The sequence below is a fragment of the Leopardus geoffroyi genome, chromosome E1, assembly GCF_018350155.1.
Source record: "Leopardus geoffroyi isolate Oge1 chromosome E1, O.geoffroyi_Oge1_pat1.0, whole genome shotgun sequence".
Classification (NCBI taxonomy): domain Eukaryota; kingdom Metazoa; phylum Chordata; class Mammalia; order Carnivora; family Felidae; genus Leopardus; species Leopardus geoffroyi.
The window spans coordinates 12,343,314-12,482,802 of record NC_059330.1 but is presented as its reverse complement, the minus strand read 5'-3'; the positions used below and the strand labels follow the sequence as shown (position 1 = coordinate 12,482,802).

At 48.2% G+C, this 139,489-nt stretch overlaps 3 protein-coding genes, 3 long non-coding RNA genes and 1 pseudogene across 16 annotated transcripts; 3 read left to right on the top strand and 4 right to left on the bottom strand.

Moving 5' to 3' along the window:
* Positions 1-16,591: 16,591 nt before the first annotated feature.
* Positions 16,592-17,661, bottom strand: LOC123603146. The gene is made up of 2 exons (XR_006714763.1): positions 17,465-17,661; positions 16,592-17,368 (listed from the first exon to the last, which is right to left on the bottom strand). It is a non-coding gene; the product is annotated as an uncharacterized LOC123603146 (long non-coding RNA).
* A 153-nt stretch (positions 17,662-17,814) lies between these two features.
* On the top strand, positions 17,815-30,775 carry NATD1 (N-acetyltransferase domain containing 1). Of its 2 annotated transcripts, XR_006714757.1 has the most exons (4): positions 17,815-18,129; positions 25,618-25,736; positions 26,860-27,106; positions 27,662-27,774. XR_006714757.1 is itself a non-coding variant. In XM_045487658.1 (3 exons), exons 1-3 carry the CDS (start codon positions 18,024-18,026, stop codon positions 27,776-27,778), a joined length of 342 nt encoding a protein of 113 aa, XP_045343614.1. In that variant the 5' UTR covers positions 17,834-18,023; the 3' UTR covers positions 27,779-30,775. The 2 variants fall into 2 exon arrangements, 1 of the variants encoding a protein (XP_045343614.1); XM_045487658.1 differs by lacking the exon at positions 26,860-27,106 and having other exon boundaries at positions 17,834-18,129; positions 27,662-30,775.
* Positions 30,776-36,297: 5,522 nt separating this feature from the next.
* LOC123603144 lies at positions 36,298-44,029 on the bottom strand. 4 transcript variants are annotated; one of them, XR_006714760.1, is made up of 5 exons: positions 41,593-44,029; positions 41,306-41,442; positions 40,683-41,004; positions 39,428-40,275; positions 36,298-37,703 (listed from the first exon to the last, which is right to left on the bottom strand). It is a non-coding gene; the product is annotated as an uncharacterized LOC123603144 (long non-coding RNA). The 4 variants fall into 4 exon arrangements; XR_006714761.1 differs by having other exon boundaries at positions 39,428-41,004; positions 41,593-43,321; positions 43,418-44,028; XR_006714758.1 differs by having other exon boundaries at positions 39,428-41,004.
* Positions 43,818-58,824, top strand: TMEM11 (transmembrane protein 11). Of its 2 annotated transcripts, none has more exons than XM_045487656.1 (2): positions 43,818-44,318; positions 57,913-58,824. In XM_045487656.1, exons 1-2 carry the CDS (start codon positions 44,257-44,259, stop codon positions 58,427-58,429), a joined length of 579 nt encoding a protein of 192 aa, XP_045343612.1. In that variant the 5' UTR covers positions 43,818-44,256; the 3' UTR covers positions 58,430-58,824. The 2 variants fall into 2 exon arrangements, with proteins under 2 accessions (XP_045343612.1, XP_045343613.1); XM_045487657.1 differs by lacking the exon at positions 43,818-44,318 and adding an exon at positions 47,298-47,723.
* A 725-nt stretch (positions 58,825-59,549) lies between these two features.
* On the bottom strand, positions 59,550-61,297 carry LOC123603145. The gene is made up of 2 exons (XR_006714762.1): positions 60,599-61,297; positions 59,550-60,346 (listed from the first exon to the last, which is right to left on the bottom strand). It is a non-coding gene; the product is annotated as an uncharacterized LOC123603145 (long non-coding RNA).
* A 1,767-nt stretch (positions 61,298-63,064) lies between these two features.
* On the bottom strand, positions 63,065-124,776 carry DHRS7B (dehydrogenase/reductase 7B). Of its 6 annotated transcripts, none has more exons than XM_045487654.1 (8): positions 124,660-124,730; positions 114,305-114,509; positions 84,602-84,780; positions 79,972-80,081; positions 71,267-71,483; positions 70,544-70,636; positions 67,181-67,333; positions 63,065-64,285 (listed from the first exon to the last, which is right to left on the bottom strand). In XM_045487654.1, the coding sequence occupies exons 3-8, from the start codon at positions 84,753-84,755 to the stop codon at positions 64,080-64,082; spliced, it is 933 nt and encodes a 310-aa protein (XP_045343610.1). In that variant the 5' UTR covers positions 84,756-84,780; positions 114,305-114,509; positions 124,660-124,730; the 3' UTR covers positions 63,065-64,079. The 6 variants fall into 6 exon arrangements, with proteins under 6 accessions (XP_045343610.1, XP_045343609.1, XP_045343606.1 ...); XM_045487653.1 differs by lacking the exon at positions 124,660-124,730 and adding an exon at positions 114,713-114,892; XM_045487650.1 differs by lacking the exon at positions 114,305-114,509 and having other exon boundaries at positions 124,660-124,776.
* On the top strand, positions 72,965-73,368 carry LOC123603141 (annotated as a pseudogene).
* Positions 124,777-139,489: the final 14,713 nt, after the last annotated feature.

The following is a 139,489-nucleotide window of genomic DNA, read 5'->3' as shown; positions in this document are numbered from 1 at the left end:
CAAGCTTCCATTAAATGGGTTGCAACATCCTCCTCCTGAGCAAAAGAGTTGTCCTTGACCTCTCGCTACTGCTTTCTGGAAAAATGCCGAGCTCTTTGCTCCTGACGGAGCACTTGGGTCCGTCCAACCCAGTATTCTGCAGGGAGGCACGTCCCAGGAACATGCCAAGGTGCTCAGGGGCTCTGGACACCCAGGAGCCTCAGTCCAGAGCCTGTGTGTCCCCAGGTCCTCAAAAGTGGCACTTCCTGCCCAGGAGGCAGGGACACGTGTTGAGGGACACCTGTCACACTCCAAGGCTGAGACTTAACGTGACCCAGCGAGGTCAGCACGGTTAGACTTCATCTCACAGACAAAGAAACAGAGGCCCAAGGCTTCAAGCAGCTTCCTGATTCTCAGTGCCAGGAAGAATGAAACCAGACGTTTAGCCCAGATCATCAGGGCAGCCTACTGTGTATCAGGCATTTTACTAGAAGGTTCATGCGTGTTATCTAGAATCCAGGACGTCAGAGTTGTCCTTATCACCAGGGTATGGGGGAGGAGTGCAAACATAGAGACAAGCAAGTTGCCCGGCCTGACCAAGGAGGAGAGAGGCCAGCTGCATCCAGATCAGGCCAACTCCATGACCCGGGAACACCCCACTATCCGCCTGCAAAGACTGCTTTTGGATCTAAAGGGCGTCCTAACTCCCCCAGGAAGGAGCTGAGTGACCTTGAGCCAACCACGTGTCTCAGGCCTTGAAGATTAGCGCACCTGTTCTCTTCAATGCTTCTGTGCCCTTTCAGCCATCCCCAAGCCTAGACTTACATCCTTCCTACGACAAGGGTCTCATGCCCTCACTGGGAGTGTCTTCCGTTCCTAGGAACTTCTGACCATTACCATCTTCTTCCTTAAGTCATGCTGAACTTTGCCTCTTGGAGATTCCAAACTTAAATCCATCCATCCATTTGACATATATTTCCTGAGCATCTACTTTGGCCTGACCCCATGTTAAGGACTGAGGAGACAGGAAAGAACAAGATGTACAAGGTCCCTGCCTTCGTGGAGCATAGCTCTGGGAGAGGTTGAGAAGGAAGGCAATACATTAATGAAAGTAAATACATAAAATAATTGCAAATAGTGGGGCTATGAACAAAAAGTAAAGCGGGGTGACGTGGCAGAGAGGCACCATTAGACAGAGTGGTCAAGGAGGCCTTCCTGGAGGAAGTACCTTCTGAGCTCAGACTTGGGGATAAAAAAAGAGCCATGTGAAACTGAGGGTAGGAGCTGATTTAACACGGTCCGTGGTACACAGTAGGAGCTCAGAGAAAGGTGAAGGGGACTTCTAGTTAATCATGAACTGAATGGGGATATTTTTCTCTTTTCCCTCCCAAAACCCCTCTAAAAGGACAATAAAATAAAATGAAATAAAATAAATAAATCCTTAAGGCACAAATTCACAAGGACAAAGAGAATAAGACAGTCAATGACAGGACAAGAGGAATCCACAACATTTTTGAAGCTAAAAAAATGAATAGACAAATAGCAACCAACTTAGAGAGTGGAGGAGAGTAAACTCAGGGGTTTCAGAGGAGGGGGCCAATCCGAAACCAGACCACGGACGTGACAGACTCTTAGAAACACTCAGCCTGAGAGGCGCCAGGTCCTTCTGGAGGTGGAGGGGCAGGTGGGAATGGAAACAAACTCAGTTAAGAGTTCATGAAAGGAGGGATGCCCGAGTGGCTCAGTTGGTTGAGCGTCCGACTCTTGGTTTCGGCTCAGGTCATGATCTCATGGTTCATGGGATCAAGCCCCACGTTGGCCTCTATGCTGATGGAGCGGAGCCTGCTTGGGATTCTCTCCCTCTCTCTCTTTCTCTCTCTCCCTCTCCCTCTCTCTGACCCTCCCCCACTCGTCACCCTCCCTCTCTGTCTCTCTCTCAAAATAAACATCAAAAACAAAAAAAAGTTTGTAAAAGGAGCAGTTGTGCCTCCCAACTTCCCAGAGACAAAGGTCATGAGCCTCCAGCTTGAAAGGACCCCCTGAGCACCCACCTTGACACAAAAAGGGAAAACAGTCAATTGTTAACTCCTGGCAACACAAATAACACAAAATAGAAAACGTAGCCCTAATGGGCTACAGCAGCGCAGCCGGAAACAATGTTGACTTAATCACAACATTGTAAACACCACACACTGATGTATCCAAAAATTTTGAGGACGTGAGATTGGGTGCTTGGGGGAGGAGAAGTACACGGGTCCATATGTAAAAGAACGAAATCCTTGGAAGCTATCAGATACTGTCTAAAATTGAAGAGAAAAAGAAATAGCGATATAAGCATTTCATGGAGAGATGAGGAAGAGCTAAAGGGGTTGGAGGCGGTCTCGCTAGAATATCAACTGTGGCCGGAAGGGACTTGGTCTGTTTGGGACGCCGCTGTGTCCTCAGTGCCCAGAACAGAGCCTGGCACACGCTCCACGCTCACTTCCCGTTTGTCTGGGGCGGGAGCAGGCAGCTCCCGGGTTTCTGTTGCCCTTCCTACAAGCCTCGTGATACCGTTTAACTTTTAACCCTAGGTATATGCGTTGCTTTCATAAAAATTAAACGGAAACCTTCAGGGAAAATAAAAAGGCCCGTGGGTCGAGAGCATAGTACCAGCAGGAGCGGGGTAGAGGACTGGAAGGGCACGAGGTTAGGGGTCAGCAGGCCCAGGCCGTGGAAGGCCAAAATGGAATCATTTTGGAGGATCAGCAGTCATTCGGGGACGCTCAGGCCTGCCAGCCACACGCTCCCCAGAAAAGCCACAAGTGCCTCGCCAGAGCCCTGGGGATAAAGACCCCCACACCCTCCTCTGCAGCTGGACCAGTGCTGCAGCCGCGCCCCCGCTGAAAGGCCAGCTGACCCCCGTTCTGACCGCTGCCTGCTTTCTGCGTGGAGTCGGGGCAGGCCATCCGATGCCCTGTGCCCGGGTATGGGGCCCCTTGGCAGGCTGGGCCACCAGGGTCTGGTGGTCTCCAGCGTCTCCCGTGAAGGCGGCTCTGCCTGGGAGGAGGGGGCGCGTGGAGACCCTGGGCCAGGGTCTGCTGTGGGCGGGCCAAAAAGGGACATACGTGCCCACCAGAGGGGACCCCGGGCAGGGGAGGCCGCTGCGTGGTGGCTCAGTCTTGGCTGGGGCGCGACCTCAGAGCCCAGGGTCGCTCTGAGGGGCCTGCCGTGAGGATCACTGGGACGGCACAGCCATCCAAGCCAAGCCAAGCCCGGGGTCTGTCCCCGACAGCACCCTGCGTGGCGCTGAGCGCTTCCCACCTCCCCACGCTAAGAGGCCTCAGGAGGGATCTCCCCGGGACCGGCTGTGCCCTTCCAGGCCTAGAGTCAGGGCGCTGCCTGCAGTCCTGTGCTGGGGAAGCGCCCCTGCCTGAAATGCCCTTGGCCGCCACCCCCAGCCTGCCCCTGCTGCGAGTCAAAGTCCCAGCCATCCCATCCTTCCAAATGTTCTGTTTCCGGCAACCGCACATCTTCCCGGTACAAGGGGAGAAAGGTTGTCCATCCCGGGAAAACTGTCCTTTGGAGGGTTGCAGACGTTCTTTGGTGGAAAGAATCTGTCCCGGGGGGAGGCCCCAGTGAAAGATGGAGATTGATTCAGACATCTGGTGGGCAGGCGGCCACTGTGCCCCCGACGTGCTTAGACAAGTGGCTTCCTCAGCCCTCCTCCTAGGGATGAACTTCCACTGCCCCGGCTTTGGAGGTTAGTCCGTGTGCTTGGGGCTGGGAGAACCCAGAGACGGCAGGAAGGATGTTTGGTCTCACACACTCGAGGTGCTCCCCCAGCCACGGCGTTGTTCTGGGAATGGCTCAGATCTGGGTCCACTGCAGGGGTGGCTGCTGTGACCTTGTCCTTAGACACTGTGCAGGGGCAGGGAGCGAGGGCACTGTCGTGGGAGGAACTCTCCCTTCTGCCGGCTGTTTTCTGCCTTGCTCGAGCCATTGGGAAAGTTCGCCAAAAGTTGCTGCCTGGTTCACGTTGCTCAGTAGGAATGTAGGAAATACTCCCAGGGCGCCTGGGTGGCACAGTTGGTTAAGCATCTGACTCTTGATCTCGGCTCAGGTGATGATCTCGTGGTTTGTGAGTTCGAGCCCTGCATTGGGCTCTGCGCTGACAGTGTGGAGCCTGCTTGGGATTCTCTCCCTCCCTCTCTCTCTGCCCCTCCCCGACTCACTCTCTCTGTCTCTCTCAAAATAAATAAGAAAACTTTAAAAAAAAAATTAAAAAAGGAAATATTCCCGACAGCTCGGCCATGGCGACTTGTGGGCAAAGAGGAATGTGTTGCCTTATTTATGCTTTTCTGTCAAACATTTCTGTAAGAACCAGGTGTTATTTTTTTTTTTAATTTTTTTTTCAACGTTTATTTATTTTTGGGACAGAGAGAGACAGAGTATGAACGGGGGAGGGGCAGAGAGAGGGAGACACAGAATCAGAAACAGGCTCCAGGCTCTGAGCCATCAGCCCAGAGCCCGATGCGGGGCTCGAACTCACGGACCGCGAGATCGTGACCTGGCTGAAGTCGGACGCTTAACCGACTGCTCCACCCAGGCGCCCCTTTTTTTTTTTTTTTTTTTTTTAATTTTTTTTTTCAATGCCGGCTTGGTCTTTGAACGGGAGCACCTCCACATAGCCTCTTCCTGTGGCCACGGCTTCCTCCCCGCCTGGCAGATGGAGACCTAGGTGGAAGTTGTGTGGCCCTTTCTGATGCAGTGTGAAAAGTCACACGGGGTCACCTTTGCCTTACTCTATTGGCCAAAACAGCCCTACCAGTTTTAAGGACCGGAGACATAGACTCTGGCTCACCATGGGAAGAATGTCGGAGACCTTGCAGCCATTTTTATAAAACCTCCACAGCCCTTCTGCAGTCTACTGTGGACGGTGACCATCCACAGAGCCACCTACCACACTTCCCAGTGTGTCAGCCCCTCCTAGGGCGGGGCCCCTGGTGGGGACTTCCTTCTCCAGTGAGGAGCTGAGACAAGTCCAGATAGGACAGGAGTGAGGGACATGGTGGCAGAATCTGAGAAAGATCCAGAGGCCTCAGTGGCTGGCAGGAAGAAGGTGGAGGCCGAGGGAGGAGGCCAGAGTGATGAGGCTTCGGGCCTCCCACAGGTTCAGGGGGAGGGTGCCAATCACAGAGATTACACCGGGCTGGGCAGCAGGTGTGGGAAGAGAAGATAGTGAACTTGGTGGGAAACATGTGGAGTTGAAGGGTTTGACAGCCATCTCGTCCTTCTCGGCTGAGCGCCAGTCCACCTCCCCCAAGCCTTCTCGGCCGCTCCAGGAGGAATTACTGCTCCCTCCTCTGGGTTCCCGAAAACCCTGTGCTTATCTTCATCATGCTGGATTGGAGCCCACAAGCCCAGGCCTAATGCATCTTGGGTCCCCAGCCTCATTCAAGGGCAAGAGAAAGGCACCCCCAGGGTGGAAAAAACCACGGATGGTCGGTCTCCCTCAAGAGGCTGCCAAGAGTCCCTCCATTCACCAGTGCATGACCCCAGGCGAGTTCTGGGGTTTTGTAACTGTTCAGTGAGCCTCAGTTTCCTCCTCTGTAAAGAGGAGGTTTTACTGGTACTCATTTTAAAGAGTCAGGGGAGGACTAGAATGTGTTTACACATATCGCTCAACAGAGGCTTTGCTGTAGAATCAGCCCATTCCTGAGCCCCAGGGGCAGGGGGAGACCTCAGGATCTGGGCCAATTCAGTGGCCTCCTAGGGTCTTGAGCTGGACACGTGGGTTCCCCTGAAGGATGTACCTCGGCCAGGACTTCCCTCAGGGGTGTCCGGTCTGACCCAAAGACAGACAGGTGATGAGTGGATGGGAGGCACTTCCCAAGAACCGGTGGGGCAGCCAGATTTAGAAAAGGGGGGAGGCCTGTCCGGACCCGTAGGTTACTCAACACACCTCAGCTCGTGGAATCAGGGGTGGCTTCCCAGAGGAGGGGGAAATTTCAGTTCAAAATTCAAAAGGGCAAAGGTGTGAGAGTGAATAGTGTCTCCACCTCTGTCCCCCCAGCCACCTGGGCACCCTCCAGGGACTCAGTGTTCCCGCATCCTTGCACGGACAAGGCAATAGCTGGGCTTTCCTCAGCATCCTGCACGTCTCTTTGTGACTTAACATCCCCCTTCGGTCCTGCGTGCCCCTTCATCTCAGCACATGGAGAGCATCCTTATCCGTTTGCAGCTGCAAAAAATCCACCGCATGTCGCCCATAATGCACTTAGCAGGCCCCCTGCCGACTGGCATTTGGGTGCCTTCTAGTACTTCCCATTTACAACGAACGTCCTCACGCAAACAACTTTTCCCACCGTGCCAGGATATCTGAGGCTGGTAAGTCCCAGAAAGGGGGTGGCCGGGGCGAAGGGCACCTGCGTCTTAACACAGCCAGGTCATGCCTGCCACGTGGCCTCCCACCCCCCACCCGGGGGCCCCAGCAGGGTGTCTGAGTCCGCCTGTTCCCGCCAGGAAGATTTTAATGAATAAAGCCATTTTTATAAACTGCTTGGGAGGGGAGGGCAGCCGGAGAAGCATCACGGCATGGAGAAGGGTCTGGAGACGGAGCATATCAGTCAACAAGCTTGAAGGGCATGTCAAGGTGAAGTGGGGAGGGCATGAGGGACTGCCCAGCGGTATCGTGCTGGTCAGTGAGGATGCGCACATACTGTGCCCAGCAGCACAGAACAGCTGGCCACACAGGTTGGGGCGGGCCCCACGGGAGGGACAGAGCTGTGGGCCCGGTGGGGCCCAGCAGTCCAGCACTCAGGCCGAGGTGACAGCGTGCCTGCGTGCAAAGCCTGCTCTGCCACTCTAACGAGTGAGTCACTTTGTCTCTCCAAGCCTCAGTTTCCTCATCGGTAAAATGGGCCAACAGCCACTCCCCCGAGCGAGATAACTCCCTCAGGCTCAGGGCTCGGCACCTGCGAGGTGCTCAGGAAACAGTCGCCGCTTGCCGCCAGGTGTTCTCGGCCCAGCCTGGCAGTGTGCACGAGCTGGGTGAACGCTGAACACGAGTGCGTGCACACGCCCATGCCCGTGCAAGAGAGCCCGCGGCGGTGTCTCAGTGCCACCCTTCTTGGGCTGCAGGACTTGGGGCGGCCGCATGGGCTCTCCAAGCCTCAGGGGCCTCACTTGGCAAATGAAATCAGATACCAGGTGCGGTGGTGAAGCTCGAAGGAGGGAGCACGTCCGAGCATGCCTGGCACAGCAGAGTCTTGGAGGCTGGCGGGAGACGGGGATGGATGTGGCTCTGCCTCATGGGCAGGGCAGGGCAGGGCGGGCGAGGGTATCTCTGAGGTCTCTTCTGGGCCACCCTCCCCTCCCAGGAGCAGCCCAGCCAAGCAGCCTAGGCCAGCTGGTTGGTTTTGATAAGTGAATTTTATAAGCAACAAACAACACAGAGATGCTTGGGCTCCAGTAGAGGCTATGTCTCCCTCCGGGAGTTGCAGCCCGAGGGGACCTGAGTGTTGGGTTTGGGGGCCCTGGGGAGCTTCCGTCGGCTGGTGCCACTGGGAGTTCCAACCCGAGAGGCATGAGGTTTTGTTCTACCCACAAGGACAAAATAGAGTAATAAAGTAGCATTAGTCATAAGAATAGTAATGATAAAACGCCCACTTGCTGAGCATTTACGATGTTATTTAATCCTCTGAACATGCCCAAAAGAAAATATTTGCAAAACACATTTCTGATAGAGGGCTCATACCCAGAATATACACAGAAGTCTTACAATTCAAAAATAAGAAAACAAACAACCCAATAAAAAGTGTGCAAAAGATCCAAACAGACACTTCACCAAAGAAGCGACACGGATGGCAAATAAACACGTGAAAAGCTGAAAACAGCGTCATTAGTCACTAGGGGAAGGCAAATTAAAACCACAATGACATTCTACTACACACCCATTCGAATGGCTAAAATTTACAACACTGACAATTCCAAGTGTTGACCAGGATCCGCAGAAACCTTGCTGGCAGGGATGCACAATGGTATGGCCACCCCAGAAAACAGCTTGTGAGTCTCTTATGAAATTGAATATACACCTACCTACGAGCCATTCCACTCCAAAAGAAAGGAAAACCTTTCTTCACACACACACACACACACACACACACACACCTTGTATGTAAATATCAATAGCATATTTTTGCATTATAATTAAAACCCAACTGTCCATGAACTTGTGAATGGAAGAACAAATTATGGCATATCCGCCCATGGAATACTATGCAGCAACTAAAAAGGAATGGGCTACAGATACAGGCAGCAACATGGCGGAGTCTCAAGTGCATTACGCTGAGTCAAAGAAGCCGCACTACAAAAGGTGACATTGGATACAATTCCGTTTGTATGCCATCCGGACAGGTAAAACTACAGTGACGCAAAACAGATCAGTGGTTGCCAGGGACTTGGGGTGGGAGGATTAGCTGCAAAAGGATGTGAGGAAAATTGGGGAGTGAAGACAATATCCTACAGGATGCTCGTGATGGTAGTAACGGAGCCGTGCGCTTTTGTCAAAAATCATCAAAATTGCACTTACGTGTATTAATGTTATGGGGTGTAAACTATACCTTAAAAGCTTGGGGAGGAGGAGGAAAGGCAGTCCGTAAATTAAAAAAAAAAGAAAAAGCTTTGAGCAGCACAGAGCAGGGGGCGGGGGCGGGGAGGTGCGGGGAGACTCAATGCTCAGAGGGGTGACATCATGGGTCCAAGCCCTGATAGGAGCCAACACACAGAGAGTGAGGATGAGGCTGGGGGGTGGGGGGGGGAACAGCAGCTGGGGGGTCTGGAGTTGGGGAAGAGAAGGACTAGAGGAGGCGGCAATGGCCCTTTGGGGCAGGCTGGGTGGGCGTAACAGCTGGGGATTCTGAGATTTCAAGGACTGCAGGGGAGGGGGACATATGACAGCTCTAACCGTTCACAGGGCAGCAGGCCAGGAGCCTTCTCACCGCAAACTATAGCTCAGAGAAGTTAGGTCAGCCCTCAGGTCACACAGCAAAGCTGGAGGCAGAGCCTGGCCTCTTGACTCGAAAGTGAGTGCTCTTTCTCTAGGGACAGAAGGAATCTGTCTAGGGACAGAAGGAAGACAGGAATCCCTGAGGACCAGCTTCCCCTGCCCAACTTGATGTGCAACTCAGTCAAGTCACTTCCCCTCTCTAGGCCTCAGTTTCCACCTCTGTAAGATGGGACTCTAACAGAACCCATCAGGAAGAAAGAAAAGGCCAAGAGAGAGGAAGTGACTTATCTCCACCAGCCCAAACACCCACTCGCACACTGGATAAGGAAAATGAATTAGGAAGGTAAATCAGTGGCAAAAAGAGGAGGCTCCTTCCTTGTCCCTACGCCTCAGTTTCCCCATTTGGCACGGGGGTTAATTGAGCTAAATGACAGGTGGCAAACAGGGGGCCATTTTAAGCACCCACATACATTTTGTTTTCCCCCCGTGGTTGCTTTCTCCATCTTTACCCCCAACTTTTTTATGAAAAACTTCAGGCACACAAGAAGTTGGAGGCTCGGATGGCCATTGCTAACGCCTGGCCCACGTCGTCTCCTCTCTCGCCACCTCTCTCTCCCACGCGTAGGTCTGCGTTGTCTTCTGGATCACTTGAGGCTCAGTTACTGCCATCGTAACCTTTTGCTCCTAACCCTTCAGCACGTGTGCCCCGAGAACAAGAATAGTCTCACTTGTAGCCACACTATGATCATCCCACCTGAGAGGAAAGCTGTAATTCCATTTGATACGCAATTCATATTCCAGTCACTCCACTGTCTCCGAGATAGCTTTTATGGCTGAATTTCTTTGTTTGAATCAGGATCTAGCCCAGATTCACTTACCTACCTGCCCCCCCCCCCCGCCGCTAATTTTTTATTTTGAAGAAGTTTACATCCCCAGCGGGGGGGGGGGGGGGGGTGGAAATGGCCAGAGTGGCTCAACGGATGCACACATGGTCTTCACCTGGATACGTCGATTCTCTGGATCTCTCGCTCTCCACCAACCATGCAAGGCTTAGCAGCAGACACACGTAATTGTGTTTGCTAATCAGCTGCCATCAGGTAAACATAAGAACAGCTCAATTTATTATTGATTTCCAGCTTCTGTTGAAACCCCAGGACAGAGGGCGCCTGGGTGGCTCAGTCGGTTCAGCATCCGACTTCGGCTCAGGTCATGATCTCACGGTCTGTGAGTTCGAGCTCCGTGTCGGGCTCTGTGCTGACAGCTCAGAGCCTGGAGCCTGCTTCGGATAGTGTGTCTCCCTCTCTCCCTACCCCTCCCCTGCTCATGCTCTGTCTCTCTCTGTCTCTCAAAAAAAAATAAATAAATGTTTTAAAAGAACAAAGAAAACTTGGGACAGGCTTCCCACATGGCACAGTCAGCTGGAGCGAGCAGCAGCTGCCCCTCTGGACAGGGCAGGAGCCCCCACTTTGCCACAATCCCCACCGCTCCCTTTTGTCTGACACCCAACCTGTCTCCCTCAATCGTCGGCCTGCCTAGACTCTGCAGACACAGCTCTTCCCGCTCAGTCTCCTCCAGATGATCTCTGAGAGACTGGGTCTTCTCAGGAGGGAGCCATCCTTGCCCTTGGGGAGGTCCTGTCTGTCAGGTCCACCTGGTGGCTTGTCCCCTGCTTGGGATACCAGACTCTGGACTCAGCCTCACCTGGGTTCAAATCCCAGCATACTACCTTACCGCTGGGGATGCTATGAACGGTGCTCAGTCTCTCCAAAGTCCCGTCCCCTCATCTGGATGATCCCTGCTTCACACCCAGGGAGAGTGTGAGGATTTAATGGGATCACCCACATGGCAGCACAGCAGTCAGCACGGCGCCTGGCAGAGAAGGAGCTCTCGAGAGATGCTGTTGGTAGCAGAAGGCTTTTTGAGAAGGCAATTGCAAAGGTAGGCGACGACATCTGTACAAACATTCATCTCCAGGCAGCGAAACATTGGAAGTTGCCCTAAACGCCCCACGACAGGGAACTGGTTCATTACGGTATCCATAAAATGGAAGAATCCGCAGCTGAGACAAAGATGCTATATTTAGACATGACCCAAATAGCCATCAATAAAGGACTGTGTCTAGGAGGATGGTTAGGGTCTCGTCATCTGTTAATGACATCATGATATTCATCAATGGAAAATGATGCAGCTGTAGCGTGAGGGTACCCACGATGCGCTCATACAGCAGGATCTCTGGGACATACTGGTAAGTGACACAGCACACTTAGCAGCTACCTGCTAACTGGGGGATCAAAATGGGAAGAGAGAGGGGCACCCGAGTGGCTCAGTCGGGTAAGCCTGACTCTTGATCTCAGCTCAGGTCTACATCTCAGGGTCATGGATTCGAGACTCCACACCGGACGTGGAGCTTCCTGTAAAAAAAGGCGTGGGGGGATATACACGTGTATTTACCTAGCGTGTGGAAAAGTCTGAAAAATGCATAAGAAAGAAGAAAACCCGCTTCCCTGTGTGTGGTGGGGAACTGAGGACACGGAAGACGTGGTCATGAGGTAGGTTGTTCTCAGTTTACCCGCATTTATTCTGCCTCGGTTTTTGAAACATGTGAACTTATTACCTAGGCAAAAATTAACTTTAAAAATGTTCGCCAAGAGGGGTTCCAGGCTGGCTTAGTCAGTTAGCTCAGGTCATGGTCTCACGGTTTGCGAGTTTGAACCCCGTGTCGGCCCGACACAGTAGACAGTGTAGACAGCCTGCTTAGAATTCTCTCTCTTGCCTCCCCCCCCCCCTGCCCCACTCATGCTCTCTCTCTCTCTCTCTGTCTCTCAAAAATAAATTTTAAAAAATTCTTAAAGAATGCTGTGTGGCTTCCATATATTAACAAAGAAAAATGCTCACAGTGTATTGTTAAAAGGAAAAAAAGAAACAGTACGAAATAGCAAATATGATTTGATTACATTTTTAAAATATTTCTTTATTTTGGGGGGAGAGCGCAGGTTGGAGAGGGGCAGAGAGAGGACAGAGGATCTGAAGAAGGCTCTGTGCTGACAGCAGGTGTGGGGCTTGAACTCACGAACCGTGATATCGTGACCTGAGCCACCCAGGTGCCCCTGATTTGAGTACACTTTTGTTGGAAAAAACACTCTGTGTACAGACCTCCATGAGAGCAGAGGTGTTTTGTCCACCTTAGTTATTCGTTGTGATGTTCTCAGAATCCACAGTGGCTCCATAAACACTGAATGAGCAAGTGAATAAATGAATGAGTGAATGAATGAATGGCTACAAGAGCAGGATGTCTAGAAGAACATGCGGCCGAACCGTGACCCGTGGTGGGCTTTGGAGGTAGGTTTGTGAGGGACTTTTATCGTGTTGATATTTTTGTGTCTCTTCTGAAATTTCTAAATGAGCACCCCTTGCGCATCTAATCAGGAAAGAAGAACAGTAAAGGCATTAAGAGGAAAAGTGAAGGGGCATCTGGGTGGCTCAGTCGGTTAAGCGTCTGACTTCAGCTCACGTCATGATCTCATGATTCATGAGTTCAAGCCCCGCGTCTGGCCCTGTGCTGACAGCTCAGGTCCTGGAGCCTGCTTTGGACTCTGTGTCTCCCTCTCTCTCTGCCCCTCCCCTGCTCGCTCTCTCGCTTTCTCTCTCTCTCAAAAATGAATAAACATTAAATAAATAAATAAATAAATAAATAAATAAATAAATAAAAAAGGAAAAGTGAAGTCTCTGTCCAGGGACCTGGGGGTGGCTGGAGTCCAGATGAGGTAAGGGGATGAGGGCTGGCCGGGAAGAATGTTGGGCTGGTGACCAGGGCAGGCATCCCCCGACATCCTACCCATACTCATTCCATGCAGGCTTGGTGGAGCTGAGGTACTGGGGGTGGGGGGGGGGGAGGTAAGGCCCAGAGAAGGCCGGTGACTGACCTGGGTCTCACAGCAGAGCCAGGATGGACAATCCAAGCCTGTTCGGGTCTCAGCCTCCAACCTCAGGAAGTTGGACACTTGGTGAGGTTATTCACACCCCTTAACTATTTCACAGATGAGGAAACTGAGGCCCAGGGGTATAGAGCTAGAGAGGCTAAGAGCACAGGTCTGGAGACTAACAGGCTCAAATTCTAAATCCGTCACTTTACTCTCCAAGGAGCCTCCTTCTCATGAGGCTTGAGTCCCCCTGTCCCAGGGGAGGCCGGGGGGGGGGGGGGGCGGGCAGTGTGGGTGCCGCACCCATGAGGTACCTTCAACTCGGCATTTCTGTGAGAACCACAGAGCTGAGGACAATGGGCATTGGCCACTGTTGTCGCTGTTTGTTTGGACTGCTGCAGGGGTCCCCTGCTTCTCTGCTTCCCTTCCCATGGTCCATCCCCCACGAAGGAGGCAAAGGGATTCTCACAATGGAGGTCATTATACAGTGCCATGGAATGCTATGGAACCACGGAAAGAAACAGGCTGCTGGCAGGCACAGCACCCTGGACTCATCACAAAGACATCATGCTGACTGAAGGAGGCCAACATAGGTGGCCATGTGCTACGCGTGATGCCATTTATAGGATATGCTGAAAAAGGTAAAATGATGGGGACAGAAAACAAATCAGAGGTGGGGTGGGGGAGTGGTTAAAGGGGTTCAGGGGAGGGGCGCGTGTGTGGCTCAGTCAGTTGGGCATCTGACTTCAGCTCGGGTCATGATTTCGCAGTTTGTGCATTCAAGCCCCGCGTCGGGATCTGTGCTAACGGCTCAGAGCCTGGAGCCTGTTTCAGATTCTGTGTCTTCCTCTCTCCCTGTCCCTCCCCTGCTTGTGCTCTCTCTCAAAAATAAATAAACATTAAAAAAAAATTTTTAAGGGGTTCAGGGGATTTGGGGGAATGGTAAAACTTTTATAACTTGTTTGGGAGTTTTGCTACATGAGGGTATACATTTGTCAAAACCATACGCTGAGGGGCGCCGGGGTGGCTCAGTTGGTTAAAGTCTGACTTTGGCTCAGGTCGTGATCGTACAGTTTGTGAGTTCGAGCCCCACAACAGGCTCTGTGCTGGCAGTGCGGAGCCTGCTTGGGATTCTCTCTCTCTCCCTCTCTCTCTGCCCCTCCCCCACTTGCACTCTCTCTCAAAATAAATAAACTTAAACAAAAAAACTATACCCTGAAAAGGGTCATTTTTATTGTATGTAAATACTACCTGAATTTTTTTTAATTAAAAAAAATTTTTTTAATTAAAAAAACTCCCACAAACAAAAACCTCAACCATGATGCGTACATTGGGCCTCATCTTACTATTCAATGTATTTATATATACTGTATGTTTGAAATGTTCCAATATTAAAAAGAAAAACAAAAACCCTAAGATTGTATCTCTCATCTGCTCAAAACCTTCCCATAGCTCTCTCCTGGCTCAGAGTAAAGGCCAAAGTCTTCACTGTGGCCAGCAAGGACCCTCAATCTATCCCTCAGGCCCCTCAGCATCACCCCTCTCCCCTGGCTCCCTATGCTCCAGCCCCGCTGGCCTCAGTGGGTTCTTTAAACATACCTCAGGGCCTTTGCACTGGCTGTTGTCTCTGCCTGGATTGCTTTTCCCCTTGCAACATCTCCTGACTCACTTTCTTACCTCCTTCAAATCTTTCATTAAAAGACCTCAAGTCAGTTGAGGTGGATCCTGGCAACCTTGTCTGAAACTTCCCCCAATAACATGGCCCACATCCCTCCTGGCAGAATCTCTGGGACATTCGTCCCCATGAGATGGAACAAGTATTTCTTTCTTTCTTTGCTTATTGTCTCTCCCTCTCCTAGAATGTAAGCTCCTGGAGGGCAGGGAGTTTGGCCTGTTTTGTGTGTCCCCTTAGAATAGTGCTTGGCGCACAGTCGGTACTCAATACAAGTTTGCTAAATGAAGTAATGAAATGACTGAATAAATGATATCCTTATACATAGGACCGGGTCTCCATGTGGCCCCACCAGCCCCCAGTCATAGGGGCTTTAAGCAGTCAGGGCTCACCGACCCCAAGACTATCGGGACCCGGCTTTGCTTTCTAACTTCTGGAGTCACACATTCATTCAGCAACCCATCCGCAAGTTCTCCTTCGTGGCCAGCATGCTCTGGGGTCAAAAGACAAAGCAAATCCATTCAACCTGGTATATACTAATTACTCACTTCATCTTTTATTGATCTGCTGCCTTGTTTCACAAATGATTTCTGCACGTTTTAAACACCCCAGCAAGCTACTACATTAAAAAGTAGGAGAAAAAGAAAGGAATCTAAAACAGATTGGGGTGGCGGGGGGGGGGGGGTTGGGGGAGCGCCTGAGTGACTCAGTCAGTTGAGCGGTAGACTCTTGATTTCAGCTCAGGTCATGATCTCATGGTTTATGAGTTCGAGCCCTGAGTTGGGCTCTGCACTCACAGAGCCTGTTTCGGATCCCCTCTCTCTGTCTCCTGCCCCTCCCCGACTCATACTCTCTTTCAAAAATAAACATTAGGGGCGCCTGGGTGGCGCAGTCGGTTAAGCGTCCGACTTCAGCCAGGTCACGATCTCGCGGTCCGGGAGTTCGAGCCCCGCGTCAGGCTCTGGGCTGATGGCTCAGAGCCTGGAGCCTGTTTCCGATTCTGTGTGTCTCCCTCTCTCTCTGCCCCTCCCCCGTTCATGCTCTGTCTCTCTCTGTCCCAAAAATGAATAAACGTTGAAAAAAAAAATTAAAAAAAAAATAATAAACATTAAAAAATTTCAAAAAACAAACAAACAAACAAAAAAAAAAAGCCAGGGAGGATCTGGGGCTCTTCTGCTAGGCTTGGTGTGCACTGGGACTTGGTGTGCCAGGGACTTATTCAGAGAGGAATCTCCCCTGGACTGAGGCTGGTTGGGAAGCATCAGTGAGGGCTTCCTGGAGTAGGTGATATTTGACTAATAGCACAAGCAAAGGCCCAGATGGGAAACAGCATGGCCTGTTCATGGAATTTCCAGAAGCAAGTGCTTTGGAGACAAAGAAGTCACCTGAGACATATAAAGGTCACATCTTGCTTGCACAGGATTACAGTCAACCCTGACTCAGCTGAGGTCAAGGCCCCGTCTGACCCCAGAATCTCTTTCTGTCTCCTTGTACATAATGACTCACTCCTCAGCCTTGTTTTTATTTCCAAACTCCATGATACAATGTACACTTGTTAAAAAAAAAAAAAAAAATCCTGCTAGGATATTCTCAATAAATACATCTGACAAAGGACTTACAACCAAGCTATAAAAAGAAAAGTCTCCAATAAATCAAAAAGAAGAAAAGTGAACGGGCAAAATCCTTAAACAGGCTCTTCACAAAATTGGATATCCAAATGGCTAAGAGTCTTTCGAAAAACACTCAACATCATCAGTCATCGGGCAAATGCAACTTAAAGCCACTGAAAGACCACTTGACAGTCACTCATCAGAATGGCTAAAGTTAAAAGATGCCAACACCAAATGGAACTCTCAAAATTACTATTAGGAGCATAAAATAGTATGGCCATTTTGGAAAAAGGTCTGACAGTGTCTCATAATTTGGTCTCATAAAAGGCAATTTCTCTTACACCTTCCATAAGACACAGCATTCTTGGTGAAGACCCAGCAGGAGTGCTACAATACAGACACTGACAGAGGTGTTCAAGAATGTGTTCAAAAGAGGTGTTCAAGATTTATTCGTAATGGTCAAAACCCGAAAGCAACCCGAGAGCAGATAAATAAATTACAGTATGTGCCCACAATGGAATACCATTCAGTGATGACAAGATAACATGGATGAATCTCACAGATAATGTTGCACAAAAGACATTAGACACTAAAAAGTGCACACTATGATTCTGTTTATGTGAAATTCCAGAAAAATCAAATTAGCTAATGATGCTAGAAGTCAAGGACAGTCCTTACTTGAAAGCGTGGGCCACTGATTGGAAGAGCCGTGAGGGAACCATAAGTGTTCTCTGCCGCGATTTGGGTAGTGGTCATGTGGCAGTGACCTTCAAGCTTGCACCTTAATTAACAAACTAGTAAAGGGTAACCTGTAGTTCATGTGATTCGTAAACAGCAGTGGGTGGGAGGGAGCACAGCTTCAAGTGTGAACACGATGAGGGTCGGAGGAAGGCTGGTCAAGTCCCCCTTTCGGAAAAGAAGTTTGCCGCCACCCCCACAGTCTTGTGAGTTCCTGCCCCTTTTCTGGGACTCAGTTTCCCCAACTGTGGAGTGGATCCAGAGATCTCCACGGCTTCTCACACTTCTGTCTCTTTTGGGGTGAGGCGGTATTTCACCCCTATCCCAAACGAGTCTTCTCAGGATTGTCCCTCCTCACCAGCCATACCTGCATAAGGGTCGGATACGAAGCACCAAGCCTCCCAAGGTCCCAGCTGTGTGACCTCAGGTCTTTCAGTGCCTCGGGCCTCTATTTCCTCATCTGTAAAATAGAGTCAAGCATACCTATTTTTCAGGCTTGTGATGAGAATTTTCACTGAGTGCAGGGAGTCGTTACTGAGCGCTCCCTGTAGCTTACCAGGGCTTTGCTATGCACACGCTGTGCACACAGCAAGTGCTTAATAAATGGTGGCTTCGAGAGGACGATTAGATTCCCCACGGGTGGTTACATCTTTTTGAGAAGGGGTCCGTGTGGGGGCCCAAAGTTGCTTGCGGGTCAAACGCAAGAGGGGAAAGGGGTCCTGGTGCAGACGGGGAGCGCGTTGTTTTGTTTGCGGCGGCGAGTGGAACGCGGCCAGCGAGGCGCACGGCCCCTTTAAGAGTCGAATGGAATGTATCAAAACAAAAAGGTCGCGCGCCCACTGGCTGCGCGCCGCACGTGACCTCACAGCTGATTTCCTGGCCCCCCTCCTTTTTTTTTGTTGCTGCCGCCGCCGCGGCCGCCGCCGAGTGTCAGTTTCTGCGCCGCCGCCTGCGGTCTCCCGGCTGCGGGCTGCCGGCCGTCCCGAGTCTCCGTCCCCGCCGCAGCCGCAGCCGCCGCCGCCGCCGCCGCCGCGGGCCCGCGCACCGCTCCGCGCGCCCGGCCCTGCCGAGCAGGCGCGGGCCGCGGGTCCCAGCGGCCGCTGCCCGGCGCGCAGATGGCGCACTCGGCGGCCGCCGCGCCGCTGGGCGCGCTGGAGCAGGGCTGCCCCATCCGCGTGGAGCACGACCGCCGGCGCCGCCAGTTCACCGTCCGGCTCAACGGTAACGCGGCGTCCGGCCCGCCCCCGCCTTTTGTCTGCGAGCAAGCGGGGCCCGCCGAGGCCGCCCCCTAGCTGGGGCGCGCGCCCCCGGCCCGCGGCCCGGGAGGGGCGTCGCGAGCGCGCGCCGCGGGGTGGCCTCCGGCGGCCGCCGCTCGGGTGCTGCTCCGCCCGGCGCCCCGGGATCAGGCCGGGGGCTGCGCTCGCGGGCTTGGTGGGGGCGCGGCCGACTCGCGGGCTGGGGAGGAGCGGGCTGCCCGGGAGAGGCGCGCCCACGCGGAGCGCCCCGGGCAGGCTGGCAGGGGACTCCCACCACCACCCCCCCCCCCCCCCCGGAAGGCAAAGGTAGAAGTAGGGCCAGCTCGGGTGTTCTGCGGCCGGCACCCTGCTTCAGCTACTCGGACCCTCACCTGCTCGAGCGCGGCTGTTTTCCGGTGTTGGACACCCCCTGAGGGCTGCCGTCAGTGGTCCTGGAGTGTGGATCAATGGGGACGTCTCCCCTTTCCCTGGGTGCTAAATGGCTTCTTGCCGCCCCCACCCCCGGACTTTAGCTTTCCTGCACCGAGTTGGGAGAATCTTCTGAGCAGACCTAGGGCGGAGGGAGAGAGTGAAGTGTCTGCCCCGGTGGGGACGATGGAAGGGAAGGTGTCACCGTCAGCCCCATTGGCTCTCAGGCTTTGGCCGAGTTGCCTCATCTGTGTGCCCCAGTTCCATCTTTGCAATGGTAATACCACCCGTGCACTCCTCTCCGCTGGTTGTAGGGATGAAATACAATGAGAGTGAAGAAGGCTTAGAATAGCGCCGGCAGCATAAAGCAAGTGCTGATCAGCGTGGACTGATCACTGTTTTTAAAACCAGAAAGTAAAGTCGAGTCTTCATTTCCTGTAAAGAAAGTTTCCACCACTTACTAACCCATACTCCCTCCCCGCTAAGAGGTCTGGGGGATTGAAAAAAGAATTATAAAATCCAGGACCATGAACTCCTTGTGCACCGCATTAATAACTTTTTCTTCCCTCCCAGCTGGGCCCCTGGAGGCAGTGTCCAAGCCGGAAGGGCCCTTAGGGGCCATTGTGCCCATTTCTGAGAAACGAAGGCAGGGGATCAGAAAAGGGAAAGGCTTGCCTGAGGTCAGGCAGTAAGTTAGGGCAGAGCTGGGATAGAATCCTACCTGGTGTGACTCCTGGAATGGGCTTGTCCAGCCTGCCCTTGGAAGCAGTCAGGAAAGGCTGGGGCTGGGGCTGGGGCCTGGACATTTCTCAGGCCCTACCACATCCCGGTGGTGTGGGCACTATCACCTCCACGTTATGGATGAGTAAACTGAGGTTTGAACCACAGGGACAGTGATTTGCCCTGCATTACCAAGTGCCAGAACTCAAACCCAACTGACCCTACGCAGCGTTCTTTCCTTGTGGACCTAAGACCTTCCACCGCCATGGTGCTCGCTGTGGCCTAACTGGCCATGACACTCAGGGCTGGCCATTCCTGTGTGGAGGGTCCTTGGGGTTTTTCAGATCCTCTTTTCTGAGGTTCCAGAGAGGCCTCTGGTTCCCTTGGGGGCTAAAGAGGCTCCTCTATACATTCATAGAGACAGAAGAAAAAGGGAACATTTGGGGTTTTCCTTTTTTTTTGCAAATCAGTACAGCCGAAGGACACCCCTCTAGAATTGGCTGTGGTCAAGGCTGGATGTGGGCCTGGCTTTATTTCTAAACTTGCTCCTTCCCTTCCCCACATGGCTAAGTATAAAATGGCCTGGGCTCCCCAGCCAAGCCCCGGGAGGAGTGGGAGGCGGCCAGCTTCTCTCCAGCCTGCAAGGTGGGGTCTGGGTGTGTATATGGGGAGGGGATGGAGATCATCTCTCTCTGGGCCCAGTCCTGCCTCGGTTGCCGAGGGGAAACAGCCTGTCATGGCGGCTCCCGAACCACAGAGCAAGCCCTGGAGACTGGCTCCTTGTGCCCCTTGAGAGACGTGAATGCCTAGGCGGACAGCCAGAGCAGCCCCAGGGCTCCTGGTGCAGGCTCTGGGGCCATCCCCCCTGGCAGAGCTGTGCTGATAAGCTTCCAGCAAGCTCTGGTTCTGGGTGAGGGAAGAGACTGAGCAGCTGCATTCAAGTCCTCTCGTTCCACGAAGGCCCTGGGCATGTGAGGGGCGGGGGGAGGGGACACTGCTCTTCCCGTTTTGCGGATGAGGATGCTGAGATACAGGGAAGCGACCGACTTGCTCGAGGTCTTGTACCTGGGAAGGGAAGAGTTGGGATTCCTTCCACAAGTCCTTATTGAGCACCTACCGGGTGCCGAGCATCCTTCTAGGTGCTGAGTCCTCGTGGGGCTGACAGTCTAAAGGGGTAGTGAACAGTAAAGAAAGCTTAAAGTGTCCTAGAAACCGAGGGCCTGGTGAGGAATAAAGCAGGGCAGCGGGAAGGTGTGTTGGGAAAGGGCTGCTGTTTAGAATCAGATGTCCAGAAGGGCCACTCTGGGAAGGTGCCATTTAAGTAAAGACATAAAGGAGGCAGGGAAGGGGGTTCTGGGTGGAAAATGCAGCAAGAACAGGGGCCCTGCATTGCCTGGTGTGTATCCAGAGAAATAGGGAGTGGAGTAATGGAGAAAGGAAGATTCGGGGCTCGCAGCAGATAAGATCAAGAGGTCATGGGGTGGGGGGGTACCAGGGCCACAGAAGCCACTGAGGACTTGGCTTTGACTCTGAGTGAGGTGGGTGCCTGGGAAGGTCCTGAGCGGAGGAGGCTTGACGGGATGTTCTGGGCTCCTTCCAGCTGCTCCCAGGGGACCAGACTGTGTGGGGCAAGATAGGAGCAGGGAGGTAGCTACTGCACTAGTCTGGACATTGTGAGGAGGGCTGGGGAGAAATGGCTGGGTCCTGAAGAGACGAAGAAGGACACGTGGGTAGAGCATGAGATGATGCCGGAGCTCAGGCTCGTCCCCCACATCCAAGTTCTGAAACACTAGCTTGCGCATCCCCATTTCCCAGGAAACAAGGGCACACAGCCAGTAGGCGTCTAAGCCAGAATTGAGCCGCCATCCCTGGCAGGTCCCTTCCTTGACCTCTCCTCTCCCCTCCCAGCCAGGGCCGAGTTTCCCACATGCTGCAAGTAGGAGGGTCATCTGGGGGGTCCTAGAATCCTGGTGCTTTCCACATCCTCTCTGACGCCCATTTTGCAGATGGGAAGACTAAGTCTCCAGAGAGTTGGCAGGTACCTAGAGCAGGGAGGACGGAGAGGGTGCCTGCACTGGCGAGAGGACTAACCCAGTCTGTGGACGGACTCGCCTGGGGGACCCGCAGGCTCTGGCCTCATGTGCCTCCTGGCTGTGCTGGGTTCTGCCCCTCGCACTTCTCTGGGTCACAGCCCCAATGTCTAATCCGCCTCGAGCCACTGATGTGTAGCCCTTCCCCAGACCAGCCTCTGTATGTGCAGATGCCCAGAAAAGCCAGCCAGGTGCTTCTTGGGCCTGCCCCCCTGCTCTGGCACCCACTTGTCCTAAGTCTGCTACTTAGGCTCCCAGAGGGAGCAGAGGGCCCGGGTTCCGGCTTTGCGTCTGCTTCAGTTTCCTGACCTGTACAATGGGTGTTTGGATCCACCGGCCCCCGACTCAGGGCCCGTTCTGGCACAGCAGGGTTGGTGGCTCTCTCCAAAAGTCCCACATCTCCAACCCTGAATCCCGGCTCCTCCTTCCGGCCTGCCAGGGAGAAGAATTTCTCGGTGACCACTTCCCCTGATGGCTTCCCGGGGACCTCGGTCCTCAGTGGGGCCGGATGGAGGGTGCCAGAGTGGAGACACCCAGGGCAGGGCCCCATTAGCGGAACAGCTGTAACTTTCTTCAGAATTAGTTACAGTTCATGATCTCGATGTGATTCTGCGGTCCAGGAGGGTGGTACTGATTGTCCCAAGCAGGAGAGGTAAGGTCTTGGACACAGAGGTCTCAGGATTGGCCTGAGGTCACCTGGCAAAGCTGGGACTGGAACTCAGGGCCCCACTCTGCCCTGGGCGTGTTCCTGTGGCCCCCCAATGGCAAGCACTGACCCCCTTGCTAGTGAGGCTTGGAGTTCTTGGCAGTTCATGGGACCTGGCCCAGATAAGGGTCTGGGGCCCAAGCAGGCAGCAAGAACAGTTCAACAAAGGCTGGGGGGTCAAGAGCTGGGTGTGTGTAAGGAGCCACAAGGCCACTGTGGCTGGACCAGGTCCCCACCAGGTGAGAGAAAGGATCCAGTGGGCGGACTCAGGGAAGCCAGCAAGGCAGCCAGAAGAGGGTGCCTGTGGACACGTGAGCACTGGCCAGATTCCAGGCCCATTTTGAAGGTTATGTCCATGGACCTGCTGAAGGATCAGGCCAGAGTTTGAGAGGAAAGCAGGGCACGGAGGGCCCTGAGGATCTTGGCCTGAGCCACGGGAAGGTGGCCGTTTTCTGGGGCTCTCCAGGCATCAGGTGTGGGTGGTTGGGACCAGGTGACCTTTGCTGCCTCTCTAAGGCCCAGGTGCCAGGCCACGGGCCAGGCTCCCCAAGACTGTTCACCAGGGGTCTCTGGGTCCTCCCCAGCCTGGAGTCCTGGGTCTGGCCAGCGGGAGAATTCAGTACAGAGCTTTTCCCTCACACGTAGCCCACCCACCCTGGTGGCCCCAGATGCCTTTTTGTACCTCTTTCAGGTAGAAAACTCTCCTACGTGAACTCAGCCCCACATGCTGCCAGCCTGTGTGACTGCCTCTTGGAGCCTCAGTTTCCCCATCTGTAAATGGGGCTGTAAGAACCTTACCCATTTTGTAAGACCGTGGAGAGGATTGGTGTGTGGAGAGAGCTGAGCACGGGGCTGCCCGTGGCAGGGCCCCACAGATGTGAGCTGCCTGTCATCTCCCTGAAGGCCAGCCTGGGAAAGCCAGGACCCCAAAGCGCCTTCCTACTGCTCTCCCTCCTTCATTCGGGTTTGCCCCCTCCCCAGCCACTGGTCTGAGAACGTTCCACCTCAGGGCCTTTGCACATGCTGTTCTTAACCACCTGGATAGCTCAGCCCCCGCATCTCCTCTTGGATGGTTTGCCTCCTCCAGGTCTTTGCTCCAAAGAGGCCTCCCTGTATACTCTGTTTAAAATGGTAGGCCTTCCCTCTTTGCTGTCCAACTGCTTGCCTCGAGTCTTCTATTACGGTGGTTTTGTTTCTCTGTCTTCCTCCACGAAGGCAGGGTCAGTCTGTTTTCTTCACTGCTGCATGCATAGCATTCAAAACCCTGCCTGACACATAGTAGACCCTCCATGAGTTTTGGGGTAATTAAATGGCCAGGGCAGGCAGACAGCTCCTCCAGTGACTGGTGACCAGCTCGGGCCCAAAATAGCCTCCTGGTGTCTGCTCTCCCGTACTGGGTGAGCTGGAGTAACTCCAACAGATGCTGGAGCCGAGAACCAAGTCCCTTGCGACACAGCTGGGGCAGGCTGCCGTGGAGGCCACAGCTGGACCCTGGCCACAGCTCAGCCGGCAGAGCCACAGTTGGGACACAAGGAGGAGATGTTGGGGGTCTGGAGGTGGGGGGAGGAGGCAGAACTGGGGCCACCATCACTGGGGCTGAGAAGGGGAAAGGGCGTTCCAGGCAGAAGGAACTGCCAAGGCAAAGGCCCAGCGGCAGGAGGCAGGAGGCATGTTGGGGGCGGGGGGGCAGGAAGAGAACTGGGCTGAGGCTCCGGAGGCCTGGGTGGCAGTTTCCCCTGGCACTCGCTGTGGTACTTGGATTTCTGGAGCTCAGTTTCCCCATCTGGAAATTGGAAGATGAATTGTAGCCTCCCTCCTGGAGCTCTGGGGAGAAACAGAAAGAAAGCCTCCCGCATGGGATCGGGCCCTGGTGCAGTGTCCGACTTGCTGCCAGACCCTGGTCTGGTCATTTCTATCTCTAGGCCTGTCCGTCTTCCACACCCGCCATAGACGGGGATCCCGGACGGCACTAGGGGCGAATTCTCTGGGATGCTTTAAAGTTACAACACATGCGAGACCATCCGCTTTTAAAAATTAGAAAGATAGGGGTGCCTGGGTGGCTCAGTGGGTTGAGCGTCCAAGTTTGGCTCAGGTCATGATCTCACGGTTTATGGCTTCGAGCCCCACATTGGACTGTGTGCTGTCAGCATGGAGCCTGCTTTGAATCTTCTGTCCCCCCCCCCCCCTCACCCTCTCGTGCTCACTCTATCTCAAAAATAAAATTTTAAAAACATTACAAAAATTAGACAAAGACACTTGGCGCTGACATGCTTTCTTTTAGGGACAGTGATTTGTGTTTTCTAATCTCAGGGCCTTTGCATCGACTGCACCCTCTGCCTGTCCCTCCCTCAAGCACCCCCTCGACTCAGAGGTTTTCTTGGAGGGATCTCCCCAGACTGCCCCCCTGGCTAAATGGCCCCATCTTGCCCCCAGCCCACTTTACTTTTTCCTTCGCACACTTGAAACTGTCTGAAATGATAAACCGTGGAGTTGTTCTCAACTCTTGTTTCTCTCCCTTACCACGTCCGAGTCATCGGCACACCCTGCTGGCTACACCTGCAAAACACCCTCAGACTCTGATCCCTTCTCGCACCCCCACTGCCCCCACCCGGGGCTGTGTCCCCATCATCACTCACCTGGACTAGTGCAGCAGCCGCCTCAGCTGTCTCCCTGCTCCTGCCCCCGGTCTGTTCTCGAGGCTGCCGGACGGATTCCACGAAGTCATGAGTCACCTCCTGCCCCTCCTCTGCCCACGACCCTCCTATGGCTCACAGCTCACAGTGATTTAAGAGGCTCTGTGGGACCTGCTCCTGTCACCTCCCTATTCTCACCTTCTCCCACTTTGCCCACACTGCTCCAGCCACCCGAGCCTCCTCACTGTCCCTCAAACACACCACACCCTCTCCTGCTTCAGAGCCTTTCGCCAGCTGTTCCCTCCGCCAAAACACTGTTCCCCCCAGACGTCCCGGGGCTGACTCCCTCTGCTCCTTCCTGTCTCTACCAAACACTCCCTCTGCCCCACCCTCTGCCACGCTACACATTAACTTGTTTTCCTTGTTTATTCTCTGTCTCCCCTTCTAGCCATTTCCACTAGGGCAGGGCTCTTTGTCTGGCTTGCTTGTGGGTGAGTCCCAGTATCAGAAACAGTGCCTGGGGCTCAGTAAACACGTGTTGAGCGAATGGATGGATACATGGTTGAATGGACAGATGGACCGATAGGACGGCTGGGGACTAGATGGGTGGCTGCATGGCTGAGACGGCTGTGTAGGTGGATGAGTGGGTAGATGGATGGCTGGTGCTGAGGTTGCTACTCAGGGCGTTTTGTAGAGACCTCATTTAGTCGTCAGGCTACGTATGAGGAGTGCTTTCTCATATCCCCACTTTATGGATGAGGAAACTGAGGCACAGAGACATTATTCAGGATCCGACTCTAGCAGCGTGCCTCCAAGGGCCCGTCCCTCCACCACTTGCCTGAGTCAGGCCCCGAGAGTCGTCACAGCCTCACCTGTTCACCACCCTCCGTCCGCAGGATGTCACGACCGGGCCGTCCTGCTGTATGAGTACGTGGGCAAGCGGATCGTGGACCTACAGCACACGGAGGTCCCCGACGCCTACCGCGGGCGCGGCATTGCCAAGCACCTCGCCAAGGTAGGGGGCGCGGAGGGTGAAGGGTGGGGAGAGGGAGCCGCCCCCGCGTTCAGCTAAACCGTGGTCCCCGGGGCTGATCGGGGCCTGTGTCCTGGCTGACGTGTAGACGGGTGCCCCCCGCCCCGGCCAACAGGTTACAGCTGGGAGTATGCAGGCGTCAGGCAGCACACTTTGCCTTCCCCCAGCTCCTCTGGGGCCCGGGTTTCTGTAGAGCTAAGCCTCCTGGCCACTGATGCCTGCCGTGCGTCAGGAGCTCACTGGCTGGGGCCGCAGCACCCGGCATATAGTCCATAGGCGCTCAGTAAATCCTTCCTGAACAAGTGGATAAATGAACGTTCGAGTCCATTGGCTTGTGCTGCAACCCCCAACCCCGGCCCCTTCATCCAAAAGCCCCTCAAACCCCAGGCCGGCTGGAGAGCACGTTTGGGCTTCATGCGGGGAACTGCAGCCTGGAACGGAACGGCCTTCCGTTCGTTCTCCCGAGGGCCACTCCAGGCCCACGTTCCCTCCGCCCGTCCTTCGAACCTCCACCCCGACCTCGGGCCTCTGTTCCTCCTCCAGCCTCTGCCCTGGTTTAGTTGCTGACCGGGGCCAGCGGCTTGTGCCTGAGTATTTCAGACATGGCTGTCTTCTTCCTTTAAGTGGGACAAGCTGTGAGTTGGTGTGGGGGGGCTGTCCCGTGTTACTGAGGAGGAAACCCCGGGAGTTACCCACCTGGGTAGAGGGGAGGTGGGCCGTGGAGCGGGGCGCACCCCTCCCTCACGGCCTCGGCCAGCCACGGCGCCTGCTGGAGGCCCCGTCCGGGACTCCCCTGAGCTGTGCCTGCCGAGGGCACCAGGTGTTCACCGTGTGGCCTCTGACGGGTACCTTCTTGGGCCTTCGGTTTCTTTTTCTGCGAAACGGGAGCAGAGACTGGAGTCTTGTCTCTTGAGGGTCTCGGGTAGTAAGTCCTGAGACGGGGTGTGGACGGTGAGATGCACCAAGGCCTGCTCGGGCACGTGGGGCTGGAGGGTCACGCTGGCCAACCTGGAAGCGCGGGGTCCCTGGTAGGTGCTCAGCAAATGCTGCTCCCCTTTCATCGGACCAGCCAACCCCACCCCGGCTGTCTTCCACTTTGTTTCAGCAAACGTTTATTAAACACCAGCCGTGTGCAGCATCCTGCCAGGCACCAGAGGCAGGGCGTGCACCAGACAGGCCCTCGTTCTCCGTCTCGTGAGCTCGTTGGTGCACACAACCACAGCCACAGATGAAGGCCACACACTGGCACCCTCATCGCTTCCCCCACGATTGGCTTTGGGAGCCCTGTAAGAACTAAGCGTGACCTCTGCTGGGTGCGGGGGGCCCTGGGGCGCCCCTGACCCAGCCTGAGGGTAAGGTTCCAGAAGGAGGCATCAAATGAGTGGCCACGTGGAGATGAGGGGAAAGGCGCTATAGGCGGCAGGTGCCTTGGGAGCACAGAGGCCCTGAGCTCAGCCGGGGCAGGTGCATTGGGTGACAGGTGTCCTGGTGGCTGGGGGGGAGGGGCGGGGAAGGAGGGGACGGGCCAGACCGGCCACGGGGAGGGGGTTCTCCTGCCCCGTGTCCACCCGATGCTGTTCTCGAGCGCAGAGCTGTGCCTGCGTGGCTGCCTGGGTAGAGACTCCCTCCCAGGGCGGTTTTGAGCGGGGGCCTCTGGATCCAGTCCTGGCCTGTTCACTTCAGTGCCGTGTGGCCCTCGGGCAGCATACCAAAGCTTTCTGCCTCGGTTGCCCCAACTGGAAGAGGAGGGTGGCGGCAGCACCTCCCACCTTCCGTTGCAGACCAGGCAGAGCATCGGCCGCGGCAGCCAGCTCCCGCCCTCGGGGTCGGGGAGCGGCCCGGGAAGCGCGGTGGCAGGGGTGCGGGCTCCGGGCACTGACCGCCTTTCTCTCCGCCCCGCCTGCCAGGCCGCTCTGGACTTCGTAGTGGAGGAGGACCTGCGGGCCCATCTCACGTGCTGGTACATCCAGAAATACGTCAAGGAGAACCCCCTGCCGCAGTACCTGGAGCGCCTGCAGCCATAACCCCGGCCCCGCAGGGCGGGAGCCCTCCATGCCAGACCTCTCCTCACGGCCTTCGCCCTGGCCCTCCGCGTGCTCTCAGGAAACCCGCCCCCGCCCGGGGGGACAGACTCAGAGTTATTTTTGTAAGGACACTCACCTGTGGCCCCTGGAGGCCGCTGGCCGAGGATGGGCAGTGGTCCAGCTACCCCGGTAAAGGGGAGGCCGGGCAGCCGAGGGTCCGGCCGCTCCCCCTCCTCAGATGCTGGCTGGCTTCTCAGAAGGCCACCCGGGCCGTTTGCGGGCAGGCCTGCGAGGGCCTGCCGCCAGGACCGGAGTGTGCTCAGGGGCGTCCCGTGGCCAGTCTGGCTCCCCCCTGCTGTTCCCAGCTCTGTGATTGGCAGTAGGGCCAATTTGGGGCCCCGTCTGCCGCCGCCTACGTCTGTGTCCTTTCTGCAGATGAGGAGGGTGTCCCCCCGAGTGGAGAGGTGCAATAAGAAACCTCGTGTGCCAACTTCCCGGGGGCGTAGCACCGAGCCACGGCTGCCACCAGCACTGCCCCTTCTCTTCCTCCAGCTCGTGTGCCCTGGCGCCCGGGGGGCAGGCCAGGGCGAGGGGCGAGCCTCCTTCACGTGCAGAGCCCGGAATGGGTGCACACGTGAGCACACATGCACACGCACACACATGCACGCACACACACGCATATGCGCACACACACAGGACACTATGTGCAGGGCTGTGCGTCAGCGGAGGGAGCGCCGGGTGTTCTCTCCGTGGTACCCGTTCCCTTCACTCCTTGCCCCCTGGCCTGTCAGCTCTGCAGGAAATCGACACCCACCCGCTACCCGCCCCCACCCTCCGTTTGCCCCGTCTGCCTGGAGCCAGCTCCGGGTGTGGCCCGAGCAACCAAGCACTGGGAAGCCCCCCTTCACCGGCCCCTTGGCCACCCGCAGGGTGGGCTTTCTCAGAGAGGACCCTTGGGAGCTCGAATGGGAGGGAGGCGAACTGTCCTCAAGGAACCGTCCTCAGCACCCAATGGGAAGAAACATTTCTGCAGAGGGATTTCCTTCATGGCCGCTGGATGTCAGAGCTGCTTTTCTCTTTCTTGGCAAGCTGGTGGCCGGGCACGTTCTGTGGCCTGGCTGGAATTCCGGGGTTCATCCCAGACCAACTTTCCTGGCCTGGGAGGTGCACAGCAGCACCCTTTGTTCTGCCGGCCTTGTGAGCTGGTTAGAGCTCGGGGTCCTGACCTGTGCCCTACTTCCCACAAGGTCAAATCCGTGCCCGCTCCTCTGTGGGGCTGGAGGGCGACCCTGGGGTCAGAGTCCCTCTGGGGGACTCTGAGATGTCAGTTAACAGCACATCTGGAGGGGTATCCTGTCCCCTTCGGGCCTCCGACTCGGGGAGGGTTTGGGGAGGTGTGTGTGTTCGGGGTACTGGTTGCCAGGTGACCCCTCCCTTTTCTCTGACTCGCCATGGCATCCACTGGCCTGCGGTCGGCCTTTTCCGCTCACCTCTTCGCTTCCAGTCTCTGCACCAAGCTCACCGCTACCACCGCAGCAGCTCAGGGGCCACGTCAGACATTTGCACAGACACCTTCTCACCCAGTGGCAGGAACGTCTAGATCAGCAGGTGCACAGAGGCCCGACAGCCTGCCTACTGGGGGTCCCTGAGCCCCAGAGAGGCACTGCCCTTAGCATCCCCCACCCACTCCATGTGCCAGCCCCCAACCCCACTCTGGCCTCCAAGAATTCCCCGAGGGCTGAGGACACCCCTCACTTTCCCACCGTGCTCCTCAGCTCTGTTTGCGAAGGGCTACCGCGAGGAGTCAGAGAATCGCCTAGGCCTCCGCTGGGCCGGGAGTCCCTGGGCAGGAAGAACCCAGCAGGAAGTAGGCTCGGCTGCCGAGTCCCCTCCGAGGCTGGGGGTATCGCATCCCTGGTGCGGTTCGAGGGAAGAGCAGGCTGTAGGCCCAAGAATGGACAGATGGGCCAGTCCAGGAGCTGGGCCTTCTCCCTCTGACTCCTGAGGCAGTGGGGTTGGGGGTCCCCTCCCACTCCCCACCCACACATGCCTTCCCAAGGTCAAGCACAGACTCAGTCATGAAAACTCCTCCCCAGTAGCTCAGCAAGCTGGTGCTGCTTCCCTCCCTGGTCTGCACGGTGATGTGGGTACCAGGAGAGTACTTGGCCCCAGGGTCCCCCCCCGGCCCATCCACGGGAGGGTGCCCTGCAGCAGTGGCACACGGGACCCCAGGGCCTACAGGAGCAGAGAGCCAGGTGGCATCAGGAGGGAGCAGCCCTGTTCCAGTCCCCAGTGCGTCCCAGCCCGAACCTGTGTTCTTACAGCAGGTGACGTGCCACACTGGCCAGCATACACACAAAACACTTAGTACTTGAACCAGGAGAAATGCAGGGTGTCGGGGGCCGTGTACAGCCCTGGGCCCAGGAACAGCTCGTCCCCAGTTCCTGCAGGAGCAACCTGGAGCCTCCTCAACTCCGGCTGCCTTAAAGGACCATTGTCCCCACTACGGGGCCCTCAGCCTTCAGCAGAGTCTCAAAGCAACAGCCTGCTCTCTGAGGCTGGGACCCCGCGGTCTGCAGCAGACGCGGGCCCTGGAGCCCCCAGCCCACCTCCACCGGCCTGCCCCGGTGCTACTCAGTCTGTTCCAGCCTCACCCCCACCCATCCGGGGAGTTCCAGGAGCCCTTCCTCAGGAGGCGGGTCACGCGGGCCGGTCCTCGCACCACCCTGCAGGGGCATGGGGACGCTTAGGGATCCCACCCGGGCCCCCCCTTCCAGCAGATCTCCCCCAAAGGCCCCGCGCTGTCCTGCCGTGTCTCACTTTGTGGGTTTTTCTTGCCCAGTCAAAATAGGGGGTAACTCATGTGCCTTTCCTACTCAGGACCTGTTCCATGTGGTGTCTGGGCCAAGGCTGGTCTCCAGACCTGCTCCCTTTTGTTATTTTTCAAACTCCTGAACAGATTGCATGGCATACATTTCAATAAAAGGTGTGATGTGGCGTGCGGGCCCCAGGACTGCTAGATGCGACAGCGTGGGCGCTCACAGGCCGGGGTGGGGGGCGGCGGTTCCCCAGCATCTTGCGCCTTCCCCACAGCGGTCTGATCCCTGGCCCCCTTCTACCTATTCGATTCGGGAGCCATGGGGTGTGAGGAAGGAAGGGAGAGCAGGCCCGGCAGGCGGTCTCCATTCTGTCCCTGGTCCCTGGCGTTCAGCCGCTTATTTAATGAGCAGCAAAGCCCCCATTTTCAGGTAAGGAACTCGCTGCGACAGGCCCCAGGGCTTGGCTAAGGTCTCCTGGCCAGACACCGGTCGTGTCAGGATCCAGGGACTTTGGCATCCTTTCCCGTGCCGCGGCTCCCACCTCCTGAGGCCACGGCCGTGCTCTCAACAAGGCCAGCGGGGCAGCTGGACGGGGGTTACCAGGAAAAGGCTGTGAGGTCCCGTCACCTCACATCAGCTACTGCTCTCAGGCATGGCCCTCTACCCGCCAAAGAGCCTTGTCGGGAAATCCTGGTCCGGTGGCACGGGCCTCTGGGGTAAGCCGGGCACTGTGCTCGAGGACTGTGTGTGTCCCGCTCCCTGCCCACGACACCACTGCCCGGGGAGGGCGGGACCCTTGAGCGGGAAGTTTTTCTCCTCGTCCTCACTCGGAATTACGGTGCTAGTCCGAACAAACCGGGAAGGCACCACGATCGCCAGGCCCTTCAGAGTTTCCGTCTGGCTTCGTCCTCACAGCCATGCCGTGAGATCCCGGTTCTTAGGCCTGTTTTACGGATGAGGAAACTGAGGCTCAGAAGGGGGGGAGTCATTAGGCTGCAGCCCACATAGCTAGAGAGCAGGGGAACCAGGATCCACACCCAGCTCCTGCCCTCCTTATGCTGCTGCGCTTGTGTGTCGTGAGATCTTACTTTAGGTGACAAATGGTAACCGAGGGCAGTACACAGATAACTCTTCTGGCAGCTTCTCTGCTCGTTTGGAAGGCTGAGGATGGTTCCGTGCCGAGCTATGAGGTGCATCACTAATCGGGGGGCCCAGCGGGCGTGAGAAGACATCACGTGCAGCTGGGGCATGACGTTCAAGCATTCGCTCACATCGTCCCTTCCTCAGTTCAGGATTCTCTAATTTGCTCAAGTCCAGCCAAGTGTCCCCTGTGCTATTCTCAGGGCCCCGCTCCTTCCAAGTCAGCACCGTAAAGTGCACATCAGAGTCTGGCGAGGCTGTGAACGCGACGGACTTGTCACCACCACCAGCAAGATCCGATCCGGGGTTCTGTTTGCAGTCGTATCCGGCCGACAGCTACACGATATCCAAGACGGGCTTTTCTGGCCTCGGACGCTTTGTGGTTTGGTACCTGCGCCTCAAGCCGAGCCCTGGGTTTTCCTCCCTCTGACTCCAGCGCAGCCCCCGCTGCCAACCCATACCAGAGCATCTGCGCCTGTGGTCCCCATCACGGTGACTGGGGACAGCAGCCAGGGGGGCTCCAGGCCCCGCCTTCCGGCAGCGAGGTCATGCGTGCGCTCCAGCGCAGCCGGGGCCCGGCCCCCCGATCCTCGGAGGCCGTAGCCCGTCCCAAGAACAACAGCGGTCAGTGGAGAGTCAGCAAAACTGACTCTAGGTGCTTCAGACAGAGGGGATTTCGTGCGGGGACTGGTTCCCAAACCATACGAAGGATGAGAGGAGCCAGCGTGAGAAGATGACCCAGTGACCCGAAGAGCAGCAAGTGTGGGAAGCTACCGGTGGGAGCCGGTGACAGAGTGTCGCCGCAAGCTGCGATCACTGGGCCGCTGGAAGGGCTTCGCTGCCCAAACAAAACTCCGGAGTACAGGCCCGCAGGTCCCTGCTGCCACCGCCGCTAAAAACACCCCCCAAATCCAGAAACTCCTTCACTGCCTTCTAGTCTCCTGCCGGCGCCTCCCTCGGGCAGAAATGACCGGGCAGCCCAATGCTAAGGGCTCTGGGAAGTGGGGCTGCAGGCGTGTCTTCCCTGCGTGACCCAGGGGAGGAAGGGACGTGGATGCACGCAGACAAGTAGCCGGGATCAAATATTCTTGCCAGCTTGGGGCGGGGCATCTGCCATCACGCCAGGCCATCTAGACGCCAAGGGCTGAAGCCGGCATGATCGAGAATGACAGATCCCAATGCCAAGCCAACGCAGAAAGGCTGTCGGAATGGCCACTCCCATCGGGAGGCCCTCAGTCCTCACGACGGTGGCGCCCCAGGGGCTGGCGTGTCAGGAGCCTGTAGGAGGTGAAGGGGGACGCTGGCAGGCCGCGAATCAGGGAGTTGGATGGGAGACCTGTGGGTTGAGGTTCGGCAACCTCCTGGATCAGGGAGAGGCTGGAAGGCAGGAGGTCACAGGAGGATCCTTCAAGAGGCTTCTTTCTACAGACTGTCCAGACGTGAGAGGCACTCCACGATGAAGTCGCACGTTAGATGTGGAAAGATGCCGAGACAGGACAGGAATAAGCCTCTCCGTGGTCGTTCTGGAATCTAGAATAAGAAGAGTCGGGGAATAAGAATTCACTGGTGTTTCATCTGCTAAGACAAAACGGCCAACTAAAGAGCCACTTGCCCTCGTTGAAATTTCCCAAGACGCCCGTGAAGGGACAGTCCTCCTTTTCCACGTGGAGACCCCACAGTTCAGAAAGCCAATCCCATTCCCACGTGGAGTAGCCATTATGTGTCCCCAGAGGACATAAGGGTGAGCAAGGCAGATGGGGCTCCATCTTCAGGGGACCCACAGTGCGTGGCGGGGGCCAAAAACACACACCCAGCCAGAAGACTCCGTGACAAGGCTGCCGGCATACACAGGCGAGGCACCCACCCCACACAGAGGGCCCTGGAAGGCTCTCTTGAAGAAGGAATATCTAGCTTGAAAGCTAAAAGAGGCGGGCTTTGTGAAGGGATCAGCGCACAGGCCCCACACGACGTGGTCCCCACGGCCTCTGACCTCATCTCCCCCCGACTCTGTAAGCCACACGGGCTCCCCCGCCACCACTGTTCCTCATGCCTGCGAAGTCATTCCCACCTCAGGGCCTTTGCACATGCTGTTCCATGTGCACGGAATGCTCTTCTCCCAGACATCCTCAGGTGTCCCTCCCTTGCCTCCTTCAGGTCTGTGCCGAACCGTCACCTTTTCAGTGAGGCCTCCTTTCCCAGAGCCTACCCTGCCTTTCATGTTGCTACCCACCCATCCTGACTCCCTTACCCCTTCTCCAGTTTTCCCGGTCATCGCTCACCTCTTACGTTGCGTACATACCCGCTTTGTTTGGGATTGTTTATTTGCTGTCTGCCATCTCGCTGCAAAATACAAGCCCCGCGAGGACAGTATTGTTTGTTTTCCATGTTGCTCGCTTTGATATGCTCGTTTGGAGATCAGATCAGTGCCTGGCACATGTTTAAGGCTCAACGATATTTGCTGGATGGTTGGATGGATGGATGGCTGGATGGACAGATGGGCAGACAGATGGAACAGTCGGGAGAGAAAGCTCTGAGTAGACCAAACAGCACGAGCAAAGGCCCAACAGTGAGGTGGCTTAGGGCATCTTTTGAAGTTGCCGGAAGTGAGGGAGTGAGGAAAGGAGCCTGGGGAGGTGGGCGGGCCAGATGACGGAGAGCCTTGAGGTGTGGCAGAGGCTGCTCACAACTGAATCTGTCTCCACTCGCGGACACACAGCTGCTGCACCTACCGGCCTCCCTGTGGCTGGCGTGTCCCTGGGCCCGAGTCCCGGCCAGCGGAACATGTGTGGAAACGAGCTGGGCTCCTTCCAGGCTCTGTCCTTCTCATTCCATTGCTGGATGCAGTCGATGGCAAGGCTTTGGGGACCGTGAATCCACTCGTAAAGACCACAGGTCCCTGAACTGCTGCATGGAGACGAGGCCCCTGCCGAAACCAAACTCGTATCTGGGCTTGGGCCGAGCTGCATTTGGGGGCGTGTTTGTTACACCAAATGGTGCGCCAAAGGCGTCTTCAAGTAGGGCGCCTCCAGTATCTACAGCCGGAAATTCGTAGCACGGGCTCAGTGGTCAGGCAGCGGGGACATATTACTGCAGAGTGGGAAGCTGGGGACTCATGTTCTGCAGGGGCCAAATGTTTGTGAACACCGTCCCCTGCGGTGCCTCGGGGGGCAGACCGGGCACCCACCCTGTGGCTCCGGGGGAGGGGGGGGGGCGGGGGAGTCCGGTGAAACAAGCTGGATACCCACGCGGGCGGCTTGTTCCTTCAGCTCGAGGCGAGGCGTGAGGAATACAGGTCTGCAGCCAGAAGAAAGGTGGGTGAAAGCGTTGGAGGCCTTGCAGTTGGAAAAGGCACCTGCTACCGGCCGCAAATAGCAGGGAATAAAACCGAAAACGTTTGAGCCAACAACCTTCTCGGTTCTGTGGGCAAAGGCCTCGGCCGCAGGCCAAGCTCAGGGGAAGCGTTGACTTGGCCTGCTCGCTAATCGTCTGAGAGGCTCGGGAGGTGAAGCATCAGTAAACTGAGACAGAGACAGACGAGCGATTAGAGAGCAAAGCAAAGAAGCCTCCAGAGAGCCATGTTACAAAGAGAACCTCAGGTGTAGTCCCCTGGAACTTCCTGAAAGGAGAGCTCCCTACATTTTGGAGGAAATCGCTCTTGCCAAAGAAGCCACGAGCCTGCGGTTTGACCCCCGAGCCACGCCTGTGTGGGCAGGCTGCACAAAGTGTACAGACTCCTCCTCGGAGAAAACGGGCCTGGGAGGGTCCTCCCAGAGAGCAGAGCCAGGGCGGGGGGATCCCCCGTCGCTGGCCTGGTGCTGCCGCGTGCTCTCCCTTGGTCTGATGAGTTTTACCCACATTCATCCCGTCCCTGTCCCACATCTCATTCTGGTTCAGAGCAGGTAGCAACTTGGCTCTTACTTCTAGATCCCGGGCTGCCGCAGGTGGAGAACGTGGTGCATCCCTAAGAGATAGGAGGCCTCGAGCGGAAACGGGGTGTGGTGTGAGGGTGTGCCCCTGGTGGAGGGTGGTGCGAGCCAAGAAGGGGGACGCTACCTCTGGGTCGCCAGAGGGCAGATTGTTGCGGGGACTCAGTAATTCACCAGAACTCCATTTCCTACCCTTCCTGGACAGACTGCCCTTCCCGGCCTCCTAGGTGGTTAATGGCAGAAGTGGACGGAGGCTTTCAGAAGGTGGGGCTTCCCCCCCCACCCCCCGCCCCACCTTCCCCTTCAGGAAGCAGCTGGCTGCGGGGAGGGAGAACCCAGCTTGTACATCTGATCTCTGAGGCATTGTGCAGTCTCTCTGTTAGACTAACAGAGAGGCCCGGTCCGGTCAGGCATTTCGATTTGTTGTGAGGCTTATGGGGAGTCATCGAAGGGTTATAAGCAGGGAAGTGCCATGTTCATTTTTATCTTATGTTATTTTTAATGTTTATTTATTTTTTAGACAGAGATAGAGCGTGAGCAGGGAGGGGAAGAGAGAGGGAGACACAGAACCCGAAGCAGGCTCCAGGCTCTGAGCTGTCAGCATAGAGCCCGACGCGGGGCTCGAACCCACGAACCATGAGATCAGGACCTGAGCCCGAAGTCAGAGGCTTCACCAACTGAGCCACCCAGGCGCCCCAGCCATGTTCATATTTATTTTAAAGGAATCTTGGCGGCTGCAGTGTGGAGGAAGGATTGCAAGGTGAAGGCTGTGGGTAGGAAGGCAGCTTAGGAGGGCAGGACAGAACCTAGGCCACAAAAGGGGCGGTAAGACTCCGAACTAGTGGGTTCGGAGTGTTTCGGTCACCTGTCCCAGAATCCCACAGCTGACGAGTGGCAGGGTCGGGATTCAAACTGGAGTCTGTCTGGGTGGAAGAGGGCCCCATGTGGTGTGTGTGTGTGTGTGTGTGTGTGTGTGTGTATACACATGGCCCCCAGATCCCATCTCCACTACAGCCAGCCTAGGCCAGACCCCAGCATCCCTTGCCTGACCATATGGTCTCCCAGCCAGAAAGATCTTTCTAAGACCTCAGTCAGATCACGCCTCTGTCCTGCTCCAAACACTCCACTGCCCTCCCGCTGCATGAAGGGTACCATCCGAGGGACCCGAAGCAGCCCCTGCTCCCCCCCGTGTCCCTCACGTTCCTCCCACTTCAGCCGCACTGACCTTGTTTCAGTTCTTCAGATCCTTCGAGTCTGTCCTTGCCTCGGGGCCTTTGTACTTCTGTCCCCTCTACCTGAAATCTTCTTCCTCCGCACATTACCATAATTTAATCTTGTCATTTAGATCTGTTGTCATTAGACATGTGTTCAGCTGTTCGGAAAACCCAACTCACAGGGGCACTTCCTTTGTCTTATGTACTCGAAAGTCTGGAGGAGGAAGGTCCGGGGCTTGTGCGGTGGTGCTGTGAGGTTACTGAAGGCCCAGGCTCTTTTCGTCGTCTACATCCCCTTTCTATGTTGACTTTTGCCCTCCTGATTGTTGCTTCCTGGTCACAAAATGGCTCCCATACCTGCAGGCATCACAGCCATATTCTAGGCAGGAGGAAAGGTGGATGCTGCCCTTCCTGACCTCGCCATCTAATGGTGCCTCCCTGGGCACCCTTCACCTCATTTTCCCCATCTTATTCTGATCCTGCACCACTACTTGGAGTTTTCTTCCTTGCGTCCTTGCTTGTTGACCAACTCTTGCCACTGAAATACAAGCTCCCAAAGAGCAGGACTGCACCCACCTTGTGCATTGCCAGCCCCCCCCCCCCACCCCCCGCTGCTGCACAGTCTTTGGAGCGTAGGAATGTTTGTCGAATGAGCGAACAGTTAAGTCCCCTCTAGGTGCCGGAGTCAGGACGCAAACCCAGGTCCCCCACTTCACGGGCTTGGGCATCTCACGGAGTGTCTCTGGGACCCTCTCTGTGAGGAATCCAGGCAGCCCAGTCCATTTGCAGGTCCAGGCATATGAACAAGGAGCCTGTGTTTTCAGGCCTGGATAGAGAGAGAGAGAGAGAGAGAGAGAGAGAGAAATCCTCCCCTGCCCCCCACTGGGATTTGGGGAGTGCTCCTTACTTAGTGTGAGGCTGTATTTCCTCAAAGGCTGGCTGGCCAGCAAGGTGGTCCTGGGTCGTGCGGAGCCCAGAGTTAAACGGCAACATCTCACCTAGGGGGCAAGTGCCCCCCTTTCTGAGGGAGCTTTAGGGGAGCGACAATATCTAATTAGAATCTAATAACCTTTTTTTGTTGTTTTTATTGTATTTATTTTTGTAAGGTCCTGCCTATGATACGGACATTACATTTGGATAGTCACATAGAGTTTCCCATTTAAATAAATATATTTCAGTGCTCAAAGAGTGAACCCATCAAGGAGCACTAGTGAGGGTGGACTAAGGGTCTGGCACAAATGCCGATCATCACTTCTGCCTGCTTCCAGAACATTTTCATCCCACTTTTTTAATGGCCAAATAATACTCCATCGTGTGGGTTTATCCATTCATACGTGGGTAGTTCCATCGTTTGGTGACTGAATAGTGCTGGCGAGAGCACAGGTGCCCTTTAGACAGCTTCGCGTGCAGCCACCCACCAGCCCACAGCAGCCCAACCCGCGGGGCCCAGGGCAAGTGTCGTCACCCCACACGTCCTTGTCCCGAATCAATGTTCCTTTGGATCTCCAACTTCTTTTAGGCTGGATGTTGGCAACGGTCACCGCAGGGCACAGAGACTTGCTACATACGGTGGCCTCAGTCCAAACTAGGCAACAGTGTGTTTCTGGGCAGAGTTGTGGCACCCCAAAATTCATATGTTAAAGTCCGGGACCTCAGAAAGGGGCTGTATTTGGAGATAGTCTTTAAAGAGGCAAGTGAGGTGAAATGAGGTCACATGGGTGGCCCTGACCCCATCTGACTGGCTACTTCAGAAGAAGAGAAAATCTGGACCCACAAGGAGACACTAGGAGTGTGTGTGTGTGTGTGTGTGCGCGCGCGCCTGCACAGGGGGTCATGTGAGGACCGGTCTGTAGTACTTTGTTGTGGCAGCCCTAGCGAATGAATACAGAGTATGTTTCAATGTCCTGGGAATATATCCTGAATCGCCTCCCTTCCCCTGCCATCCCCCAGCCCCAGTCCGGCTGTGAAATCAATATACGAATGGATGTCTCGCCTACCTCACGCTCCTGAGGGAGGCGCAGGCCATACAATGCACTGTAAGAAGGCACTATTATTACCAAACCATCTTGGCCCAGTTTGCCTATTTCCTCCTCATATCAACACAGGAACATTCCCATAGGGGCGCCTGGGTGGCTCAGTTGGTTCAGCGTCCGACTCTTGGTTTCAGCTCAGGTCATGATTACACGGTTCACAGGATCAAGCCCCACACTGGGCTCTGTAGTGACAGCACAGAGCCTGCTTGGGATTCTCTCTCTCTTTCCCTCCTCCCCTCCCCCGCTCACATGTACGCTCGCTCTCTCTAAATGAATTAACGAACTTAAAAAAACAACACTGGAATGTCACCCGTTCGCATCACCCTTCGGTATCCTTGCCCCGTCTGCCCCAGCCCTGAACTAGGGCTGATGGAAGGCAGCGGCCTCATCCATTTATCCCTCTGTCACCAGGGCTTTTTCACAACCTGGCACAGAGCAGGTGCTCAGCAAGGATTAGGTGACAAATGAGCGAGTGACATACCTCCCATGGATCACCATAACTGCTAAGTAGGCTCACCGCTCATGCTGACCGCTATCAGTCTCCACCAAGAAGATAAATCAGGAGCGATCTGTGCCTTTCCCAGACTCGCTGTGTGAAGCTGTGGCAACTGTTTTATCTTAACGGGCGTGAACGGCATGTGCCGGGGGTTCCCGAAGAGTGTGGTTTCTGCACACACACCGGGGCCTTTTCTGCATCCGAGGTGGCCTGCCGATGGGTGGGATGACGGAGGCTCCCCAGGAACATCCTGGAAGGACACTGGCCAGCTGCAGTCGGGCTAACGACTGCGCTTTTGCAGCAGGGAGCACAGGTAGGCCCACTTTTGTCTCACCAAGTGGAGAGCTGTGCCAAAAGGAGTTTAGGAAGGGGCTGTTCCAGCTGCCTACGGCCGCGTAACCAGCCACTTCACGGAGGCATAGCGCAGCAGCCATTCGATCCTGCTCATGCAGTCTGTGGGTCAGGAATCCAGACAGGGCACAGCAGGGAGGGCTTATCTCTGTCCCTCCACGTCTGGGGCCTCCATGGGGGCGACGTGAAGAGGGTGCCGGTGACGCTTCGGGAAAACAGCCCCCGCTGGTGGGAGCGGAGGGCGGTCGGGCCGTATTTATCACAGTGACAAGCGCCCACAGCCTTTGACCCAGCAAGTTCCCTTTCGGAAATGATCCCACAGGAAGACACGCGCACGGGCACTAGGAAGTTGTGCAAGCGTACGCACCTCAGCCCTCTCGGAAACGGTAAAAGACTACGGGAGGCTGGCTAGGAAAATCATGGTTCTGGTAAAACAGAGTGGTGTGTGCTGAGAGCGACCTCCAAGATTCGGTGGAGAGAGAAACGCGAGTCCCGGAGCTGTGTGCGTGGCACGCACCCTGTGGGTCAAAGAAAACAGTTGTTTTGAATAGACGCATACCCTTGCCCCGGTCTGGACGATCTGTAGACACAGAAGAAAGGGACCAGCGATAGCTTTAGGAGGAGTCAAGGACGAGGCAATGAGAAGACAGGATACGAGAAACTTATTTTCGCCGCATGTTGCTTTGCAATTTGAATTCGATGGGGGAATACATCACCCATTCGGATTTAAAATTCTATTTTAAAAATGCTCATTTTTGATGCCTCACATCAGAAGTTCAGACCTTCACGTTAAACTATTATACTAAAGGTGTTTATATAAAGGTGTTTAGTATAATATATTATCCTAAAGGTGTTTCTGTTTGCCTTTCCCGCATGCCTACTACGTGCTATGAAGCTTCCGTGCAGTAATTTGTTGAACACATACTTGTTTCCCTCCTCGTACAGAGGCGTGCAGTGGCTGGTGTGGGAATGGCGTCTGTGGCTCCCGTCCTGCGCTTGCCTTTTTAGGCTCTTCTTTGCAGCCAGGACCGGGAGCCTGCAAACCTCGTTTCCCAGATGCCCTGGTCAGGTGACCCTGCCTCCAGGAGGCACCAGCAGGGCTTCAGAAGACAGGAGGGAGGGAGGAGCCATCCCAGCCCAGGATTCTCGTGGCCCCTCCGGCCGTGGTGGTGACAGCAGCGGTGTGACAGTAGCACCCCTGAGGGTGTGGCTCTCAATTCCTGCTCGAGCGAGCAGGAATCACGGTTCTGGGAAACATTATTTCTCCTTTTGCTCCTCTGGTCTTAGGGGCCACAGCGGCTCCCTCCAGTTAACTAATCTGTGGGTGTCCTCCTTGCTCCCTGGCTCCTCCTGCCCTCCCAACACCTCTGTAAACAATGCCCTGTATTACATTCCTTCTGCCTGAAATACCTAGGGTGGCTTTCCCCACCCCCTCACTAGACACTAACACACAGGTAAAATTACGCCCATTTTACAGATGAGAACACTGCAATTCAGAGAGAGGAAGTGACTTAACCAAAGGCAAACCCAGCACCTCTCCTCCCTCACCATGCTCCAGGTATCCTCATCTCATTTCTGGAACACATCAAGCTTGCTCACACTCCAGAGCCTTCACACCTCTTCTCTTGTGCAGAACATTCTGTCGCTAGGTCTACATGTGCACACTGTTTCTCTTCATTCAGGTCCTGTGCAAACGTTACCTCTTGAGAGAGAGCTCCTGTAGCCACCCACAATCCCCAAGCCACTCTACATCACCCTGCTTGATTTCTTCTTAGAAATTCTCTGAAAATATTTGCTCACGCTGGAAAGCCCATGAGACCAGGAACGGTGCTTACCTTACTAAATGCTGTCTCTGGTGCCTGAGCGTACCTGGCACTGAATGTGCACTCAATACTTGTCGGCTCTAAGAATGAATGAGTGAAAAGGGTGCACGAGAAGTGCCCTTATTTTTGAGCACCAGCGAGGCCCCACCTTTCCCACCGGCTGGTTGTCTGTTAGCAGTTCAGGGGTCTCTTCAGGAGGCTCCACTGCGCGGGAGGCCACAGGAATTTCAATTCCCACCATTCAGGACGTACCCTCAGTAACTGGGTGCTCAGTTACTACGAGCCGAGTGAACCAGCCTCCCTGTGAACCTTCCCGAAGATGTCTGTGCACTATCAGTGATCAAGAGGCAACATTCTGCAGGTGAGGGCAGGATCTCAGCTCAAGTCAGCAGAATGGAAGCAGATGGCCTGCTAGAAGTTAAGCGCAAGAGCCAGGGAGATGGGAAGATCGTGCTAGGTCCACAGCTATTGGAACACTTAACATTTCCTCTGTGCTTTAGACACTGGCCTGGGACCTGTCCTCGTTGACGAAGGTAGCGTTTCCAGAGCTTTTCCTGAGAGGCACCAGAGCATGGTGTGATCTCTGCAATCAGACAGCTTGGGTTCAATTCCTGGCACCATTCTTGACCCGGTAGGGTGACCTTGGAAAGTCACTTGGGCGGTTCCCTCATTTGCACAATGAGAATGCTGATAACACTTTCACAAGGCTGTTGTGAAGATGAGAAGAGTTAAATCACTTAACATGTGACACTTGGAACACATAACACTTTGAACAGGGCTTGGCACACATAGCCATCAGCCGTTCTTGTTACCTTATCTAACATTTATCTGGATAAGTTCCATACCCGTATCATCCAATATCATGTCCATAGCAGTTGTGTGAGGAGAGGTACTAATATCACCACTGCTTGGCCAACAAGGAAGCTGTGAGAAGCAGGTTATAGAAGCAGCTCCAGATCCAGAATGGGGAGCCATGCTTCAATCCCAGCTGTTCTAGAATCCCCAGAAACCCTCGAGAAGAGCAGATAGTTCTGAGGGACCAGACTCAAGTCTAAAGGATAGTTGGCGGGGTGGGGGGCGGGGTAGACGGACAAAGGATTGTTGGCTGGGAGACAAAGAATTTTAGGGAAAACATGAAACAACTAGGGACCTACAAATGTTCTGAATTCGCGAGCCTGGCAAGTTCCAGGCAAGGAGAGGCAGTTGAACCTGGTCAGTTAGACAACCTCCAAGCCACAAAGGGGCTTCCCGATTGTGCTAAGGAGCTTGAATTTCATCGTATAGGTGATGAGGGGCTGTGAGAGGATTTCAAGCATTTAAATCTATCGCCGAATGTGAGCTGGAAGGAAATACTGATGAATCCTCAGCGGTAAAAGTGCTTTCTACACCTGCCAACCCCCTGCCCAGGCTTGCTGAGCTCCGCCAGAGTTGGATGCTGGGAGCGCTGTGCTTCTTCCTGTCTCTGAATCTGGACATTTTGACATATTAAGAGGTGCTCGAATACTTATGGAGCCCCCTAAAGTGTCTGGCAACGTTGTCTGTGGAAAGCAGGAGAGGGACTATAAGTTCAAACACTGCAAAGGTTCCCCCCAAATAGCCCAAAGGTTCGCGGGAGCCGCATCTAGGAATCCGTGGTTTCCATTTAGTCTCTCCTGACTTTACGGCAGCGTCCAGGCAGGGAAATGCCAGGTCCTGCGCAGGGATCCCGTCGGGGGCGGCGGGGGTGTTGCCCCCCATATACCTTCAAAGACCCTGAAATGTGCGATTATGCTCACGTCCCCGCACCAAGACACGAGTGGGAGGCGTGGTGGAGACCAAAGGGCCTAAGTTGGCCCACCTAAAATCGGCTTTTCTCTCTACGGGACCATGTTTCTTTCATAGCATTGATCGCGTGTTGTAGTTCTTCTTCTTCTCTGCTTCGAGATTCTCAATTCCAACAGTCTGCAAGCAGGGACTTTCGTGGTAGCAGGGACCGCGTCTGTCCTGTCTCCAGAGCATCCCGGGAGTCCAGAGCATTTGGGGGAATGGAGCGGGAGTAGCGAGGGCCTCCGAGAAGGGCCGGTGGCGCCTCGGGCCCCTCGGTGACCTTAGTGGACAGAGGCGGCTGTGAAGGGCAGATCGGGCCGCCTTCGCGGAGGGCGAGACCGAGGCGCCGGCTGGACGCGCCGGCTGCGGGGCGGGCGCGAGGGCGGCGAGCGCGGGTAGGACCGGCAAGCGACAGGCGGGCCTCACAGAAAGCGCGGCGCCGCTCGGCGACTGCAGCGGGCAGCGCCGGGACGCCTCCCGCGTGGCGCTCTGGGAGTTGTAGGCACTTTCCTTTCCACTCTCCTTCCGCGCTTTGCTCTTGAAGCCCAAGGCCGTACTAACGGGTGGGCGCCTGTAACTCCTAGCCTGTGAACTTTGGGAATTTTAATTTCTAAAAAGGTGTCCTGAATAGAACTCCTCCCAGAGTGCCTCCTTCTACTGGAAGGTTTGAGGACTACATTTCCCAGGCGACGTCAAGGAGGCGGTGCTTCCGGCGCGCGCGATGCATTGTGGACATTGTAGTCCCACGGGGGCTCGATTTTCACCTCCCGGGCAGTCCGGGGATGTGGCCCGGACTACATTTCCCTTCAGTCCGCCCGCTATCCCGAGGCCGTCTTGGCGCGAGACATTTGCGAGCAGAGTGTCTCCAAGATGGCCGCTTGGGGAAGGAGGCGTCTTGGCCCGGGCAGCAGTGGCGGCAGCGCCCGGGAGAGGTGAGATCCGGGGGCCTGTTGCTCTCCCAGGACGAGTGGCTTAGGAGCCGGGGAGCCAGTAAAGCCTCCTGGAGCCGCACCCCTGTCCCTGCCTTCGTACCCGGGCTCCCCCTTCTCGCCCACTCGCCCTCCTCGTACCCCTGCGGGGCACGCGGGGTTCCTGCTCGGGCCGACCCAGCATCTGGGTGGGAGCCGGCGCCCCCTCTAGCTGGGCTGAAGCGGTCTCCATGGAGGGTTCAGGGGAGGTGACGATGGCGGGGCCGGGCGAAGTGGGCCGCGGCCGTACAGGGTCGGGCCGGGGATCGAGGCCGGGCCACGCGGGAAGGATCCGGAGCCCCGCGCAGGCCCGAGGGACCCGCCTAGCATCCCGCGGCCGGGCGGCGACCGAAGCTGCCGTCCCACCTGGCCACGAGCGTGGTCATATTGGCCGCGACCCCTGACGTGGCGAGGAATAGCTCGGGGAAGGGAGAAGGAAGGGGAAACCTTCACTAAGTGGGCCAGCTGCGGGCAGGGCAGTGCAGTCTGCACGTTTATCAGGGGAGCCTTAACCTTCCCCAGTTTGTCTCCCGGGCCGAGAACCGGCCGCTTCCTCGAACCCTCGATGTTTGCGACTTTTCGCGGGTTCTCTGCAAGCGCCGCTGCCGTGGAAGTCCTTTGAAGTGACCTTTCCTAATGAATGGTGTGTGGGTACGGAGCTAGGGACTTGTGTCTTCCAAGGTGGATCTCGATTTGTAGAACTGACTTCTAGAAGATGAGATTGGAATAGTTTTCGTGTTTCGTGTTGAATTTACAGTTTTTGCTTCAGGAAAGCAGTGTCACCTAGTAGAAGCCACTAGAAGCTGGCTGTTCAGCGACCAGAAATTTGGGAAAGGATGTGTATTGGTGGAATCACCTGGATTCGACTGCTCAGTCCATTTTGTTATGGCTTGGTTGGTATAGCAGAGGTCAGCAGGAAAGTTTTGTGTTTGCTTTTTTTTGTCTTTTTGGAGAGGCTTATTAAACAGAAAAGTTATCTTTCTCTCTCTCCCCTCACCCCCCTCTTTCTCTCAACTACCCTCCTTTTCCTTTTCTTTGATTCTATCACGTTCGTTGCTGTTTAGTGCAGATGGCTTTCTCAGCTCAGAAGATTCCTTTTTGATAGTTGTGATAAACCAGCTTGCATTTTATTCTTAAGCTCAGAGTTATCCAACGTTATCGGTTCTGCATTTCCTCTTCCTTGGAAAAGCAGTGAATGGCAAGCAGATATTTTTGTTTTTCCAACTCTCATCTGGTATTTCTTAGATCAGACCATAGGAAGAAGTTAAAGGTTTCCAGATGGTCTTTAAACCTGGCAAACGTCTTCAAGGTCTTCAATCTGAACATTAATCCTTTAGTAATAGGAAGTAACCTGTTTAGAAAACTCAAGAGTATCTGAAAGGCATTTCTCCTTACTGGACAAAAACAATTGAAAGGGCCAAATGGGGATGCCCCAGACATCAGCCAAGGGCCGTGCCAGTACAAGTTAAGCTTTTATTGATCTAAGAAATCAGATACTGGGGATTTTTTTCTCCTTGGTTGGAGACCAGCATTGATTCAAAACTGAGTTTGCAAACCAGCAGCCCAGAGGCTGAATCCAGCCCTTGACTGTTGACCATCAGTTTTAAAAAAGAATTTAAGTTAGTTGCCAGTACTTAGAAGTTGAAAGATTTCACATAAAACTCTCCTCGAAAAGCTGAGTGGTGGCCGACATTTTTGGCCAAGGCAAGTACTCTCTAGTCCATTACTCACCTGACAGCTCGACTCACTGCAGTTACCTGCCTAGTCTCCTTAGGTGTTCAGATTGCAACCTTTGGCCTGGAACTACTCACTCATGCAGATGCTGTATGTGAGCCAGGGTTGGGGTGTCAGGTTTTGTGATTCGGGTGGTACCATCTCTCTTTCTTCCAGATAACGTGGTGTGGCTGGGGGGGAGCCCCTCTGTTTGCCTTTGCTGCGAGGCCCTACCCGGGCTCTGTTGGAGGGGACATTTGCCAGAGCCCGGTTTCCCAAAGATCCTCCCACGCTGAGCAGGGGATGGAAACATAACCCGCTGCTGGGCCAGCTAGCTAACTTCTGGGCACACCTCCATCCCTGCTCAGTGGGCGGAAAGAGTGTTCGGGTGGGGCAGGCTGGATTAATTGATTGCCCAGCGCCGCAGATTAAGAGCCCCAAGCATATTATTGGCTCCAGCGTCGGAAATAGGCTGTTTATGGCCCTCTTAAATGAGTTCGTTCCATGTCACATTCATGCTGACTCAAATCTCAGCTTCACATTGTAAGACCACTTTCTAGAATTGCTTGACACACCTAGTTGGAGTCTGCTTTATGCTGAAACTGAAGGACACCTTGCCTGGTTTGGGGCAGGGGCTGGCGCAGAGCAACACTTTGGGCAAACTTTCCAGATTCGCCAGGGCCTGCAAACTCCAAAGCATGACTTGTATTTAAAGGCCCTGCCTAGTGCCAGACTGTCCACAAGACAGCGTTAACAACGGTCCACTTTAGAATACCCAACGTGTGAATTCTTTACCTGGTTCTTGAGTCTAGAGCTGTGTTCATTCAGTAGCTACTAGTCACATGTGGCAATTAAATTTAAAGTAATTAAAAACAGGAGCTCCTGGCTGGCTCAGTCGGTAAAGCATGCAACTCTTGATCTCGGGGCTGTGAGTTCGAGCCCCACGTCGGGTGTAGAGATTCCTTAAAAAAATAAAAGTAAAAAGTGATTAAAAATTCGGCTCCTCAGTCACACTAGTCACATTTCATCTGCTCAGTAGCCACATGTGGCTTGGGGCTACCACACTGGACAGCACAGATAGAGAACACATCCATCACTGCAGAAAGTTTTGTTGATACAACAATACTGGTCTAGACTAAAATCGGAGAGGGGTAAGAAATAGCAAAATGATAGCTGCTTGCATGTTGATTTTTCTCTCCACTCCATTAAATCCAGGGAATCAACAGTGTTTGTAATGAAGAACATCACACTCTGAGCTGTAACCTGAATTCTTGTCCAAAATTCAGCACCCTGGCAGCGAGCACACGACACAGATTGCCACTTGTCCCGTCGGCGTCTTTGAGACACGCTTGCCCATCTAGGAAGGCACAGCGCAGGCATCTGTGTGTTCTGCCACTCGGGTGCCAACGCGGACCAGCTCCCAGACGGTCCCTCCTGTCCCACTCGGGCTGCTTCTCTTCACTCCCTCAGGGCCTCTGAGCATCCCTGAGCTCTCCGTGATTGTTGGAATGGGAGTATAGCCACGTGCTGTCAGTTCCTGTTTTTCTCACCATGTGAAGATGTCCTTGATCTGATTCTGACCATGGCACGAGGCAGCGGCGCTGTCCGAAGACCTGGGGTGTTCAGAGGGCCGTGCAAACTGGACTAAATGCTCAGGTTGTGGTGTGAGATCACCTTTCGCGGCCCTCCTCTCCCCTGGCTTGTGCAGCCGTCGGCTCGTTTAGGCGGCCCGTGCCACGGGACTGCTTCCCCATCTTTGCGTACCACACCTTATTCCCCAGGACTTGGGCCTCCTTTCTGCCGCTTTGTTTCATATGTGAATTGGACAGACGTGCTCCCGGATGGCTGGTGGAGGGCGCAGTTCCCAGGCCAGCCGAACAGATGGGCCACAAGCCACGTGGGCAGGTGGCTCACATTCCGGGAGTGACATTCTCCTCGTTCTGGTCTGATCCTTTCCTTTTAGAGCTGAGGCACCTTAGGGGTCTGGGGTATTTTATTTCTCTTGGAAAACTGCCGTTCTGGCTCTAGCGTGTGGTAAAAATGTTTCTCTCCTCCTGGTCTGGATGAGCTGCCCGGTACGGCATCCGCCCCCACGTCTCTGGGTGTGCGGCCCTTGACGGTTGTGGGTCCTCCTCAGCTGGCTGCCAGAAGGTGGAGCCCGGCACGGCTGGGCCACACGTTCTGCTCCCAGAAATTGGACGTTGCGTGTTAAGATCACCCGCTGGGGTTCATCCTGTTAGGCACGACTTTCCGATTTCCTTGATTTACGTGAGCAGTCTGGATTCCGGCAGCGCTGACTTGTGCCTCGGTGGTTCAGTCCCCTAGGCCGCGTTCCAGCGCGGGCCCGACTTTCTGAAGAACGGAGGGGCAGCCTTGTACCCAGGGACGGGAGGAGGCGGCTGAAGCCAGGCCTGAGTTTAGCTTCTGTGTCCTGGGCCTCAGTGAGCGGGGGCCGCGGGAGGAGGCGGGAGGTACTCCATAGAGCCGGCACAGGGGAACCTCCCGGCTGCCACTGTGCTCGGTCCCCAGTGCCAGCAGCCACTGGACGGGCCACAGAGTTCTTGGGAAAGCCAGTAATCACTTAGTAGCCATAAGAGTTCTCTAGCTCAGGGCTGTTCAGTAGGATTTTCTGCCACGACAGAAGCGTCGCCGATCTGTTCTGTCCGTGAGGGTAGCCATTGGCCATGTGTGCGTGAGCATTGGAAGTGTGGCTCCCGCGTCTGAGCAACTGGATTTTTTATTTTACGGTTTTCTTTTTAAGATTATTTATGTATTTATTTATTTTGAGGGAGAGAGAGCACGCGCACGAGTGGGAGAAGGACAGAGAGAATCCCAAGCAGGCTCAGCAGCGCAGAGCCCGACGCGGGGCTCGAACCCACGAGCCGTGAGATCGTGACCTGAGCCAAAGCCGAGCCTGCGCTCAACTGACCTAGCCACCCGGGCGCCTCTTTATTTCAGTTTTAATTAATTTAAATGTAAACAGCCGCCTGGGCCTCACATGGGGGCGGTGCTTTGCGGCCGTCACTTTGGCGTGCACACCTGACCCCTGCTCCACCTTCACCGTGGCCCTGGGGGAGAGGTAAGGCCTCTGCCCTAGTTGACGCGGGGCGGCCCTGCTCGAAACGGCCAGGTGTCTTGCCCTTGGATACAAAGCCAGTGAGTAACCGAGAGGGAACTTGAATCCAGGTCTCTTGACTCCCACCCTTGGTGCGCTGTGTTCTTCCCACGGCAGAGAGCTGCTCGGCTTCCAGAGCACAGAGGAGGAAAGTGTGGTCTCGCGTGGGGCTTCCTTTGAAACAGATGATAATGTCAGGTGCCTGTGGAAGTTCCTCGGCCTGTTTGGAACCGTCCTCAATATTTGGGGCTCCCTGCCTGTGTCTTTCTGTACTAATTGCCCCCACTCTTTCATTTTTTTTTTTGAATTTTCCAACTTTTTTTTTTTTAAGGTTTTGTATTTATTTTGAGATAGAGTGTGAGCGGGGGAGGGGCAGAGAGAGAGCGAGAGACAGCCCCAAGCAGGCTCCACGCTGTCAGTGCAGAGCCCGACGCAGGGCTCAACCCCACGAACCCTGAGATCGTGACCTGAGCCAAAACCAGGAGTCGGATGCTTAGCTGCTGAGCCACCTGGGCGCTCCCTTGTTGGGCTTTCAATCCACAGTGTAGAGTCCTACTGCCTCTGGCTCCTACTCCCTGTCTGAGGGAGCAGTTGCTCCTTTCGGTTAGCCAAAAGTGCGTTCTCCTCGATCAGGGGCTAGAGGGACAGTCCGGCACCTCACAGAGCATAGGTGACCACGTGCTTATTAGGCGGAGAGCAACCTGACATACGGACCTAGTTTCATGTAATTGTTTTTCTCCTGTCAGTTATTTCAAATGAGTTTCCACTGTCTTTTTTTTTTAAGTTTATTTATTTTGAGAGAAAGAGCGTAAATAAGTGGGGGAGGGGCAGAGGGAGGGGGAGGGAGAGTCCCAAGCAGGCTCTGCACCGGCAGCATGGAGCCCGACGTGGGGCCCGAACCCATGGACGGTGAGATCATGACCTGAGATGGAAGTCAGACGCTTAACCGACTGAAGCACCCGGGCGCCCCGCCCTGCCGATGCGTTTCGGTGACCCGTCACATTCAGGCCCAGTGCAGGGGATACCGTGACGAAAACACACTCTGCCTTCACAGAGCTCAGGATTGACATCCTTTGTATGTCACGTGGGAGGGAGCGCGTGCCTGGGCCCTGCCTGTGAGCCCCAGGCCCCCTCCGGGACATAGGCCTGAAGCAGGCGCTTCCGCCACAGTTCGATTAGGTTCTTCTGGTTCTGCCACGACCAGAAGGTGATGGGGGCTTGCGTGAGCGAACAGGGAAGTGGAGTTTTCCTCCTCCTCCCTGGCAGGACCGCACGGGTGTGACCCTGGCAGGACACCGCAGCCACGAGATGCCGCCTGTGCCCAGGCTCGCGGTGGCGGGGTGCTTCCCTGGTAGCGTGGGCTTCTCCGCGGGCACAGAGACGCTGCTGGAGCCGGAACTGGGCTCTCTCCGGCTGCCGAGGGCCCGTGGCTGTCTGTCCTCGTCACCCCAAGGGATATGGGCTGTTGAATAAGATGTTTCTTTCTAAGAAAATGCGCACAGTTAATTTTCCCACTGTTATAAGAGAAACCCATGGTTCTTTGTTTTCTTTTTTGAAGAATACAGATAACGTATGAAGGAAAATAAAATCTCCGTCACCTGTTAGGCCACCATCCAGGGAAAACCACTGTTGACCGTTTTCCACGTATAGCATCCTTGATACTTCCCTCCAGATGTTTTGTCTTGGATTTTTAAAAATTGTGTATTAAACAGACCCAAAGTATGTTTCTAACATGTGGAAAGTCAGAAGCTTGCTACCATACGTCTGGCCCTCGAGAACCTTATGCTAAATGAAAGAAGCCAGTCACAAAAGACCACAAACATAATTGCATTTATATGAAACGTGCAGAATAGGTGAGTCCATCGAGTCAGGAAGGGGACGGGTGCTTGCCGGGGGCTGGGGAGGGGTGGGGGAAATGCGGAGCCGTGGGGTTTCTCTTTGGGGTGATGGAAATATTCTAGTATCGATTGTGCTGTTTGTTAAACAACTTGGTGCACGTGCTGAGCCACCGAATTGTACACTCCAGATGGGTGAGTTGTGTGGCCCGTGACTTCTGTCTCAGTAACGCTGTCACTAAAAAGTACAAATCACAAGCACAGTGAGATACAACCACAGGCACCTGGGTGGCTCCGTCGGTTGAGTGTCCGACTTCGGCTCAGGTCGTGATCTCGTGGTTCGTGAGTTCGAGCCCCGCATCAGGCTCACTGCCGTCAGCATGTCAGCACAGAGCCGCTTCAGATCCTCTGTCCACTGTCCACCCCACCCCCCGCCCTTTCCCTGTTTATGTGCTCTCTCAAAAGATAAATAAAACATTTTTTAAAAAACAAAATAATAACTTCTGGTGAGGACGTGGAGCAGTTGGAACCCTCATGCTCTTTTGGTGGAAATATAAAATGACGCAGCCGTGGGGCACATGGGTGACTCAGTTGGTTAAGTGACTGACCCTTGATTTTGGCTCAGGTCATGATCTCGTGGCTTCACGAGTTAAAGCTCCGCATCGGACTCTGCACTGACAGTGCGGAGCCTGCTTGGGATTCTCTCTCTCTCCCCCTCCCCCCATTCGTGCTCGTGTTCTCTCTCCCTCAAAGTAAATAAATTTAAAAAAAATTGGGGCGCCTGGGTGGCGCAGTCGGTTAAGCGTCCGACTTCAGCCAGGTCACGATCTCGCGGACCGTGAGTTCGAGCCCCGCGTCGGGCTCTGGGCTGATGGCTCAGAGCCTGGAGCCTGTTTCCGATTCTGTGTCTCCCTCTCTCTCTGCCCCTCCCCCGTTCATGCTCTGTCTCTCTCTGTCCCAAAAATAAATAAAATGTCGAAAAAAAAAATTAAAAAAAAAAAAAAAATAAAATAAAATAAAATGATGCACCCACTGCGGAAGACGGTGTGGTGGTTCCTCAGAAAATGAGAAGAATTAGGGGTACCTGGGTGGCTTAGTCAGTTAAACTGTGTCTGATTCTTGATTTCGGCTCAGGTCATGATCTCAGAGTCACGAGATTGAGTCCCAAGTCAGGCTCTGCACCGAGCTTGGCGTCTGTATCCTTAAGATTCTCTCTGCCTGCCCTTCCCCTGCTCACACACCTGCACGCGGATCCCTCTCTCTAAAAAAATCTAAAAAATGAAAAGAATGACCACATGATCCGACAGTCCTTCTAGGTATGTATCCAGAAGGATTAAAAGCGGAGGGTTGAGCAGGTAGGTTTATACCACGTTCGCCACATTCCTAATAGCTAGAAGGTGGAAGTGGCCCAAGCATGATGGATGGATGATGGATAGACAAGTGCGGTGTATACATATGATGGAACATTGTTTATTCGTCCTTAAAAAGAAAGGAAGTTCTGACTCATGCTGCATAACCTGAATGAACCTTAAGAACATTACGTTAAGTAAGCCAGCCACAAAACGACAAATACTATATGGTTTCACTTGCGTGTGGTCCCTGAGGTTATCAGATTCACAGAGACGCAGAGTAGAAGGTGGGGAGTGGGGGCTGGGAGCTGTCGTTTAATGGGGACCGAGTTTTAGTTTCGCAAGATGAAACCATCCTGGAGATTGGTTGCCCAGCAATGTGACCTAAAGCTACTGAGCTGCACGCTTACAAATGGTTAGGACAGGAAATTTCATCTGTATTTCCCCGTGATTTGAAGATAGTTAAACCTGCGTGCTCGCCACTCAGCCTAAGAAGTAGAAAACTAGCATTACCCTGGCGCACATGTCCCTTCTTGCAGGCAGAGGCCACCTCGCTCCTGAATTGTCCTTTCCTTGTTTTTCTTCCTAGTTACCACACACGAAAACCTTCCTAAATGCCGTATCCTTGCGTTCTGTGTGCTTCCGAATGTGTCTGTCCGTCTGCGTGTGTTCTGAACCTGCTTTCTCCTTCGCTTTGCGTGGGAGGGATTCAGCTGTACCTCCGGTTTCCCTCTCGTGGAGGAACAGCTCAATTTATCGGTCCCTTCCCATCAGTTCTGCTCTTCTCGGACAGTGCCACTCAGAACTTTTTTGCGCAGCTCTGACTTTTGGGGAGGTATCTGCAGACTTTGGGGATCCCATGTTTGAGACTACTTCTGTAATTTCAGATCCCTCTGAGAGAAGCTTCCCAGTGGTGCAGGGGACCCCAGGGCCACATGCCGGGCAGGCTGCCAGCTGTGCAGAGAAGGTGCCCGCACCCAGGGAATGGAGTTTGTCAGGTTGCTTCTTCATCACGGCCACCTTCTCACCACAAAGCCAGTGTTTCCAAGGGATCCCTCTGATGCGAGCACAGATTCAGAGGAGGAGAGTGGAGGGTCTCGGGCCCACTGTGGTTATAGGCAGAGGGAGGGAGGCAGATCCAAGAGCCTCGGTCACAAGTGCCCGTGACCCTGAGGCCACATCTGTAGCAGCCACCCCAGCTCAGATGGGTTGATGTTCTGCTCCACAGGCTGGTTAAGGGCTCAACGGTGCACATCGATCTCCGCACTGGCAGAGGGTGTGCAAGGGTGTAGCCCTTACCTCGTGGTAAGTACCACGGAACGTGCTGAATTCGAAAGGTTCAGAAGCCATTTGGTAAACGGGACTCTCCTTTCTGGAGCCACTCCATGCCCCTCCCCAAGTGATAGAATTCTCAGGTCTTTGTACTTCCAGAAATGCGTGTAAAAGCAAGCATGTGCACTAAAGTTAGCATACTCTAATCACTGTTCTGGATTTGGCCTTTTTCACTGATCTTGTAGATACTTTTCCGTCACTGCTCTTTCCCTCTCATACTCTTTTTTTTTTTTTTTTTTTTTTACATGAACTCTTTATTAGGACTCTTACTGGTCATTACACACCTGCCATGGAAAACACAAATGAAGTCCCTTAAGCCCCAGAGACTCCCAGTTAGCTTTTTTTTTTTTTTCTTTTTTTCCCCATATGCACTTGTATACCAGGGTTCAAGTTGGGGGTTGGCTGGTAATGCTCTGAAATTGTTTAGGGCAGCCTTCTAACTAGGCTCCTTCTTTAGTTGGTTACATTTGACCCGGAAACAAGCAAGCCACACGTGGGTGGGCCCTGGGGTACCTGGGTGGTGATGGACATGCCTCTCTCCTGGGAGTAGTCAGCCACCAGGTTTCTGAAGTAACTGCCCATGGCAGCCATGTGAACTGAACCCTGTGGTCCAGGCAGCTTTTAACACCTATGTTTGCAGGCACATAGGGCACCCCAGCTGCCACAGCCAGGTGGAAGTTGAGTACTTGATGGGGTGGCCTCTAACAGATGGGGGCCCCAACGTGTGTGTGTGTGTGTGTTTCGAACCTTGCTATCTCCTTGTATATCTTGGAAATCTCCTTCTCCAGACTTCAGATTATATCCTTTGGCAATGAAACAAGAACAAGAATTCCTTTCCTGAATTTGGGCCGAGTAGTTTGGCTTTGAGAGGATTCGAGAAGGTCAGGGCAGTGGTGTGGCAGTGCCTGCCTGCTGGAATGGCTGCAGAGGCTGCCTTGTTTGAAGGCCCCTGGGATGTTACTTCAGTGTGGCTTATGCTCTTTTGTTTTTGCACCGTGGGCGACTGGTGATGGGTAGGAGTGGGGTGGCTGGCCCACAGAAAGCCGCGGCGGCTTTAGGAAGCTGGCGTGCTCTGGATGTGTATATTGGGGGAGCAAACCCGTGTCCACACACACTCCTCTGAGCTGTGGTGTTTGTGACTTGCTGGCAGCCGGAAGGCAGAGGGTGGACGGCCGGCCATGTCCCCTCACTGTCCGTTCCTGTGCCGTCGGGCCTGACGCAGGCACACGTGACAGCAGCGGTGAGACAGGAACCCGGAGGTACAGGGTCAGGCTCGAAGGGACCCGTAGACACACCTACTCATCTGTGTCAACAAAGGACAGGAGAGTACTGTGCCCACCACGCCTGCCCCTGGGATGGGCTGGGAAAAGGCAGGCGGTGTGGATAGGGATGCCGGCGGGGCTTGCAGAAGCTAGGGGAGGGGAAGGTGGGATCTCCCTGCTGACGGGTCTCCAGAATGGAGCAGTCTGTTCTAGGTCGGTGGGGTTTCAACAGGCATTTCTTATTGGGCCTCACGGTACTTTTTTCCACCACGTTCAGGATGGCTACAATCTGCTGGGCAGAGAGGGCACTGTACTGAGGTCGAGTTGGGTTTGGTCAGGAATATTCTATAATCCCAGTCTTGACACCCACGTTTGGCTTTGAACATTCTAGAGGAACCTTGTGGCCAGAAAGGCATCCCTGGCCTCGCTCTGATAGTTAGCAGGACACACGGCCTTGGAAGTGTCTCCTCTCCACCACCTGAACACGCGGCCCGGGAGCAAGCCCTCTCCCTGCCCCTGCACACGCGCGCGCAGTCAGCCCCTTACCAGTGACTTACCTGACCAGCGTGAAACCCTGCCTCTCAGGTTGGCGTGTTTGCTAACTGGCTTCTAAAGTGCTGAGTCCTGCCTGGGAGGAAGGACTGAAACAGCCCCATCTCCTCTCTCTGAACGAACACCGAGTGGAGGCCTTGAAAGGGCAAACCCCACTTTTCCTGTTTTCTCAACTTCCGGTGGACTCTTGTGGAAACAGCTCATTGACCCATCGTGGAGAGGCAGCCCTGACTACTGGTGAGCTGCTTTGGCAACGTCCCATGTTTAGGAGGCTTCTTGTCCGACCCCCAGGGAACGACTTCTCCCCAGTGCACGCCGGTTAATTAGGGCCTGTGATTTAATTAGGAGGCTTCCTTGAGCCCAGCTTAATTACAGTTACCTTTTCAGGATAAAGACTTCCCTCTGCCCAAGCCCCAGCCCGTGCCTTTTGCTACAGTGCTTCCCACCCGGATCAGAGGCCCCTCCTGGAGGATGCCCTTCCCCCTGCCCCTGGGGGAACGGTCAGCCTGTTACCAGTGACTTTTCCTTGCTTGTTTTTTTTTTTTTTTTTTTTAATGTTTTATTTGTTTTTTGAGAGGGAGAGACAGTATGAGCGGGGGAGGGGCAGAGAGAGACAGAGACATCGAATCTGAAGCAGGCTCCAGGCTCTGAGCTGTCAGCACAGGGCCCGACGCGGGGCTCGAACTCACGGACCGCGAGATCATGACCTGAGCTGAAGTCGGTTGCTCAACCGACTGAGCCACCCAGGCGCCCCTAAGTGACTTTTCCTTTCTGATGTGCCCGCAGGAGAGTATTGATCAGGCATTTTCCTAACAGGGTGAAACTGCCTCTTAGGTTTGCTTATTTGTTGGCTGAAAGTAGTTTCTACTGTGCTGAATCCTGCCTGGGGGTAGTAACTGGAAGGAGTGCTCAGGGGTCTGTCGCTGTGGTCTCGGGCTCTGATCGCCCGGCCTTTGTCCTTGAAGTGCGCCCATGACAACCTGATTGTCACCACATCTAACATGTAATTGCTTTCATCTCTGAAGGAGGGCCAGGACCTAGAGCTTCTGGGGGTGACCTTGTTTCACAGCCGCTGAGGCATATGTGAGAGGTGTTCTGCACTGCCTGTGACAGGGGTTAAGTGACTTGATCCAGCCTTGAGCCGTGTCTAGCAGTGCCCTCTCAGAGGCTGGTATAAAGAAGGCTTTTTACCAGATGAACAGAGAACACAAAACTAGGAGAAACAGTATATGCTAGACAGCAGTATGGAGATTTGGAAAGATCTGGACAGGCTGAAACAAGCCAAATGGAAATGACAAGGCGCGTACAGGTCTATATTTAGGTTTGCCCATCAGGGGGTGTGGAAAGACTCTGCTTTGGATGCAAAGTCTGCACTGGAGGGACCTCACATAGGATCCCGAAACTGCCTGCGGTGCCCCGTGGCCCACGGTCACAGCCAGCTATCTGGCCTTGACCCAGAGCTGAGTTGTCTGTAAGCGTCCAGATTTGTCTTCCGCTGGTGAGGGTCAGGCCGCCCGTCCCTAGTCCCAGGGGGACGTCGGATCAGCTCAGCCACTTGAAGTGGGTCTTTGTGAAGTGCTTCTTATACGAACGAGAGGAGGATTTACTGGCAGTAAACACCTACAGAGTCCTGGAGGACCAGGGTCAGAATGGGCCAGAACCTCCGGGGCCCTTTGTGTCATCCGTACACTAAATTTCAGAGTCACTGCTGTTCTTGAGGCTGCTGGCTTTGGGAAGGGCCGTGGGGGCTTTGTGCAGCTTGTCCTCTGTTGACGGCCGGAGGAGTTTTGTGCTCCATCATCCAAGGCGAAGGCGACCCTATCTATCTATCTTTTGTCCCGCAGGGCAAGGCTGACTCCTTCTAAACTTTGCAAAGGGCAGAGTGTTTGGCATTGTCCGTCTCAGGTCTGTTGGTTTCCATCAAAGAAGCCTCCTCCTGCAATCGCCGTGATTAACCAAGAGCACGTGTCACTCTGCCGACCTTGGGCCTCTGTGTTGATAAGAATCCGGGCTGAAACCATTCTTTCTTCCTTGGGGCTCCTTAGGGAACTTGGATCTGTCCGCTGCCTCAAGCTATCTTCCGAGCCCAGTACACATCATAGGCTGTCATCTTCTGGAGAGCTGGGTACCCCTTCTTTCCTGTGTCTTTTCTACATTTCACTAGTAATCATTCTCTCAGAAAAACAATAAAATCTTTCCTGTCTTACATATTGGGTTCCAGGGAGGATTAACTCCTAAGTGAGATGTGGTGCCCTCAGGAGCTCAGGCTCTCTGCTGAGCGCCAGGCCCAGACTTGAGTCACGAACCTCTCGCGGCGTCTCAGCGCCGAAGCGTGGTGCGTGTGCCCCTCAGCCTAACTATCTCCTCTCTCTCCCCCCCCCACCCCACCCCCACTCCAAGGGTGAGCTTGTCGGCCACAGACTGTTACATCGTGCACGAGATCTACAATGGGGAGAACGCCCAAGACCAGTTTGAGTACGAGCTGGAGCAGGCCCTGGAAGCCCAGTACAAGTACATCGTGATCGAGCCCACGCGCATTGGCGACGAGACTGCCCGCTGGATCACCGTGGGCAACTGCCTGCACAAGACCACAGTGCTGGCGGGCACCGCCTGCCTCTTCACCCCGTTGGCGCTGCCCTTAGATTACTCCCACTACATCTCCCTGCCCGCAGGCGTGCTCAGCCTGGCCTGCTGCACCCTCTACGGCATCTCCTGGCAGTTTGACCCTTGCTGCAAGTACCAAGTGGAGTACGACGCCTATAAACTGTCCCGCCTGCCCCTGCACACACTCACTTCGTCCACCCCGGTGGTGCTGGTCCGGAAGGACGACCTGCACAGAAAGAGACTGCACAACACGATAGCACTCGCCGCCCTGGTGTACTGTGTAAAGAAGATTTACGAACTCTATGCCGTATGATTTCAGTAGAACAGGGAGAGAAGCAATCGGCCCGGCCCACGAGAGACCACAGAGTGTTCAGATTTGCCACAGTAACAGGTTTTTGCTCTGTGAGGCGGCGGCGGAGCCTGGGAAGGTGTTTGGTTTAATATCTGTTATTTTAAAAAAATAACACAGGTCACAGGCGTACCAAGGGTTTTTCAACTCCTTACACTAAGATGTGGATTTCCATAACCCGCAGGGGGTCCGAGCGGTGGAAGTCTGGGAAGACCGGGCGGTGCGCGTTGGCGGCACGGCTGCCGAGGGGATGTGAATGCGCTTGCGGGGGGCGGGGGGAGGTCTTTAAGTATATTGTTTAACTGTACCATCCAGAGCCAACCAGAAGCTATTGACCATTAAAATTATGAGAATTTCAACTTCGGGTGTCTTCTCTTTCCATGACTGCCCAGCTGCTGCCCACAGTCTGCTCTGGGTGGTAGCTCGCCCGGGGCAGCGGTGGGCACCTGGTGTCGCCATCCACAGCAAGGACGGGCCTCGGAACAAGGCAGGCCCAGATCCTTCCCAGAGCGGTTCACCTCTGACGGCGGCCTCGTTCTCAAGGCCAGCACAGCTGAATGCTGCTCGGGCCACGTGGTAGGATCAGGTGACGAGGTCCAGAGGTCACTGGGTTTCCGTTTGGGTCCACGTGGAGAACTGAGGCCTGGGATCCCCTGTCCAGAGCTTTTGATTTTGAAGGACACGCAAATGAACATCCGGCACCTGAGCTGTTCCCGAGGCGGACCCTGAGTTCAAGCCCACTGCCCTAGGCTGAGGAAGCACCCTCCCCTCGGCGCCCGTCTCAGTGTTCCCATTCCATAGCAGTCAGGTCCCGTGTCCCCCTCACAGCAAAGGGCAGATTGCACACCATCCTCCATATCCCCGTAAGGTTTCGGATAAATGAAACATCGGCCTTTCCACAAAGACACTGGGTTCCCCGCCTTAACCGCAGCCTTCCTAAGACCTGCTCAGTCCTCCCTGAAGAGCTACATGGTACTTCTTTCTGAAGGGTCCATCTTCAAGAAGCAACCTAGTTTTAAAGGCTCTACCAGGAAGAGCTGATACCAGAGAATAATGAAGGGGTGCATGCGGAGGTGTCCAGAGCTCAAAGGGAGTGACTGGGCTATTTATTATAAGGGAGATTCAGAGCTTTGAAAAGCTTTCAAAATGGACCGTCCATCATCCACAAAGAGTTTGAAAAACCGTAACTCCGAGGAGCCTAGAAGTACTAATCACTCATTCGAATGCCGGGTGGCAAAATGGTGTTGGGTACACAGTGTCGTTTACGGGGCAGTCTGCCGTCTGGAGCAAAAGGATGAATTGGTAGCGAGCCCAGACAAATAGGCCTGGTCTCAATTGTGCAGAGCCTGCGGTCCCTTGGGTGTCTGGCTGCCGGCTCCCGAGCCTGCTGGGCCGGAATGGTAGGTGTTTTTGTAATAAACGGCCCAGGTTCGGAAAGGGAGCCCCATGCCCTGCCTGCACATCAGCTTTCCTGGGGCAGGAGGCTAGAAGTGGACAAGTAGCCATCTCGGTGGGTTGAGGGCTGAGCAGAAGCCCTCACCAGGAGAAGAGGCCAAGTGCGAACAAGGTGCCTGAGGCTGCGCTCAACAAACTGGTTCTTGTCGGGTGGACTAGCCCAGGTTCTGAGACACCACCTCACTTACAGGTCTCGTGCCAGGGTGAGGGCTCGGCACTGCTGGGGAGCGCGGGGCAGGACTCTCATGTTCCAGGCCTCTACGCGAGCCGCGCCCCAAACTGGCTGGGAAGGGGAGCGGCAGGATCACACCTCCTGCAGCTGGAAGGATTCCCTTCTGTGGGCGCCGGCTTCTCTGTTCCCGTCGCCTTCCCACTTCGACATCGCTGACAAGTGGGTTGTGCTCCTCTGTGACGTGCCACGATGCTCTGGAAGAAACAGCAATTTTTAAGTCACTGCCAACTGAGAAACAAAGGCCAAGTCGGCTGGGCCCTTCTCTGCAAAGTCCACACACGAGCCCTGTGCGTGCCATTTCTGTGAATGCATCGTGCAATTAGCCTAATTACGTGAGTCTTGTTGGAACTGCCCAGTCTCACCCCAGTTTCAGAGGAGAGCAAAGAGCCTTTGTAAAGGTCAACTCGTCAAGAATAGGGGGGGAGCAGACCCTGGCAAGCGCTCACGGACGGTCTCTCTTCGTTAGTCTATCTGCGCCCTCCAAAGTGTTCACATCTGCTTCAGCAGCTGTCAGGCCCTGCTGAAGGGGAGGGAGACTCCTTCCATGGAGCCTGCGAGGAGCCGGGCAGTGCGCCCAGGCAGCTGCGCGCTCACCATTCCATCCAGTCACTCGCGAGCCGTGGCTGCTCAGCAGTGCGCAGATGTGTGGTGCTGCCATCTGGAAACTCACTTGGTTGTACTTTCCATGCTCTGATTTGGGCACGAAACACAGGCGCGCCTGCTTCTGCCCTCGGACCAGTGAAACACCAGGAGACCTGAAGAGCAAAGTGGAAAGTGCCTTTGAACTTCATCTGCAGGCAGAAGCAATCCAGAACTGAGCTTTTCAACCATACCCAGAATCCCAGGATGAAAGAGAGAGAGGAGAACAAAGCTTTGAGGACAGAAAGGAGAAACTGGAACAGCACCACCACCACCCCAGGCGGCAGATGTTCGTATTCAGACACCGATCTGAAAGCAAGAATGACATTATCAGGGAAACACAAATCAAAACCACAGTGAGATACCACCTCACACCTGCCAAATGGCCACGATGAACAACTCAGGCGACAACAGATGTTGGTGCAGATAAAGAGGAACCCTTTTGCACTGCTGGTGGGAATGCAAACTGGTGCAGCCACTGTGGAAAACAGTATGGAGGTTCCTCCAAAAACTGAAAATAGAACTACCCTGCGACCCAGCAATTGCACTATTAGGAATTTATCTAAAGGACACAGGAGTGCTGATTCGAAGGGGCACATGCACCCCAATGTTTATAGCAGCACTATTGACAATAGCCAAAGTATAGAAAGAGCCCAATGTCCACTGCCTGGTGAATGGATAAAGGAGATGTGGTATATACATTCAATGGAATAAATGTATTCCAATCATGATTTCACTCACATGTGGAATTTAAGATAAAAAACAAATGAACATAAGGGGAGGGAAGAAAAAATAATATAAAAACAGAGAGGGAGACAAACCGTAAGAGACTCTTAAATACAGAGAACAAACTGAGGGTTGCTCTCGGGTGTTGGGTGGGGAGATGGGCTAAATGAGCGATGGGTACTAAGGGCACTTGCTGGGAGGAGGACCAGGTGTTATATGTAAGTGATGAGCCACTAGATTCTATTCCTGAAATCATTAGTACACTATGTGTTAAGTAACTAGGATCTACATTTTTAAAAAATTTTTAAAAAGAGATGCCAAGTTGGGGTCCTGGTCCCCAGGAAAGGGGCTGCGGCTGCCATTCCAGTGGAGACAGCAAGCCCCGCCTTTACCAGGCAATGCTGTCTCCGGGGAGCCGCGCCCAACTCCAGAGGCCCCCCAACATGGCTTGACGTGCCACACGGACTTTTGAAGAACCCTGAATCGCTTGCCCTTTTAGTCCTCTGCGTAGTTTCTAAGGCCGGAGAGAGCATGTGCTGCGGTGCGAGCGCATCTTCAGTACCTCTCTGACCTTGCCAACCTCCTCAAGGGCAGCTGGGCCTCAGCCTTTGGCAGACAGCCAGATCCAGCTAAATTTAACGGTTGTTTGTGTTATATTATTCACTATTCATACGGTAGAATATAAGGTTTCTAAAGTAAGTTTTAGCAAGTGAGTTGGTTGAGTCTTCAAGAATGTGCGGTAAAGACACATCCAGTGGTTTGGGATCTGGCTCAAGTGTCGTGTCTAGGTTGAGACCCTGCACGTCTGCTCCAAGTTCTGCGTGCCACCTGCACCCCAGTCAGGGCTTGGGGGGGGGCTCCCAGCCACTGTCACAGTGGCCCCCAAAGCAACCACCTCAACAGTGCGTTTGACGTCGTCTTTTGATGACAGACCGTGTGGCTGCTAAACGTGTGTTCTTCTGAGGGCAGGAGATCGCATCGGCCTCCAGGTGCTGCCCGTTTTGTTTATCGGAGAGAAAAGGGCAGCACTTGGATACGGGCCCTGTTGAAAGTGCCCATCGACAAGTGTGCAAGGAGAGATGTTCTCTCATTCCCATTTAGAGGAAAAGCTTTCTTTGTCACTGCCTTTTCCTGAGCACCTGCTGTGCCCTTGGCCATTTAACTCAATGTCACGCTAGGCTTTAGAGTGGCTGCTACTGCTGTCTTGGGTCCAGCTCTTCCCTGGCTCTAAGAGCCCTGATGTGAACAGTAAGGTCTCTCTGTTCCATGTCTGGAGGGAAGTAGATGGTTTACTTGGAAGATGAAGAGCCAACCCATATGTCTATATCCACGTTTCAACCAGGGGCCCTTGGAATGTTCAGGCCCATGGTGGGAGCTGGGGAAGATCACCAGATCTAATGCCCCACTCTTCATGCTCCTGCTCTCAGGAAACTTGACGGCCTCAAACACTAACCACAGGCTGTGGCTTTGGCCATTTCTATTTCAGGGATAGCTTTTAAAACACAAGCTCCATAGGACCAGAGTTGGGACACAGTGCGAGGTGCCGGTATGATATGCAAGATTTTTATTCCAAGTTGGGAAAGTCATACAATGCACCCACAATTTCCACTTTCAGCCTCAATAATAGGAAAAGTTTCATCCTAACCTTTCAATATGAAGTTGATTCACTCATTGAACCTCAAGCATGTATTTTTAAGAAATCAAAAAGGTGGAAGCAGGCATCCAACAGGCACAGCTAGCAAATGACTGCTCTCACCAGGGACCAGATGCCGCTTTAGAATCCCTCCCCACCTGACCAGGCTTTTGAGTCTTCTTTCCTAGAGGATACACGGGACCATGTGGGGTTTTCCTCTCCCTTTTGCCTGTTTCCTTAATAAATTCGTCTTCTGCTTGGAGTGGGGCCTGGTCTACGGGGCTTGAGGTGAGAGTTTACAGGGGAAACAGGGAATTCCTTTTAGGAACTAAAGCCGGCATCACTTGGGTTATGCTGGAAGACAGAAGGCGTATTAGCCCATTGGTCATGTTGGATGATGATGGACTGTAGAGCCCTGAAAATGGATATGGGTGATGGCTTCTTACGACAGCCTTCTCCCTTGAGTGCTGCAGGTGCCTCTGCCAAAACAATTAGGCACGTGGTCCAGGTAAGTCAAATATGAGAACTGGGTCAGGTGATGTCAGGATGTCTTCTGTTTTCAAGGCTGAAACACTTTCTAGGAGCTGGCGGAGGCTGGAATTCAAAGGAGGCATAGTTCTTCCAGCCCTTGAGGACTACACCTCTGACTGCTCATTCATTTATTTCAGGTCCTTACTTTAAACTGAGCTCCACATTTGTTCCGTAAGGTTTACCCCTTATCCCTGGGAAGAAGGTTGTTGCCTTTTTGGTTTTCATTCTATTAGCAGAGGCCTAGCCAGGGATCTTCAGTTCAGGACAAGCGTATGTATGTTCCATCTTTCCCACTCGTAAGACAAACATCCAGTAAAGTCCCAACAAACACAGCTGTCCCTTGTCCAGCACCTGTACCCAGGCAGGTGCTGCTTCCCTATCCCAGCTCAGACGCGCGACTAGGAGTTCTTGGATTTCCGCTCCTTTCTGGCCCTGGAGGCCATGAGGCTGAAGAAGAGCCCAGGAGCCAGAGTTCGCAGATAAATAGCCAAGGAAGGCAGGAGGTCGGCCAGGATCACATCTTTCTTTTTCTTCCCCACCGCAGCCAGAACATCTCGGGCCACCTCCACAGGGCTTCGGCCTTGGGCTGTGGTCTTGTCCATAACTAAAATAAAACCAAAGAAACACATGAACTTAGAAGCAGAAGTCTCTCTCCGCAGGACTTGAGCTGACATGAACCGATGTCGGCTGAATTTCCCATCATGGGGCCCTTGCCACAGTCTGTCAGGAGGCAAGGGGTTTGCCACCATCCCTGACTATTCCGTACTCCAAAGAAATGAGGAAGCCGTCAGCAGCTCAGTGTGTGTGAGGGGGGAGAGGGGACTGTGGGTGAGATGTGGAAACGAGGTAGATGGGTGACCTTGTAAGTGCTTACAACTGGTGGCTCATGACAAAGGCCAAAGGCCAGCCCAGATGGGGTCTCAAAGAGCAATCACACACACCGATTCCCGACCTTGGGAACTGTTGTCTACCGGAACAATCAACTAAGGGTGTTGCAGCACTGATTTGTCTGGGGTAGCTTGGCCTGAGGTCTGCCAGACGGGTGATAGGAGGAGACTATGACCCCTCATGTGCACGACAAGCTGGCCAGACTGAGAGTGAGGTGGGTCAGGAAGAGACGTCCCAGTTCCCCACATCATGTGGTGACCGGATAAGGAACAGGAAGAAATCCTTGGTTTGTTTTCAGTGTCAGAGGCAGCTCAGGGAGGTTAGGAGGTGTTAGGCTGGTTGACACCAACTGATGTTCCTTCTTTCCTAGTGATGTGACAATGTTGCCGACCAAACAGAACCAGTTGGCAGCCAGAGAGGAGAGGCCACTAGCGCAGACCATTTGAAACTATTTGTAAGTTGTCCAAACCGCGTGAGCCTCCTCACCGATATCTGTTCTCCTTGTGTTTGTTTTTTTTTTTTTTTAATTTTTTTTTTTCAACGTTTATTTATTTTTGGGACAGAGAGAGAGCATGAACGGGGGAGGGGCAGAGAGAGAGGGAGACACAGAATTGGAAACAGGCTCCAGGCTCTGAGCCATCGCCCAGAGCCCGACGCGGGGCTCGAACTCACGGACCGCGAGATCGTGACCTGGCTGAAGTCGGATGCTTAACCGACTGCGCCACCCAGGCGCCCCTTTCCTTGTGTTTTTGTTAACACAGAATTGATTTCTGATAGTTGCTGATTTTTAAAGGCCATAGAGGGAATTTTTTAAAAAAGATTCTTCTAGGGGCACCCGGGTGGCTCAGTGGGTTAAGCATCTGACTTTGCTTAGATCATGATCTCACGGTTCGTGAGTTTGAGCCCTGCATCAGGCTCTCTGCTGTCTGTCAGCTTGGAGCCCACTTAGGATCCTCTGTCCTCTTCTCCCTCTGACCTTCCCCTGCTCATGTGTGCACGCACACGCTCTCTCTCTCTCAGAATAAATAAATAAACTGGAGAAAAAAAAAAAAGGAAAAGAGCTTTACATTAAAAAGAAAAAAACATTCCTCTAGGGGTTCCTGGGTGGCTCAGTTGGAAAAGATTCTTCTAGGGGCAACTTTGGCTCAGGTCATGATCTCGCAGTTCACAAGTTCAAGCACTGGACTGGGCTCTGGGCTGTCAGTGTGGAGCCTACTTCCGATCCTCTGTCTCCCTCTCTCTCTGTCCCTCCCCTGCTTGCTCTCTCTCTCTCTCAAAAATAAACACTTAAAAAAAAGAGATTCTTCTAGGAATAAATAAGTATGAACCTCTCTAGCTCTATGCCTCTATATGGTTTCTGCTGACTTGCTGAGTGAGCACCTACCCAGGGCATGTGCAGTTCAGGTCTGGCCGAGGTGGGGTGCAGGAATAGGAGGCCCCTGGTGAACACCATAGCATAGGCCCAAAAGGTCATATCCAGGGAGGCAGGACATGGCAGGTCAGTACTTAAGAGGTAGGCAGGCCCCACGCAAGTGTGGGAAAGCAACTCAGTTCCCAGGACAATAGCGTGCATGGGTCACCTGACCCGGGAGCCTGGCCTGAGCCTGCACGCTGGGGCCAGGCCATTCAGCCCACTAGTGGTGACTGCAGGTCAGCTCACCACATCTTTGGCTGAAGCAAGATGGGAGATCTGAGACCGGTACACCCAGCGTCACCCCAGAAGACTGTGCTCTTTCCTTTGAGTATCCTGAAATCAGTCATTTCTCAAGCACACTGAGTGGGGAATCTTTTGGGGCAGGCAACCCATACTTTCCATGCGATTAATCCACTTTAATTTTACTTTAATTCACTGAGGATGGGTGAGCGGAAAGTCTGGCCGCATTTCAGCTTGGCCCTCAAAGTCCTTTAAGGACTGAGTCCTGGCCAACAGGGACCCTGTTCCAACAGCTGCAATGGTGATGCTCAGGCTAAGGATGGCTCGTGGTAAATGACCATTATTCAACAGTATATATAACCAACACCCATACATCAAGTTTTTTAGTTTTAAAAATTATATTCCAGGGGCGACTGGGTGGCTCCATCGGTTAAGCACCCGACTTTGGCTCAGGTCATGATCTTGCGGCTCCTGAGTTCGAGCCCCCCATCCTTCTGACAGCTCAGGGCCTGGAGCCTGCTTCAGATTCTGTGTCTCCCTCTCTCTGTCCCTACCCTGCTCACACTTTGTCTCTCTCTCTCTCTCAAAAATAAGTAAACATTTTTAAAAAATGTTTTTTTTAATTATATTCTGGGGGCACCCTGGGTGGTTCAGGAAGTTAAGTGCCCCACTCTTGGTTTAGGTTCAGGTCATGATCTCATGGTTCGTGGCATGGAGCCCCACGTTGGGCTCTGTGCTGACAGCATGAATTCTCTCTCTCTCTCCCTCTCTGCCCCTCCCCCACTCATTCTCTCTCTCTCTCTCTCTCTCTCTCTCTCTTTCTCTCTCAAATAAATAAACTTAAAAAAATTACATTCCAAATGAAAAAGAATCGAAGAATCATCAGGTGAGAGAAGCACATCTCACTATCGCCAGCCGACAGCTTTTCATGGGAGAAAAGAGAAACTAGGGCCTCACCTCCGTATTTGGACCCATCAGCAGTGACAGCATTTACAGAGAGGTTGGTGTGGATGTAGCCAGGGCTGATGACAGTCACCTCGATCTCATACTGTTCCATCTCGGCACGAAGACAGTCAAAGAATGCCTGGGTTGCATGTTTGGAGGCCGCATCTGCAAAGGTTTGTGGCCAGAGATGCAGGTGAGGGAGAGGGCCTGAGACAGGCCCACATATTCGTTCCCATTCATTCGCTTTTACTTAAAAACTGATATTACAATTTAAGATTACAGTATTACAGCCGTGTTCCTTTCCTGACTTAGGGAAGTGCAGTGTATACCTGTTCTTAGGAAATACCCTGCTGTGTAGGAGTAAAGGAGCATCATATTCCTCACCCTCTCTCAAATGATTCAGGAAAAAAATTATAAATCATATATACACACATACATGCATATATACACACAACACATACAGAATATGATAAAGCAAATATGGTCAGATGTTAACAACTGGGGAATCTACACGAAGGCGACATGGGAGTTCCTTGTACTGTTCCTGCAACTTTTAAGTCTGAAATTATTCTAACATTAAGAGTTAAAACATATATATATCACAACTTAATGTCTAATGAGTGAAACATTTAAGTGGGACAGAGGATATAAGAGTCAAAGTCTTCCTTCTGTCTTCCAATTCCATTCTCCAAAGATAACCTATGCTAATGGTTTCTCAGCATTTACTTTTTAGATACTCTATGTACATATATGTGATTTTACACTTAATTTTTTTTTTTAACAGAAGTGAGCTCTACTGTTTATATTATTCCTGCCAGTAGCTTTCTCCCCCTGGTGACACAGACCATATAGCCTCTGTGGCACCCGTGCAGGCCCACCATGCTCTCCATGGGCCACCAGACTTCAGGGGTTGGAACTTCCAGGCTTGTCTCCAGGTCTCGTCACTGAACAGAGCTGCCAGTGAGCATCCTTGCATGCACGGGAGTGTGTGTATAAAATCCATGCTTAGCTTTCTTATGTATTTTGTTTGATAAACTTCCATGAAGTGGCTTCATCTGGAAGAGCCATCGATCCTGCTCCACTTGGGAGAAGTTGAGCCACGGCAGCTTGCCGGCCATGGCTCCACAGTGTGGTGAAAGGTGCTCTGACGGGGGACAACAGTGACCCGACAATGACATTCTTGGGAAACACACAGCATCTCCACTGAAAATTAGTTTCCTCCAATTCAGAGTTCTAAGTAGCTTAGCCATAGGAAAGGGGCATCCATCAGCTGAAATGGCAGGAAGGGAAAAAGCAAGGAAGTGTCCCGGCAAGGCACGTGAGAGAGTCCAGCGTTGGCCCTCCCTGCGGCGCCTTTCTCAGGCCAGCGCCTTTGGTGTGGGCCGAGCTGCTGGGGGCTGGACGAGAAGTTTGCGGGTAGGTGGGTGGAGAAAGCTGCCCCTGTCAGCTGTGATCCCAGGGGTGCAGCCCAGGCCCAAGGACTGAGAAGAGTCACCCTGGGGGGGGGGGTCCCCAAATAGAAGGCTGCACCCTGATGACTAGTCTCACAGAGTCCCAGGCCGTAGGTCCTCAGCCAGGCTGACTTACCACCATCACCACGGCTGTCACTAGTGAGCGTCTCCGACCTGCAGGGCACGGGGCTCGACAGGCCACCTGGATCATCCCACCAGCGGTGGGAAGCGGGTAAGGCCGCTCTCCCATTTTATAGTCAAGAAGACTGCTGCTCACCAGGGTTAGCTAACATGCCCAGGCACACCGCCACACTCAGTCTGCTCGTCATAAAGCGCCCAGACCAACTCTGTGGGACCTACTGCAGCCACAGGCCAAGTGGAGAACAAAATTCAGGGAGATTAAGTCAAAGTAAAGTTTGAAAGCAATTTAGTACAAAGAATACTGTATATCCTTTACCCTGATTTATCTAGTACTAACATTTCACCTCATTTGTTTTATCATTTGTGATTATATTTCTTCCTGAACCATTAGAGCTGTCTTAGAGAGCTGTCCTGTGCTGCCGGGAGTCAAAATGGAATGCTGGTGAGCAGGGAAATAACCACCCCAGAAACAACTATGGATGGAGAACCCCACAGTTCACAAAGGACTCTTGGTCTCCAGGTGTCTCCTCTCATCTTTAACACAGCCTTGTGAAGTGTGTGCGGTAACTGTCAGTCTCTTCACAAGCAAGGAGACAGAGGGTCAGGGACTTTAAGTTACTTGCCTAAGGATACGCGACTAGAACCACAAGGCAGAGCAGGGGTTCGTATCTGGAGAGAAAGAAGATGTCTTTGTCACAGCTCCGGTTCAGATAGCGTCCGGCCGGATGTCTGGTACAGTCCTTGCAAAGTGCTGACCCGGCTCTGCCCTCCCTCCCTTCGCTACCCAGCGCGCAGCTGCGCCAGGCGGAGGCCCGCACTCGGAGGTGAGAACAGATGACGTCAGCACTGACTGCACAGGGCAGAGCAAAGGAAGGAGTTCCCCGGGCGGTCCGTGAAACCACCTTTGAAATCTTTCAGCAAGACAGAACCAGGCTCTGTCTGCTTGCCGGTACAACGGGGCGGTAGACAGCGGAGTGAAATGATATCTCAGAACTCTGGCCCAGTCACTCGTACGTGGAGGTGAGTGTGCAGACTGGAAGTCAGTTTGGCAGGGTTAATTTCCTGGTCCTATTTAATATTTCCACTTTTGGGAGTTTATCTTACTGAAACCCTCCCACGAGTGCCCAGAGATGTAAGTATTCAAGGAGGTTCTGGGTAGCACATCATCGGTACCGGTCAAGAACTGAGGGCACGTGATCCTCACGCGTCCAGGAAGATGGCTCAACAGCTCACGTCGTATCTACCCGAGGCATCACTACTGTATCGTCTGGTGGAATCAGCAAGCCACAAAACGGTATGTACAATGTGATTCCGTGTTTGTACACTACCATGTGTTTGCTCACATGAGAAAAGTTTGGAGGCACGTGCCGCAAAGTGACCCAGCGGAAGTGCCCGTGAGGACGGTGCAGACCGACAATGAGATGGTGGCCGGCGCGCACGGCCCTCGGCCCGGCACCACTCCGGCGCTTCTCCCCCAGTGCTCAGAGAGGAACTCAGTCTTCCCAGCGGCTCCTCTGGCCTGGGACTGGCCCTGTCTCCCTTCTGCAGCTGCAGACTGGGGATGCGGCAAGGACACTCGCACGAGATCACGCGGGGGAGAGGGGGGTGGGTAAGGAGTGGAGCTGCAATCTGAAGCCCGGCCTGCTCAGAGCACATTCTGATCAATCCCCTCCCACACTCTGTATTGAGTATCTGCCCAGCGACACTAAATGTGTTATTTTTATAATCACGAGAAAACATTAGGGAAAAGTCTCTCTAGGGAGAGACACTAGGAAGTACTCACATGCTGATCGGAAAGGAATGCTGATTTTGCCCTGGATGCTGCTGATCGCAACAATATGGCCTTGTTGCCTTTTGATCATGGAGGGCAGGAGTGCTGAAGAAAGAGAGCAGAGGCTTTAGGGCAGGACTTCTCTTCTGGTCACCACAGCTAACACTGACAGGAGGCGAGCTTGCTTATTGTATGTAGTCAGAGCCAGGGAGGTGAACAGGGAAGGCTTCTCAATGGGGAGCACCACGCTTCCTTGGGACTCTCAGGTCCCCTGTGCCCAGCAGACTGCCAACAGGAGGGAGGAGGCCAGTGGAGGACTGGGAAGGAAGCACGGAGGGAGGCAGGCAGAAGCCTAATCACTAGGAACAGTCAGTGAGCTCAGTCACCTTTTCTAGGCAGAGCCTCTACCCTTGAGTGATGCCCATGGCTGGACATAAAAATATCCCCACTTTGTATGGGTTTCCAAACACCATGAAGAGGAAATTGCGGGGGGGGGGACAATGCTGTATAAATAAAGCTGTCACTGGGGAGAACATCTTGATTTAAGGCTATAAAGCAGATAAAGAAAATGCAAGTGAAAGCCTGGAGAAAACAAACACCCAAGCTCTAATGACAACACCCATTCCAGGGTAAAATAGATGGAGACGGGCAACATTTAGCTAAAAAGGAACCAAGTAAAGTAAAAAGAACGTCAACATAGCAGTGCTCCTTTTTCTTTTACTTCAGGACTGTTACCTTTCGTTAGAGCAACTGGGCCAAAGTAGTTTGTCTCCATGACTTTCTTATCCACGTCTGGGGTAGTGTCCACAATGGCGCCTCGGTAGCTGATGCCAGCATTGTTGATGAGCACATCCACGTAGCCGAAGCACTGCAGGATCTCAGCTGTTGCTGCAACTATGGCCCCAGGGTCCGCAAGGTCAAAGGCCACCGTGTAAGGCTTGTGTGTCTGCACCTGGTCAAATATGACAGAAACCGAATGCATCTTCAGAGTGACAGGCACGTGAACCGCATGTCCCTGCTTTTCAGAGGGTGGGGAGTAGCCCACTGGGCATGACATGCTCAGGCTCTAGCGCCTGTCTTCCAAAGAAATGTGGCCTGAAGGATCTTGCCTACGGTGCTCACACCTGACCTGGGCAACCTGTCCCCTGAACTGAAAATGACTTCTAGAGCCAGACTCCCCTTGCTGCCCTGGGCCAGCATGCTGCCCTACGGTACCATTACATCTCAACAGAGGCTCTATTCTTCTCGGGTTAAGTCACTTTCATTCATTTGTTCATGAAACATTTTTGTTGTTGTTGTTAATACATCTTCTATGTGCCGGGCACTGGGGACAGGGCAAAAAGCAAGACAAACATGGTTCCTGTCTTCTAGAAGCAAACTGTCTAGTGAGGAAGACAGACAGATTCTCTAATTGTAAAGAACGGGATGCCAGAGAAATGAAAAACTGAGCCGTCTAACTTACAGGACTTCCCAATGGAAGTGAGTTTAACGAGGCAGAAGGAGTGGGGGTATGAAATGAGAGAAGATGGCACAGTAGGAAGTTCTAGGAGTCTATCTTTCCCCCTGGACGCTGTACTGGCAGAAACTCTCTGATATGACAATTTTGGAACTCTGTAGTCTATCTGATGCTTGCAGCTTCCGGGGCAGTGCTTGGCTGGCAAGTTATGGATAATCTGGGTTAATTCTAGCCATCAGCTTGGTGGTAGCTTTCCATTCCCCACCCCCATCCCTGTGGCAGGCCACTGTAGGAAAGGCTACCCACATCTCTGGTGCAGCTTGAGGATGCCAAGGTAGGCAATGAGGACCTTGTCTCCAAAAATCAGGATTGTGTTCTGACGGTGGATTGCTGCTCTGATCACTGAGGCGCAGTATGGATGCAAGTTGCATTATTTTAACCACTGCTAGCTAAAATAGTTTCCAATAGATTTAAAGGAGTTACACTTATTATTCTGATATTCAAAAATATAAATAAATCCCCAGAAAACACACCTGAGGAAGCCTAGACAATAGACTTCCTAGACACAGATTTTAAAGCAAATGTCTTAAAAGATCCTCAAAGTGCTCAAGGAAGACACGGAAAAAGTCAGAAAATTGATGTATAAACAAAATGAGAATATCATTAAAGAAACAGAAATTATAAAAAAAATTCTGGAGCTCAAAAGTACAATGACAAAAATGGAAAATACCCTAGAAGTTCAAAAGCAGATTTGAGCACAGAGAAGAGAGAATCAGTGAAACTGAAGAGAGGACATCTGAAATCACTGACTCTGAGAATAAGAAAAAAAGAATAAGGAAAAGTAAACAGGACCTAAGGGATCTGTGGGATGCCATCAAGTGGACCAATAAACACACTGTGTAAATCTGAGAAGGAGAAAAGAGAGAGAAAGGGGAAGACAGAATATTTGAAGAATAATTGCTGAGGGGCCTGGTAGAATGGCTCCCTCAAAGAAGGGTGGCGAGAAGGGCCGTTCTCTCATCAATGAGGTAGGGACCAGAGAACACATCATCAATATTCACAAGCACATGCATAGAGTGGGTTTCAAAAAGCCCCTTGGACACTCAGAGATCCAGAAATTTGCCATGAAGGAGATGGGAACTCCAGATGTGCACACTGACACCAGGCTCAACAAAGCTATCTGGGCCAAGGGAATAAGAAATGTTCCATACATGAGTAACCATGTGCGGTTGGTTGTTCAGAAAACATAATGAGGATGAAAATTCACCAAACAAGCTCTATATGTTGGTCACCTATGTATCTGTCACCACCTCCAATAATCCACAGACCATTAATGTAGATGAGAACTAATTGCTGATTGTCAAATAAAGGTATAAAACTGGGAAAAAAAAGAATTGCTGAAAACTTTCTGAACTTCATGAAAGACATGAATCTACACATCAGAGAAGCTCAACATTGAGTTAGATAAATTCAGAGGCCCACTTGAAACATTACAATCAAACTGTCAAAAGACAAAAACAGAATCCTGAAAACAGCAAGAGAGAACTACTTCTCACATAAAAGCAATTCTCAATACAATAATCAGCTGATTTCTAATCAGAAACGTTGGAGGCCAGAAGACAGTGGATTGATACATTAAAAGGGCTGAAAGAAAAAAACTGTCAACCAAGAATTCTGTATCTGGCACAACTATCCTTCAAAAATGAGGGAGAAATTAAGATTCCCAGATGAACAAAAGCTGAGGGAGTTAGTTACCACTAGACCTGCTCTGCAAGAAATGCTAAAGGGAGTCCTTCAGGTCTGAAATAAAAGAAAGCTGAACAGTATAATCCAAAACTATATGAAGAAATAAAGATCTCCAGGAGAGTAAATGCAGGGGCAATTATGAAAGCTAGTATTATTGTAATTTTGGTTTGTAACTCCACTTTTTACTTTCTACATAATTTAAAACACAAATGTGTTTAAAAACTATTATTAATCTGGCAATGAGCAAGTAACATACAAAGATGTAATCTATGACATGAGTAACAGAAATGGGGGAGGACAGAGCCGTACCACAGTAGAATTTTTGTATGCTATTAATCCCCTTAGAAACCACAAACAAGGGGTGCCTAGGTGGCTTGGTCGGTTAAGCGTCTGACTTCAGCTCAGGTCATGATTTCACGGTTCGTGGGTTTGAGCCCCACATTGGGCTCTGTGCTGACAGCTTGGAAACTGGAGCCTGCTTCAGATTCTGTGTCTCCCTCTCTCTGCCCCTCCCGTGCTCGTACTCTGTCTCTCTCTCTCAAAAATAAATAAACATTAAAAAAATTTTTTTTTTAAAACAGAAACCACAAACAAAACAGCTGTAAAATATACACATAAGGAAATACAAAGGAAATCAAAAACACTTCACTACAAAAAAATCAACTAAACACAAAAGACAGAAATGCAGGAAATGAAGGAGAAAAAAGCTGTAAAGTATACAGAAAACAAAAAGCAACCTGGCAGAAGTTCCTCCTTAATATTAATTAGTTTAAATATAAATACTTTTAAATCTCTAATCAGAAGACAGATAAAATCTGGAATTTCTTTAAAAAATCCAACTATAGGGGCGCCTGGGTGGCGCAGTCGGTTAAGCGTCCGACTTCAGCCAGGTCACGATCTCGCGGTCTGTGAGTTCGAGCCCCGCGTCGGGCTCTGGGCTGATGGCTCAGAGCCTGGAGCCTGTTTCCGATTCTGTGTCTCCCTCTCTCTCTGCCCCTCCCCCGTTCATGCTCTGTCTCTCTCTGTCCCAAAAATAAATAAACGTTGAAAAAAAAAAAAAATCCAACTATACACTGTCTTTAAGAGACTCATTTTAAATCTAAAGATACAATTTTCTTGGAAGTGAAAGGATGAAAGAAGGATATTCCATGTAAATAATCACCGAAAGAGAGCTGGAGTGGCTGTACTAATATCAGACAAAACAGATTTTAAATCATAAAAGGTTACAAGAGACAAAAAAGGATATTGGATGTAGGCATACCTCAGAGATAGTGCAGGTTTGCTTTCAGGCCACTGACAGCAACTATCTCAATAAAACAAGTCAAATGAGTTTTTTTGTTTCTCAGTGGATATAAAAGTTATGTTTACACTATACTGTGGTCTATCAGTGTGCAATAGCATTATATCTAAAAACAGTGTACATATCTTAATTTTAAAATATTGCTAAAAGTGCCAACCATCATCTGAATTTTCAGTGCATTGTAATCACTGATCACCATAACAAATTAATAATAAATGAAAACGTTTGAAATATTGTGAGAATTACCAAAATGTGACACAGAGCTGTGAAGTGGCCAAATGCTGTTGGAAAAATGGCTCTGATAGACTAGATTGACACAGGGTTGTCATAAACCTTCAATTTGTAAAATACACCATATTGGCGAAGCACAATAAAATAAGGTAAGCCTGTAAGAATAAAAAGATAGTCATTACAGCAGAAAGATATAACAGTTATAAATATCTATGTGCCTAATAACTGACACTCAAAATATATGAAGCAAAAATCAACAGAACTGAAGGGAGAAACAAACAGTTCTACAATATTTTGATATTTCAAAACTCCACTTTCAATAATGGATAGAACAACCAATCAGAAGATCAATTACAAAATAGAGGACTTGAACAACATTATAGACCAATTGTACCTAACAGATGTATACAGAACATCCCACCCAACAACAGCCTAATACATATTCTTCTCAAGCACACATGGAACATCCTCCAGGAGAGACCATATATTAGGCCACAAAACAAATGTCAACGGATTTAAAAAGATAGATATCATTTAAAGTGTCTTATTCAACCACAGTTTAACGAAGCTAGAGATCAGTAACAGAAGGTAAAGTAGAAAATAAGCAGAAATTAAATAACACACTTTAAAACCACTGACTCATAAAAAATAACAAGGAAAATTAGAAAGTATTTAGACACAAATGAAAATGAAAACACCACATAGCCAATCTTATGGGTTGCAGAGAAAGCAAGGCTAAGAGGGAAATTTATACCTGTAGTTGGCTACATAAAAAAAAAAAAAAAAAAAGATTTCAAATCAGTAACATAACTTTACACCTTAGCGAACTAGAACAGAGCAAACTAAACCCAAAGCTAGCAGAGGAGGGAAATAATACAGATTAGAGAGGAGATAAAAAAAAAAAAATTCAGAGTAGAAATAAAGAAAATCATGAATGCAAAAGTTGGTTCTTTGAAAAGATCGACAAAACTGAAAAACCATTAGCTAGACAAAGAAAGATAGGATGGAAATAAATTAGAAATGAAAGCCTGGGTGGCTCAGTTGGTTAAGCATCCAGTTTTGGCTCAGGTCATGGTTCGAGTCCTGTGTCAGGCTCTGTGTTGACAGCTCAGAGCCTCGAGCCCACTTCGGATTCTGTGTCTCCCTCTCTCTCTGACCCTCCCCCACTCATGCTCTGTCTCTCTCTCCTTCAAAAAAAAAAAAAAAACATTAAAAAAAATTAGAAATGAAAGTGGGTCCTTACCTAGATAAAAAAGATTATACTATGAATGACTGTATACCAACAAATGAGATAACCTAGAATAAATGAAAAAATTCCTTTAAACACACAAATTACCTGACTCAAGAAGAAATAGAAAATCTTAGCAGACATATAACAAACAGGTAGAGAGATTAAAGCAATAACTTAAAACCTCCCCACAAAGAAATGTCATGCACCGGATGGCTTCACTGGTGAGTTTCACCAAACTTTAAAGAACTAACACCAACACTTCTCATACTCTTCCAAAAAACTGAAGAGGAAGGAGAGAATACTTCTTAATTCATTCTGTGGGGCCAGCATTACTCTGATACCAAGTTCAGATAAAGACATCACAAGAGAATTACAGACCAACATCCTTTATGAATATAGATGTTAAAATCCTCAACAAAATACTAGCAAACCAATTTTAACAGCATTTTAAAAAGATTATTCACCACAAACAAGTGGGTTTTATCCTAGGAATGCAAGGGTGGTTCAACATAATAAAATCAATCAATATATCACATTAATAGAACAAAGGAAAAAACCCCATAGGATTGTCTCAATTGATGCAAAAAAGAGACTTGACAAAATCTAACACCCTTTAATGATAAAAACTCAGAAAACCAGGAATGGGGGCGGAATTCCTCAATGTGGTAGAGGATGTTTAAGAAGAACCTATAGCTAATATATGTTCAATGGTGTAAGATGGAAAGTGTTCCCCCTACGATCAAAAACAAGACAAGGATGCTTGCTCTCACTGCAGCTATTCAACACAGTACTAGAGTTCTAATCAGAGCAATTACACAAGAAATAAAACGCACCAAAACTGGAAAGGAAGAAGACAACTATTCATAGATGAATGTGATTCCACATTTAGAAAACCCCAAGGAATCCAGAGAAAGCTATTACAGCTAATATAAGTCAGTTCAGCATAGTTGCAGGGTACCAGGTCAACACACACAGATCAGCTATGTTTCTACACACTAGCAATGAATAATCTGAAAAGGAAATTAGGAAAGAAAATCCATTTATAATCGCACCTAAAAGAATTAAATATTTAGGAATAAATCTAACTAAATAGGTCAAAGATTTGTATGCTAAATAAACATTACAAAACACGGATGCTAGAAATTAAAGGAGACTTAAATACATGGAAAGACATCTCACATTCGTGGACCAGAAGACTTAACATTGTTGTCGATACTACCCAAAGTGATGTACAGATTCAATGCAATCCCTATCAAAATAATAGCATTTTTTTTGGAGGAAATAGAAAAAAATCCTAAAATCCATGTGGAATCTCAAAGGTCCTTGAGTAACCAAGACAACGCTGGAAAAAAAAAAAAAAAAAAAAAAGAACAAAGCTGGAAGACTCACACTTCCTGGTTTCAAAACTTACTGCAAAGCTACAGCCATCAAACAGTGTGGTACTGGCATAAAGACGATATACAGACCAATAAATAGAATAGAGAGCCCAAAAATAAACCTTGCATTCATGGTCATGTGGTTTTTGACAGGTGTGGCAAGACATTTCAAGCAGGAAAGAACAATGTTTTCAATAACTGGTGCTGGGAAAACTGGATATGAACATGCAAAAGAATGAAGTTGGAACCTTACCTGACACCATACACAAAAATTAAATCAAGTGGATTAAAGACCTAGATGTTGGTGTCAAACTATAGAACCGCTTAGAATAAAATATCAGGGAAAATCTTCGTAACATGAGATTTGGCAACAACCTCATGGATATGACACCAAAAATACAGGTGACAAAAAAAATAAATTGAGCTTTGTCTAAAATTAAAAGCTTTTCTAGGACACCTGGGTCGCTGAGTCAGATAAGCATCTGACTCTTGATTTTGGCTCAGGTCATGATCTCACCACCATGAGACTGTGCCAGGCATTGGGCTCTGGGCTGACATTGTGGAGCCTGCTTGTGATTCTCTCTCTCCTCTCTCTGCCCTTTGCCCCCCTTTCTCTCTCTCTCTTATGCACTCAACAATCCCTCTCAAAATATATAAACAAACTTTAAAAATAATTACATTAAGTTAAAAACTTTTCTTCATCAAAGGATACTGTTAAGAAAGTGAAAAGAAAATCTACCGAATGAGAAAAAAATCTGTGCAAGTCACAGATCTAATAAAGGATTCATATCCAGAATATACAGAAAACTAAACTCAACAAAAACAATCTGATTAAAAATGATGGGAGAAGGACTTGAAAAACGCTTCTCCAAAGAAGACATACAAATGGTCACTAAGCACATGAAGAGGTGCTCAACATCATATGAAATTACGGAAATGCAATTCAAAACCACAATGAGATGCCCCTTTATATCTCCTAGGATGAGTATACTTTAAGAAAATAGTAAAAAATGGAAAGTAACAAGTGTTGGCAAAGATGCAGAAAAAGCAAAACCCTCGTACACTGCTGGTAGGAATGTAAAATGGTATAGTTGCTGTGGAAAACAGTTGACAATTCTTCAAAAGCTTGTATGTAAAACTACCTATGACCCGGCCATTCCACTCTTAGGTACAGAGTCAAAACAAGTGAAGGCAGGGACCCAAACAGATATGTGCACAGGTCCCTTCACAGTAGCATTATTCATGACAGCCAAAAGGTGAAACAACCCTAGTGCACATGAACAAATTAACGGAGAAATAAAATGTGGTATAAATGTACAAAATGTGGTATATACGTACACTGGAATATCACTCCGACATGGAGTACTGGAATGAAAATGGAATGAAATTTTGATACATGCTACAACATGGGTGAACCCTGAAGACATAAGGCTTAGTGAAACAGCCAGACACAGAAGGACAAATACTGTATTTTCCACTTATACAAGGCATCTAGAAGAGGCAAATTCATTGAAAGGAAGTAGAATAGAGGTTTCCAGGCACTGGGGAGAGGGGAGGAAGAGTGAATTATTGTTTAATAGGTATAAAATTTTTGTTGGAGATGATAAAAAGGTTTTAAGTATAGAAAGTGGTGATAGTCACACATACTCTGAATGTGTTTAATGCCACTGAGTTGTATACCTATAAATGGTTAAAATAATTTGTATGACGTGAATATTTTATTTAAATGTACATCTTTCTATGCATGTAAGTACTATGTTATGTACATTTTCCACAATTAAAACTTTAGAAGTCATGGCCAACCTTCCCCCGACCCCCCACCATAAAGAGATGACTAGGTATTAGCCAGGTAAAGGCGGAGGGGAAGTGTTCATTGAGGGAACCGCCTAAATGAGCAGTGCTAGTAAGTGGCAGAGAGGGGATCTGAACCATCTGACAGTTCTCCCTCCGCAGGCCGTGGGGACCCATTGCCTACCCTGGCACCGAGTGACCACGTGGGTGCCCTGCACATGCAGCAGCCCAAGTGGCCGCTATCTCCTCAGATGCCTGCAGACAATGCGCTGCACCTCGTGCCCGCGGCACACACACCCCTGGGCTCACCTTGGTGGCCAGAGAGGCAGCAAGTTCTTTGGTGAGCTCTTCCAGGGCCTCCCGGTTCCGGCCACAGAGCACCAGCCTGGCACCTGCAGTGTAGAAGACTTTGGCGCATTCTAAGGGAAGAAGAAAGAACCTTGTCAGCTGAGGAGATTCCATGCCTTTCTTCCCCGGTGCAGGTCAGTCCAAACTTACCCGATGTTTCAGAATATGAATTTGTTTCTTCACATGCTCTACACATGTGTATTCGCCCCTGCTGTGGACCAGGCATGAAGCCAGGAGTTAAGGCCCCAATAATAAATGAGCTCCGTTGTTGTCCTGAGAGAGCTCAGGGTCAGTGGTACAAGAGACATCCACAAGGCAAGAGGAAGGCCGAGGCTGGTGGACAGATTTGTTAGGTACCATGCTCAGAACTTTCCATAATGATCTTTAGCTCTGAACAACCCTGTGAGCATTATCCGTATTTTCACAGCTGAGGAAGCTCTAAGAGGTCAAGTGATACACTCAATGATCAGGCAGCACCAGCTACTGCGAGACCGTGGTTTGCCGAGGCCTGCATTCTGGCACAATCTAGGCTGTTTCCCAAATCATTTCAATGTAACAGGTACAGATCTACGGGGAGTAGATGGTTCCTACAAGCACAGGGGGCACAGGACTCTGTTGAGAAGGGATGGGGGGCCCTACCCCAGTCCTGAGGCCTGAGGGGCTGTTTCTCTGGAAAGCGCTTAAGGCTAAAGGAGCAGAGTTTGCAAAGCACCTGAGGGGCCATGGACAGACACATCTGGGACACAGAATGTCAGCCTTGCTAGGCTGGGAAATGACAAACAAGTCAGAAGAGCTGAACGTGCCGGGTGCCTACAACAGCAAAGGATCAGTAAGGGCGACTGTGTCTAAGAGGCTGCCTCTGGCTGGGTGAGAAGAGGACTTGTGGCGATCAGGCTCTGCTGAACCCACTACAACATTCCAGGCAACAAGTGATGAGGACATCAACTGAGACCAAGGTACCTCTATTAGCGTTCTTTTGGTGGCAAGAAAAGAGACCCAACACACACCGGGGCAAAGCAAAAAGACTGACCAGGAGGAGGCTGGGATTGCTTAAGAATGAAGAGAAAAGAGCAGAGTGGCCAAGGCTGGGGAGGGGCAGGAGTGGTGGCTGCCCAGGGCCCCCGGCAGCAGGAACCAGGTGCTGGCAGGGCTTTTCTCCATTTCATCTCCTGGGCCTGGCTTCCCCTCATCAACACAGCTCCCCTGACTCTGGGAGAGGGGCCTCTGACTGAGGCAGGCTCTGTGGCCAGCTGCGGTGGGGTGGCATCTCTAAGACTAGCCCAGCAAGGGTCACAGGTAAGTCCCCTGAGGCCCAGGGGGAAGTGTAGGGAGGGGAGACCTCCAGAACCAGGACTAGACTGTGGGGGATATTGAGAGATCAAGTCTGTCAATTCCCGGTTGGGATAGGAGGAGGTTGTCAGTCCAGACAGGGTGTACCGGTCTGATAGTCCTTCACCCACAAAAGTGTCAAAAGCTAGAAGGGCTCAGAACAGGAAGGGAAAAGAAACTCCAGCATCCTTCAGGAAAAGAGAGAAAGTTCTTCTGACATCTAGATTGTCTTGTTGTGCAAAGCCCTCTCTTTTCACTCTGCATGTAGCTACTCTTAGAGCTTTCACTTACCATCCTCAGACCAGCACCTCCTAGTATGTCTCCAGGTGGACTTTTCTGGAAGGAAGTGCTAAGTGGACTAAACCAAGGGATTTTCAGGTGCGCTACATCACCTTCTTTGAAGATCTGGTTGGTCTGTTCACTGGCTCATCCTGACAAAGGGCACAAACCCAGACAGAGCTGCAGCCCTCACTCTGCTTGTCCCCGCATGGTCTGGTCAGGGTCACAGCTCCCGCCCAGCCTGCCTTGCTATGCTTTCTCAGCAGAGCAGCAAACGCCTCATAGGGGTGGGGGTGGCGGCTGCCCTCAAAGCCAGACAACAGCATTCCTGAGGCTAGATCTGCTCATCTGGTTTACAAAATCATTCCAAAAGATGAGGAATCTCCGGCATGGCCAGCCTCCTCACCCCATTTCATCCCGACGTGACTGACACAACGGACGTGTCATAAGGTGCCACCATAGGGTGCAGACACGCAGAACCAAAGGTGGGGAGAGGCACACTAGCATATAAACAGCTTCTGGAAAATGGTCACGTACATTCTGCTTAAGCTTTGCTTCCCAGCAAAGCCAAAAAAAGGAGGAAATTAAAGTCTGTGTAGGGAGTGACAGAAATGAAAACAACAGATTGCAAGGATTCCATTTTCATTTCTTGAAAAAGCTGACACAGGGAGGCAGGAGGGTCAAGGGAAAAAGGAAAACAGTCCCAAAGTACCATTTATCTAGCTAGGGCTGCCAGATGATTCCCCAGTGCTGCAGGCACTCTGGGCCTCCTACATCAAGATAGTTATTCACAACCTCAGGGCTGACGCTGGCTAAAGTGGGTATGCAGAACATTCTGTTCCTTTAGTCAATGGTCTTACTGTTTTACAAGGATAAGCTCATGGAGCTTAAATATACAAAATAGGGGAGAAATAACAGAAAGCTATCTGAAGACTATCACAATTCAGACTTTCAGAGCAGCTGACACGGCAGGCAGGCAGAGCAGAGCCGCCAAGGGCAACCCGTGGCCGTCCTCCTCTGAAAACTAAGGTGTAGCAGCACCTCCTTGGGAGTCACCAACAGTGGTGTCTGTACTTGCAACGGCTGGGTGAGAATCTGTTCCCGTTCTGACTGGCTGGAGTGGGGAGAGATCCATGGACTCTTGTCCCTAACATGTTACATAGGACACAATAGAAGCAGGGTGATTTGGAATTTGGGAAAAGGCTGACCTAATATAAGAGATACACACACACACACACACACACACATATTGTTTTTCTTTCTATTATATTTTCTATTCCCTTCCCAGTCTTGGTTTCCAGAAGAGGAACCGCAGAATGATAAAGAGGACAGTGTCCTTCTCCAACATTCCCATATCAGAGTACCTGCAAGTTACCTTTCCATCCCAGCCAACTCTCAAATACTGTTCAAGGACTTAAAAAAAAAAAAAAAATGCTTCTCTCTGAGATCAAGAGAAGTGGCTGCTGACTATCCTATATATAGTAGCTGAGTAAGGTCAGAGAACCGACTGTGGCAAAGGGCCTGGAGGCAGCTGTCCCCACACAGGTCTAGATATCTAATGACAGGCCCAGAGTTCACCCCCAGAGATCTCATCTAAAACATCATAGCAGCATGCGGATGAACCTACCTACAGCTTTCCCAGGCTCCCCCTGGCTGCCCGCAAGCCACTTACCCAGCAGACGAGACCCCATCTGCTCCTTTATGTTCCTGCAACCGCCAAGTGCTTCCCACCCCCGCACAACCATGCTGCTCCCTGCTCTGGGCCCATCTGCAACACCCTCCCTGTTGGCCCGTGCTTTCCTTTCCCTGGCCATCCCCCCCACAGGTGATACAAGACGGAGTCCTGGAGTCAGACATGGGGTTTGAATCTAGAAGTCCTAGAGTCTCTGAATCTTAGCTGCAAGGATTCAGGGAGATAAAGCACAACCCAGCCCATTCGTCTGCCGGGCCTCAACGGGAGCATCCGTTACTGAAATGTCAATATGCTGAGGTAAGTCCTTGCCCCTCTCCATCAGACTGTGAACTACCTGAGACAAGGCACCCTGTCTTTTATTTGTCCCAGCACTTTGCCCAGAGCCTTATAAATCAGAGATGTTCCATCAGCGCTGGCTGTGCTATGGTACCAACCGACAGATGCAGCAGGGATGGGGTTACCACGACTCTGGGTGCCTCTCGGCCTTCTTCCATGGAACTGAGCCCCCATGCAGATGATATACTGGTGTAGTGTGCTCTGTGTGCAGGTGCTGAGAAGGAGGAAGCTCCATAGGACGTGCCTGCATTTGTCCTTGGTACTATGCCAAAGTCAATGCACATGTGTGCGAGGGAAATGGCGGCAGCTCTACAGACTCATCTGTACGAGGCAGGGGGCGGTGACTGACTCTGGGCCTGTGTCCCGGCACAAAGTTCCTGGGGCCGAGAGGCTCACCGCGTTCACCAAAGTAGATGGAACTAACCTGGAGAAGCCAGGTGAGGCACAGCTGAGGTATCATTTATTCTGTTTCCAGTCCCGCCGAGGCCATGCTCAGCTAGAGGCACAGCCCCAGTGACAGGAAGGCGAGGACAAGGGGACACCAAGGCCATGAACTAGGGATGCTGGCTAAATCCAGGAAAAGGCACATTTCGTTTGGCCCTCACAGAGATAAAAATGTTTTTTTAATGAGTTGTCATATTTGAAAATAGGGAGCCTTCACATAAAAATCCCTATTTTCACAGCCAGCAGCTGCCCACTTAGACGAGACATGTAGTGTCCGGTTTGCCACAGTCTTCCTCGTGGATTCTACCCCCCAACACATGCTGAAAGTCAGGGACCATTTCTCATTGGACTTAAGCTCTTGCTTCTTCCAAGTGGACCAGAGACAGTGACATACTCTTGTTCCCCAGTCACCTAGCCTGCGTCACTTATTTGCACCTATGCAGCCGAGCTGCTCCTCGAGTCTGGGCCAAGTTCCCTGCCCCTCCTGACAGCACTGGCCCCAGGACCCACCTCGCCCCAGGCCTGAGGTAGCGCCTGTAATGACCACCACAGCGTTCCGGAGGTAGGCCTTCATTCGCATCCGCTGCAGCAGCTTGAAGAGGCTGAAGATTCCCACACAGCCAAAGAGCAGGGGCAGGATGGCCGTAGAGGTGATAAAATCCATGACCCTCACCTTCAGCAGACTCTTCCTGAAAGAACCCAAATCCAATGAATTTGTGACAAAATAGGAAAACTCAAGAGACCTGCCAGCCCTCCTCCCCCTAGACTGATACAGAGCCCAGATTTCTCTTGCGCGGACTTTAGCTCTGAACCCAACAAATGTCTTTCTAGGCCCCGTGCTCTATGCTGACTGCTCAGCATCGTGGAACTTGCTTTCTCACTCTGGCTGACATGAGCAAACAGCAAAGCCACAGACCTCGCGATGCCTCTCAGGCGCACAGCAACCCCAGAACAAGCTGAGGGAGCCATTCGGCACAGCACCCAGTTACTTATGAGTATTCCAGGAGGCTCTGGCCCGTCAACACTCACCTGAATCTCCGTCAGAAGCCTATTTAGGGGAACTTAGGTATGCCCATTATCATTTTCAACCCCTATTTGTGAAACTAGAAAACATTTTTTAAAAAGGAAAGAGAAGGGGCGCCTGGGTGGCTCAGTCGGTTAAGCATCCGACTTCAGCTCAGGTCATGATCTCACGGTTCGTGGCTTCAGGCCCCACGTCAGGCTCTGTGTTGACAGCTCAGAGCCTGGAGCCTGCTTCAGGTTCTGTGTCTCCCTCTCTCTGCCCCTCCCCTGCTCCCACTCTCTCTCTCTCTCTCTCTCTCTCTCTCTCTCTCAAAAATAAACAAATGTTAAAAAAAAAAAAAAAAAAAAAAAAAAAAAAGGAAAGAGGAAACTATACCAATCCATATACTCCTCCCTAACCAGATAGATGTTTCTGGATGGGGTGCCCTCTGGATGGTCTCTGCGATGGCCCACAAACATCCTCCTGGCCACAGGCCTCACAGACACCCAAAGGGAATTCAGTGCACAGGGGAGCTGCCTTTTGCCAGGCATAGGCACAGACTTAGGCTGTGAAGTGGGCTGTCCGGCCATGCACCAAGCCAGGTTCCCGCTGAACATTTGCTGGTGAGCCACCGCCAGCCGGATGAAATCAGGGGGCCACAGGAGTATTTGTGCATCAGTGGCAGTCAATTCTTAGGAAACACATCCATTCCTTACGCAACCGCCCCAAATTTCCTTGCTCCCCCAACCTTCCTCGATTCCTTGTCACTCATCCATGCCCCTATGCCGAAAGCAAGCTAAGAGAGGAGGGAGACATAGGATCAAAGGAAGGTCAAGAATGAGCTAGTGAGGAGCAACACCATGTCTGTCACTTTGAAAGAGATGCCCTGTAAGGCGATTTGACACACGGGCTGAGTCTATTACACAAAAGGCCCACCACCCACAGTCCACCTCCAGGACCGGGATATTATCAGCATAATAATCCTGTCCAGGAAGGAAGAGACTGGAAACCAAAAGCAGAGCTCCTGCAAACCAGTCTAAAGCTTTTAATTATTCATCAGATTGGGAGTAACTACATAAAAACCATCACTCACCTGCTGAATGCCCCATGTCCTCAACTCCATATATTAAAAAAAAATACATTTCTGCTTCCATTCCCAAAACAACATCACCTCCGTGGACACCATGAAGCCAGGAACCCACTGAACCCCAACACCGATCCACTTATAGGCTGAGTTGGCTTTGATCCTGAACCTTAGGATCAGGGTGAGTTGTCCTGATGTAAGTTAAACTGCTCGACTGCAAAAGAGTTCTGCTCGGATTTGAACTGTCAACTCAACTAGTTTAGTATGTGGTTTATTTTTTCATCTGCCTTTCCAAATATATCCAATTTCTTGGTCACCATAAAAAATTACCATTCTTAGCAAACACCTGTAAAAATGACTGTTTCCCATCAACCTCCACTTATTCTACTTCTGAAAAATCCCCAACTACTGTCTGCTAAGTGGTTACATTTCCCTCTCACCCTACACTGTGTCAGGCCTACACTTGGATGGACTGGCAATTAAAGTGGCTTCTAAAGTGCCCAGCTCTTTTCCAGGGTACTAATGGCACCATCCCCTGCCCACGGCTGGAAGCCGAGGCCAGGTATTGGAGCTTACAGGTCAGGCCGAGTCCCAGGGGGAAATGCTAGGAGCTTAGGACCCTCTGTCTGGCACCTGGGAAGTACTCAGAAGCAGGTACTTAGAGCAGGTACCAGTGCCTCTGCAGTTTCATGGGTTTGTGAGTGCTGCCTGGGGATCTTCACGGGGCCCACCCCTGAAGACCGAGGCTGTAGGAGTGTTTCCCGAGGATGGGAGGGATGAATTCTCAGGGGGCAGGAATGATTGCCAATTTGTTAGTGTAGCTTTACCAGAAGACTATAGCAATTAGAAAACACAGGTAGACCCCAAGGTAATTATAGCTCAGAACTTTCATGTAATAAATTTTGGGGTAGAGAGCTTTCAACCCAGCAGGACGACCGTCTAGGAAGAGCTTGATTCCACTGTAATCCCAGATCCTTGTATCAGGCAGGTCCCCAGGTGGATCACCCTGCTTGGCCCAGAATTACCCAGGACCCGGCCACTGCCCAGGATGACCAGGGAGGTGAAGAAGGGACTCATGAAGGGAAAACAGGCCTCGGCCCGTGGGAGGGGGCCCAGAGCTCCATTAGGTCAGCTGGGTGGAAACAGGTCTGCATACTCCTCCACAGGCCCTGGAGACCAGAGTCTTGTGAAGCCTGCCCGTTTCAGACTTTCAACCCGGGGCTGAACCAGAACTCCACTGAAGGCTACGGGGGCCTGTTGCCCCCCAAATTCAGAGGCTGCAGAGACCACATGGAAAACACTAATGATGGCAAAGTGACGGCAGTGCAGGAGTTACAAGGATGAACCCTCGAGCAGCCTGTCTGGGTTCCCATTCTGGCTCAGCCACTTACTTACCAGCCTGGGTACGGGACCTCACCACTCTGGGCCTCAGTATCCTCATCTGCAAAATGAGGGCATGTGAGTGCCCACCTTGCAGGTTGTTGTTCTGAGGTCAGATGAATTAATACGTGGAAAAGCGTGCACAGTCTCTAGAAAAGGGTAAGTGCCCGGTAAATGTAGTTGCCGTCAGCATCATCATGACCCGCAACCAACTAAAAGCTCCTGACCCAGGAACTGGTCTCACCGCAGTCAGATTCCCAAGGTTGTCTGAAAGAGTCCCTGGTTTATGAAAACCGGTTTCTTCCAAATGAAGGAAATTCATTAAACATAGAGCTCACTGGAGTTTAATTTTTATATCTTCATAAACCCTTTGGTTTAATTACATTAACAACTAGGAAAAAAGACACCCCAACTCTGTCAGAAGTCAGGATCCCATATGCCAAGGTTTGTATTAGAAAATGTGGCTGCCAGAAGAGTTATCGAGGCCAACACAGCAAGGAGAGAGCAGACAAATTTCAAACCGCCCCTGCCACCCTTTCCTCACGCCTGGGGAGGAGCGGGATGAAAACCCATCTAGCGAGGTTCCCCCCAGAGGACAACGACGCTCCCAACAAACCGCATTTTCATGCACCTATTTAAAACTCAAGCCATCAATCTAGGTCACGAAGAAAAGAGAGAAAACTACACACCGTCTGGTACACTTCTGGGATTCCTTGAGCACCTGACACAACATCGCATGCCAGCCTTGGTCTCCTGGCCCTGGGGACCACTTTGCCTGAGGCAAATATGGCACCACGTTAATGGGATCCATCCTCGGCCCACGGGCCGGCTTTCTGTGGGGAGAGCGCACATCTGCATTCAGTCTGGCGAGTCATTAGAGTCAGAATGCAAAGTAAATCAGAAATCAGCACCAGTTGCGCCCAGCTCACTCAGGATGATGATGGTGGCAAAAGACATTCCAGAGCAAGCCATTTATTTGACAGCATCACATTCAATTTCAGGGTAGGTATTCAGGTCACTTTCCTGACCAGGTGAAGGCGGTCATATTGACGATCCCAACTCTCCGGGAGTTTCTCAAGTTCGGAAAGACCTTCCCCCTCGCGTTCCACTCTGCAGTGCACGTGGCCATACTGATGGGCCGCTGGGCCACCAGGCCTCTCCAGTCTCTGAGCATCAGCTGGGCCGGCTCCTCCCTGTCTCACCCTCAGCAGTCAGGATGTTCAAGAGAGCAAGGCATGGAGGTAACTCAGCCCTACCGCCTTGCTGTGGTGTCCGGGGGCATTCTCCAAGCAAAGAGACAACTTCAAAGTGGAAGAAAGGAATTGTGTCCTGGCTGGCCACATTTCCAGATTAGGAAGTAAATCTCTTCTGTAAAACAGAGTCAAAGGGGGTCTGTGTACTTTGAGAATGACATTTAAGAAGGATTTTAATGTGTTTACAAGTTTTGCCTTTTATTTTTTTTTTAATTTTTTTTTTCAACGTTTATTTATTTTTGGGACAGAGAGAGACAGAGCATGAACGGGGGAGGGGCAGAGAGAGAGGGAGACACAGAATCGGAAACAGGCTCCAGGCTCTGAGCCATCAGCCCAGAGCCTGACGCGGGGCTCGAACTCCCGGACCGTGAGATCGTGACCTGGCTGAAGTCGGACGCTTAACCGACTGCGCCACCCAGGCGCCCCCAAGTTTTGCCTTTTATACCAAAATGTTCAACTGCTAGTTTCAGACAGAACTGGGAAGGCAGGACTGACGGCATAAAAGAGAGTGGGGGAAAAAATCTAGCTCACAATTTCTAGCATTTGGAGATCAGCTCGTAGATGGAAGGGATAGCCCAGCATCGCTGTGAGCCAGAGCAGAAAGTAGGGCAAGTCACAAAAAGAGAGTGAGGTCAGATAAGGAAAAAGGCAAGATAGCCTCCCTTGAATAGGAACCACAGATCACACATGGTCTAGATGTGCGAGTGCACTGCCTAATAGAAGCGTATGCACTCACAGTCATGTCTACTCTCTTAATTGACAGGGAAGTGACCTGAAGCATGACCTTCCAGTAATAAGCCACATCAACCGGCATGTAGAAGTTAGAGAGTTTAGGCATTCACGCACTAAGCTCGTCCACCTGTATTTTCACATACCACAGACTATGGAGCTCTAGACCTAAGTTAAAAGAGGGTAAAGGTAGAAAAGTTCCTCGTGGGTGAGTGTTACATGGGCCTGGGCAGCCAGAAAGTTCATGGGTTCTCACTGTGACTTTGAAATTCAGCTGTTCCCTTATTCTACTGAGACATTCCTTTTGGAACCTCAAACTAGAAACAAGACGATCTCCAAGAAATCAACTCTGCGCAGAAATGTCACTTTAGCGTTATTCCATTCCTCATCCTTTAGCCACAATTCTACGTTGCATTTCACAGATGCAATCTGTTCCTAAGATTCCTTTCTTCTCTCGAGCAATTATAAAAAATAATTTGAACCATCAATAAAAACAAGTTGTGGGAATCTACTCAGAACCACACATAGAAATTAAACCATTAACAGCCACATCTGAAAATCAAAAGAGGGTATCCAAAAGCTCTCCACAGTTCAAGAATAAAAATGATTTCAGGTCTGAAAGAAGGATTAGTCATGGAATAATCTGCCATGTTATGCACAAGAAAATCGGGCTAAAGGGCAGAGAGGAGTTCCAACTGGAAGGCAGGACACTGAAATCATGCGGCAAGGAGTGGCTTAGTATCACCAAAAGCAGTTAGGATCCCGTTCCCACAAACCTACACCCGCTCTTATATTTCATAACTGACGACCAGCTCTAAACAGCTGATCTACCAAAGGTGACATAAGCTATGGGTCATGCTTATGACCCATCTCTGAAAATACGTATCTATTTTCAGAAAGTAAAAGCAGAGAAAGCTGCTCTTTTTTGGTCTAAGCATATGAGCAGCAGCAGCTAAGGCTGTCTTCAACTGGAAAGAAAAAACAATATCCTACCTCAAATGACAGCTACTTTGCCAGTGGCGGGTCCTGGTGCCAGCGTCTTCTTTGGTCTTTTGACCTGGGACAGAGTGACTAAGAGTATAGGCCAGAGGACAACTTCAGGTCAGCAAGCCCTCTCTAAAGTGCCGGAACGGGCCACTGACAAGTGACCTGGAGGGTGTACTTTGGGATGCCAGCTTTAGGGCCCCCAGTTTAAAGGAGTGCCGGCTGGCATTAGTCAAGATAAAACCAAAAGGGAGGCCTGAGACTATTTCAGACCGGGCTCCTGAGCGCCCACTCCCGGGAAGAGCAACCACGCTGAAGCGAGCCCTGCTCCCCAGTGAGACGCTGAGCACACACGCTGCACAGCAGCCCCAGCCAGGGAGGGCGGGAAGAGAGGAGCCAAGCACAGCTCCAGACCCTGCAGGGCAGGCACCTACACAAGGACAGGGCACGTTTATTAGAAACCGGAGTCTCAGTTCTGCTTTTTAAAAACAGCACTCATGATGCCTACCTAGGACCTTGCCACACACACACACACACACACACACAAAACAATTTCGGTGTCTAACATGCTTTATAAAATGAATCAGGTATTACTGGGAGATGCAGGAGTGATCTCACCCACTTTCCTAGAAAACACACGAGAGGCCCTGACAGAAACCAGACAGCAAGTTCACTGTGAGGGTGAAGCAGAAAAGGCACCAAGTTGGCACTTGGGGAGCTGGGTTCGAGTCCACCACATCGTGTACTTGCTGTGTGACATGGGCAAATTTACCATCTGCAAACGTGTACTGTAATTTCAAAATGGGGATGGTTATTCCAATGAGAAAACACATAGGGAGCATCCTGTACACGCTAATGTTCTGAACACACATGGTGCTGACCCCTAAACTCACCGAAGAAAGGAAATTCCTGGAGAAGATCTGTGGAAGGAAGTAGGCAATGGCAGCCAAGCAGGCGGCTTCGAGGGTTATTCGTGTTTAAGTATGTGTGGTAAAGAGACCAGATGGATTACTTTAGGTTCATTCACACCTCATTTATCAAGCGCCATCCTGTATCAGACTCAGCTAGGACTGGGGTGTAAGGCAATGAATGAGGTAGACATGGTTTCTGACCTCGTGGAGATCACAGCCTAGATGAGGAGGTTGACAACAAACAAAGAAATACAAAAATTAAGTGATTAGAACTGCGATAATGAAAGAAACCATCATTGTAAAACCACATAGTGGTGGCCTGTCTAAAGGACAAGCCTCACCTGACGCTTTAATTCAAAGTCAAAACAATTCAAACCACTGTGCTGGCCACACAACACACAACCTGGCCCAGGGCAGCTGCTAGTTTGTGACTCCTGAGTTTTAGATTATTACCTTAAAAAACTACATACAACAATATGAATATGACAAACAAGGTGCCATGTAAACATAAAGTCAGGAATCCAGTGTGTTTAAAAGGAGCTGGTAGGGCTCAAACCAGAGTATCTAACAGGAACTGGGCCTGGGCATGAGCTTCAGAAATAATCATACAACACAGTAACTCACAATATTTGTATTCAAACTTGAGCACAATTGCCCTCCCTATCTGCTATGGTATAGATTCATTCTACAAACATTTACTGAGCACCTACTGTGTGTCGATTTTTCCAGGGTCGGTGGTACAGTGAACAAACACAAAGGGAATCAGTGTCCTCATGGAGATGACGTATCAATGGGAGAGACAAACAGTAAAAAAACAAATAAAATGTACACTAGAAGGATTCTAGGACAGGGCACCTGGGTGGCTCAGTCAGTTAAGCATCTGACTTCAGCTCAAGTCATGATCTCACGGTTCGTGAGTTCGAGCCTGGCACTGGGCTCTCCGCTCTCATCGCAGAGCCGCCTCTGCCCCTCCCCCCTCTTAAAAATAAAATAAAACATTTTAAACAAAGAAGAAGAACAAAAAGACGAAGAAGGATGCTAGGATAGTGGTGGAGTAAGAAGCACCAGGAATCTGTCTGCTAACCTCCTCAATAATCGCCCTGGCAGAATGTCTGGTATAACTGCGTATTTTCGAACTCTGGAATCTATTGAAGGCTTGCAAATTCTCTGAGAAGGCTTGTCTGGTAAGTTGTAGTTAATTTCAGTCAATTTCAGCTGTAAACACAGTAGCAGCTACACAGGCTCCACCTCAGGGACATGCAGCTGTGCACCAGATCCTGGCACAACACAGCCTGCTGGAATGAGGGTGGGCAAAAAAGACCCTCTGCTCCCAACATTATGGATTTGGGCCTGACTGCTGATTACTGCTTTCTGATCACAGAGGTGGGCCACCATTGTGGTTGCACCTCCCTCCATTGGAGCAAGCATCTCCACCTCTGGATGAGGTGACGACCGGCTATTTAAAGAGCTGGCAGCATGGGGCGCCTGGGTGGCGCAGTCGGTTAAGCGTCCGACTTCAGCCAGGTCACGGTCTCGCGGTCCGTGAGTTCGAGCCCCGCGTCGGGCTCTGGGCTGATGGCTCAGAGCCTGGAGCCTGTTTCCGATTCTGTGTCTCCCTCTCTCTCTGCCCCTCCCCCGTTCATGCTCTGTCTCTCTCTGTCCCAAAAATAAATAAACGTTGAAAAAAAAATTTTTTTTTAAATAAAAATAAAAAAAAAAAATAAAGAGCTGGCAGCATGTTATCCTCCCTTCACTTTCCTCTTTTTCTCCTTTTGGGAGCCATTAATTAAAGAGTTGGACATTCAAAAGCAACTGAATGTGTGGGTAAAATTAGAAAGTGACCACGCATGTCCAAGGAAAGTAGGCTTTTAGAAAACTAGGCTCTTAGAAAGCCAGGCTTGGAAAAGACCTGAGAAGACCTTAAGTTTATGTATCATGCTGATCCCTGGCACAGACACATCCTACAAAAACAGGGAAGCTAATTAATTAATTAACAAAAAAGAGGAAACACTAGGGAAAAGAGAAAATCTGATTCCAGAGTTACCACGTTATTAGATTCAAATGTCCTGTTTTCAACAAAAAAGTCAAAAGGCATACAAAGAAATAGGAAACCACGGTCTATTCAAAGGGAAAAAGACAACAGAAACTGTCCCTGCAAAAGACCTAAAGATAGGTTTACTTTATAAAGAAAGATATTAAAACAACTGTCTAAAGATGCTCAAAAAAAAAAAAAAAAACTAAAGAAAGATGTAGAGAAAGTCAAGAAAATAATGTATGAAAAGAATCGAAATATCAATAACGAGACAGAAAAAGAAAGCAAAAGGAAACACTGGAATTGAAACGAATAATAACTGAAATGAAAAATTCACTAGAGCAATTCAAAGGAAAATTCGAGCAGGCAGAAGAATCACCGAATTTGAAGACAGGACAATGGAAAGTATTGAATCTAAGAAACAGGAGAAAAAAAAGATTGAATAGAAGTGAACGGAGTTATAAGGGAATCACGAGACACATCAAGCCGACCAACATACACATTATAGAAGCTTCAAAAACAGAAAAGAGCAAGGGGCAGAGGGAATACTTGAAGAAATAGTGGCTGAAAACTTCCCCACTTTGCTGAAAGACACGAATAAAACACCCAAAAAACTCCAGGAGCTCCAGGTAACATGAACTCAAAGAGAACCATACCAAGACATATCGTAATCAAACTTCCTTAAAGGCAAAGACAGAGACTTGTCAGATATAAGAGATCCTCAATAAGATGATCAACAGATTTCTCATCACAAACTTTGACAAATATAACGAAGTGGGCACTATACTCAAAGTGCTAAAAGAAAAAATTGTCAACCAAAAATCTTGTATCTGGCAAAATCGTCTTTCAAAAGTGAGGGGGCAATGAAGACATTCCCAGATAAACAAAAGCTGAGATAGTTTATCAGTAGGTCTGCTCTGCAGAAATGTTCATGGAAGTCCTCTCCTACAAGGTGAAATGAAAAGACACTAAACAGTACTTCAAAGTCATATGGAGAAATAAAGATTTCAGTAAAGTTATATACATGCAAAACTATAAAAACTGGAATTATTACAACGGTTTGTAACTCCACTTTCTATTTTCTACATGCTATAAAAGATACATTTTTTAAAAACAGTTTTGTTTAAAAGCTAGTCTTATTGTAACTTTGTTCTGTAACTCTGAATCTTGTTTCCTATATAATTTAGGAGATTAATGCATTTTAAATTATTAGTTTAGTCTTTGGGACACACAATGTATAAAGACGTAATTTTGTGACACCAACAGCCAAAAGGGATAAGGGCTATAAAGGAGAATTTTTGTCTGTTATTAAAGTTAAGCTGGTATAAAGTCGAATTACAGTGTTACAACATTAGCATGTTAAACATAACCCCGATGGCAACCACAAAGAAAATTACTATAGAACATACACAAAAGGAAATGAGAAGAGAATCAAAACGTTTCGCTACAAAAAAATCAACTACATGTAAAAGAAGACAGTAATACAGGAAATAAGGGGAGGAGAGCAGAAAACAAATAGCACAACTGCAGAAGTAAGTCCTTCTTTATGTAATTACCTTAAATGTGAATGGATTAAACTTTCCAAAGGACAGAATTTGGCAGAATAAATAAAAACACATGATTCAACTACATGCTGCCTACGAGAGACTCACTTAAGACCCAAAGACACAAACAGGTTGGAAGTGAAAAGATGGAAAAAGATACTCCATGCAAATAGAGAGAGAGAGAGAGAGAGAGAGAGAGAAGGGGTGGCTACACTAATATCAGACAAAACAGACTTTAAATATATGAAGTAAAAACAGACAAAATTGAAGGCAAAACAGTCCTACAATAGTAGTTGGAAACTTTAATATCCCACTCATAATAATGGAAAGTACAACCAGACAAAAGATAAGTAAGAAAATAAAGGACTTAACACAATAACTAGGTCTAAAAGACGTATAAAACACTAGCTAACAACAACAGCATGCACATTATTCTCAAGTACACATGGGACAATTTTCAGGATATACATATGTTAGGCACAAATTCTCTAAGTAGTCTTTTTTTTTTTAAATGTTTTTATTTATTTTTGAGACAGAGACAGCATGAGCAGGGGAGGGGCAGAGAGAGAGGGAGACACAGAATCCAAAGCAGGCTCCAGGCTCTGAGCTGTCAGCACAAAGCCTGACGTGGGGCTCGAACTCACGGACTGTGAGATCGTGACCCGAGCTGAACTCGGACACTTAACCGACTGAGCCACCCAGGTACCCCTCTCTAAGTAGTCTTAATATTTGAAAGATAGACATCATACAAAGTATCTTCTGTGAACCACAACAGGATAACATTGGAAATCAACAACAAGAGATACGAGAAAATAGAGATAAATAAAAACAAAAATATAATATACCATGGGTGCCTGGGTGGCTCAGGTGGTTAAGTGTCTGACCCTTGATTTCACTCAGGTTATGATCTCATGGTTTGTGAGATTGAGTCCTACATCAGGCTCTGTGCTGATAGCATGGAGCCTGCTTAGGATTCTCTCTCTCCCTTTTCTTTCTGCCCCTCCCCTGCTCATGTGTGCTCTTTCTCTCTCTCTCTCTCTCTCTCTCAGCATAAATAAATAAAGTTAAAAAATACACATATATATGTGTGTGTGTTTTTAAATATGTATTATATATAGTAAATATTTATTATTATGTTAAATAAATATTATACACACACACACACATACATCAAACTTACGATATACAACAAAAATGGTGCTAGGGGGGAAACTCATAGCTGTAAATACATACATTATAAAACAAGAAAGATCTCAATGACCTAACTACAACTTAAAAAAAAAAAACAAAAAAAAAACTAGAAAAAAGAACAAACTAAAGCCAAAGCTAGCAAAAGAAAGGAAATAATACAGATTGGAACAGAGATAAATGAAACAGAATAGAAAATAGAGAAATCAATGAAACCAAAAGTTGGTGCTTTGAAAAGGTCAACAAAATTGACAAACCTTTAGCTAGCTGGGCTAAAAAAAAAAAGAGAGACGAAGAAAAGACTCAAATTACTAAGATCGGAAAAGAAAGTGAGGACATTACTACTGATTCTACAGAAATAAAAAAGGATTACAGGAGAGTACTATGAACTTGATACACCAATAAACTGTATAAACTAGATGAAATGGATATATTCCTAGAAACACAAAACTACCAAAACTCAATTACTAAGAAACAGAAAATCTGAATAGACCAGTAACTATTAAGGAGACTGAGTCAGTGATTAAAAAAAAAAAGTCAACAAAGAAAAGTTGACTTCATTCATGACTTCTACCAAACATTTAAAGAACTAATACAAGCCCTTGAACTTTTCCAAAAATATTGTAGAGAACACTTCCTAACTCATTCAATGAGATCAGCATTATGCTGATACCAAGAAAAAAAACACCATAAAGAAAAAAATCTAAAACCAAAAGAAAAAAAAAAAAAACTACAGACCAATATCCCTTTTGAAAATTGATGCAAAAATCCTCAACAAAATATTAATAAACAAAACTCAGCAGCATATTTTTAAAAATATACATCATGACCAACTGAGATGTCCCTGAAATGCAAGAATGGTTCAACATATGAAAATTGATCAATGTAAAATATTGATCAATATTTTACACACTTTCATGAGAAATACACTTAACAAAATAGGAACAGAAGTAAACTACCTCAAATTAATAAAAATTATATATGAAAAACCCACAGCAACCATCATACTCAATGGTAAAAGACTGAAAGCTCTTCCTTTAAGATCAGGAACAAAGCAAGGATGCCCACTTCACTCCTTCTATTCAACATAGTATTGGAATGAGGCAAGAAATAAAAGACATCTAAATTGGAAAGGAAGAAGTAAAATTATCTCCATTTGCAGATGATATGATCTCATACATAGGAAACACTAAAGACTACAGAAAAGGTGTAAGAATAAATAAATACTACAAAGTAGCAAGATACTAAGTCAACACAGAAAAATCAGTTGGCATTTCTATATCCAAACAATGACTAATCTGAGAAGGAAATTACAAAAACAAATCTACTTACAAGATAGCTGAAAAATTAAATACTTAAGTATTTACTTAACCACAGAGGTAAAGACTTATAAAATGAAAACTACGAAATACTGCTGAAAGAAATTAAACACGATATAAATAAATGGAAACATATCCCATATTCGTGGAGTAGGATACTTAATATTATTAAAATGTGATCTATAGATTCAATGCAATACCTAGCAAAATCCTAGGGACATTTTTCCAAAATAGAAAAACCCATCCTAAAATTCATATGGGAACTCAAATGTCTCCAAATAGCCAAAACAATCTTGAAAAAGAACAAAGCTGGAAGACGCCTATTTCCTGATTTCAAAACAAGGCTACAGTAATCAAAACAATGTGGTTCTAGGGTGCCTAGATGGCTCAGTCAGTTAAGTGTCTGACTTCGGCTCAGGTCATGATCTCATCGTTCATGGGTTCGAGCCCCGCATGGGGCTCTGTGCTGACAGCTCAGAGCCTGGACCCTGCTTTGGATTCTGTGTCTCCTTCTCTCTCTCTCCTCCCCCACTCACGCTCTGTTTCTCTCTCTCTCAAAAATAAATCAACATTAAAAAAAAATGTGGTTCTGGCATAAAGATAGACATATAGACCAGGGGGATACAACAGCAAATCCAGCAATAAACCCTTCCATATATCATCAAATTACTTCTGACAAGGGTGCCAACCTCAGTCAATGGGGAAAGGACAGTCTTTTCAACAGACGGTGCTGGGAAAAAGTGATATTCACATGCAAAAGAACAAAGCTGGGCCCTTACCTTATACAAAAGTTAACTCAAAATGGATCAAGGACCTAAATGTAAGACCTAAATCAATAAAACTCTTTGAAGAAAAAACATAGGGCAATAGCTTCACAACACTGGATTTGACAGTGATTTCTAGGATACAACTCCAAAGACACAGGCAACAAAAGAAAAACTACACAAACTAAACTTCATGAACATTTTAAAATTTTGTGCGTTAAAAGACACTATCCACAAAATAAAAGGCAATGTACAGAATGGGAGAAATATTTTCAAACCATTTATCTAATAAGGGATCAATATCCACAATATATAGAGAACTCATAAAACTCCAAACAAAACAGGTGTGCCTGTTAAGTTAAGCTCCTGACTCTTGATTTTGACTCGGGCCATGATCTCATGGTTCATGGGTTCAAACCCAGTTTGGGCTCCAAACTGACAGTGTGGAGCCTGCTTGAGATCCTCTCTGCCTTTGTCTCTGTCTCCCTCCCCCCACCTATCAAAAATCAGTAAATAAACTTAAAAAAAAACCTCAAAACAAACAATCTGATTCAAAAATGGGCAAAGGACTTGAATAGACATTTCTCAACAGGAGGTATGAAAATGGCCAGTAAGTACATGAAAAGATGCTCAGTATCACTATTTATTAGTGAAATGCAAATGAAAACTGTGACATAGTACCTCACATCCACTAGGGTGACTACTACCAAAAAAAAAAACAAAAACAAAAACAAAAACCAGAAAATGACAAGTGTTTGGACAGATGTAAAGAAGTTGAAACCCTTGTGCGCTGTGGGTGGGAACATAAAATAGTAGACATGCTGAGAAAATAGTACAGAGGTTCCTCAAAAAAATAAAAAGATTTACCATATGATCTGGCCATTCCACCCCTGGATATATACCGCGAAAAATCAGACAGAATCCCAAAGAGGTAAGTGTACACCCATGCTTACAGAAGCATTATTCACCATAGATAAAACACAGAAGCAACCCAAGTGTCCATCAACCAGTGAACAGATCAGCAAAATATAGTATACATACAATGGAATACTATTCAGCCATAAAAAGGAAGGAAATTCTGCAATATGTTACAACACGGATGAACCTTGCAGACATTATGCTAAGTGAAATAAGCCAGTCACAAAAGGGCAAATACTTTATGATTGCACTTATATGAGACATTCAGAGCAGTCAAATCCTTAGAGAAAGTTGAATGGCACTTGCCAGGGACTGGGGTGGGAGCAGGAAGGGATGGGAGTTATATTTTAATGGGTACAGAGTTTCCATTTTACAAGATAAAAAGAATTCTGGAGATGGAGGGTAGTGAGGGTGGCATAACACTACGAATGTATTTAATACCACTGACCTGTACACTTAAAAATGGTCAGGATGGTAAACTCTGTGAGGTGCCAGGTTGGCTCGGTCTGTGGGGAGGGCAACTCTTGATCACAGGGTTATGAGTTCGAGCCCCATGCTGGGTGTAGAGATTACTTAAAAATACAATCTTAAAAAGACAGTTAACTTTACTATGTGTATTTTATCACAACAAAAAAGAAAAGTAGGTATGTCATTCACTAAGGATTAAACACTAAATGCTGTCCAATTTCAAGTAGGCTCGTGGTTGAAATCAGATTGTTTTAAATTCTAACAAATTACTGCCTTAGTTTCCTCACAGATTTGGATAAATCCTCTGTCCCTGTCCACCGTCTTTCAGACAATCTGCCTTACTGTAATTTACTGAGGATGATACTTCACCCTGAATTCCAAGTTATTTTTAGAACTGAAAAACATTGTTGTGAAACTTAACTAGGAAACGCCCTTTATTCTGAAGCAGTTTTTACAATGCTTCTACTTAAAACTTGTAAAGCATGGACTCTTATGCCAGAAAACATAAAAAAAAAAAAAAAAAAAAGAACTTCACAAACTGGAAGGGCAAAAGGAGAAGGAAAGCATAATAACCTGAGAGGGGTTTTCCATAGCCAGCTTCTAAGATTTCATTTAAAAATAGCCCAGCAAGTGCCCTATCACCTTATTTTCATAGTGTCCTAGCAAATAGCTCCCTGAGACACAGCTATGTCTCCTCAGGACAGGCACACGGTAGGGAGTCAAACAAACTATTTCTTTCACTCACTCTTTGCTTTCCCACTCCCCCCACCCACCCGACCCCCGAACAGATTTTTTCCCCTTATTTCTCTCTCAGAGCCTTTTTGGTCTTAAGAAAATACTTGGAAAATTCTAGAGTCTATATTAAAAGGAAAAAATCCTTCAGATTGACAACATCTTTTACACGTTTACCATATTTGTTGTCACAGCGCGTAACAGTATAAGGGCTATCTTTTAAGCTGCATTTAAATATACGCTGTTACATAACGAAGATTTTTTTTCTGATGATATAAGCGTTAATAAGCTTAGCCACAGAATGAGGTGAAAACAACAAATTTTAAAGTCAAATTTATGAGTCAAGAAATGGAACATGTTATTTCTTTCATTCCATGGCAAAATGCCGATGGCTATCGAGGTTGGGCACTGGGTATACGGAGGTTCACTGTACTATTCTAGTTTTGTGTATAAAGATACACAAAAGCATTTCCATAATTTCTACTTCCTACTCAACTTTGCCAGAATGAAGTTGGAAAAATGAATAATTAGCTACACTGAAAGTATCAACTTTGTAAAATAAAATTAGCTAATAAAAACCATTACCTAGAACATCAAAAGGAACAAACTGATCAATGTTAAGTTACAGTGGCATCTATGTGGGACAGCATGGTGGGTGGGGTCTTGATTTACACCATTCCTGGGACTTGAGACCAGGTGACTACAGAGTAAATCACCAGACTTTTCCAGGCTTCCTATGAGCTGGCTCCAAGCCACATTACTCATCTTCGTCTGATAATCACTACTTGCATTAGAAACACCAGTTAAAATCCAGGTCTAAGGCCCCACCCAGTGTAGACCTTTGAAATCAGTAATACCAGAAAGGGTGACACCTGGGAATCTGGACTCTTGATATCCTCCTCTGATGATTTTAATAGATACTAAAGTTTGAAGCCCCTGAAGATCTCTACAGTTGCCTACCAAGAGAGATGTGCCACCCTGGGAGTGACAAGGGCTGTCTGCCAACCTCTATTCACGGGGTCAGGAATCTTTTCTAGATTCCATCAACAGGAGTCCAGAAGAAGCTCCCAGCAAGGCCTCCACCCCAACCCCAATGCCCAACCTTACCACCCCCATCTGCCCAGAAACTACTGAGACCAATCTCATCATAATTTTTATCCCTGTTTACACCAGTCACCACAGGAAGTCACCACAAGTTGACCCCTTGAGACAACCCTGGGCTCCCAAACCACTCTGCACTCCCTTCTGATCCCATCTCCCACTCTTCCCGATATTAAACACGTGGTCCTCTCGGTCAATCAGCAGCAAAACCATTTGTGTCTTCAACTCTGAATAGTTCCTTCACCTTCCTCTTCTAGCAACGTCTGGCTCTTCCTGAGGACGGATTCCCCTGCAGACCTCTGCAGTGGTGGCTGTTGTCTCCCCCACGTCCCTCATGAACTAGCTCCTCCCTAGTACTCCTCCTTTCTCCCTAAAACTGCCCAGCTGTGACTCTTCTGTGTCACACTAGGTCACTCACTGCCCCTCCTTATAATCACCCGCTTTCCTTTTGGTCACTGCCCCCACCCCCACCGTTACTTAAAAGATTTTAGCCACTCACTATTACTCTCTTCAGGGCATTTTCTGTCATTATAATTCCTGGAAATTTTATATACACATATACACAGGCTTCCACCTGCCCATGCCTTAGTTCTGTGACCCTGTCCTCTATTATCTTGTCTTCCACCCACTTCAGCCACTCCCACAGCCAAAAAGAAGCCCTTTATAATCTTCATTTCAAACACCCCATTCTGGCTACCGCCTTTCTCCTTTGCGAATTTATTGCCACACATGTTACATCTAAACATGTTATAAACCCAAGAGTGTTAACAATTATTGCTGCTTTAATACGATCTTATGACTTTTACAAAAGTTAAGAGAAAATGTATTTATACAGTCTTTTTTTTAACTTTTTTAAAGTTTATTTTTCACAGAGAGAGACAGAGACAGAGCATAGGTGGGGGAGGGGGAAAGGGGGGAGAGAGAGAGAGAGAGAGAGAGAGAGAGAGAGAGAGGCGGAATCCGAAGCAGGCTCCAGGGCTCCAAGCTGTCAGCACAGAGCCTGATGCGGGGCTCAAACTGACGGACCGCGGACTCATGACCTGAGCCGAAGTCGGACGCTCAACCGACTGAGCCACCCAGGCGCCTCTACAGTCTTTTATAGCTACCCACAAGTTAGTCATTTCCAGGGCTCCTTATTTCTACCTGCAGATATACAGTCTGGAGTCATTTGTTTTTGGTCTAAGGGACTTGGCTTAGTGTTTCTTGAAAGGTAAGTCTGTAATCAATAGATTATCTCAGTCTTTGTTTATGTGAGAACATCTTTACTTTCATGTTTGAAGGATAGTTTTAGATATAAATTTTAATATAGAATTTGGTGTTGACTTTTTGCTTTGAACATGTAACTCCACTGTTCTGTGACTACCATTCTCTTTTCAATTATTTAATTTATACACTTTACTTTTTAAAGCAGTTTTAGGTTCATAGTAAGACTATATCCCTCATCCTCACAGATGCCCAACCTCCCCCGCTATCACCATTTCCCATCATGGTGGTAAATTTGTTACAACTGATGAACCTACATGGACACATCATTATCAACCAAAGTCCAGTTTCTATTACCCTTCCCTGTCGGTGGGTGCATATTCTGTGGGCTTTGAAAAATGTGTAATGACATGTGTTCACCACTGCAGTATCATACAGAATAGTTTCACTGCCTTAAACATCCTCTGTGCTAATTCATCCCCCTCCCCCAATGCTGGGTACCCATTGTATTTTACTGTCTCCATAGTTTTGCCTTTTCCAGAATGTCAGATAGTTGGAATCATACAGTATACAACCTTTTAAGAGTGGCTTGTTTCACTTAGCAATATGCATTTAAGGTTCCTCCATGTCCTCTGATGGTTTGGTAGCTCACTCTCCTTTCACACTGAATAACATTCTTTTGTACCACACACACACACAAAAAATACAATATTCCCATATGTCCCACAGTTTATTCACCTACTGCAGGACATCTTGGTTGCTTCCAGGTTATGGCAATTATGAATAAAGATGCTAAAAACATCTGTTTGCAGATTTTTGTGTGGACATAAGTTTTCAATTTGCTTGGGTAAATACCAAGGAGTGCAATTACTGGATCATAGCGTAGAAGTATGTTTAATTTTTTTTAATTTCTTAAGGCTTATTTTTGAGAGACACAGAGAGAGAGAGAGAGAGAGAGAGAGAGAGAGAGAGAGAACACGGTGGAGGGGCAGAGAGAGACACACAGAATCCGAAGCAGGCTCCAGGCTCTGAACTGTTGGCACAGAGTCCGACACAGGGCTTAAACCCACAAACCATGAGATCATGACCTGAGCCGAAATCGGACGTTTAACCCACTGAACTGCCCAGGCGCCCCAGAATATGTTTAGTTTTATTAAAAAAAAAAACTGTCAAACTGTCTTCCAAAGTGGCTGTGACATTATGCATTCCTGCCAGCAATAAATGAAAGTTCCTGTTGCTACATATCCTTGCCAGCATTTGGTGGTGTCAGTGTTTGGGATGTTGGCCATTCTAATAGGTGTGTACTGATATCTCACTGTTGTTTTGCCATTCTCCAGGGACACAAGATGTTGCACATGTTTTCGCATGTTTACTTGCTATCTGTATATCTTCTTTGCTGTCTGTTCAGTCTTTTGCCTAAATTTTGAGCTGTTCATTTTCTTACTATTGAGTTTTAAGAGTTCTCTGTGTATTTTGGATAACAGTCCTTGATCAGAGATATGTCTTTTACAAATATCTTCTCCCAATCTGTGATTGTCTTCTCATTCCTGTTTTTCCCAGAGCAGAAGTTTTTTACAGAGTCCATTTTAACAGAGTCCATATTATCTTTTTTTTTTTTTTTAAGAGAGAGAGAGAGAGAGAGAGAGAGAGAGAGAGAAAGAGAATCTCAAGCAGGCCACGGACCACAGGGCTCGATTCCACAACCTTGGGATCATGATCTGAGCTGAAATCAAGTCGGACACTCAACCAACTGAGCCGCCCAGGAGCCCTAGGTTTTCAAGTATTTCTTTCATGGATTGTGCCTTTGGTGTTGCATCTAAAATGGCGTCATTAATACCCCAGGTCATCAAGGTTTTCTCCAACACTATATTCCAGGAGGTTTATAGCTTTTGTGATTTACATCTAGGTCTATGGTCCAGTCTGAGTTAATTTTTGTGAAGGGTATAAGGCCTATGTCTAGATTCATTTTTTGCATGTGGATGTGCAGTTGTTCCAGCACCATTTGTGAAAAAAACTATCTTTGTTCCATTGTATTGCCTTTGCTCCTTTGTCAATGACCTGCTGACCATACCTTCTGTGGGTCCATTTCTGGGCTCTCTACTCTGCTCCACTGATCTTTCTCTTCTTTCGCCAATACCATATTGTCCTGATTACTGTAGCTTTATAGTCAGTCTTGATGTTGCATAGTGTCATCTTCCAACTTTGTTCTTCAGTTATCAAGTTGGCTATCCTGGGTCTTTTGCCTCTCCATATAAATTTTAGAGTCAGTTTGTCAACATCCACAAAATAACTTGCTGGGATTTTTATTGAGATTATGTTGAATCTATAGATTAAGTTGAGAAGAACTGACATCTTGACAATATTGAGTCATTCTATCTGTGATCATGGAATATATCTCTACTCATTTAGTTCTTTTATTTCATATATCAGAGTTTGGTAGTTTTCCTTAGATACATCTCGTATATATTTTGTTAGACTTATACTTAAGTACTTTGGGGAAGGGGAGGATGCTAATATAAATGATATTGTCTTTAGTTTCAAATTCCACTATTCATTGCTGGTATACAGGAAAGTGATTGACTTTTATGTATTAACTTTGTATTCTTAACATAACTATAATTCCTTATTAATTCCAGTTGTTTTTTTACTGATTCTTTTGGGTTTTCTACACAGACAATCATATCATCTGCAAGAAAAGACAGTTTTACTTCTTCCTTCTCAAACAGTATATTTTTTATTTCCTTTTCTCATCTTACTGCACTGGTTAGGACTTCCAGTACTACGTTAAAAAGCAATTGTGAAAAGGAACATCATTGCTTTGTTCCTGACCTCAGCAGGGAGGCTTTGATGTTCTCAGGAAAGTTGAAGTTCTTTTCTATTCCTAGTTTGCTGAGATTTTGTTGTTGTTGTTGTTATCACGAATGGGTATTATATTTTGTGAAATGCTTTTTCTGCATCCATTGATATGATCCCATAATTTTTCTTCTTTAGTCTGTTAATGCTATGGATTACTTAATTGATTTTTGAATGTTCACCTAGCCTTGCAGGCTGAGATAAATTTCACTTGGTCATAGTGTATAATTATTTTTATACAATCCTTGATTCGATATGGTAATATTTTGTTGAGGATTTTTGCATATATGTTCGTAAGAGATATTGGTCTGTACTTTTATTTTCTTGTAATGTCTTTGTCTGGTTTCGGTATCAGGGTAATATTGATCTCATATAATGAATTAGGAAGTACTCCCTCTGCTTCTATCTTCTGGAAGAGATTGCAGAGAATTGGCGTGATTTCTTCCTTAAATGTTTAGCAGAATTCACCTGTGAACTCACTCAGGTCTGGTGCTTTCTACTTTGGAACATTAATTATTAACCCAATTTCTTTCACAGATAAAGGTCTATTCAAATGGTCTATTTCCTCATGTACGAGCTTTGACAGATTGTGTCTTTCAAAGAATTGGTCAATTTCATCTAGGTTATCAAATCTGTGGGCATAGAATTGATAATATTTTTATTATCCTTTTCATGTCCATGGAATCTGTAGTGATATCCCTTTTCTCTTCTGATATTAGCACTGTCTTATTTTTCCCCTTAGCCTAGCTAGAGGCTTATCAATTTTATTAATCTCTCCAAAAAATCAGTTTTTGGTTTTGTTGATTTTCTTTACTGATTTCCTATTTTCAATTCCATTGATTTCTACTCTAATTATCATTATTCTTATTTTCAATTTGATTTGTTCTTCTTTTTCCTAAGGTAGAAGTTTAAATTACTAATTTTAGATTTTTCTTCTTTTCTAATATATGTATTCAATGCTATAAATTTCTCTGTATGCACAGTTTTCACTACATTCCACATATTTTGGTAAATTAGATTTTCATTTCCATTTAGTTAAAAATATTTTTAAATTTCAGATTTCTTCTTTGAGCCATTTGTTATTTAGAAGTGTGCTGGCACCTGGGTGGCTCAGTCAGTTAAGCATCCAATTCTTGGTTTCAGCGCAGGTCATCCCATGGTTCATGGGATCAAGCCCTACATCCGGCTCTGTGCTAACAGACCAGAGCTTGCTTGGGACTCTCTCTCCCTCTCTTCTTCTCCCCTGCTCGTACATGCTTGCTCTCTCTCAAAAATAAATGAACTTAATTTTTTTAATGTTTATTTATTTTTGACGGAGAGAGAGAGAGAGAGAGAGAGCATAACTGGAGGAGGGGCAGAGAAAGAGGGAGACACAGAATCTGAAACAGGCTCCAGGTTCTGAGCTGTCACCACATGTGGGGCTAATGTGGGGCTTGAACCCATGGATAGCAAGATCATGACCTGAGCCGAAGTCAGATGCTCAACTGACTGAGCCACACAGGCACCCCCAAATTAAATGAATAAACTTTAAAAAAAAAGTGTGTTGTTTAATCTCCAAGTATTTGGGGCATTTTCCAGCTATCTTTGTTACTGACTTCTACTTTAATTCCAATGTGGCCTGAAAGCAGACATTGTATGATTTCTACTCTTTTAAATTTGTTGTGTTTTATGACCCAAAATGCGATCTATGTTGGTGAATGTTCCACGTGAAGAATTTGTAATCTGCTGTTTGGGGATGAAATATTCTATAGATGTTGGGGCGCCTGGGTGGCTCAGTCGGTTGAGCGTCCGACTTCAGCTCAGGTCATGATCTCGCAGTCTGTGAGTTTGAGCCCCGCATCGAGCTCTGTGCAGATAGCTCAGAGCCTGGAGCCTCCTTCGGATTCTGTGTCTCCCTCTCTCTGCCCCTCCCCAGCTCATGCTCTCTCTCTCTGTCAAAAATAAATAAACATTAAAAAAAATTTTAAAGAAATATTCTATAGATGTCAATTATATATAGTTGATTGATGGTGCTGTTAACTTCAAATATGTTCTTACTGATTTTCTGCCTGCTAGATCTGTCCATTTCTGATCAGAGAGGTACTGAAGTCTCCAATTGTAATAATGGATTCATCTATTTGTAGTTCTACCAGTTTTTCCTCATGTACCTTGACACACTGTAGTTAGGTGCATACACATTAAGGAATGTTATGTCTGTGGGGAGTATTGACCCCTTTATCATTATGTAATGCCCCTCTTTATTTCTGATCACTTTCCTTACCCTGAAGTCTGTTCTGTCTAAAATGAATATAGCTATTCCTGCTTTCTTTTGATTAGTCAGCATGATATATCTTTCTCTATCCCTTTATTTTTAATCTATATGTGTCTTTATATTTAAAATGAGTTTCTTGCAGGCAATATATGGTTGGGTCTTGATTTTTAGACCACTGATGTTTAGAGGGATTATTGATATAGTTAGATTAATATTTATCATATTTGTTACTGTTTTCTCTTTGTTGTAATCATTCTTTGCTCCTATATTTGTCTTCCACACTTTTTCTACATTTTGGACTTTTTGTTTGTTTTAAGTAAGCTTCACACCCAGTGCAAAGCCCAATAAGGGGCTTGAACTCATGACCCTGAGATCAAGACCTGAGTTGAGATCAAGAGTCAGACACTTAACCAACTGAGCCACCCATGCACCCTTGCATTTTGGAGTTTTAACTGAGCATTTATATAATTCCACTTTCTCTCCTTTCTTAGAATATCAGTTATGCTTTTTTTAGTGGTTGCTCTACAGAATGCAGTATATATTTATAACTAATCCAAGGCCACTTTCAAACAAAACTATACCACTTCACAGATAATGCAAGTGACAAAATATTCCTAATTCCTTTCTTCCATCTATCATTGCTGTCATTCATTTCACTTCTACATAAGCACACACACATCATACACACACACAAATTGATACATCTTACCTATTATTATTTTGAGCAAACTGTTACCTATTAGGTCAATTAAGGATAATAAAAATAAAAGTTTTTATTTTACTTTCACTTATACTTTCACCGACATTCTTCCTTCTTTGATGTAGATCTGAGTTTCTGACCTATACCATTTTCCTTTTCTGAAGAACTTCTTTTAACATTTCTTGCAAGGCAAGTCTAGTGGCAACAAATTCCTTCAATTTTTGTTTGAAGTCTATTTCTCCTTCACTTTTGAAAGGTATCTCCCAAGGGTATAGAATTCTAGGCCTTTTAGGGACCCTGGCTGGCTCAGTCAGTGGAACATGCAACTCCTGATCTCAGGATTGTGAGTTCAAGCCCCATGTTGGATATAGAGATTACTTTAAAAATAAACAAAAATTGGGGTGCCTGGGTGGCTCAGTTGGTCAAGCGTCCAACTTCAGCTCAGGTCATGATCTCATTGTTTGTGAGTTCGAACCCCACGTTGGGCTCTGTGCTGACAGCTCAGAGCCTGGAGCCTGCATCTCCCTCTCTCTCTGTCTTTCCCTTGTTCGTTCTCTCTGTCTCTCAAAAAATGAGTAAATGTTTAAAAAAAATTTTTTTTAAATAAACAAAAATTTGCGGCACCTGGGTGGCTCAGTCGGTTAAGCGTCCAACTTTGGCTCAGGTCATGATCTCACAGTTCCTGGGTCTGAGCCCCATGTCAGGCTCTGTGCTGACAGCTCAGAGCCTGCAGCCTGCTTCAGATTCTGTGTCTCCCTCTCTCTCTGCCCCTCCCCACTCATGCTCCATCTCTGTCCCTCAAAAATAATAAATAAAAAATAATTAAAAATATTTTAATAAACAAAAATTTTAAAAATATACATTTTTTAATTATCAGCTTTTTTCTCTTAACACTTTGAAAATTTCACTCCATTCTGTTTTTGCTTACACAGTTTCTAAGGAGAAATTAGATATATTTCTTTGTTCCTCTATGGGTAATATATATATACATTTTTTTTCTGCTTCTTCCAAGATTTTTTTTCTTATCTCTGATTTTCTGAAATCTAACAATAGTATGCCTAGGTGTTGTGAGGTTTTCCTGACATTACTTTACTTGGTGTTCTTTGAGATTCCTGGATTTATAGTTTGGTGTCTCAGATTAATTTGGGAACATTCTCAATCATTATTGCTTCAAATCTTTCTTCTGATTCTTTCTCTCTCTTTCCTCTGGTATTCCCATTATGCATATGTTACATCTTTTGTAGTTATTTCACAGTTCTTGTATATTTTTCTGTCTTTTTGCTTTTCAGTTTTGAAAGCTCTTATTGTCACATGCTCAAGCTTAGATATTCTTTCCGCAGCCATGCCCATCAAAGACATTCTTCATTTCTCTTAGAGTGTTTTCTATCTGTAGCGTTTTTTATTCTTGCCTAGATTTTCTATCTCTCTGCTTACATTACCCATCTGTTCTTGCATGTTGCTTACTTTTTCCTTTAAAGTCCTTAGCATATCAATTACAGTTTTAAAATTCTCAGTCTGATAATTCCAACTTCTCTGCCATATCTGACTCCAGCTCTAATGCTGTTCAGTGTCTTCAAACTATCTTGTCTTTCAGTATGCCTTGTAATGTTTTGTTGAAAGGCAGATATGATGTGCTGGTTAAGAAGAACTGCAGTAAATAGGCCTTGAGAAATGTAGAGGCAGTGGAAGCATACTATGGCTCTGTGGTTCTATCTAGTCTTTTGGTGAGCCCATCTCCCAAACCGTTAACTTCATCAGTGGTTCTCAGGGTTTTTTCCCCTCCTTAGATAGGACAGGATGACTAGAGGGAGATGGGAGTTGAGGATTTCCCTTTCCCTAAGTAAGTTCTCTAGATAAAATAGTTTCTCCTGGGGGCAGGTCTTGTTAAGAACAGAATGCTGTGACATATTTCAAAACAGTTACTTTTCCCTCCCCATACCAGAAGCAAAGGGAATTTTTCTCCAATACTCAGTATGAGGGCCTTGTGGAGCTTCTTAAGTTAAAACTCATCAAACTGTGGGGCCCTCTTCTGACTGGGTCCCTCCACAGTTTTTAACTCTCAGACTTGTTCACACTGAGCCTCCAGCAATTTGTCAATTACAGTTCCTACTTTCTCACCACTCCAATAAATGTGATTTTCTGTACCTGTCTCACCAATTTTGGTGGCAACAGTTTGCTCTGTGATCTCATGATTCTGACAGATCCTAAGCGTTGGCTGATTTTTCCATTTGTTCAGCTTTTTGCTTGTTGGGATTGGAAGGGCAGCTTCTAAGCTCCTTACATGCTGAATAAGAAACCAAAAGTTCCAACACCATTCTTTAAGATGAAGTTAAGCCATTAATCATATGGTTGTTCCCGGTATGTGAAAAAGTAATTTTTCTCTTATTGCTTTTAAGTTTTATCTTTGCCTCTCAACAGTTTTACTATGATGTATCTCGGTGTGAATCTTTGTGTTTACCCTACTTGGGGTTTGCTGAGTTTCTTGGATATATATACTGATGTTTATGGTAGCCTGAATAAAACTCCCTCAAAGATGTCTACATCTTAATCCCTGGAACCTAGGAGTATATTACCTTATTTACATGGTAAAAGGAACTTTACAGATATGATGAAATTAAGGATCTCAAAATGGGAAGATTATCCTGCATTATCTGGGCAGGCTCAATACAATCACAAGAGTCCTCATAAGAGGGAGGCAGGAGGGTTGAGTCCTATGGGTAGATGTGACAATAGGAGTAGAGGTTAGAGTCATGTGAGGAAGGGGCCCCGAGCTAATGAATGCTGATGGCCTCTAGAAGCTACAAAGCAGGTAAGAAGATTCCCTTTAGAGCTTTCAGCAGGAATACAACCTCGCTGACACCTTGATTTTAGTCTGACCTCCAGAACCGTAAGATAATAAATTTATTGAGTTTGAAGTTATTGCATTTGTGGTAATTTATTACAGCAGCAATAGGAAACTAATACAATGTTCTTTATCAAATTTGGGAGTTTGGGGACATCATTTCTTCAAATATTTTTTCTGTCCCATTCTCTCTTCTTCTGGGACTCCCAAATGATAGTACTTGATATTGACACACAGATTTCTGAGGCTCTATTAATCTGCCTTCAACCTTTGCTCTTTTTGCTTTTTTTCCCCTAGGTATGAGTCACCCTTTCCTGTTTCTTCAACATATCTTATAAATTTTTGTTGAAAATTGGCTATTTTAGATACCACATTGTTAGCGACTCCAAATTCTCATCTTCCCTTCTGGAGACTGCCAGAGTAGCTGACTTTTAAAATGTGTTTAATAACTTGCCTGTATTAAACCTATAGATTTTGTTTCACTCAGTGTGGCCACTGATATCTCTGCTCAGTTTTTCTTTTTTTTTTTTTTTCTTCTTCTCATTTTTATATTTATGTTTGGCTTCCTACTGAGGGTAGACTCTGTATCTGAGTATCGTAATGGTCAACAGTACATGTCAGGGTTTGTGCCCAAACACCTCAAAGCAATACAGCTTCTACCCTTTGCAGATAAATCTGTGTGTGGTATGGGAAGTACCTTCAAAGTTCAGGCACATTTTAAGTGTTCCTCAGCTTTTACTTTCCATTAAGCTTTCTTTAACTCCTCTGTATTTGCACACTGTCATCCAGGGATGTATATAGATAGCTTGTGCCCTCCCTAGTCAACTATGCTCATACATGTAGCTTTCCAGTCATCCAGGGTATTTGAGGGTTTATCAAACCCATCTACGGCTGTCTCACTTATAGGACTTGTCAAATTTCTAACTAGTCTACTGGTCCACTGCATGCCCAACCAGGGCCACAACCTAAGACTAAGTAAGCTGCTGGCCTTGCCCACTCACTTCCCAATAAGATTACTAGCTTTATTGACAAAGATGCTGGGCATGGTTTTTTGTTTTCTCTCTGTTCCAAATAGTTAGCTTCCTCTGACAGTGAGACAGCTGATCTTCACCACCTGCCCCACCCTGGCGGAACTACTGAACTAACTGAGCTGGGGGTATGGGGTGGGAGTAGTGCAGACAAGAATGCCACAGATTCTCACTGGTCTTACCTAATGTTCAGTGCTTTTTCATGAATAAATGCTTCTCAATTGTCTGTCTTTAGTCAATTCCCAGACCTCTGAAATGCTTCTTTTTGACAATTTTGTCCTGTTTAAAGTTAGTTTGGGGAGGGCAAATTTGTAACCTCTTCACCATACCAGAAGTCTTCCCAGCCCATCCCAAGGACTTAATAGAATTTTTTCTACTGATAGAAATTAAAACTGATGATGATAACACAAACCTAATCAAACGGAAATTATTTCTCTCAAATATCCTATCTGAATGTCTTCATAATCAAATACTGCAGGTCACTTAGAAACTTGCAAAAGAGACGGCTTGTAAGATGTGATATGTGGCCAAGTTAAATTTAAAATGTTGAGGGGAAAAAGATAAATTTCAAGTTTATGGGAAGAAAGACAAAAGAGACTAGATCACTGCGAAACTGCTTCTTGTTGTAAGAATTCACATTTCCTCACTTTCTCCAGTATCCCTGGCCTGGTTCATTGCTACAGTTGTCCAACCATGCCTTCCTTCTAATACAATTCAAAACCAAATTTCGTTTCTTACGATTCAGTGTTTTTCCCCCAACAAATAATTTCTCTTTAAATTTAAGTCTGTCTTGATTTTTACCTAAGATCAAGTTTCCAGCTACCATTTTTCCATTGAGATATAAATGAGAGGTGTGAATAATAATTTAAAATTATTTATATGATACAGAAAACTGTCTTTGGAACCAGGCAGACTTAAGTTCAAATACCAATAATCAGACTACCTAGGTAAGTATCTCTAGACAAGTTACTTAATAGTTCAGCCAATTTCCTCATCTGCAAAATATGCCTAATACCTGTCTCACACAGTTGCAGGAAGGATTAGAAATGATAGCACTTATCTCTACAATTGCTGGGTTATCTACTTAGAAAGTTGCTAAGTAATGTCAGGGTGAAAAGAACCAACAGACAAAATGGATAAATTAATCTTCCTTGCTATGTCCGGCACTCATGGGTGGCCAAATTAACTATTTTAATTTCCTTCTCTTTTATCCCCTTTTTCATTAATTGAGACACTTCTACATAGTACAATATTCTACCACACAGTAAGGAACATAACAGTTTCCTACAAAGTGGCATTTAAATTTTATTTTTTTAAACAATTTTTTGGAGCATTTACTGTCTAGGAAATATTGTCTGAGAAAAACTTAAGTACCATAGTTTTTAAACTTGTATACTGAATTTTTAAAATTCTCCACCTTTTCTCAGTACAGAGTCCTTTGAAAGCCTTATTGCTGTTGAATTTGCTAAAGTACAAGTTTATACAGGTAAACTGTGTAAATGATATCAAGAGATCCACAAACCCCCTGGAGTCCATCTGGACACAAGTTAGAATACCTACCTTTGCTGGCACGTCCTTCTTCAATGCAAATATTCACCTCTTAAACCTGAATGAATTAGTACACCTGGATTTGCAGAAGTCTGGATTCCTTAAACTGAGGCAGTCCAGAATTACAAATGAAATGCAAATCACTGTAATTACTACAATGGTGGAGCGACTGGTTTGGAGTCAAAATGTTGCCACCATTTACTTTCTGTTCCACAATGGAACTTATCATCCCCTTTGGATCCCAGCTCCCCTACCAATAAAATAAGGAAATAATCCTCATTCTACACACATCTTGAGATAGTTATGAGCTAAGGAATAAAGAGGTAACAGTTCCTTGTACACTACAAAGTATGAGAGAGGTCCATTGGAATTACTTACCCTGGCTGCTAAAACATCCTCTGCTGTTGCATGTTTACCTCAAGTGAGTGTTTCTCAACCTGAAAGTATGAAATGAGATGAAGAAGAAAGCCCAGAATTGTCTGATGCCTCATGCCAGAGTTCTTGGAACACCTGGTTGTACGTGATCTGTCCACATGTGGTCTCTCCCTGGTGGCCTAAGCCCCTCAATTCATCTCTCTGTTTCCTGTGTCAGATACAAAGTGGATGTTCGGTAAATACTGCTGAATGAATGATGAACAAACGGACAGCCTGTGTGAAATGAGCCGACTGAGCCCTAACAGCACCTGGGGCTCCCTCCTAGTTTTCAGGAGCTAGAACGTCAGGCCGCAATCACCATCCCAAAGAGTCAGTGGAGAGCAAAAACGATACCACTTTGGTGCAACCTACCAGACTGGGCCCTTGGGAGGTGCATGCGCAGGTATGTGAGAACCACTCTTTGTCACAATTTGTAAATCTCCAGGTTGAGAAGAGAGAAAAACACTCACCCTTTGTGAAGATCTGGAAACGGACAGGAAAAGAGGAACAGTGATGCTTTCAGATGCTTTTTGTGTGTTACAGAATGCTATAAGATCTAATGTCACAATCCTTCATTCCCTTGAAAATGTGGTACAAATTACTACGTATCCCAACTCCTCAAACCAGAAGTACGTTTCTATATCTAACATAATCTTTTACCTATTCCATGATTCTTTCTAACACACAACTTTATAATAGAGTGAAACAATATTACACAGATGTCCAAATTATACTTTAAAAAAGTAACTTTTAGCTTGCTACCATAATTGGCTATTGTATGAAGAAAAATATTAATAACAATTACTAACTTTTTAAGGTTTGCAACGTCCTGGGTTACATACTCCATACCTATGATCTCATTTCATCCTCGTAGCAATCCTATGGGGTAGGTATGATAGCTATTTCCATTTGCTAAATGAGAAAAGCACCTGAAATCACACTGCTAACAAGTGGCAGAATAGAGATTTGAAGCAGGTATTCAGATTCTAAAGTTCACATTAACTATTAAGTACATCGAATAAGGTGTAAATAATAATAATATTAATAATCCTTTGGTTGGAGCCTAAAACAGGAAGAATTTTAACACTGTCTAGGAGATGAATAAATCCCTATACTCAGCTGAAATCACCCAAACAAAATACAAAAGCTTTTATGCAAGGATGGAATGTAAACAAGCTAAATGCCTAATAGGAACTCAGTACAATTTCCTTGATTCAGTTTAGCAAATGTTTTAAGCCAATCTGGACTATAACACCATACTCACAGAGAATTGTGAAGCAACAGCGGTTTCCTAATATACCTTGCAGTTGAACAACTAAGTACTACTCACATAAACCTGGAAAAACTTACCTCTCCCTTCAAAACTTCGTGTTCCTAGTACAAACATGACCTTAGCGATAAGTTCAAACTACTGTAAGCAATGTTCCATTAATTCAGCTGCTATCAGCAGACCTCTCCCTCCATAAGCAGATGAGTAGACAAGTCTCAGGTTACCACGAACTTACGATAAGAGGGAGAGCTCAAGTAGAATCTAAAATCATTTATTCAATTTCCTACCTTGGTGGGTGGCAAGAAGCTTCCAAGCTAAATTTACATGCCATTCAGGCTCAATTTTCATCCTCATGTTTATGGTTTTCCAGAATAGATTAATGGAGAGTTCATTTCTGCATTAAAATCATAACATTACCGACAAAAGAAAGGTCTCATATGTGGATGACTGGGGTTAAAAATAAGAAAACAGGCCCAAAATGGAGTCACGTAAGCTAAGCCCCACATCACCAAACCGAGTCTTAATTACAGTCTCAGCCTCTGCCAGAAATGGAATCTTAAACCAATCAGGAATCATCTGGTGAACATTAGTGACGTAATTTGTCTGACAGACCCCTAGCTCCCCTAAAGGAAAGTGACCTTGCCAAAACCAAACCACTTTTTGCTAATATAACTTCCTTGTTCCCACTCCCTTCTGCTTATAAAAGTCTTTTCATTTTGTACAATTCTTCAGAGCTCCTCTCTGTCTGCTAGATGCAATGCTGCCTGATTCATGAGTCACTGAATAAAACTAATAGGACCTTTACTTTTTCTTTTTCTTTTTTTTTTTTTTTTTTTTTTGAGAGAGAGAGAGAGCACGCGCAAGTAAGCAGGGGCAGAGGAGCTGAGGGAGAGAGAGAAACTTAAGCAGGTTCCATGCTCAGCGTGGAGCCTGATGCAGGGCTCAATCCCACAACCCTGGGGTCATGACCTGAGCTGAAATCAAGAGTCAGATGATCAACCAACTGAGCCACCCAGGCGTCCCAAGCTAATAAGATCTTTAAATTTTACTTACCTTGAATTTTGTTTTTTAACAGTGGGTAGGACTGAGAAATGATAGTTTTGGCTGGAAACTACCAGCAGGATCCAGATCCACATTTTTCTTTAAATCAATGTATAAGAAATTATGGGCTAGATTTGGCCATTTGAGGGCATCCTACCTATACTCAACTACATGGAACTCACTTAAAAGTCATCTTCAGAATAATCCCCCTTCTGTGTGTGCTCCACTCCAACATTTTACTGCACTGTAAGTATAAGTAAATTTTTGAAACTGACCTTTCCCTGTTGCCAAAAGGGAACGAGATCATTTTTTTCTCCCTCCTTTTTCTTAGAACATTTTTTTTAAACGCTAGTATTTATAAAGTTTTCTTCTGTCCCTTTGATATGTATGCAAATCTTTTTAAAGGCTAAATAAGCTAGCTGCAGAACTCAGGAATAATTTTCCTGAGCGTCCTAGAAGCCTTTTATTTTATTTTATTTATTTTATTTTAATTTATTTTATTCTATCCTATTCTATTTTAGAGAGTGTGAGCAAGGAAGGGGAGAGGGAGGGAGCATCCTAAACAGACTAGCACAGAGCCCAGTGTGGGGCTCACTTGGGGCTCTATCTCACCATAAGATCATGACCTGAGCCAAATCAAGAATCAGATGTCTAACTGACTGAGCCACTCATGCGCCCCGAAGCCATCTCTTTTAAAGAACTTACCAAATTCAACACCTGAAAAACAAATAATCCAATGAAGAAATGGGCAGAAGACACGAATAGACACTTTTCCAAAGAAGACATCCAGATGGCCAACAGACACATGAAAAGATGCTCAACGTCACTCATCATCAAGGAAATACAAATCAAAACCACATTGAGATACCACCTCACGCCGGTCAGAGTGGCTAAAATTAACAACTCAGGAAACAACAGATGTTGCCAAGGATGTGGAGAAATGGGAACCCTTTTGCACTGTTGGTGGGAATGCAAACTGGTGCAGCCGCTCTGGAAAAGTGTGAAGGTTCCTCAAAAAATTAAAAATAGAACTACCCTACGACCCAGCAATAGCACCACTAGGAATTTATCCAAAGGATACAGGAGTGCTGATTCACAGGGGCACTTGTACCCCAATGTTTATAGCAGCACTCTCAACAATAGCCAAATCATGCAAAGAGCCCAAATGTCCATCAACTGATGAATGGATAAAGAAATTGTGGTTTATATACACAATGGAGTACTACGTGGCAATGAGAAAGAATGAAATCTTGTCATTTGCAACAACGTGAATGGAACTGGAGGATATTATGCTAAGTGAAATAAGTCCAAGAAAGATATATGTTTTCGCTCATATCTGGATTTTGAGAAATTCAACAGAAGATCATGGGGAAGAGAAGGGGAAAAAATAGTTTCAAACAGAGACTCTTAAACACAGAGAACAAACTGAGGGTTGATGGTGGGAGCAGGGGAGAAGGGAAAATGTGTGATGGGCACTGGGTGTTGTATGTAAGCGATGAATCAGGGGAATCTACACCTGAAACCAAGAGCACACTATATACACTGTATGTTAGCTAACTTGACAATAAATTATATTTTAAATAAATAAATGTAAATATCTAGGAAGACAGTGCCTCAGCTCCCCATCAGGGTAGGAGTTTAGCCTACACACCTCTATTACCTGCACAAAGAAATCAAAGATGTTTTATTTTACCTTCAGATAAAGGCAATTAATTAGTACAGATGACCACAATTACCAGCTGAATTTAGGATGAACTATGAAAGCAAGTACATCAAATGCCACTGTCAAGTCTTCTTAAAGATTACCATTCGTCTTGAGACTTTATATGTAATGGATTGTAAAAGGCAGAATTTCTTTTTTGTTTTTGTAATCTCATTAGCACCCTACTTGTGATGTATCCCAGTCTGGGTTAATGCTCATTCAGTAATAAAACTAGTTTCTTTCATTACATATTTGTGAAGATCATTTCTTAGGTAGGCAGATTTTATTTTCCCCACATAAACGTGTAGAAATTCTACTCTCTACTGGGCTACCTTACTGCCACTTTCCCAACCTTGATGACCACAATACAAGAAAAAAAAATTCCTCCCTGACAAGAGTTTGTTAGGGATTTAGCCCATTACTGTCATCTGAGTGCCAGATACTCCTATATCATTGCCTCTGTGACACCTCCACTTGGATTATTTCAAAGACACTTTTTCCAAAACTGAACGCGTGTTCTTCCTTCACGGTTTCCTATCATGGAAGCACAAGCCGGAAAATGAAGAATTAGCCCTGACACCTCCCTCTCCCTTCTCACCCCAGAGCGAACATATTATCAAGCACTATTGATCCTACCTCTTAAATAGTTCTCAAATCCATCGACTTTTGCCTCCACTGAGGAGCCAAAGTGATCTTTTAATAACACAGACCCACTGATGCTACTCTCATGACTGAAAATTTTCAATGGCTTCCCACCATTCTTAGGATAAGCCTAAATCCTTGGTATGACCTATGAGGCCTGCATGGTCTGACCCCTGCTACCTCTTCAACCTCATCTTCCTGACTCCCTCTCTCTCTGCCCTCCAGCCCCGACTGGGAGCTTAAACTCCATGACAACTGAGACTTTGACTATTTGTTCATGCTATATCCATAGCACAGTGCCCAGCACATAATAAATGCAAAGTAAATGTATGTCCAAAAATAATGTTGATAAACAACTGCAGCATCCTAAATGGAAGGCAAATAAACATTAAGTGAATTATGCATGGTGAAGGAAAAGAATGTCCTTATATATTTGTACCATAGGTGGCTAACACAGGGTGTGGACCATAGTGAGGCTATAAAATGTTTGTTAAATCATTCTGCAAACCAGAGACAATATGATGAAACAAAACATTGGCACTCAGTTTTTATTTAGCATTATAGGGCAAATTACCAATGCCCTCTCACATTTAGGTATTTATCCCTCCTCTCATCCCCAATATCCATCCTGTAGGCAACCAGAGGTCTAACCACAAGTCTGAAGAAGGAGGGTGGACTCCAATCAGAACTGGAAAGTAGATATGGTTTGTGGAGCTGACTGTAAATAATCCAAGACTGGGGAGCAATACTGCTCTTAGGGTAAGACCCTTACCTCCCTTGTGTGTTTGACTTGGGCAACATCCTCCACCCTTTGGCCACACAGGTCTTTCAGTAACTACAAGACACAAGCTGCTCCCATTCTCGAGGCATTGTGACCTGCTGGATTTGGAGTTGTAAGAAACACAGGGTGGAGGGCCACACCATCATGGTGAGGCCCTTCCTTTCTGCTGACTCCAAGAGCCACAGTCCTTCCCCAATCCAGGTTCCCTCTCCCTGGTAGCTCTTCACCCTCCTCTTTGCCCAATGTAACCCAACTCAGTCCTTAAAGGTCTCAGCTAAATATTTCCTCAGCAAAACCTTCCCTGTCTCTCCTCATTCCCTCCCACTGCCAAATGGCCCCATTATACATTCTCCTAGCACCCTCTACTGTCCTCCAGAGCACGTACTACAACTGCAACTGATATTTAATTTGTAATTCTCTTTCCGTCTCCACTGTTAGACTTATAAGCAACCCAACAACAGGACGGTGTCTGTTTTGACCATAACTATATCCCCAACACCTAGGACACTGCTGGTAGAGAGTAGCTATATTCAATAAATATCTGCTCAAAGAAGGAATGAATGAAATACATAGATAAGCACTAGTTTTTGGAGTACATTGAGTTGGCTCTGCCTTTACTAGCTCTGTGCCTTTGTATAAATTTCTTACCATCTATGAGCCCATTTCTTCCTCTATAAATAAAAATAACTGTCCCTACTTTATAGAATTATTGCGAGAATTGAATAATTCAATAAAATGCTTAGCATAAACTCTGGCACATAACACTCAATGAATGTTAACTATTATTATTCTTAAAGCATGGAGAAAGAGAGGAATGCATATGTTAGGGAAGGTACATTCATTCCATGCTCTTGACTAAAACACAAACACGGATCCTTTACACAAACATATAGTGGCAAGTCTGAACACAATATTTTAAGTATACTATAGGAACGTATTATCTAAAACAATTCTGAAGAAGAGAGCACAGGCAGTGACTTCTTTGACATCAGCCACGGCAACTTCCTTCAAGATATGTCTTCTGAGGCAAAGGAAACAAAAACAAAAATAACTATTGTAACTACATCAAAATAAAAACCTTCTGCACCGTGAAGGAAACAATCAACACAACTAAAAGACAACCTACTGAATGGGAGAAGATATTTGCAAATGACATATCTGATAAAGGGTCAGTATCCAAATATACAAAGAATTTATAAAACACAACACCCAAAAAACCAATAGCCCAATTAAAGAACGGGCAGAAGACATGAGCAAACATTTCTCCGAAGACATCCAGAAGGCCAACAGAGTTGTGAAAAGATATTCAACATCACTCATCATCAGGGAAATGCAAATCAAAACTACAATGAGACGTTACCTCACACCTGTCAGAATGGCTAAGATCAAAACACAAGAAACAACAAGTGTTGGTGAGGATATGAAGAAAAAGAAAACCCTCTTGCACTGTTGGTGGGAATGCAAACTGGTGCAATGCAGCCACTGTGGAAAACAGCATGGAGGTTCCTCAAAAAATTAAAAACAGAACTACCCTATGATCCAGTAATCACATTACTGGCTATTTACTCAACGACTATGAAAACACGAATTCAAAAGGATATATGCACCCCTATGTTTACTGCAACATTATTTACAATAGCCAAATTATGGAAGCAGCCCAAGTGTCCATCAGGAGATGAATGGATAAAGATGTGGTATATATATACAATGGGGTGTTATCCAGCCATAAAAAAGAATGGAGTCGTGCCATTTGCAACAACACGGATGGAACTAGAGAGTATAATGCTAAACAAAATAAGTCAGAAAAAGACACCATGTTTTCGTTTGTTTCAAACAAAACAAACATACAAAGGAGAAAAAGAGAAACAAACGAATGCAGTGCCTGGGCGGCTCAGTCAGTTAAGCGTCTGACTCTTGGTTTTAGCTCAGGTCACGGTCTCACGGTTTGTGAGTTCAAGCCCAAAGTCCAGCTGTGTGTGGACAGCGCAAAGCCTGCTTGGGATTCTCCCTCTCTGCCACTCCCCAATCATGGTTGCTCTCTCCTTCTCTCAAAATAAATAAACAAACTGAGAGAGAGAGAGAGAGAGAGACAGAGAGAGAGAGGAAACAAAAAACAGACTCTACAGAGAACAAACAGATGGTTACCAGAGGGGAGGTGTATGTGGGAGAGGTGTGAAATAGGTGAAGGGAATTAAGAGTACATTTACCTTATGAGCCCAGAGTAATATATACAATTGTTGAATCACTGTATCATACACCTGAAGTCAATATAACACTGTATGTTAACTATAGTGGAATTAAGACTTTTAAAAATCTAGAAAAAATTTTAAATAAAAAAGAAAAGAAAGGGGGATGGGCTAAATGGGTAAGGGGCATTAAAGAATCTGCTCCTGAAATCATTATTGCACTATATGCTAACTAACTTGGATGTAAATTAAAAAAAAAATTAAAAAGGAAAAAAAAAAGAAAAGCGTAAATAGATCTGTTTATAAAGCCAGGAATCTTTTTGGATGTGAAGTGATCACGCATCTATATGCCTTGCACATTCCTGTGTACAGTGTCGGCCTCTTTCAAAGCAAAGCACATCAGCAACCCATTACTGCAAGGCAGTAGGTTCCAGACCTGGGCTTCAAAGTCTAAAGGACCACAGTCCAGCTGTGCTGACGTTGGCCCAGAACATGCAGATAAAACACCAGGCTTTTGCCTTTGAGATAAGTGCCCTTCTCTCCCAGTAGGAAACTCCATGCCTTCATGAGAAAATGTCCCTTCATTCTTATATTGTCTGGCATCCAAGTAACCCTAAGAGACCCCCCCCCCCTTAAACATTATTTCTGTTCTCTCTTAGATTCTCCAAATTTAAACACATCACTTGACTTCTCTGAGCCTCAATTTCTTCATCTGTAAAAATGGAGCTAAAATAGTACTTCCCTCTTAGGTAAATGGCTCAGTATGTGCCATAAAATAAACATATGGAAACATAAACATTTGTTATGTTTCATAAACAAAATGAAACACTACTGTTTCAGTGTTTCTACCAGGTTCCTAATCAATCTACAATCCAGAAAAAAAATCACAACAAAGATCCTTTTCAATGCTATAAATGTGGTTTTTTTCCAAAGTCCTGCGTTTGCTACAATCAAAGAAACCCCCCACCCAGGAATAAAAGGAATGATTCTAATGAAGCTTCAAATGCTGCAAAGGAAAACAATGGAACAAATCAGGTGGAACAAATTCTGTCTACTGAAAAAGATTAATTCAGCAAAATGTAATTTATGCATATCCATTTTTATAATGCCTCCTTTTAAAGGAACCCCTATTGGGGCTACATAAACTCTCATCAACTGTTAATCTGGAAGCCTCATCATATCGTTTTGGGGGACGGCAGAACGCCATCCCAGAAAAATCCCCGCAAGAAGGAGCACCCAGTCTTACTGATCACCCCCGACCAAGGCCCAGTCACGACCCGGCTTCTTCCTCCCATCTCCACTCCTTCCCATCATAAGCCTCAGGAGAAATAAAAAGCTACCCTGGGAAAAAGTTGGGGGACCTCTGTATGTTCATAAAACTATATTATGACGAGGCTCCAGATCACCTTTTGAATATAACTTCCTTAACAAGGACCTCTTCAAAGGCAACCCCCGGACCAGAATGACTAGATTTAACACAGAGGCCTAGTCGTAAAACCCTGCCTCCTCCACTTATTTGTTGCATAACTTCACTGAAAGCATATGAAGATACCACCCACTTTATACTCTTTTGCGGTGAGGAGTAAGAGAGATATCTACAACAGAAAACATTTACGTGGGTGTTCAAAAAGCTAGTTCCCCTCCCTATCCTGCTGAAGAATCCGATCATTTTACTAATTTTATCTCTGGATCGCCAAGCTAAGGATCCCTTTTTCCACCTGCCACTTCTTTAGAAACTGACTTCCTCTTGGTTCTCCTCACCACCAACCCTGCCCCCACCCCCCACCTCCATACCGGTCGGAGGACGTGAAAAGCACTTCCCGGTAATTCCACTGCAAGAATCAATTATTAGCTCGCTAAACACAGGTATATATGAAGCTCAGAAGTTACACCAAAAGTAACTTCTCAACTCTCAAATCACTATACCAAAGGGAACTTAAAAGAGAATTCTACAGGTACCATTTATTGGGTAACTACTATGTGCCAGACACTGGCGGGGGGGGGGGGGGGCATTCTACAGGCAATCTCATTTACATTTCACAACAACCTCACGAATATGGGCGTATTACTCCCAAAATTACAGCTGAGTACACAGGCGCCAAGAGTTTAAGACATCTGCCCTAAGGTGCACAGTCAGGATGCGTCAGGACAAGGATTGGACGAGTAAGAGAAGTAAAAGAGTCCCCTGCTGCCATACTCTCCCCTGCCGTGCGAAAAACGGGATCTCCCCGGCTAACCCTAGGTCTCTAACACCAGGCTCCAGCGCCACCAGCCTCCAGGGCTTGAGCCCTGCCGCGCGGCGCCACGTCCGTGGGTGCGGAATCCGGGAAAGGGACAGGCCCGAGCCGGGAGCGCACACCTAGCGCTCGGCGAAGCCCGGGCGGGTCCGCGGCCTCACTACAGCCCTTTCCGGCCGCACACACCGCCGCTGGGACCTCCGCGAAGGCGCCGGCGGCCCAGAGCGAAAGTGCCAGAGGCGGAACTCCAGTATAAGTGCCAGTATAAGCTGAGCCTTCCTTCAGAATGAGGGGCGGCGGGCAGCCAGAGGCCCCTCGGGGTCCGCGGCCTCCACGCCCGCTTCCCTCCCCCTCGCCCGGGGCCCAGACAGCACTCGACTCAGGATAGGCCCGCGCGCCTCAGCTCCGGGCGCGCCCCTCCGCCCCTCGCCACCAGGGTCGCTTCCTCCCTAGCCCCTACCTGGTCGCCTCAGTGACCATGGTCACTCAAGTTCATCCTCCCGCCTCGGAAGCGACGCGAGACCTCCCTCGCCCAGCCCATGCGGCTCTGTCCAATCCCGGCCTTCAGGCTGCGCATGCGTGCCGGGCTGCCTCCCTCAAGGTGCAGGCAGGATCCGCCGGACTCTGAGGTCAGAGAGGCGAAGCGTCCGTAATTGCCTTCCTTCCGTCTTCTGGAGGGAAATTCGGAAGGTCGTGGTTTGTGTTTCGAGCGCTCTCTCGGTTAGCGTGTTGGGGTCGGGGGTGGAGGGCGTGGTCGGGACAGTGGAGAATATCTGCTACAGTTATCAAGATTTATTTTAAACTATAAAGACATAACTAAAACAGCAAAGATAAATGAAAAGATCACTGGAAAAGGAGAGGCTAGAAACAAACCCACAGATTTGTAGTCGCGTTTTTTTCCCCCACAAAGGAGCCACCGTAATGCAATAGGAAAGTTACTTTAGGTAAATAGTGCTAGATCACTTGAATGACAGCAGGGGAGTGGGGGGCGGGTAATGAGCCTTGACCTCTACCTCGGACCAAAAAAATAATTCAAGACTACACCTAACTGTGAAAGGTACAACTCTAGAAAACAACAGCGTGATATTGTGACCGTGGGACGGGGAGATCCTTTTTAGCAGGACACAGAAAAGTACCAACCCGAAAGGGAAAGGCTGATAAGCTGGCGTCCTTAAATGTAAGACATGGAAATTTAAGACAAAAGAGAGTACAGTGCAAGCAATAGAGTGGAGAAGATATTTGCAATACATATATCTGAAAATGATTTTTATTCACAAGATATAAGTAATTCTTGCAAGTAGATTTTTTAAAAGATCCGAATTTGTTTGAAGTGGAACTGTGGAAGAGGATGTTGAGAGAGAAGCTGAGAATTCTCATAGCTCAAAACTCAAGAGATGGCAACAGTGTATAAGTTGAGAAGTCTCCCTTCCTGTTCTCCAGGTACCCAGTTCTCTTCCCACTAGGTAACAATGCCACGAGACGTATTTGTCTTTCCATAGCTCTCTTTTTTTTTTTTTTTTTTTTCAACGTTTATTTATTTTTGGGACAGAGAGAGACAGAGCATGAACGGGGGAGGGGCAGAGAGAGAGGGAGACACAGAATCGGAAACAGGCTCCAGGCTCCGAGCCATCAGCCCAGAGCCCGACGCGGGGCTCGAACTCACGGACCGCGAGATCGTGACCTGGCTGAAGTCGGAGGCTTAACCGACTGCGCCACCCAGGCGCCCCTCCATAGCTCTCTTATGCATAATCAAGCAATTACTATACATTCAGCATTCTCCCCACTGTCCCTTGTACAAACAGCATACTGTAGATACTGCTCTGTACATTGCTTTTATTCATTTTCGTCAACTAATAATTTCATGGAGAGCCTCACAAGTACTCAGACAATCTAGAAACAGGAAATTATATTTTTAACTAAATGTTAGCTAATCTTTTCAAATAATATGTATAATATGCTTTCCTTAGATATTTTCACAGGAATTTGTAGACCCGCCTGTCCCCTGCCCACTCTTCTGGAAACTCTAGACTCCTGCTTGCTAGTTCAGAAAGTACAAATGTCCCAGTAATAAACCCAATATGATCCTGAGTCCTTACTGCAAGACTGAGCCAGTTTTCTAGGGTTAATTTTCCAAGCCATCATCCATCCCTTCATACACTTCAGTCCTGCTTGGAGTCATTCTGGAAGCAAGAAAATAAATTCCAATGTTTTTATAGCCAATTTGAGTTGGATCTTCTGTCAAATGCAAGTGAAGAACTCTAACTTCCCAGCCAGGATGTTATACAAATAGACCCCAGGCTAGCACAGCACCATGGCTTTCAATGAAAATGGGACAGGGACTTTCTAGGAAGACAGAATAGACACACTATTCCTCTTGATAAGAGCCACTAAAAACGCTGGACAATATATATTTAAAAAGCATAAACAGTGTCTGAAAAGTGGAGAGAAGGCAGACTGGCTAGGGACCTTGGGACCTGAGGAACAACATGGTGGTGAGTTCCCTGGGGTTTTTTTTTGTTTTTGCCTCATTACCCCAGACTGGTACCAGAGGGGCAGGCAACCTAGAAATGCCCCCAAGGAAAGACCACTGCTCTCTCTAACTGGAAATACCAGGAAAGGGGCAGCTTTGGAAGACAGAAAATTTCAACAATGGCTCTACTCCAGCCAAAACCTCTGAAAAATACTTTAGCGTCACACCCACTCCTGCCAGAAAAAACTTAAGTGGAAAGCTTAGGCTTCTTCTCAAGGTAAGCAATAAAGGGACAGCACTACCGCTTTCCTCCCTCTGCTGATGTGATGTCAGAGAAGGCCAAGTGGACAGCTGGACTTTCATTTCCATTGAGCAGAAGGCTCTCACCCAATGTGGTGTTATGGTTCCATGTGGGGAACCTGAACTTCCGCCCCCTCTTGATGGTGAGGAGGTACCCCCTCCTTCCTTTCTGGGGTGGTCTTAGAGGGAACTAGATGAAGACTGTACCACTGCTCAGCAAGTGGCCTCAACAAGGCCAACTCCCATGCCACATGTCATGAAAGAGCTCCACAATTCCATCCACCAACAGAATTTAATCGACATGTGTAGAACATCGCCCCATAACAACAGAAAACACATTCTTTTTAAGCATTCACAGAACATAGGCCAAGATAGACTGTATTCTGGGCCATAAAAAAAAAAAAAAAAAAAACCCTCAACAAATTTAAAAGAATTGAAATTATATAGAGTAAAAAAATAAATTAAATAAATTGAAATGACCGAAAATGAGAATACAATATATGAAAACCTGTGGGACACAGCCAAGGTGGTGCTGAGAGGGATAACACTGTGCTTACATTAGAAAAGGGAATAGTGTCAGAGCAAACAAGCTAAAAATTAATTAGAAAAAAAAAGAGCAAAATAACCCCAAAGCAAGCAGAAGAAAATAACAAAGATAGCAGAAACCAATAATATTTCATTTTATTTTTAAACCATGCTTATTTACTTATTTTGAGAGAGAGGGAAAGTGTGAGCAGGGGAGGGGCAGAGGGAGAGGGAGAGAGAATCCCAAGCAGGATCCATGCTCAGTGTGGAGACCAATGCAGGGCTCAGTCTCACAACTGTGAGATCATGACCTGAGCTGAGAACAAGAATCAGATGCTTAACTGACTGAGTCACCCTGGTGCTCCAGGAATCAATGAAATTTATTTTATTTTATTTTATTTTTAATTTTTTTTAACATTTATTTTTGAGAGACAGAGCATGAGCAGGGGAGGGGCAGAGAGAGAGAGGGAGACGCAGAATCCGAAGCAGGCTCTAAGCTGTCAGCACAGAGCCTGATGCGGGGCTCGAACTCACAAACTGCGAGTTCATGACCTGAGCCAAAGTCGGATGCTTAACCGACTGAGCCACCCAGGCGCCCCGAATCGATGAAATTTTAAAACAAGAAAATTAATGAAGCAAAAAGCTAGTTCTTTCAAAAGATAAATAAAATTGATAAACTTCTAGCAAGACTGAGAAAAAGGAGGGAAGACACAAATTACTAATATCAGTAATGAAGCGGGGTATCACTACAGACCCACAGACATCAGAAGGATAAGGGAGTAGTAAAGCAACTTATACATATAGATTTGACAACTTAGATGAAATGGACCAATTTCTTGAAAAGTACAAACTACTATAACTCACCCAATATGAAATAGAAACGTTGAATAGCCTGTTAACTATTAAAGAAATAATTAAAAGCCTGTCAAAGATGAAATGTCTAGGCCCTGATAGTTTAATTGGAGAGCTATACCAACCATTTATTTTTTTTTTATTTTTATTTTTTTTTATTTTTTTTAACGTTTTTATTTATTTTTGAGACAGAGAGAGACAGAGCATGAATAGGGGAGGGGCAGAGAGAGAGGGAGACACAGAATCGGAAGCAGGCTCCAGGCTCTGAGCCATCAGCACAGAGCCCAGCGCGGGGCTCGAACTCACGGACCATGAGATCGTGACCTGAGCTGAAGTCGGACGCTTAACCAACTGAGCCACCCAGACGCCCCTATACCAACCATTTAAAGAAGTAATACCAGTCTACAAATCTCTTCCAGAGAATAGAGGAGGAGGGAACACTTCCTAACTCATTCTGTGAAGTCAGTCTGTATTAATCTGATACCAAAAGCAGACAGAAACAGTACCAAAAGAGAAAAAAAAAAAAAAAAGAAACCTATAGACCAGCATCCCTCATAAATATAGAGGAAACACTTCTCAGCAAAACACTAGCAATTCAGCAATATGTAAGAATTCTACATCATAATCAAGTGAAGCTTATCCCAGGGATGCAAGGCTATTTCAATATTTGAAAATCAATGCAATCTATAAGAGGTTAATGAAGAAAATAAAATATTATCATTTCAATTGGCGCAGAAAAATATTTTAACAAAATCAAATACCCATTAATGATAAAAAAAAAATTCAACGAACTAGGAATAAAAGGAAACTCTCAATCAGATTAACAGCATCTATGAAAAACCCACAGCTGTCCTTATACCTAATAAAGACCAAAGCTTTCCCTCTAAAATTGGGCAAGACCAGGACATTCAACTTCACTGATGCTATTTAATCTAGTACTAGATGTTCTAGCCAGTGCAATAAGGTAAGGCAAGGAAATAAAGGACATGCAGAAGAAATTAAAGTGGATTTCTCTTACACTGCTGATGGGAATGTAAAATGGTACAGCCACTCCTGAAAACAGTTTGATAGTTTCTCAAAACAAAACAAAAAACTGAACATAAAACCTAGTAATTACGTTGATCCCAGAGAAATAGAAACTTACGGAAAGATGAAAACCTGAATGCAATTGTTCATAGATGCTTTATTTGTGATAGACAAAAACTGGAACCAACCAAAATGCCCTCATGGTTAAACACACTATGGTATATCCACACCATGGAAAAATACATAACAAGGGAAAGGAACGACCTGTTGATTCATGCAATAATTTGACTGACTCTCAGGAGTATTATGCTGAGTGAAAAAAGCCAACCTCAAGAGGTCACCTACTCATGATTCCATTTATATAACATTAATTCTTGGAATGACAGATTAGTGGTTGCCAGGGTTAGTTAAGAATGGGAGAAAGCTAGGAGGGGGAGGCGCCTGGGTGGCTCAGTTGGTTAAGCACCCGACTTCAGCTCAGGTCATGCTCTCATAGTCCATGAGTTCGAGTCCTGCATCAGGCTCTGTGCTGACAGCTTAGACCCTGGAGCCTGCTTTGGATTCTGTGTCTCCCTCTCTCTGCCCCTCCCCTGCTCATTCTCTTGTCTCTCTCTCTCTCTCAAAAATAATAAAAAAAAAAAAACATTTTAAAAATCTTTAAAAAGAATGGGAGAAAGGGGAATGATTTTGACTATAAAGTGCTAGTAGGAGATCCTTGTGGTGATAGAATAATTCTGTATCTTGAATGCACCAGTGGTTACATGAATCTACTCCTATGACACAGAACTGCACACACGCACACAAACACACATGCGTTGTCAGGTTCCTGGTTTTGATGTTATACTATCATCATGCTCTACACTGCATGATTTGGCTCAGGTCATGATCTCATGGTTTGTGGGTTCGAGCCCCATGTCAGGCTCTGGACTGACCGCTTAGACCCTGGAGCCTGCTTCAGATTCTGTGTCTCCATCTTTCTCTGCCCCTCCTCTGCTCATGCTCTGTTTCTCTCACTCTGTCTCAAAAATAAACATTTAAAAAATAAAAAAATAAAGTTTAAAATTTAAACACACACACACACACACACACACATATATATATGTATATTTGTATATATATAATGTTTCCTTCTGATTTGTGCTTTGTATGATGCTACTTGAAGGCTGGGGGAGATACAAAGGACCCTTCCATAACTCCTCCACAGAATTGAGCTGCAAGGAAAGACCACCACCTTCCCAAAGCACTTGGGATTGAATTGGTAGTTTGCAGTTATCATATGACCTCTCCCCCTTGGAGATGAACTTGTGTGTGTAAATGTTACGCCAAAGATACTAAATGGTCAGAAGGACAACTGGGAAGTGGTAGCAGAAGAAAGGCAATGCACTTTTTAACGTTGCCCGTCTAAGAACAGAAAGCAGAAAGCTGGAACACGTACAACATGTTCTATTGTTTGTGGTTCCTGGGAAATGTTCCTCTTCCTGGCAGGAAGGGGAGTTTTATTGCTACTCACTGAAACTTATGAGAAAAGCAAGGGCTGGTGGCTGCTGAAGAGAGATTGTGACCGTCGGAAATAAGAAAGCCTGTATTTCTTCCCTGGGAGGAAGGATCTATAAGAAACATCATTTTTTTTAATGTTTATTTATTTTTGAGACAGAGAGAGACAGAGCATGAGCAGGGGAGGGGCAGAGAGAGGGGGAGACACAGAGTCTGAAGCAGGCTCCAGACCCTGAGCTGTCAGCACAGAGCCTGATGTAGGGATCGAACTCACAAACTGTGAAATCATAACCTGAGCCGAAGTCAGACACTTAACTGACTGAGCCACCCAGGTGCCCTGGATATAAAACTTTTTAAGTAAAAATTCCTGTAGGATCCTATAGCCTATTCCAACTAATAATACCGACACTGTGTTTCTTCAAAATTTTAATCAGATATAACATTCAAGAGGAACATTCATGAAAGGCTGAGTGTCAGATGGAAAAACATTTTCATACAATTGATTTTTCCACAGGAAGCTGGTGGCATTTGGGGCTAAAACTGCACTGTCCAATACGGTAACCACTAACTACACATGGCTATTTAAATGTAAATCAATTAAAATAAAATGAAAAATTCAGTTCCTCGGTCACACCAGCTACATTTCAAGTGTTCATAGATACAGAACTTTTCTACCCTCTCAGAGAGTTCTATGGAACAGCACTAGATGAGTCATGGCAAGGGCACATTAACTTTGAAAAACATTCCTTCCACACCATTATTTCCACCAAATACCTCCACTCCTGTCGAAGACATCTGTGTGTCAGACAATGTGCTAACGTCAAATGGAAAAAACAACCTTCAGACGCCGGAGTTTGAACCTGGGGAGTCTTACTCCAGGGCACATCCCTGGAAATAGTTATGCCACTTAGCTTTTCCAGTGAGAGAGCACAGCTCTCCAGCGGTCTTCTCTTCTAGTCCAGGGACTGAGTTCTCTGATTCTGGGCCCTGGACGCTAAAGCACCTCCCTGCAACACACACACACACACACACACACACACACACACACACACACACACGCACGCACCCTGCCTCAAAACCAATTCCATTTTAGTTCACCAGAACCGTTTGGGTTTCGTGTGAATCAAAACATATCTATTCAATGGTTGCAACGTGTCAATCCTGATTCGATGAGAGGTAGTCTCACTTGCCTTTCTCCTCTGTACTCAACCCCAGGGCTTCCACTTTCTGAACTTCCCCGTGTGTTTAAAAAATTAAAAAACAAGAAATTCCCCAAATGGGATCACAACAGTTATGGAATATTTTTTCAGTTTCCCTTTAACTAATCAATGATTTTAGTAAAATGTGATGCACGTGTGTGGTTTACAGTTCCAGAATTCATGGGGAAATCTACTGACTGCTGCCCTAGAGGTGGTGTGGGGACAGGAGGGTAGATAGTATGAGGAGCGACATCTGTCTCCCGTCAGCGTCTCTCTGTGAGTCTGTGGCCTCACAGGGCCATAGAGCCAGAAGACTTAAAACCGAGGACCTTGTTGAATACCAGGCAGGGGACAAACCGCTTTGCCCTGCGGGGGGTGTTACCAGCCTCGTCCATCAGGAAAGCAGGGCCCGAAGAAGGGTGTGTTCCGAACTCTTCCAGCAGGTGGCGCCCGCGAGCGGCGCGCTGGCGCGGGAGGAGACATCTTGGCGCGGGCTGCCCTTCCAAGCTTCCATTTTCTCCCGGGAGGCGGCTGTGCTGCTGATGTTCTCGAGAGGAGTGACCTGTCTGTGCCGTTCTTACCTTCTTGCCAGCTACCCTACCCTGTAAGCTCCTCTTTTTAGAATTGTGTGTAAATAACTCTGGTCAGGAGGGTGGATATCTTCGGTTCTTTGTCTTCCCTTAAAGACACAGTTTCACAAAGCAATTCCACCTGCCCTAGAACGAGGCATTGGTCAGTTGGCCCTTCCCCTGTTACCCTAGCGCAGAGATGCAGCCAAAACAGAGGCCATGGATTTCTGGGTGTGTTTGTATACTTGAGGTGGTCACATCCCTCTTTGAGGCGGACAAATAAGCTTTGATCTCAAGGTTCCTCCCAGAAAGGAAACGGAATCCTCTTGGGGGCTCAAAACTGCAGCGTCAGCCGTTCTGCAGCTTTGAGCCTTTCCGCCGTGGAGAAGGTATTTCTGGCTTTTGAAAACACGTGTGATTCTCCAAACTTCTGTTTAAGGATCTATGAAAAGCTATCTGCACCCTTACCGCCCGCGGGCAGCCCCATCAGCCATGGCACCACACGGTCTGCGACGTTTCTGGGTTGAACCGTAGGATCTGTAAGGTGAAATGGGAGGTGACAGCCCCCACCATTACCTACCCAGGAGCGGGTGGTAGATCACACAATGAGAGCCCAGCAGCCTGTGGGTTCAGCTCTTCGAGCCCAGGCCTGAAGTCCTGAAGTATATTGTAAGTGCTGGGAAGAGTACCGACCAGGCATCCGCCTGGATCAAAGGTACCTTTGTGGAGAAAAGCACCTCGTTTTCTTACTTCCTCTTTCCTTTGCATCCGTTCAACAAATGCTTATGGACTGCTCACTCCGTGTAGGGTACTGCTGGGTACAAGGATACAGCAGACACAGCTCTAGCACACAAGAAACTCAAACCATCCGAGGGAGGGAGAAGACACGAACACACTTAGCTGTAACAGGAGAAAATGGCATGCAGTATAGAAGAGTTTCAATCACACTGCTGTGGAAATTTGGAAGGAGATGCGTGGCGATGGGCATCCAGGAAGGCTTCGTGGAAAAGTAGATATTTGCGTGTCTTTGGATATGTCCGTTGCGCTCTTACGACATTAGCAAGGGCACAGAGGATGATTAGTCGTCTGATTTGGCTACTGTGCAGGCGGGTGAAAATGAGAATTTGGAGAGCAGACAGGATCAGATTGGACTCTGTCCAGCCACGACTGGCTTTGTAGCAGGGAACTGAGCAGTTCTGCATACCGCATCAGGAAGATCTCCACAACCTCTCTCTGAGACGTGACTGAAGAGGGTTGAGAGAGGAGGCAGATAGCCCAGTTAGAACACACGAGTAACACTGTTCACAGGTGCATCCCCAGCCCCGAACTTAATGCAAGTTTGCTGAAAACACATTACAGATTTATGGAAAGTTAATCCATTAAAAAAAAAGGTAGGGGGTTGGCGCCTGGGTGTCTCAGTCGGTGGAGCATCCGACTTCAGCTCAGGTCATGATCTCATACTCTGTGAGCGTGAGCCCCGCGTCGGGCTCTGTGCTGACAGCTCAGAGCCTGGAGCCTGCTTCGGATTCTGTGTCTCCCCCTCTCTCTGCCCCTCCCCTGCTCATGCTCTGTCTCTCTCTGTCTCAAAAATAAATAAAAACATTTTTTAAAAATTTTAAAAATAAAGTTAATCCATCATTTAATAAATATTTTTTGCATACCTCCCATGTTCCAGGTGGTGTAGTAATAATGAAGGGAACAGATTTCAAAATTAAGGCCCTGAGCGCAGATAGAAATGGAACAGAGAGTGGCTGGAATGCAGAGACAAGGTACGTGTAAGACTCAGTGTGACTTGGCAAAGTGCTGGATGGAAGGGGAGGGAACAGGAGAGTCAAAAGAGGCAAACGTGACTTAAGCATGACCCAGGGGGATGTAGGCACAAGAGAAGAAGCAGGCTTGGCTGGGGCACGGGGAATAAAATGAGCTCCATTTTAGATGTGTTGGGTTTGAGGTTCTGGCAAGGGAACCCACTAGAGCAGCCCAGCATGCACTGAATTTGTCGGTTTGTCAGGCCTGAGACAGAGCAGAGACCGTGGGAGTTCCTAGGGTCACCCTCGGGAAAGGGAGAGGGCGTGGGCCCCAGGTCTACGTTGCAACGTAAGAAGAGAATAGGGCCATGGTAGATTGAATTATTGTTCACTCATATGTGGTACCCCACCTGAAGACGGATTAAACATCTCTGCTCTGTAGAACTCAGGAGTGGCCCTAATATTTGCATCAACCATGAAATGTGGGCCGAGGGACATGTATCACTCCTAAGCAGAAACTGTAGAAATCAGTGTGCGGTTTATCATGCCCCTTTTCTTCCTGCCTTAATATGAGCAGTGTCCCACATAGAGGCATCTCCTGGTGTGAGGAGAGTGAGGGGTGGGGACCTTAGCAGACTATAGCATAAGCCTTGAGGGTGGCTCTCCCTCTCTCAGTGCAAGTGCTTGGCTTAAGGTTTGATTGCCAAGGCGTGTATTACAAAGAGGCATCCACTTCAAAGGCCAATAAACACGCTGCCAGCCACAGGACGACATAAAAAGCCAGGCCACTTCCCTCCCGCTGGGGGCCCTTTGATTTAGAAATCTTGATTGATTTCATAACTATTTGGGCCACTTGTCTTTTCTCTTCCCCACGCTTCTTTTTTTTTTTTTTTTTTTTTTTTTTTTTTAATGTTTTTACTTATTTTTGAGAGAGAGAGAGAGAGAGAGCAAGGGAGGGGGAGAGAGAGGGGCAGATAGAGGATCTGAAGCAGGCTCTGTGCAGACAGCAGAGAGCCCGTGGCAGGGCTCAAACTCACAAACCGTGAGCTGAGCTGAAATCCGGACCCTTAACCGACTGAGCCACTCAGGGCCCCTCCTCCCCACACTTTAAATTCTCCCTCTTATGTTTTCAACTCGCCAATAAGGAGTGAACCTGTGAAACTCTAACCCCGCCCCCTTGGCCCCAATAAAAGTAGAACTCAAGGCCGATGCTCCCTCTTTCTGTCTCTTCCCTCAACCTCACTGTGTGACTCCAGATGTGTTGTATAATTTCCAGGTCTTGTAAGGAATAAGCCTCTGTTTTTTCAAGGTTTCCTGATGGCTTTTGCTGGAGGGCACCTTGCAATCATAATAAGAATCACAAAACTGGTCATTAATAGGCTGAGACCTGCAGAAGACACAGACTCACCATGGGCATGTACGTGACCAGGAAGCAAACTTTCCACTGAGACACGGGTCATTTCTTACACAGCATAACCCGGCTCGTCCTGCCTGATACCCAGGATCTGGTGAACTAAGGGAAAAGAGGAAAAGAAGATTAGAAGGGGACTCTCCGAGAAAGAGGATGGGAATGGGAACACATATGATACAGAAACTAAAGTGTCTTCTTAATCCTGTCCGGTTTTCATTTGAGGATCAATGTCATTGTTTCTGACAAAGTCCTACGTAGGGCAATTGAGCAATATCTTTCAGCATTTCAATTTTCATATTCCCTCCTTCCCAGAAATTCCAAGATTCTAAAGGTACCTTTGCACATACGCAAAATGACCTATGTACAAGACTATCCAGTGCCTCTTTATTTGTGACAGCAAAAGGTTGCGATGTAGGCAGGCCAGGTCTGAGGACTCAGAGGGGGCCCCGCAGGACCAGCCTGGAAGTAGATTCACACAGGATAGAAGTCAAATGCGACCCAGGAGGAAGTGAAAGCAAGGTTTATTGAATAGCATCAGCGACAGGTTATAGCAGACTGAGTGGGAGACTCGGAAACGAGAGAAGAGTGAGTCTCATCATCACTACGAGTGAGGGGTTTACGTGGGAAAGGGGTCCAGGGTGTGTGTTCCTTCAGGAATCCGGGGTAGCGTCCAATCAAAGGTGAGTGATGGGTGAATAACAGGTGTTGTTTCACGCATCATTGAAGGTAGGGGGCATTGGTGCCAGTGTGGCCGAGGTTTGTTCAAAGTCAATGTACTGGAACATGTTTGGGATCTGGTTCTTCTTAGATGTTATCAGGGGTTTGGAGGCCTAGGACAAAACTCAGAGAATGATTGACTTTCTTGCTTCCTCCTTGGAGTGGGAACATAGTTTCCTGGGTTTATTCAATCACCAGATAGAATATAGAACGTGAGTAAATGGGGCCTAGCAGAAAAACAGCAGAGACGAAGCCCTTCCAAGAGAGTCCTTTCAGTTTCCCAAGCTCGGCTGGACCAACCCAAGCACTCATCAGTGGAAGGTTGCTTGGATACAGTGGGGCACAGATCTCAAGAAACTCAAGAAGAAAATCTATGTTCCAATATGCAAAGTCACTATATATCTTAGTGACTTCTATATAAAGTTAAAAAAGCAAAATGAAACTGTCTAATTTTGCTGCCTAATTTTACTACCAAACAAATATGCCACCTCCCAAATTCTAACTGGTTTACAACAACGACAACATTTTCTTGCTCGCGGATCTGGGGGTCAGACGGCTTCAGCCTGTCAGTCAGGCTGGGCCCAGTCTTTCCTTCTGGGCCCATGTCTTTCCTTCTGGGCCCACATGTCTTTCCTTCTGGGCCCAGTCTGAAAAATACAAGCTCTTGTCACGGCAGATGGCAGGCGTGCAAGTGTCCTGGAGGTAACTTGCCACATCTCCTAAAGCCTCAGCTTAGAAATGGCCCACTTTCACTTCTGCCCAACTTCTAGTAACTAAAGGAACGTCAAGTTCAAAGTCAGCAGGAGAGAAGTAAGTTCTACCACGATGGGGGGCGGGGGGAGAAGAGTGAGCATTCTGAACAAAAGCCCAATCAAAGCACAGATGCACATGAGACCAAGCTCAGAGGGAATCCAAAGGAGGGAGACACAGCCACCGGGACAGGCAGGGACAAGGATGAGAGAGAACAATGTCACTGAATGACTGGTTATACTTTAAATTAGCCATATATTTGTGTTAATTATCCAAACCACCCTTGGTCTTCCCTGCACCTCAACCAACAGATTCTCAAGGACAGGAATTGAATTTGTGTATCTCATCCTTTTTGGCACATATTAAGCGATAATAACATTTTTAAAAAGGCTATTTTTCAGGGGCGTCTGGGTGGCTCAGTCGGTTAAGCGTCCGACTTCGGCTCGGGTCATGATCTTGCAGTTTGTGAGTTTGAGCCCTGCGTCGGGCTCTGTGCTGACAGCTCAGAGCCCGGAGCCTGCTTCGGATTCTGTGTCTCCTTCTCTCTGCCCCTCCCCCACTTGGGCTCTGTCTCTATCAAAAATAAATAAATGTATACAAAAATAAAAATAAAAAAGACTATTTTTCAGAGGTGCCAGGGTGGCTCAGTCAGTTAAGTGTCTGACTCTTGATTTCGGCTCAGGTCATGATCTCAGAGTCGTGAGATCGAGACCTGTGGTGGGATCCCCACTGAGTGTGGAGCCTCCTTGGCATTCTCTCTCTCCCGCTCTCTCTGCCCCTCCCCCACTCAAAATAAAATGAACATTTTAAAAAGACGATTTTACAAAGAGTAGTTTAGGTTTACAGCAAAACTGAGGGGAAGGTACAGAGATTTACCACATACCTCCTGTCCCCACAACATACTCTCTCCACTATTATCAATATGAGTCACCAGAACGATACTTTTTTTTTTTTTTTTTTTAACCAAGATGAATTGACATTGACACATCATAACCACCCAAGGCAACAGTTTACAACAGGATTCACTCTTGGTGTTGTACGTTCTGTGGGTTGGGACAAAACTGTAATGACATACATCCATCACTATAATATCACACAAAGTATTTTCACTGCCCAAAAAAGTCCTCTATACTCTGTTTATTTATCCCTCCTTCTACCCACTTCTATTAATCCTTTGTTGAGGAAAGTTTAAAGATATGAAACTTTAAAGCATCTTACCTTAATTTGTGCTTACGAATGCCTAGTTTCCCCCTTGTAATTCAGGTACTAATGTGTCAGCCATAGGGATACTTATCTATAAAGTGAATCTGGATGATACTAGAGTTATTTTGAGGTTGTAAAGTGCTCTGGGGTCCAAATGTCAACTAGTTTATTATTGAACGCCAACAGACAGTGGCAAGCCTCTTAACTGAGGGATAAGAAAATGCTTGCTGCCTGGAATTCATGTAAATTCTGACTTTCTCTTTGCGCAGTTTCTGGCTCTGTGTGAAATGGATACCGTCCTCCTGGTAATTGTTGGGGAATCACATGTCACATTTGGATTCCGATGAGATACTGGTTTTTCTCCTTTTCCACCTTAAATTAAAAGAGGAGAGATGCAACTTCTGACCCCCTCATGGAGGCAGCTCCCCCGGCCACCCAGCCAGCTCTGTAGCTGGTCGGGTGTCAATGACTAAAATTCTCTCCGAGAGCTTTAGGAAGCGTGTTGCCGGAGACACAGGAGTGGTTTCGATTTAGGTCTGGGTAGTGTTTTCCCCCTGGATCCACTCGCAAGGAATTGTTTTCTCCTTCCCTTTACCGACTGTGGTCGCGTGTGGGAGTCAGTCCACCCGTCTGTGAATTGTCCATCAGTCTAGAGATCGGTAGTTCTTCCAATCAAGAGGTCTTCATCAAAGGTTGGGCTTCGGTCATGTCTGGACCGATCAGGCTCTGTCTCTAGGGCTTTTGCGAGAAGTGACTTTAAGTCCAAAAAGAAAAAAAAAAAAAAAATTGGGTGGAGGGAGTTTGGCTGATACTTTCTAGCATCCTGTCCTGTGAGGTTGTCCGTTAATTTCTGTTCCCTGAATCCCTGCTCTTTCCTTCCTATAAAATCCCTTTTTGTCATTGTAACACTAATAAATATTGATTCTTTCGATCGATATTGGAGTAAAAGTCCCCTAGTTTTTAGCAGGTCACTCTATCTTCAATAAAAACTACACTTCCCATGATGCCTTGCAGCCTGGAGGGCCA

Excerpts from the sequence above, each read along its gene's own strand:
- NATD1 (XM_045487658.1), top strand. The coding sequence starts at position 18,024 with ATGGCGCACTCGGCGGCCGCCGCGCCGCTGGGCGCGCTGGAGCAGGGC. Across the intron at positions 18,130-25,617 it reads GTTCACCGTCCGGCTCAACG|GATGTCACGACCGGGCCGTC; the intron begins GTAACGCGGCGT and ends CTCCGTCCGCAG. Across the intron at positions 25,737-27,661 it reads TTGCCAAGCACCTCGCCAAG|GCCGCTCTGGACTTCGTAGT; the intron begins GTAGGGGGCGCG and ends CCCGCCTGCCAG.
- TMEM11 (XM_045487656.1), top strand. The coding sequence starts at position 44,257 with ATGGCCGCTTGGGGAAGGAGGCGTCTTGGCCCGGGCAGCAGTGGCGGC. Across the intron at positions 44,319-57,912 it reads GGCGGCAGCGCCCGGGAGAG|GGTGAGCTTGTCGGCCACAG; the intron begins GTGAGATCCGGG and ends CCCCACTCCAAG.
- DHRS7B (XM_045487650.1), bottom strand. The coding sequence starts at position 124,679 with ATGGTCACTGAGGCGACCAG. Across the intron at positions 71,484-79,971 it reads CTGCCTCTCTGGCCACCAAG|GTGCAGACACACAAGCCTTA; the intron begins GTGAGCCCAGGG and ends ATATTTGACCAG. Across the intron at positions 64,286-67,180 it reads TGATGGGTCCAAATACGGAG|TTATGGACAAGACCACAGCC; the intron begins GTGAGGCCCTAG and ends GTTTTATTTTAG.